The 144,179-nt window shown below is 38.3% G+C and overlaps 3 protein-coding genes and 2 long non-coding RNA genes across 8 annotated transcripts; 3 read left to right on the top strand and 2 right to left on the bottom strand.

Moving 5' to 3' along the window:
• Positions 1 to 59,662: 59,662 nt before the first annotated feature.
• Positions 59,663 to 69,766, top strand: LOC104237749 (uncharacterized). The gene is made up of 3 exons (XR_011404214.1): positions 59,663 to 59,802; positions 59,914 to 60,037; positions 69,534 to 69,766. It is a non-coding gene; the product is annotated as an uncharacterized lncRNA (long non-coding RNA).
• On the bottom strand, positions 67,620 to 95,900 carry LOC104237747 (agamous-like MADS-box protein AGL27). 4 transcript variants are annotated; one of them, XM_070164877.1, is made up of 7 exons: positions 95,389 to 95,900; positions 71,523 to 71,601; positions 70,839 to 70,894; positions 70,667 to 70,766; positions 70,250 to 70,291; positions 68,201 to 68,242; positions 67,620 to 68,108 (listed from the first exon to the last, which is right to left on the bottom strand). In XM_070164877.1, exons 1-7 carry the CDS (start codon positions 95,571 to 95,573, stop codon positions 67,998 to 68,000), a joined length of 615 nt encoding a protein of 204 aa, XP_070020978.1. In that variant the 5' UTR covers positions 95,574 to 95,900; the 3' UTR covers positions 67,620 to 67,997. The 4 variants fall into 4 exon arrangements, 1 of the variants encoding a protein (XP_070020978.1); XR_011404212.1 differs by lacking the exons at positions 67,620 to 68,108; positions 68,201 to 68,242; positions 70,250 to 70,291; positions 70,667 to 70,766; positions 95,389 to 95,900 and adding exons at positions 72,537 to 73,363; positions 77,758 to 77,956; positions 78,241 to 91,893; XR_011404213.1 differs by lacking the exons at positions 67,620 to 68,108; positions 68,201 to 68,242; positions 70,250 to 70,291; positions 70,667 to 70,766; positions 95,389 to 95,900 and adding exons at positions 72,537 to 72,611; positions 77,758 to 77,956; positions 78,241 to 91,893.
• Positions 95,901 to 98,549: 2,649 nt separating this feature from the next.
• Positions 98,550 to 98,933, top strand: LOC138883132 (uncharacterized). Its single transcript, XM_070163793.1, has one exon. It carries the CDS (start codon positions 98,550 to 98,552, stop codon positions 98,931 to 98,933), a length of 384 nt encoding a protein of 127 aa, XP_070019894.1.
• An 8,363-nt stretch (positions 98,934 to 107,296) lies between these two features.
• On the top strand, positions 107,297 to 115,124 carry LOC138883131 (uncharacterized). Its single transcript, XM_070163792.1, has 2 exons — positions 107,297 to 107,639; positions 114,733 to 115,124. The coding sequence occupies exons 1-2, from the start codon at positions 107,297 to 107,299 to the stop codon at positions 115,122 to 115,124; spliced, it is 735 nt and encodes a 244-aa protein (XP_070019893.1).
• Positions 115,125 to 129,227: 14,103 nt separating this feature from the next.
• On the bottom strand, positions 129,228 to 132,631 carry LOC138884153 (uncharacterized). Its single transcript, XR_011404313.1, has 2 exons — positions 132,052 to 132,631; positions 129,228 to 129,495 (listed from the first exon to the last, which is right to left on the bottom strand). It is a non-coding gene; the product is annotated as an uncharacterized lncRNA (long non-coding RNA).
• Between the last annotated feature and the right edge of the window lie 11,548 nt (positions 132,632 to 144,179).

The following is a 144,179-nucleotide window of genomic DNA, read 5'->3' as shown; positions in this document are numbered from 1 at the left end:
TCTCACCAACTAGAATGTACGCAAGGCTACCCATACTCACTGCCTTTCTACTCAAGGCATTGGCCACCACATTGGCCTTCTCGAGATGATACAAGATGGTGATATCATAATCTTTCAACAGCTCCAACCACCACCTCCTCCTCAAATTTATATCCTTTTGTTTGAACAAAGAATTTAGACTCCGATGATCTGTGAATACCTGGAACGACACGCTGTAAAGATAGTGCCTCCAAATTTTCAGTGCATGAACAATGGCTGCTAACTCTATATCATGAACAGGGTAATTCTTCTCATAAACCTTCAACTGCCATGACACATATGCATTTACCCTGCCATCCTATATCAATATTGTTACCAAGTCATTTAAGTGATGCATCACAATCCACCGTGTAAGATCCTAAACCTGTGGACAACACCATCACTAGTGCCTTAGTCATAGCAGTTTTAAGCTTCTGAATGCTCGCCTCACACTTGCCTGGCCATTTGAACGGGGCACCCTTCTGGGTCAACCTAGTCAATGGGGCTGTTACAGATGAAAACCTCTCCACGAACCGATGGTAATATCCTACCAAACCCAAGAAATCCAAATCTCAGCTGCTGAAGTAGGTCTATGCCACCTCTGAACTACCTCAATCTTTATAGGATCCACCTGAATGCCCTCTACCGATACTACGTGCCCCAAGAAAGCGATCAAGTCCAACCAAAACTCACACTTTGAAAACTTGGCATATAACTAGCTATCTCTCATAGTATGAAGCACAATCCGAAGATGCTTCTCGTGCTCCTCCCGACTGCGGGAGTATATCAAGATATCATCAATAAACACAATCACAAAGGAATACAAATGGGGCTTGAACACCTGGTTCATCAAATCCATAAATGATGTTGGGGCATTCGTCATCCCAAATGAAATCACTAGAAACTCATAATGCCCATATCGAGTTCGAAAAGCTGTCTTAAGGTCATCGGATTCCCCAATCCTCAACTGATGGTAGCCAGACCTCAAATCAATCTACGAAAACACCCTGGCACCCTGAAGCTGATCAAATAAGTCATCAATCCTCATTAAGGGATACTTGTTCTTGATGGTGACTTTGTTCAACTGCCGATAATCTATACATATCCTCATCTATCACGCCCCGAACATGGGGGCGAGACTGGCACCCAGTGCCTCACCTATCCTTGTGTACCAACTTGGAACTACGGGACTCTGAACATATGATGTCATACTGTGGCCATGGGCCACATCGCAAGACAACTGTGAATACTAACTAAATATCAATATAAAACTGGGCCGATAAGGCAGTCATAATTATTGCAGCTGACAAACCAACAAAATATGCATACAAGGCCTACAAGCCCAACATATTACACTAGCTGACAGGAAAGGTCTACAAGCCTTTACTGGTAGATATACTGTGATCGGAACAGCTCTCTGATCTACTCATAACATATATACATATATACATAAGATATACATAAAGCTCTAGACCTGGCGACTCTGAAAGGCATGGAGCTTATCGATCAAGCTGAACTCTGGCAACACCTAATGAAGAGTTCTACCCATCTGTCTATCTGAACCTGCACGCATGAAATGTTGCTCCCCCCAAAAAGGGACGTCAGTACAAAATAATGTACCAAGTATGTAAGGCAATATATTGAAAGCTGAAACTGAACTGATAATAAAATAACTGCAAATAGCTGGAAGTCAAAGATAATCTGAAGATATGTTTACCTGCTGATACTGACTCAACTCTCTCAATATAGTAAGTAAAATAGTTGTCCGGCCCTATAAGGCTCGGTATATACATATGTAACTGCTCTGCCGTAGTAGGATCGCTCATAGGCACTCGGCCATACTAGGCTTGTTATCTCGACCAACTAGGCTCGCTCATAGGCGCTTGGCCACAGTAGGATCGCCATATAACTTACCATCTGATCAGAGGTTGCCTAATAGGGGCCTGCCCATCGATTATAGCTCGATGGTAATGAAAATAATTTAATATTGTATATATAAATTCTCTGCTCTCTTGACTGGAAGAAGGAAATACTCAATTGAATATTGAGTCCCGATAAGAAGAATATCCTAACTTATGAGACTAGAAAAATATACGTAAATTCCGGGATATGAATTTTTCTTTATGACTCGTTATCAAATTTTATAATTACAAGATCATGTAAAATGAAGGAAGAGCTTAGCCTTAACATACTTGGAGTAGGGAAAATCCGTGTGATATTTTTGAGAAGGTTTACACTATACTCCTTTAAAATTACAAAATCTCTGTCTGATCTATTAAAGTACTGTACGCTTCTATGTTAGCTTCAATTAGCCTTCACATTAGCTTCAAGTAACATTTCTGTTGGCTTCAGAGAGTCTCGGGAGAGATCTTTCCTAATCCCTCAAAATGTTAGTGTCACGGCCTGGATTTCCTACCTTTGGGAGTCGTTATGGTGCCTACTCGTAGAAGCTAGGCAAGCTGAATATTGCAAATTTATCTCCCTTTTTATTTAAATATATTAAAAAATGTAAAATACCATGTGGTTAAACAACGGAATAAGATTAAACAAACGGAAATGCGGAAGCCAAAACTTAATATTCCAACCAAACACTGCTACATAATTTGAAGCACAATACTACCCAGAATTTGGTGTCACAAGTCACAAACTGTCTAAGAACACTACAAACGAAGTCTGAATGAAATACATAAGTCTGTCTCTTGATAAGTAAAAACAGAAAGAGAAAAGATAGGAGGAGATGCCAAGGCCCGCTGATATCTGCAAGACTACCTCGGGTCACCTGTGTGGACTAAAGACAACACCCTCACTGCGGTCCAAATGCTCCGATATCAGTATCTGCACACAGTGCAGAGTGTAGTATCAACACAACTGACCCATGTGCTGGTAAGTGCCTAGCCTAACCTCGGCGAAGTAGTTACGAGGCTAGGACCAGACTACCAAATAAACCTGTGTAGTTAAATCATATACAGTGGAAGTAGAAGTAGATAATTACAACTAAAGTTGGGCAGGGGAAACATTCTGCGGGGAGTAACAGGTAACAACAGAACGACAGTAGAGAAATATAAGGAATGCCATAAATCAATTACCAGCAAAGATATGAAAATAGAAGAATAGGTACACATGTAATACCATTGCAGGCATGCAACCCGATCCCATTTCATATGATACCATTGCAGGCATGCAGCCTGCTCCCATTTCATATACTACCATTGCAAGCGTGCAACCCGCTTTCATTTCATATATTATCGTTGCAGGCGTGCAAACCGCTCCCATTTCATATATTACCGTTGTAGGCATGCAACCTGCTCCCATTTCATTTATCAACACCAATCATAAAAGAATCCCAGCAAGGGAACAATAGCATAATAACAACATCCAGACAAGGGAATAATAATATTACAACAACATCCCGACAAGGGAACAATAATATCACAACAATATCCCGGCAAGGATACAACAATATCACAACAACATTCTGGCAAGGGAACAATAATAAAATTCTCATATGAAGCACGAATAAACCACAACGGAGTCAAAAAATTACAATACAAGACTCACGGACATGTTTGACACCAACGTATAGATACTCGTCACCATGCCTATATGTCGTACTCCGCAGTTAACACGTAGCAAATAAGACACGACTCCTAATCCCTCAAGCTAAGGTTAGACCAAACACTTACCTCGAACTTCCAAGGCCAACTCAAACCTCAAACACCGCTTTTTCTTTTGAATTTGGCTCCAAATCAATTGTATCTAGACATAATCGACTTAATAACATCAATAAATACTAAACAATTCAATTCCAATGCTTAATTATAGATTTCCTATCATTCTTCCCAAAAAGTCAAAAATCGACCCCGGGCCCGCTTGGTCAAAACATGAGGTTCGGACCAAAATCCGATCACCCATTCACCCAAAAGCCCGAATATGTAATTAGTTCCAAAACCTGACCCCAAAACGAGTTCTAAATCCCAATTATACAAAAATCCCTAACTCTACCCAAATCCTAATTTTTTACCCTTAAGAACACGATTTAGGCCAAGAAATCTAATGGGTTGTCACGACCCAAACTGATGGGCCGCGACGGTCACCCGGTACCTTACTCAATCGAGTACCAACGTAACGTATCTTTCTTATTACATTATCATATACACGTGCCATACAGGCCTAATAGGCCAACATAATCATTTATAAACTCAAAACAATGGCCGACAAGGCCGTACAATCTTTCATGTACACGACATATGTCTACAAACCTCTAAGAATACATAAATATCATAAAGGTCGAGACAGAGTCCCGCCATACCAAACAATAAATATCTAAATCATACTAACCAAACAAGCAACTCCGAAGCAAATGGAGCGCACCAACATCAACCGCTGAGCTGATAGCCTACTTGGAGGGCTCTCGACCTGTCTATCGGGACCTGCGGGCATGAGACGCAGCATCCCTAGGCAAAAGGGACATCAGTACGAATAATGTACCGAGTATGTAAAGAACATAAATAAATACATAAGAGACATTGAAGAAATATAGAGTACATGACTCAACTTGTAAGTCTGAATAACTTTGTAAATCATGAATTACTTTTAGCGTCATGCATATGCGTATGAATGTCATGTCATGCATAGGTATATGTTTCATAATATCATCAGCTTCTGAGGGCATCCCATCATATCATATCGGCCATTGTGGGCAAAATCATAATTGTATACCAGCTGATCAGGTGGTGGTGCATATATAATGCCATAACCTTTCTCATATCCCATATACATACATATATACACGTATATAATGCCATTTGAATTATATTTCATCCACTGTGGGCAACATCATCATCATATATCAGTTGATCAGGTGGTGGTGTGTATATAACGTCATAACCTTTCCCATATCCCATATATATACATACATACATACATATATACGCGTATATGTCACGCCCAACCTCGGGAGGCGCGACCGACGCTCAATCGAGTGAACCCAACTGAGAAAGCCTTTTTAACAATTTCTACCCAGCTTAATACGATTAAGAAACCATGCTTTCATTTATTTAGACAATAGCAAAATCGTACATTCAACATTGTTAATTCATTTTCATATCACGAACCTTAAGTCGTGGTTAAGATTTTAAGATTTCGTATAGTTATAGTTTAGAAGAAATAGAGTTTAGAATTACTATACAGTACATTGTCCCATCCGACATCCGAACACAGCCCACACAAACATCTACGAAGCCTCTAAGGATACAAATTAAAAGACAATTACGCCAATGCCGGCAACAAGACCCCAGCTATACCTCAAAAGTGGAAGTCTACAACAAAAGATGTATAACATAACCCCTTGGAGGAGAAAGGGGGGCTCACCAAGACTTTGAGAGAAGGATGCTCCGCTATGCGTGATCGGCGCTGTATGCTATAGAGCCACCTACATTCCTTCAAAAATATAGCGCCCCCGGCAAAAGGGACGTTAGTACCATGGAATAGTACAAGTATGTATAACTAAATACCATCCTGCTAGAAAGAACAACCATACAAGAGTAAAAAGAAATCATAAGGACTACAAAGCTTCAAACAAACACCACGTCAGCAATATAAAATGTTCACATAGTTTTCACATTGTTTCCGAAATTTTAGGTTGGGGCATCCCATATTGTTGCATCATCATCCACAATACCACCGCTTCCTTGAGCAGAGTCCGATCACGGCCCGATCAGCTAAGTCGTCTTACTAAGACGTTACCCTTATTTCATTCTCACTTTCCAGTTTCAATTATCAATACACTACCACCATGTGTGTATAACATGGCATCCGATCATGGCCCAATCGACTAAGCTATCTCACTAAAGACGTTACCTTTTTCCGTTAATCATCTCACTTCAATCTTTGGTTTCACATTATTCTCATTTTCAACATTAACCTTTCTATTTAAGATCATAGGCACATACAAAAGCAATTTAAGTTATAAGCATAGAGAGGAATTCATCTAGTTCGGCATATTACTCACAATGTAACCTTGACTTGACATTTGGTCATTTAGCACATAGCTCATGTTCTCCACACATCCTCAATTTACAAAGAATAACACATTAAACACATGGAGAAGCACCTTCCACATACATTTTCACAACATCAATTCCTTTGACATAACCAGTACTACATCAATCAAATTTCGGACTTACAATATTTGCACGGGCACCATGGAGGCTCAATTTCTAAGAGGAGGGGGTTTTAGCCATACATACCTCAGTAGAGCTTTGCTTAAATCCTTATAATAAATTCCGGAATTTCCTAGCAACTTCGATCTATTTTATGAAAATTACAATTTGAACCAAGAATTAGAGACATGAATAAGATTCTAGCTCATTTAAGTAAATTATCAAGCACTAAGTGTGCACAGTGATTTTTAGAACCCTTTTGTGAGAGATTTCTATCATTTTACGCCCTAATTGCTATCTTTTTAGTTCACAACCTCCCCACACCCTATTATCTTTTATGCATGCAAGAAAATTCATTCTTATACCCACGAACCCCCAAGCTAATTACTCATTCTAGTGTGAATTTCAAAACCAAAGGTTAGGGCTCAAGTTCTTACCTTTTGGGGTGAAGGCCTACCAAATTTTATTGATAATCTTGAAGGCCTACCAAATTTTATTTGATAATCTTCAAGGTTTAGGCAAGAATTGAGTGGGGATTTGATGAAGATCACCCTCTCTCTCTAGAACTTCCCCTCTCACTTTTTTTGCAGAAGAATATCTTAAAAGGGGTCTAATGGGGTGTTTTTAATGGGATGGGGTTGGGTTTTAAAAGTTAGAAAATAGGAGCCCCCACACGATCTGTGCGATCGCATAATGGACATGCGGCCCGCAGAATGGACTGAAAAAATGGCCCCAAAAATCTGAACAAACTACCCGGGTATGCGACAAAAATACGGCCCGCACACCTGTTCTATGGTTGCATAATGCACCGCAGAACTGCCCCTCACAAAAATTCCAAGAGTATTTTGCATTGACTATGCGGACCGCATAATTGGCCGCATAGTTAACCTTAAATTAACCACCAAACTGTCTGACTCTGCAGGGACTATGTGGTCCGCATAGCTATTCTGTGATCGCATAATGGACCGCAGAAACGCATTTTTCTGGAAAACATTGTTCCTTAACTTTTTAATGCACAAATCAATCCAAATGCCCCGAACCTTAACTTTTGGCACTATGAGCTTTCGGGTTTTGAGTAGAAATTTTCATGGGGCCTTACGGTATATAACGACATCTGGTCATGGGTCAATGCACATGAATGCAATGCATGAAAAGTACGTTAATAAAATCTTTCGGGGCTTCATAAGACCATTTTGCCTTTGAGTAATATCATAAAGTAAACTCTTTTCAACTTTCGTATTTTTCTGAGACCCAAGAAAAGATGATAAAATATTATGACATATGGAAATTCAAAAATATAGATATCTATAATACTTCTATAAATAGAGTCATTTATGAAATTTGTGCATTTTCTCATTTCTTTTGTGTTGTATAAATCATGCCAAAAAGAAATAAGGGATAACCTTAACATACCTGAAGTAGGGAAAATCCATATGATATTCTTGAGAAAGATTGTATCGGGATTTCTTTGAATTAGCATATCACGTTGGACCATCTTTATAACTTGAGTGAACCTTGCAAGGGTACACTTCCCAGGTAGGTAATTTCCACCCAAATACACCATGTAGTTGGCCAAAAGTTCCCATGACCATGGTAATTAAAAGGACTTCAAGTACATTGCCTTTGTTAAACCAATTAATGGCTAACGCCCCTCACTTTTGATTTTGCAAATATTTGAGTGCCAAGGTTTTATCCGTAAGCTTTTGTGACAAATTTAAGCAATTTTCTCTTGGTTTACATAATTATCCTTGTAAGCCACCAACTCCTCTACACATGACACATGGTATATAAGTGAATAGTTATCAAGTGGGATTTATGTGGGTGCCACATCATGTTTAATTATCCAAAATATTATCCACTTATTAGTTAACTGGGTAATGTCCTGTTACCCGATAATTAATCAATTACCCGCATAATTTAAAAATTATCTCAACTTAATTAAATACTACTCTCTTTTAACATACCTTGTACACCTTACTATCATGGCCATGTAGTACCTTGTATGGCACTAGTCCATAAATATCGAGTATTTTAGCTAGCTTGTGCTGTATTTTATTCCAAAATGCCCCACTCTGACAAAATTAGTTTTCTTAGACTAGCTCCCCTTTTAACCTTCATGAATTTACTAATCACTTGTGAAATAGCATAATCCTTATAATCCCAAATAATCTTTTCCTTGGACTGATATTAATTACCTTATGACAAATTCTACATAAAATACTGCAGGATGCAACATCGCCGTTACTTATTACTATGAAGCGTAACATCACCGTAATATAATACTACAGGGTGCAACACTGTCGTAAATTATTGTTGTGATGCGTAATATCACCGTAATGTAATACTGTCGGGTACAACACTATCGTAACTTAATACTGCAAGACGTAACATCAATCGTAATATATTACTGCAGAGGGTAACACCATCGTAACATATTACTGCAGAGCATAACATCGTCATTATATAATACTGCAGGACGTAATATTGACGTAATATTGCGGGCGTAACATCATTCCCCCCTTTAGAACATTCGTCCTTGAATGTTGACTATGCTCTTATCATTTTCGTAACTTATAGCTCTTGTGAATACCTTAATAGTCTTCTTGCCATTTAAGCAGTTGCTCTGTGAATAAATCCAAAGTCTAGGGTATTCTCCCCTTTAGTCTTTTTGCTCGTATCATTACCTGTGGTCAAAATCTTCCTAATCTTGCAACTGTTGTTACCTCCTGTCATGCAGCCTGTATGACCCTGGCTTTGTAAGTGCACTTATGTGATTCATCTTTCCTTTTTCCTTTTATCTTTTAGTCAATATCTACACCTTACTTTGTATCTACAAGACTTAATAGGATGCCTCTCTGGGCCTCTATAGGTATACTGAAGTCATTTGCTCGATACTTTGTAGAACTTGCAAAAATGGCCATATCATATTTCATAGATCTGATTATCTATTCATATGACTTTACTGCATTTACATGGGTTATACTATACCATAATTGTTACTTCAATCTACCTCTACTGAGGTATGCTTACCAAGCTCCCAGTTACTTTTGTTGCCTATCCTTTAGGTATAAATCTTAGTCTTTCAATGCTCCTTCATTACCGTTCATCTTAAGAATAGCGGCTTAATCTCATCTCATACTTTATGACTTTTGTCCATCCCTTATTTATTCACCTCAATATTAATCTACAATATACCACTGATAACGTGAAACTTCTTACGTCATACCTTGCCACTAGGGCTTACGTTCCATCGAGGAATATTTGAAGTGATTTTCCTGATCCACTTAGAGGTGATACTATACTTGAATGACCGTATTTTATAGCATCCCAATGTGATTCACTTATGTGGGTATTTTAATCTCCTACAATCCATGAAATCCTCTTCAAATCATTACTCAATCGAAGGCCCAAACGTCATTCTTTATTTATCACAATTACACCCTTATTCTACTATTAGGGCAACATTCCATCTCTTCTAAATGCTACTTATGAAGAGTAACTCTTTTGAGTCCATTCAGGCTATACTGAGCTTACTATAACATAGAGAAACCATTATCTCTCTTGTTTTCGTGGACTTAATCATGAGGACTTATCCATTCTTGTCACCTTTTCACTTGCCTTTCCTCATTCTTACTCATGTTTTCTTCAAAATTTGTCGCTCTACCATACTTAAGCTTACGACCTATAAATATCCATTTATAATACTCACAACTTTTCTTCAACTTTCTTGCATTTCCTTATGTTATTTTAGAACATCAAGTGTGATTTCACGTCGTCTCTAATTCTTCTTTACTTTCTTAACTAGACCTCTCGATACCTAAAAATCATTGACTAGAAGATATGCCATTGACAATGCCGCTATCATTATTGGATATTGAATCCTTGTGCTTCTGGCCCTTTTATCCGGAGTATGGAATATCCTCAACTTTCTGCTTTTGAGTGTCTCGTACCTTGTTCACCTTTACCTTACTTTCCTTAAAGCCACACATCACATATTCTGTCTCTTTCGTACCTCTGATTTTAAAGGAGATCCTGCAATGTTCTCGATCACGATGTTTCTATTTTTCTAGGTTTAATAATCAAACTCCTGATTTACTTGGGTGATGCATCTCTTTAGTTTCCTCCTTCTTCTTATCGGCCTTTACGTCGGCTTAAGCTATCTTCCGATTTGTGGTTCATGGTATTATTTATTTTGTTTAGTCTTTCATGGGCACTGAAGAATATGCATGATACAATCCTTTAACAATTTAATCCTTCGTTTATGACCTGGGTTTAATTTTTTTTTCTTTTAACGTATACCAGAACCTTCTACGACTGTATATGATGCATATATAAAACTCCAAACCCTTAAGTGAGTTCTTAATGTAACCAACTCTGGATCATTGATCGAGCAATTCCCCTTTTTCCATCTTAACTTATTTTAAACGTAAGCTATTACTTTTCCTGATCTTTCTACCCCCTTGTTGAGTCCATACTTAGCTTATCTTAGTGCCCATATATATTGAAATTCCATACAACTCATATGATCCTGAATATCACTTCTGATTTTACTACCTGTTCATTAGCCACTATAGATGCCACTTTCTTAGGGAGTGCATACAATGTTGTTTTGAGACTGTTGTCACACGACCATTTCCTCTTTAGGTCGTTGTACTAAGGTTGAAGCCTTCTTCCTTATTTCTTCCGTTAGTCTTTCATTGTAGTACTTAGGGAAGACCCTCTAACTTTTGTAAAGATGCGAGATTATTATACTGTATTCCCAATAGAATTTTTTATGTTCGTGCTCACTTATAATTATCCTTAGTTACTTTCCTCCATACTCATCTGCTCGTACGGCTGCTTCTGAACTGATGTTTTTGATTATCTTCCTAGTGGAACTGTCTTTTACTTCTGTAACACTCATATACCTTTAACTACCCCAACTCCTATTTGAATATTTCTCAAGTATTATAATGATATTATCCGAGGCTGAATTCTCCATGTTGGGTTCTACTATGTTTATCTTACACGATCTGATGACTCGTCTGTAACCTCCTGTTTAGCCATAACTGGGATCTTCCTGACCAATTACTAACTACTCCTTGTCCCATTCTCATAACAATATTCATCTTAATCTTTCTTGGGTTATTTCCTTTGTATTAACTTATGTCTCGCACTGTCTCCTTATTTATTAATAACAGCTCAGGCAGGAACCTTTACTTCCTCTCCTTGATGTCGTGCTTACACAATATTCTTGAATTGTAGCGTATCTATAAGATTTTGATAAGTGCCATATCATTCCTCTTTCATTTATCGCATTCTCCTTTACCATTCCATAGTCACTAAAACTACTTAATTTTGACTTAATGCCATATCACTCTATATTCCCACCTTTAGGGGTGTAGTAAAAGCTGAATCCATGAAGATCTACCTATAGATGTTTTACCTCTTCATCTTTGGCGTCATTTCTCAACATCAATGATCCTTACTCGCATTGTGGCAATCCTTCTGTACCATGGATGACAAATCTCACGAGGGTGACACTTAGCATAACTGGCACATACAGTCTCTTTAACTTAACTTTGCTCACATTGCTTGCTCTAAGGAAGCGTCTCCCTGAATAACCATTCTCTGAATTCATCATGAATTTTCTTTTGTGTTCTATTCTATTACCGCCGGAGCAAAATCTGAAATTCCCATGATGCGGAGTACTTTCCAATCATTCAGTCCGTAATTCATATTTAGTTTATCTTGCTTTCCAACCCATACTGATTTTTATTACTCTGGGATTAACTCTCCCCTCTGGTAGTCGTGTTGGAGTCACAAACATATATCTCGAAATGAGGATATAACCTTATGGCCTATACTCTTTTGTTGTCTTAAGGCCCATCACCTTTCGTCTCTTTCTTCTTTTGACTATAGGTTCGGTAATACTCTACCATTTTCATCCATGTATCACACCTTATTCATAATGCTTCCTTATCTCTCTATCATTACTCTGCTAATATTTCTGCATATCCCTTTTCTTGTGAAAACTTCAATACGACATTCTTTCTCTTTTAGCTTTCCTTTTCTCCATCCAGTGGCTCTTCAAGTTGCTTAACGTTCTCGCTTTACTAGGGAAATGAGTCATACTAAGGTAATACTTATCCCTTCAAGGCTTATAGTACATGTCTTTGTAGTACTCATATCTGGCTGCACTATTTTAGAGTGCACCATCTAGGTGTCTCATAAAGAGATCTATTAGCACATATGAAATATCCTTCGGAAATGTTAACTGATGCAATCAATTTATCCATCATATCTTCTTATACTACTTTTGTTAATCCCCATAGGGCATATCTGGAATGGGTGTGATCAATTGTACATAAGTCTATTACTATTGAATATAACTCAAAAAGCTTATGTTCATCTGCCTCAATTATAAATGTAATTAGCCTTCATTAATTGGGTGTCTCGTACCCTTCTTCATCTTGCTTCTTTTGCTTGTTGAAACCTGTATTTATCTTCTTAATCTCTCATTGTCTTTCACCATAAAGGTGAATAGGCATTCTTTCCTTAAGTCTTCTTATCAAGAGGCTTACACCTTTCAGTACGCACATGATCTGCTGAAGACCTCACATTTACTTATCATAAGCATGATACAACGTCAAGTTACTCTAATTCAACACTTCCACAGCTATATCTCTTATTGATCATCTTTCTGAACGTAGGTATCGTCATATTATAAATAAAAATTAAAGTTCAGGACTTGAATTCTTATAAGTGAGCTCTACCACACGATCTAGAGTAAGAAGAAAGAGTGACAGTCTTAAATGCCCTGTAGCCTCCTGCTTATAAGGGTGGTGCACGACACACCCATACACAAGACTCTACTAGACACGACTTGTAGACTCCCTAGGACAAAACTGCTCTAATACCATTTTTGTCACGACCAAAACTGATGGGCCGCGACGGGCACCCGGTACCTTACTCAACCGAGTACCAACGTAACGTATCTTTCTTATTACATCATCATATACACATGACATACGGGCCTAATAGGCCAACATAATCATTTATAAACTTAAAACATAGGCCAACAAGGCCGTACAATCTTTCACGTACACAACATTTGTCTACAAGCGTCTAAGAATACATAAATATCATAAAGGTCAAGACAGAGTCCCGCCATACCAAACAATACACATCTAAATCATACTAACCACAGAAGCAACTTCGAAGCAAATGGAACGCACCAACATCTTCCGCTGAGCTGATAGCTTACTTGGAGGGATCTCGACCTATCTATCGGGACCTGCGGGCATGAAATACAGCATCCCCAGGCAAAAAGGACGTCAGTACGAATAATGTACCAAGGCACCTAAATAAATACATAAGAGACATGGAAGAAATATAGAGTACATCAACCTGTAAGTCTGAATAACTTTGTAAATCATGAATTACTTTTAGCGTCATGCATATGCGTATGAATGCCATGTAGTGCATAGGTACATGTTTCATAATATCATCAGCCTCTAAGGGCATTCCATCATATCATTTCGGCCACTGTGGGCAAAATCATCATCGTATACCAGCTGATCGGATAGTGGTGCGTATATAACGCATAACCTTTTCCATATCTCATATACATACATATACATACATATATAACATCGTTTGAATCATATGTCAGCCACTGTGGACAACATCATCATCATCATATACCAGCTGATCAGGTGGTGATACGTATATAACGCCATAACCTTTCCTATATCCCATATACATATATATACATACATATATACGCATATATAAAGCCATCTGGTCATGAGTCAATGTACATGAATGCAATGCATGAAAAATGCGTTAATAAAATCTTTCAGAGCTTCATAAGACCATTTTGCCTTTGATTAATATCATAAAATAAACTCTTTTCAACTTTCATATTTTTCTGAGACCCATGAAAAGATGATAGAATATTATAACATATGGAAATTCAAGAACATAGATATCTATAATACTTCTATGAATAGAGTCATTTTAGGAATTTGTGCATTTGCTCGCTTCGTTTGTGTCGTATAGATCATGCCAAAAAGAAAGAAGGAATAGCCTTAACATACCTGGAGTAGGGAAAATCCGTATGATATTCTTGAGAAAGATTGTATCGAAATTTCTTTGAATTAGCATATCACGTTGGACCATCTTTATAACTTAAGTGATCCTTGCAAGGGTACAGTGCCCAAGTAGGTAATTTCCACCCAAATACACCATGTAGTTGGCCAAAAGTTCTCATGACCATGGTAATTGAAAGGTCTTCCAGTACATTGCCTTTGTTAACCAATTAATGGCTAACGCCCCTTTCACTTCTGATTTTTAAAATATTTGAGTGCCAAGGTTTTATCCGTAAGTTTTTTGTGACAAATTTAAGCACTTTTCCCTTGGTTTACATAATTATCCTTGTAAGCCACCAACTCCTCTACACATGACACATGGTATATAAGTGAATAGTCATCATGTGGGCTTAATGTGGCTGCCACATCATGCTTAATTATCCAAAAAATTATCCACTTATTAGTTAACTGGGTAATGTCCTGTTACCCGGTAATTAATCAATTACCCGCATAATTTAAAAATTATCTCAACTTAATTAAATACTACTCTCTTTTAACATACCTTGTACACCTTACTATCATGGCCATGTAGTACCTTGTATAGCACTAGTCCATAAATACCGGGTATTTTAGCTCTGGCCGTATTTTATCCCAAAATGCCAAAATTTGACAAAATTCGTTTTCTTAGACTTGCCTTCATGAATTTACTAATCACTTGTGAAATAGCATAATCCTTATAATCCCAAAATAATCTTTTTCTTGGACTGATGTCAATTACCTTATGACAAATTCCACGTAAAATACTGCAGGATGCAACATCGTCGTAACTTATTACTGCGAAGCGTAACATCACTGTAATATAATACTACAGGGTGCAACACTGTCGTAACATGTTACTACGATGCGTAATATCACCGTAATGTAATACTGTCAGGTACAACATTGTCGTACCCAGTTGATGATCGCATTCGCGTTCGCGAGTGGAACCATGCGAACGCGAAGAACAAAACCTCTGTGCACCTGACACAGCAAAAACCTGTAATTTTTCCTAAGTTTAAAACCTTCCCAAACCCATCCGAAACTCACCCGAGCCCTCGGGGCTCCAAACCAAACATGCATACTAACTCAAAAACACCTTATAGACTTGCTCGTGCAATCAAATCGCCAATATAACATCAACAACTATGAATTTAGTATCAAAATCATGAAATCACCTAAGAACTTCAAATTTTTCAATTTTTCTCAAATACGGTCCGATTCACGTCGTTTCAAGTCCGTTTCTTACCAAATTTTACAAACTTGATTTAAACCACATATAAGACCTATACCGGGCTCCGAAACTAGAATACGGGTCCGATAACATCAAATTTTAAAAATATTTTATTTTCAAAAACTCATAAATATTCCAGAAAATAATTTTCTCTAAAAATTTATTTCTCGGGCATGAGACCTCGGAATTTGATTTCGGGTATACTCCCGAGTCCCATATTTTCCTACGGACCCTCCGAGAACGTTAAATCACTGGTCCGGGTCCGTTTACCCTAAATGTTGACCGAAGTCAACTTAAATTCATTTTAAAGTCAAAATTCATCATTTTTCACCAATTTTCACATAATGGCTTTTCGGCTACACACTCGAACTGGGCACACAAATCGAGGTGATGCTAAAAGAGATTTTCAAGGCCTCGGAACACAGAATTCATATCTAAAATAAGTGATGACCCTTTAGGTCATCACAATTAGATAAATGAAGCTTTTTAATTAGCTAGGTTATGTAGCTTTTTGTTGAATTTCAAGGTTTATTTTAGCTAGTTGCCACCTAAACCAACATGACTAATGAATCATTTGGTTTAGGTTGTGGCTTGCTGCCACATGGGGTGGGGGATGGGTTTTATTCTTATCCAATAATCAATTAACTAATTAGATAATATCCTGCTACCCGATAATTAACTAATTACCCGCATAATTAAGAATTATCTCAAATTACTTAAAATTCTACTTATTTTTAATACCCTTTTATATATCATACTATCATGGTTATATGGTACCTTATATGGTACTAGTTCATAAATACCAGGTATTTATAGTCTGGATCGTATTTTATCTCAAAATGCCAAACTTCGACGAAATTCATTTTCATCAATTTGCTTACCCTCTCACCTTCACGAATTTACTTATCACTTCCTTGAAATAGCATAATACTTATAATCTCAAAACAATCTCATTCCCATGCTTACGTCGATTAACTTACGACAAAACTTCAATGTACGAAAATGCGGGATGTAACATCTCATTTTTTGAGCTTCCATCAATTTATTTATGGCGTACTTTCACGTATGAAAATATGGGGTGTAACATCATTACCTCCTTTGGAACATTCGAATGTTGACTGATACATTTATCATTCTCATAACCCATAGTGTTGGTGAATACTTTGATACTCCTCTTGCCATCTAGGCAACTAAACTTTTATGAATCCCAAAGGCCAGGGCTTTTTCCCTTTTAGGCCTCTTTCTCGCAATACAACTAGTTGTCAGAATCCTTCCGATCTTATAAATGTTGCTACCTTTTATCATGCAGCCTGTACGACTCTGACTTTGTAAGTGCACCTATTCGACTCTTCTTTCCTTTTTCCTCCAGATTTTAGCCAATATCTAGGCCTCACTTTGTAACCATGTACAGAGCTTAATAAGATGTCCCTATGGGCATCTATAGGTATACTGAAGTTCTTCGTTCGGTACTTTGTCGAACTTATGAATATTGCTATATCTTATTTTGCAGGCCCGATTATCTATCCGCTTGACTTTATTGCATCTAAGTAGGTCATAATATACCATAAATCTTACCTCGATTTATCATTACTGAGGTTTGCGACCACACTCCAGGTTACTCTCGTTGTTTATCCTATATGCATAAAGCTAAGTCTTTTAACGTTTCTTCATTTCTGCTCATTCTAAGACTAATGGCCTAATCTCATCTCGTACTTTGTATCTTTTACCCATACATTATCGATTCACCTTAATGTTGATCTACAATCTTCCATTGATAAGTTGAAACTTCTTATGTAATGCCTTGCCACTAGGGCTTATGTTGCATTGAGGAATATTTGAAGTGATTTCCATAATCGTATTTCATAGTATCTCGATGTGATTCACCTTATGGGGGCATTCTAATCTCTTGCAATTCATGAAATCCTCTTCCCCCTTTTTTCTTCTTCAAATCATTACTCAAGCGAAGGCCCAAACGTGATACTTTATTTATCACAATTACACCCTCATTCTGCTACCAAGATAGCATCCATCTCTTCTAAATGCTACTGGTCTTAGACCTCTTTGAGTTCATTCAGACTATATTGAGATTTCTATAACTTAGAGGAACCATCAACTCCTTTGTTTTCACGGGCTTAATCCCGAGGACTTATCTATTTTCGTCACCTTCTCACTTGCCTTCTTCGTATCCTTACTCTTGTTTTTCTAAAACCTTGTTGTTTTATCATACTTTAGCTCGTGATCGATTCCCTTATGCTTTTATGGAATATCAAGCGAGACATCGCATCATCTCTAACTCTTCTTTTACTTTCTAATTAGACCTTTCGGTACTTAAAAACCACAGGCTGGAAGGTATGCCACTGACGATGCTGCTATCATTCCTGGATATTGAATCCCAGTGCTTCTAGTCCTTTATGAATTTCTAACACATGATCCTAACTTGGCAGTACGAGATTCAGGTTTTTGAGTAGAAATTTCACGGGGCCTTACAACACCTTATTCATAATGCTTCCTTATCTCTCTTTCATTACTCTGCTAATATTTCTGCATATCCCTTTTCTTGTGAAAACTTCAATACGACATTCTTTCTCTTTTAGCTTTCCTTTTCTCCATCCAGTGGCTCTTCAAGTTGCTTAACGTTCTCGCTTTACTAGGGAAATGAGTCATACTAAGGTAATACTTATCCCTTCAAGGCTTATAGTACATGTCTTTGTAGTACTCATATCTGGCTGCACTATTTTAGAGTGCACCATCTAGGTGTCTCATAAAGAGATCTATTAGCACATATGAAATATCCTTCGGAAATGTTAACTGATGCAATCAATTTATCCATCATATCTTCTTATACTACTTTTGTTAATCCCCATAGGGCATATCTGGAATGGGTGTGATCAATTGTACATAAGTCTATTACTATTGAATATAACTCAAAAAGCTTATGTTCATCTGCCTCAATTATAAATGTAATTAGCCTTCATTAATTGGGTGTCTCGTACCCTTCTTCATCTTGCTTCTTTTGCTTGTTGAAACCTGTATTTATCTTCTTAATCTCTCATTGTCTTTCACCATAAAGGTGAATAGGCATTCTTTCCTTAAGTCTTCTTATCAAGAGGCTTACACCTTTCAGTACGCACATGATCTGCTGAAGACCTCACATTTACTTATCATAAGCATGATACAACGTCAAGTTACTCTAATTCAACACTTCCACGCTATATCTCTGATTGATCATCTTTCTGAACGTAGGTATCGTCATATTATAAATAAAAATTAAAGTTCAGGACTTGAATTCTTATAAGTGAGCTCTACCACACGATCTAGAGTAAGAAGAAAGAGTGACAGTCTTAAATGCCCTGTAGCCTCCTGCTTATAAGGGTGGTGCACGACACACCCATACACAAGACTCTACTAGACACGACTTGTAGACTCCCTAGGACAAAACTGCTCTAATACCATTTTTGTCACGACCAAAACTGATGGGCCGCGACGGGCACCCGGTACCTTACTCAACCGAGTACCAACGTAACGTATATTTCTTATTACATCATCATATACACATGACATACGGGCCTAATAGGCCAACATAATCATTTATAAACTTAAAACATAGGCCAACAAGGCCGTACAATCTTTCACGTACACAACATTTGTCTACAAGCGTCTAAGAATACATAAATATCATAAAGGTCAAGACAGAGTCCCGCCATACCAAACAATACACATCTAAATCATACTAACCACAGAAGCAACTTCGAAGCAAATGGAACGCACCAACATCTTCCGCTGAGCTGATAGCTTACTTAGAGGGATCTCGACCTATCTATCGGGACCTGCGGGCATGAAATACAGCATCCCCAGGCAAAAAGGACGTCAGTACGAATAATGTACCAAGGCACCTAAATAAATACATAAGATACATGGAAGAAATATAGAGTACATCAACCTGTAAGTCTGAATAACTTTGTAAATCATGAATTACTTTTAGCGTCATGCATATGCGTATGAATGCCATGTAGTGCATAGGTACATGTTTCATAATATCATCAGCCTCTAAGGGAATTCCATCATATCATATCGGCCACTGTGGGCAAAATCATCATCGTATACCAGCTGATCGGATAGTGGTGCGTATATAACGCATAACCTTTTCCATATCTCATATACATACATATACATACATATATAACATCGTTTGAATCATATGTCAGCCACTGTGGACAACATCATCATCATCATATACCAGCTGATCAGGTGGTGATGCGTATATAACGCCATAACCTTTCCTATATCCCATATACATATATATACATACATATATACGCATATATAACGCCATCTGGTCATGAGTCAATGTACATGAATGCAATGCATGAAAAGTGCGTTAATAAAATCTTTCAGAGCTTCATAAGACCATTTTGCCTTTGATTAATATCATAAAGTAAACTCTTTTCAACTTTCATATTTTTCTGAGACCCATGAAAAGATGATAGAATATTATAACATATGGAAATTCAAGAACATAGATATCTATAATACTTCTATGAATAGAGTCATTTTTGGAATTTGTGCATTTGCTCGCTTCGTTTGTGTCGTATAGATCATGCCAAAAAGAAAGAAGGAATAGCCTTAACATACCTGGAGTAGGGAAAATCCGTATGATATTCTTGAGAAAGATTGTATTAGAATTTCTTTGAATTAGCATATCACGTTGGACCATCTTTATAACTTAAGTGATCCTTGCAAGGGTACAGTGCCCAAGTAGGTAATTTCCACCCAAATACACCATGTAGTTGGCCAAAAGTTCTCATGACCATGGTAATTGAAAGGTCTTCCAGTACATTGCCTTTGTTAACCAATTAATGGCTAACGCCCCTTTCACTTCTGATTTTTAAAATATTTGAGTGCCAAGGTTTTATCCGTAAGTTTTTTGTGACAAATTTAAGCACTTTTCCCTTGGTTTACATAATTATCCTTGTAAGCCACCAACTCCTCTACACATTCCACATGGTATATAAGTGAATAGTCATCATGTGGGCTTTATGTGGCTGCCACATCATGCTTAATTATCCAAAAAATTATCCACTTATTAGTTAACTGGGTAATGTCCTGTTACCCGGTAATTAATCAATTACCCGCATAATTTAAAAATTATCTCAACTTAATTAAATACTACTCTCTTTTAACATACCTTGTACACCTTACTATCATGGCCATGTAGTACCTTGTATAGCACTAGTCCATAAATACCGGGTATTTTAGCTCGGGCCGTATTTTATCCCAAAATGCCAAAATTTGACAAAATTCGTTTTCTTAGACTTGCCTTCATGAATTTACTAATCACTTTTGAAATAGCATAATCCTTATAATCCCAAAATAATCTTTTTCTTGGACTGATGTCAATTACCTTACGACAAATTCCACGTAAAATACTGCAGGATGCAACATCGTCGTAACTTATTACTGCGAAGCGTAACATCACTGTAATATAATACTACAGGGTGCAACACTGTCGTAACATGTTACTACGATGCGTAATATCACCGTAATGTAATACTGTCAGGTACAACATTGTCGTACCCAGTTGATGATCGCATTCGCATTCGCGAGTGGAACCATGCGAACGCGAAGAACAAAACCTCTGTGCACCTGACACAGCAAAAACCTGTAATTTTTCCTAAGTTTAAAACCTTCCCAAACCCATCCGAAACTCACCCGAACCCTCGGGGCTCCAAACCAAACATGCATACTAACTCAAAAACACCTTATAGACTTGCTCGTGCAATCAAATCGCCAATATAACATCAACAACTATGAATTTAGTATCAAAATCATGAAATCACCTAAGAACTTCAAATTTTTCAATTTTTCTCAAATACGGTCCGATTCACGTCGTTTCAAGTCCATTTCTTACCAAATTTTACAGACTTGATTTAAACCACATATAAGACCTATACCGGGCTCCGAAACTAGAATACGGGTCCGATAACATCAAATTTTAAAAATATTTTATTTTCAAAAACTCATAAATATTCCAGAAAATAATTTTCTCTAAAAATTTATTTCTCGGGCTTGAGACCTCGGAATTTGATTTCGGGTATACTCCCGAGTCCCATATTTTCCACGGACCCTCCGAGAACGTTAAATCACTGGTCCGGGTCCGTTTACCCTAAATGTTGACCGAAGTCAACTTAAATTCATTTTAAAGTCAAAATTCATCATTTTTCACCAATTTTCACATAATGGCTTTTCGGCTACACACTCGAACTGGGCACACAAATCGAGGTGATGCTAAAAGAGATTTTCAAGGCCTCGGAACACAGAATTCATATCTAAAATAAGTGATGACCCTTTAGGTCATCACAATTAGATAAATGAAGCTTTTTAATTAGCTAGGTTATGTAGCTTTTTGTTGAATTTCAAGGTTTATTTTAGCTAGTTGCCACCTAAACCAACATGACTAATGAATCATTTGGTTTAGGTTGTGGCTTGCTGCCACATGGGGTGGGGGATGGGTTTTATTCTTATCCAATAATCAATTAACTAATTAGATAATATCCTGCTACCCGATAATTAACTAATTACCCGCATAATTAAGAATTATCTCAAATTACTTAAAATTCTACTTATTTTTAATACCCTTTTATATATCATACTATCATGGTTATATGGTACCTTATATGGTACTAGTTCATAAATACCAGGTATTTATAGTCTGGATCGTATTTTATCTCAAAATGCCAAACTTCGACGAAATTCATTTTCATCAATTTGCTTACCCTCTCACCTTCACGAATTTACTTATCACTTCCTTGAAATAGCATAATACTTATAATCTCAAAACAATCTCATTCCCATGCTTACGTCGATTAACTTACGACAAAACTTCAATGTACGAAAATGCGGGATGTAACGTCTCATTTTTCGAGCTTCCATCAATTTATTTATGGCGTACTTTCACGTATGAAAATATGGGGTGTAACATCATTACCTCCTTTGGAACATTCGAATGTTGACTGATACATTTATCATTCTCATAACCCATAGTGTTGGTGAATACTTTGATACTCCTCTTGCCATCTAGGCAACTAAACTTTTATGAATCCCAAAGGCCAGGGCTTTTTCCCTTTTAGGCCTCTTTCTCGCAATACAACTAGTTGTCAGAATCCTTCCGATCTTATAAATGTTGCTACCTTTTATCATGCAGCCTGTACGACTCTGACTTTGTAAGTGCACCTATTCGACTCTTCTTTCCTTTTTCCTCCAGATTTTAGCCAATATCTAGGCCTCACTTTGTAACCATGTACAGAGCTTAATAAGATGTCCCTATGGGCATCTATAGGTATACTGAAGTTCTTCGTTCGGTACTTTGTCGAACTTATGAATATTGCTATATCTTATTTTGCAGGCCCGATTATCTATCCGCTTGACTTTATTGCATCTAAGTAGGTCATAATATACCATAAATCTTACCTCGATTTATCATTACTGAGGTTTGCGACCACACTCCAGGTTACTCTCGTTGTTTATCCTATATGCATAAAGCTAAGTCTTTTAACGTTTCTTCATTTCTGCTCATTCTAAGACTAATGGCCTAATCTCATCTCGTACTTTGTATCTTTTACCCATACATTATCGATTCACCTTAATGTTGATCTACAATCTTCCATTGATAAGTTGAAACTTCTTATGTAATGCCTTGCCACTAGGGCTTATGTTGCATTGAGGAATATTTGAAGTGATTTCCATAATCGTATTTCATAGTATCTCGATGTGATTCACCTTATGGGGGCATTCTAATCTCTTGCAATTCATGAAATCCTCTTCCCCCTTTTTTCTTCTTCAAATCATTACTCAAGCGAAGGCCCAAACGTGATACTTTATTTATCACAATTACACCCTCATTCTGCTACCAAGATAGCATCCATCTCTTCTAAATGCTACTGGTCTTAGACCTCTTTGAGTTCATTCAGACTATATTGAGATTTCTATAACTTAGAGGAACCATCAACTCCTTTGTTTTCACGGGCTTAATCCCAAGGACTTATCTATTTTCTTCACCTTCTCACTTGCCTTCTTCGTATCCTTACTCTTGTTTTTCTAAAACCTTGTTGTTTTATCATACTTTAGCTCGTGATCGATTCCCTTATGCTTTTATGGAATATCAAGCGAGACATCGCATCATCTCTAACTCTTCTTTTACTTTCTAATTAGACCTTTCGGTACTTAAAAACCACAGGCTGGAAGGTATGCCACTGACGATGCTGCTATCATTCCTGGATATTGAATCCCAGTGCTTCTAGTCCTTTACTTGAAGTATGGACCACTCTCATCCTTCTATACTTGAGTATTTCGTAAGTTGTTCACCTTTACCTTACTTATTTTAACATATCACCTCATATTCTTCTATCTCTCTTTCATAACCTCCCTACCACATAGGTATAAATCACATCCACCATTTGAAGCTATATTATAATACGTGTACCTCTGGTGCCTATATAATCTAGTGGGAGCTCCATACTGAATTCTTATGAGGCTAGTATTTTTCTAATTGGCTTTATCGTAGAGCCGTTATAGAATATAGTTGTTGTACTATCTATCTTGTACCTTTGATATTACGAGTAATTCTACAATATTCTCAATCACGATTTCTATAATTTTCTAGGTCCAATAATCAGACTCTTAATTTACTTCGTTGATGTAACTCTTGAGTTTCATCTTCCTTCTTAAGCCATCTACGGATCTGCGGCTCATGGTATTACTTAAGCCCTTTCATGGATTCTATGGAATATTCAGGATACAATCTTCTAACAATTCAATCCTTGTCTATGACTTGGACTCAATTCTTTCTTTTAACTTATACCCGAGTCTTCTACGACTGTATATGTTTCATGTATAAAACTCCGAACACTTAAGTGTGTTCATAACATAACCCACTTTGTATCATTGATCGAATAATTTCTTTTGTTCCATCTTATCTTTCTTTAAAGCAAGATATTACTTTTCCTTGTCTTTCTGCCCCCTTGTTGCGTGCGTACTTATCTTATCTTAGTTCCCATGCATGTCGGAGGTTTCATGCAACTCATATGATCTTGAATACTACTTTTAATTTTACTTTCCGTTCATTAGCTGTGGTAGGTGCCACTTTCCTTTGAAGTGTTTTACAATGTTATTGTAAGACTGTTGTTACACGACCATTTCCTCTTTAGGTTATGGTGCTTAGGTTGCAGCCTTCTTCCTTATTTCCTCAGCTAGTCTTTCGTTGTAGTACTTAGGGAGAACCCTTGACTCTTGTAAAGCTGTGAGCTTATTACGGACCTTTTGATGTCCTTTCTTGCCTATAATCATCTGTAGTTGCTTGCCTCCATGCCCTTGTGCTTGTAGGGTTGCTCCTGAACTAATATTTTGACTGTCTTCCTAGTGGCACTTTATTTTATTCCCGTAACACTCATATGGTACCTTTAACTAACCCGACTCCTATTTGAATATATCTCAAGTACTCTAATGGCATTACTACGGGGCTAAATTCCCCATGTTGGGGTTTATTACAGTTATCTTGCATGATCTGTTGATTTGTCTGTAACCTCTTGTCTAGTCATGACTAGGCTCTTCCTGAATCAACTACTAACCACTCGTCAGCCCATTCTTATATCCATATTCCGCGTAATCTTTCCTGGGTTATTTCCTTGTCTTAACTTACCTCACATACTGGCTCATTATCTATCAATAACATCTTGGGCAGAAACTCGTACTTTTTTTTCTTGACGTCGTGCTTACATAACGTTCTAGAATCATAGCATATCTGTAACATTTGGATAAGTGCAATCTCCCTTTATTATTTTTATCGCATTCTTCCTTTATTATTCCATATTCCCCCCTTTAGGGGAGTACTAATACTTGGAGCTATGACAACCTACTGATAGATGTTTTTCCTCTTCATCTTTGGCGTCCTTTCACATCATCAATGACCCTTACTCACCTTGCAGTAATCCTTTTGTACCAAGGATAACAAAATTTCTCACTCGCGATGGTGACACTTAGTGTAACTGGCACATACAGTCCCTTAAGTTTAACGTTACTCACATTGCTTGCTTTAGGGAAGAATCTTCCTAAATGACCATTCTCTGAATTCATCAGGGATCTTCTTCTGTTGTGCATTCTATTATTGTCGGAATGCAATCTGAAATTCTCATGATGCGGACTATTATCAAATCACTCAGTTCCTAATTCATGTTTAGATTATCTTGTTCACCAAATTTCTATGACTATATGGTCTAACTTTTCCTTCTGTTAATCACGTTAGAGTTGCGAACTTATTTCTCGAAATGAGGATGTGATTATATGGCCTATACTCTTTTGTAGTCTTAAGGCCCATCACCTCTCGTCTCTTTCTTTATTTGACTATAGATTCTGTAACACTCTACCGTTGCCATCCATGTATCACATCTCACTCATAATGCTTTATTATCCCTCTTCGTACTTTCCTTCTAATATTTCTATCTATCACATTATTCTGAAAACTTTAACAAGACATTCTTTCGCTTTTACCTCCCCTTGCTCCATCTACTGGCTCTTCGGGCTACCTAACATTCTCCCTATACTAGGGACGGGAGCCACACTAAGGTAATATTTGTTCCTTCAAGGTTTCCAATTCATATCATTGTAGTACTCATATCTAGCTGTATTATTTTAGAGTGCACCATCTGGGTATCTCACAGGGAGATCTATTAGCACATTTTGTAATATCATTCGGCAATGTCAACTAACATAAACAATTCATCCACCATTTTGGGTTACTCTAACCTCAGCCGGATCATGATATTATGTCCTTCTCTTAAACCATATTTGTTAGCTCTCATAGAGCATAACTTAGATCTGTGTGGCCAATTGTACATACCTCTATTACTGTTGAAGGTAACTCAAAATGCTTATATCTCTCTTCCTAAATGGTAAATAAGGATAATCTTCATTAGCTGGGTACCTCGTTTCACCTTGCTTTCTTTACTTGTTGAAACTTGTATTTATCTTCTGAATTTCTTATTGTCTTTTACCATAAAGGTAGATAGATATTCTTGCCTTAAGGCTCCTTTTCCCGAAGCTCACCAAGTTCTTCTGACTCAACTCTTTCACAACCGCATTCAATCCCTTACCAACTATCTTTCTAAATGTAGGCATCCCCGTATTATGAATAAGGTCGAGTTTAGAAAATTGTGTTCTTACAACTGAGCTCTACCGCATGATCTAGAGTAAGAAGAAAGAGTGACAGTCCTAAATGCCCTGTAGCCTCCTGCGTATAAGTGTGGTGCATAACACACCCATAAACAAGACTCTACTAGACACGGTTTGTAGACTCTCTAGGAGAAAACTGCTCTGATACCACTTTAGTCATGCCCCGAACCTGGGGGCGAGACCGACACCTAGTGCCTCACCTATCCTTGCGTACAAACTTGCAACTAAAGGACTCTGAACATATGATGTCATACTGTGGCTATGGGCCATATCGCAAGAGAACTGCAAATGCTGACTAAATATCAATATAAAGCTAGGCCGATAAGGCCGTCATAATTATTGCAGCTAACAAACCAACAAAATATGCATACAAGTCCTACAATCCCAACATATTACACTAGCTGATAGGAAATGTCTACAAGCCTCTACTGGTGGATATACTGTGATCAGAACAGCTCCTCAACCTACTCATAACATATATACATATATACACAAGATGTACATAAAGCTCTAGACCCAGCGCCTCCGAAAGGCATGGAGCTTACCGATCAAGCTGAACTCGGGCAACACTTAATAAGAAGGTATACCAATCTGTCTATCCGAACCTGCACGCATGAAATGCAGCTCCCCTAAAAAAGGGACGTCAGTACAAAATAATGTACCGAGTATGTAAGGCAATATACTAAAAGTTGAAACTGAACTGATAATAAAATAACTGCAAATAGTTGGAAGTCAAAGATAATCTAAAGATATGTTTACTTGTTGATACTGACTCAACTCTCTCAATATAGTAAGTAAAATAGTTGTGCCTCCCTATAAGGCTCGGTATATATATGTATAACTGCTCTACTGTAGTAGGCTCGCTCATAGGTGCTCGGCCATACTAGGCTCGGTATCTCGACCAACTGGCTCATAGGAGCTCGGTCATAGTAGGATCACCATATAACTTACCATCTGATCAGAGGTTGCCCAATAGGGGCCTGCCCATCGATTATAGCTCGATGGTAATGAATATACTTTAATACTGTATATATAAATTCTCTACTCTCTTGACTGAAAGAAGGAAATACTCAATTGAATATGGAGTCCCGATAAGGAGAATATCGTAACTTACAAAACCACGCAAATATATGTAACTTGCGAGACTAGCAAAATATACGTTAATTTCGGGAAATGAATTTTTCTTTATGACTCGTTATCAAACTTTTATAATTATGAGATCATGCAAAATGAAGGAAGAGTTTAGCCTTAACATACCTGGAGTAGGAAAAATCCGTGTGATATTTTTTAGAAGATTTACACTGTAGTCCTTTAAAATTGCAAAATCTATGTCTGATCTATTAAAGACTCGTACCCTTCTATGTTAGCTTCAATTTGCCTTCACATTGGCTTCAAGTAATGTTTCTGTTGGCTTCACAGAGTCTCATGGAGAGCTCTTTCCTAATCCCTCAAAATGTTAGATAGATGAAGCCTTTTAATTAGCTAGGTTATGTTGCGTTTTGTTAAATTTCAAGGTTTATTTTAGCTAGTTGCCACCTAACCCAATATGACTAATGAGTCATTTGGTTTAGGTTGTGGCTTGCTGCCACATGGGGTGGGGGGGTTTATTCTTATCCAATAATCAATTAACTAATTATATAATATTCCGTTACCCGGTAATTAACCAATTACCCGCATAATTAAGAATTATCTCAAATTACTTAAAATTCTACTTATTTTTAATACCCTTTTATATATCATACTATCATGATCATATGGTACCTTGTATAGTACTAGTCCATAAATATCGGGTATTTATAGTCTGGACCATATTTTATCTCAAAATGCCAAACTTCGGCAAAATTCATTTTCATCGATTTGCTTACTCACTTCACGAATTTACTTATCACTTGCTTGAAATAGAATAATACTTATAATTTCAAAACAATCTCATTCACAAACTTACGTCGATTAAATTATGACGAAACTTCAATGTACGAAAATGCGGGATGTAACATCTCATTTTCCGAGCTTCCATCAATTTATTTATGGCGTACTTCCACATATGAAAATATGGGGTGTAACATCATAGATCTGTCACACCCGGGCCCGCACCTCGAAATCCGACAAAACTCACAAAATCCGACAATACATGCAATTATGAATCCAACCACACTTGTTTAACTCAATTCTGACTCCAAATCGATGTTAAAAACTGAAAAATTCATATTATGAAACTTTAGGCCAAAACCCCCAATTTTCTTTTAAAATTCATCAACCAAAAGCTAAAATCGAAGATACATTCATGGAATATAACCAAAACCGAGTAGAGAACACTTACCCCAATTCATACAGTGAAAATTGCTTCAAGAATCTCATCAATCCGAGCTCCCCAACTCCAAAAATGATAAAAGAACAAAAACCTCAATTTTTTAGAGCTTCTGCCTAGCGTTTTCCGCATTTGCAGAAATTCATCGCATATGTGACCACCGCTTTTGCGCTAAAACTTCAGCAATACAACATGAAATGAAAATGATCCGAACCTCGTCTGAAACTCAACCGAGCCACTAGGGACCCCGTCCAAATATACCGACAATCCATAACATAATACGGACCTACTCGAGGCCTCAAAACAAACATAACAATATCAAAACGATGAATCCCACCTCAATTCAAAATCAATGAACTTTAAAACTTCAACTTCACAACCGATGCCGAAACCTATCAAAATCACGTCCGATTGACCTCACATTTTGCACACAAGTCCTAAATTACATAACAAAGATAGTCTAATTCCTAGAACCAAAATCCGAATCCGATATCAAAAAGTCAACTCCCGGTCAAACTTTCCAAAAATCCAACTTTCGCCATTTAAAGCCAAATTCAATTAAGGACCTCCAAATCACAATCCGGACATGCTCCTAAGTCCAAAATCACACAACAAAGCTAACGAAACCATCAAAACTCCAATCCGAGGTCAAATTCACAAAAGTCAAACTCTTTCAACTTAAAGATTCAACAATGAAATTCATTCTTCCAAACCGATTCCGAATAACCTAAAAACCAAAACCGACGATTCATATAAGTTGTAATACATCATACGGAGCTACTCACGTCCGTAAACTACCGAGCAAAGTGCAAATGCTCAAAATGACCGATCAGGCCGTTACATCATGATGGTGCCTAAATCACTTGCTAGGAAAGCCAATATTTGTACACAAACACTCATTTTAAAACCAATTTGAAAGCAGTTTAATAAGAATTAAAGATATAGAAATTCAAAATAGATATAATAACTCCAAATGCTGACTAATCAAATCCTAGAATCTATTGTCACAAGTACATGAGCATGCTAGAAGTGCCACAACCAAATGTCTAAACGAAAGTGCAACTGTTTGAAACGAAATAAACAGTAAAACTAGATAAGGAATAGGACTTCAGGGATGCGATCGCCATGCAGCTATACCTCAAGTCTCTGTGACAAACTAATCTGAGCAAGCCTCCACTAATTGCTGCTGGGACCAACACCTGAATTTTCACAACAAGTGCAGAAGTGTAGCATGGGTACAATCGACTCCATGTACTCTGAAAGTGTTGAGCCTAACTTCGACGAAGTAGTGACAAGGCTATAACAAGGCACTCACTATAAGCCTGTGTAAATATATATGAAATAATAGAAAAAATAGAGAGACAAACAAGAATTTAACACAAACCGGAACCAAAACACATAACAAAGGGCCCCAAAGTAACACTTACACTCATCTTCTCAAATCAACACGGGTACAGTAACAACAGTCAAACACAGTAAAGCAAGTCTTCTCCATTATGGTAGGCAACTAGATCCACAAATATATATATATATATATATATATATATATATATATATATATATATATATATATATATATATAATAAGTCCAGTAATGGAATAGAGAATTGATCAAATTTTGCTAAATAGGAGTATAGGAATATATTCAATATATATATATATATATATATATATATATATATAATGTTACACCCCATGTGTTCGTACGTAAGAGTACGTTGTAAGTCAATTGATGTAAGCTTAGAAATGAAATCATCTTTGAAAAGTTTACAAAGTTAGTATATCATGTAAACGTATAAGTTACAAATATTTAAGATCATGAATACCAAGTACCAAGAGGGTTTGAAGGTTTAGAAGCTAAACAAATTGAGGAAAATAAGTTTCGTCGATTGTCGACAAATTGGAATGTTATAACATATACTTTTGGAGTGAGACTAGGGTTCTTAACATTATAAGGAAATTATTTCATGAGTTATTTTAGTCATATGATAGTCATATTTTATGTTTTAAAGTCAAGCGATTTGTGGAACAAAATTTGGAAAAGGTCATCACAAGTTCCATTCATAAATATGTTGAAAATTAGGTCAAGCGTAGCTGAGCATTTCTCCCGATGTACTTGGAATTACGGGATGCTCTACTGATCATATTGAAGATCTACAAGTCTAGTTTCCAACAGATTAAACCGTTCATTGATACAATATTTGAGTATAGAGATATTCGCATTTTCGCGAGACTGCGCAGATTAATAGGTGACAAGTAGGTGCATCACCTACTTGCCAAAATAAGAGGCCTCAATTAAAAGCTCCAAAGTCGGCCAAGAAGGTAATTTTAAGGGCTATCAAACTCATATATTTCACCTATCTTTCATACCAAGGAAATCAAATTGAACCCTTGCAACTCCTCCCCAAAATTTCCACACAAACCCTAGGTTATTTCGGGTGTTTCAATGCGATTCTAGTGCTGAAAACACCGGACAACTTGTTAGTTTCTCCTTCTCCTTCGTGTAGCTGCATTGGGGGACTGATTTTGGATGAGAAAGAGCTAGGTTTCCTGGGTTCTATTCAGTCTTAGGTAAATATATGTTTCTCCTTCCATTATCTATGTTTGTATGAGTTATAACTCGATCGTAAAGACTAGACCTAGCGAGTTTCGAAAGAGTGGTATGTTGTTTGTTGTTGTGTTTCTATTTGCTGGTTATAAACTTATTTTTAAGTTGAATTCATGGCTGGTTTATTGGATAAGAGACGTAATTAAGTACTATTTGTTTTTTGCTCAATTTGAAAGAAACGAAAAGGTGAAACGTGTTTTAGTAAACTGAAAAATCAATTTTGAGTTGCTGAATTTGTGGGACTGTTTTGTGGGATGCTTTGTGTTGCTGTTGGGACATCTCTTTTGCTATTGTTTATATGTAGTTTTGGAGGAGAAAGGTTGTGGAGAAACACCACATAATGGCAGGGTGTTTTGTTGGTCGTTCGTCGCGACATTTTCGGATTGTTTGACACTATTATGGTTGTCATTTTTTGTATGAAGTGATAAGGTATGTTGGGCTGTTTTATGGTATTTTGTGATGGATATAAGGTTGGAAACTGATATACATATATTGTTATTGTTATTTTTGTGTTCTTGTTGTTGTTTGTTCTATGTCGAATTGGGAGGAAGTAGAGATTATAGGGGAGATGCTGTCCGTTTTATTATAAAATAAGCTTGCCGTTTGTTGTGCGATAATTGTACCTTCCATAACTTGATGATAGTATTGTTATCATTGTTGTAGATTAAGGTGCAACGAGACGAGTTTAACGTGTTTATTGGACAGATTGTGATTGTCACGACCCGAATCGGAGGGCCGCGACGGGCACCCGGTGACTTACTCAACCGAGTACCAACATAAAATATCTTTCTTATCATACTATCATGAGTAAATGAGCCAAAAACCCCGTCATGAGATAAGAAGAATAAAACATAAGGGAATACTCAACATATGATGACCCAACATGATATACAAACTTATACATGTGACATACAAGCTTATAAGGCCGACATGACTATTTGTAAACTCAAAACATAGGCCGACAAGGACATACAAGTATCCATACACCTGACATTTGTCTACAAGCCTCTAAGAGTACATAAAATTATAAAGGTCGGGACAGGGCCCTGCCCTACCAATCAATACATATCCAAATCATACTGACCAAATAGGAAACTCTGGAGCAAGTGGAGTGCACCAACACCTCCGCTGAGCTGATAGCCTACTAGGAGGACTATCAACCTATCAATCGGGACCTGCTGACATGAAACGTAGCGTCCCCGGGCAAAAGGGACGTTGGTACGAATAAAGTACCGAGTATGTAAGGTAGGAAAGCATAAACAAGAACAGTAATGTAATGAGAGATAAGGGAGATACAACCTATAACATATGAGTACCTCTAGGGCTACTGACATGAAATGCATAATACATATATATACATAAACTTTTAAAAACATACGCCTCTATGGTCATCATCATCATCATATCGTACCCGTCCTCAAAGAGGACTCGGTAAATACGTACCCGGCCATCATAAGGCTCGGTAGAATCGTACTCGGCCACGTGGAGCTCGGTAAACCTAACTGATTAGTGGTTGCATAATAGGTGTCGTACTCAGCCGACTATAGCGCGGTTTGGTAGAGTAAAGTAGATACTATATATAATGCATGCTAGACTCATGGAATCACGTTCTAAATATTTTGGAGTGATTTAAGAACATTATGGACATTCATACCCTCAATAAGAACCTTAGTAGGATTCAAGGATCATACACACTTGCTTCGAATAATTTTATAAGGAAAGAACAACATGGACAACCTTAGTTGCTAGGAGTAAATCCTAATTGTGAAATAGTGTATTCATTTCACTTTAGATCATGCCAAAAGAAAGAAGGATGTATGCGGCGAAATCAGAAGACTTGATTTCTCGTTGTCGGGACATTTCGGAAGCATGCCTCGGAAGCATGCCTCGGAACCCCGAGGGCGGTAGGCCGCGACCAAGTTCCCGACCTCGGGGCCCGTCGGAGCCCGACTCGGAGGAAATGAAGACTGAATCCAGGATGCAGGGGGAAGTCTCCAAGGCACATGGCTACGTCTGACAGGCCCGGCCTATCGAGAGCCTATGCTGAGGCATCACGTCAAACCATCCCATCTCCGTACTTTGTGTTTAATCTCCACATATTTGTACCATACCGTGTTCCCTCACCTATATAAGGGGAACCCACACCACTTTGTCAAGGGTTGATGTTGCTCCATTTCTCCACAAAAGCAATAATATCTCTCTTTCTCTTTCTCCTATTTTGTTCGTTCTCACTAGCTCGAGGCCGCTTTAACATTTATTGTCTTATTACTTATTTCATGCTATATTGCGCAACCTTGACCGTAAAGAGCCTTGCTTGATCGTATCCTTAATTGCTATCCTATTTCTGGTTGCCCCCGATAGCTCGAGCTCGATTCGAGTCCCGACCCCGAAGTCCTTATCGACCGGCTTTGCATCCGGGCAATAGGCCCCTTTAGTTTGATTACTGTCTTATTTTAGCTCGCATTTCATCGTTAAGCTTCACGTTCTGAGTATCAACTGCTCTAACAACTAGCTCGGGAATAGATCACGTATTTTTAGAATCCCATTTAGAAATTTAATTATTGCTACCATTTTCACGGTAAATAGTTTGGCGCCCACCGTGGGGTTAAAAATAATAGTGATTATTTTCTTGCTAGTTTCGTCACACAAACGCACATTATCTTTCACACTTTTTCTTGCCCAAAATCTTTTGATTTCAGGTTAATATCCGGCTCGGTAAGTGAAATCGAGAACGACTACCCCGAAAACCATGGCGAAAACAGTATGGCTGCTCCAGAGGTTGGCACGACACCGCGGGAACTGATAATGCATTTAGATCGATTCAAGCAGACGCGGGCTTGCAAGGCATGCAACAGGTCGACGAAGCCTCGCGCACCGATGACAGCATACAACGCATTAACCGATAGGAATATCAAAAAACCCCGGCCCGGGTAGAACAGAAAGTTAATCTTCATGTTATTTTTGAAATGTTACAGGCACGGTAGTTGGCTATCGCTCAGCTGCAAAGTCGCCCGAAGACACCCAACACAGTAGCGCTGGAGATACCTCCTTACGTCGAGCTGGTACCCGAGAGATTAAGTAACGATGGATCGGTAACCGACCCCCCCCCCAGTGAGGATGCTTGGGAATCTCTTCGAAAGGATCGAATCAGGTTCGTGGAAGCTCTTGCAGCAACCGTCTCCCAAGGAAACGGTCCCGGAACGCGCTTCACAAAAATTCGGAACGCCGAAACCCCCTAGGTGCGATAGGAACTCAGATCCCTACGGGTGCACCACTACTCACGCAAGCTAATTCAAAGGTAGCGACCTCCAAGGTGATGAGTTTGAGCTCGTCTCATTGAGGAAGTTCGAAGAAACTCTCTCGAAAGAAACCATGATGCAGTGCCAACGCCTGGCACCTGACCTCACAGACTCGATAACCATACCAGCATGGTCTTCCGCGGAAGCACGCGCTGACGCCATCAAAGCAGTACCGAGAAGGCCCGATACACCTGAAGCCAAACGAAGAAGAAATGAAATACCGCGGGAAGCCGCACCCCATTCGCTGCTAGGACGAATGAGATCACTCTCGGTTTCGGACAATTAGGGCAACACAGGCCTTCACTAGAGACCTGAATGAAGCATGCCCGATGACTTCAGGACATTTCAAGCGAAGCCTGATCAAATACCCAGTCAAAGTCTGGTTGGATGCCCACATCCGGCACCAGCCACGAATCGGGGCCGTGGACAACCGTTCAGGAACCTCCTCGGGTTTAGTATATCCAAGAAGACTCCCACTAAAGAAGCTAATGTCAAACGGATGGAGGTATCATCCATGCACTACGAATGGAAGGAACGACTCGAGATGCAACCTACCTCACAATAATAGGGAAATAGCCCGAGGAGAGCACCCTCGAAGAACCTCCAATAGAACCATATTCAACAAGGCACATCTGGCAGGGAAACCCCGCCCAGCCGAGTACGATTTTAGCGTTGCTATACCAAACATTTTGATCACCATAACCAAAACCAGGAACGCCAGGCGGCTCAGACCTATTTTACCAAGACCCCTTCAAGAGAACCATGGCCCGGCGCAGGAACCGCAGGGCGCGCGCGGTCATCAGCTCAAAATAACGACAATTGTGTATTCAATAGAGATCGCCACCAAGTATCATCGAGTGGTCAGGCTCGGATCCAGCTCCAAGGGAGGAAGGAGATCGGGAAAAATTAAGCTGACAAGCCGCGGCGTATTGCCACGACAGTAAACGGGCGGCGGCACCCTTCAAAGATTCATAAAATGCAGAGTGAAAAGGGCTCATCGTCGGGGAAAGACGGGTTCGGGGAATATACCCAAAGGACACTCTTGCATCCAAAGAAAGGGATGCCAAGACTTCGCCTCGGCCTCGTATTAACGCGATTGGTAACCCCCTCCCTCATTTGACCTATTTCAAATAAAACATGTGTTCATGAGTGCAGATGGTTCGATCAATTATACCGACGATGTCAGGCCAAAGCCAATGGGCGGTTCGGACTAACGAACCAAATCACTCCCACACCTCGAATCGTTGATGGATTCCAGACGTCGATCGCCACAACAATCAGGAAGGTCGCTCCCTCTATACAGCCCACCTAAGCTCGAGCTGGAACGTCAAGCCTGCGATACACTGACGTTTCATTCAAATGATAACGGACACATCTCCCGGAGACGACTTCGACCACACTCCGCAAAAGGAATGAAACTCCACGACAGAGGTGGGACTAAAGTATTCGACAAGGAGCTACACGTGACAAGAGGAAATCCCTCACCACATGACCCATCGCCGGCATCAATACCTCCGCCCTCGAAGGGATCAAAGGGTGAGCAGAACCACATCTTCGGCCAAGCCTGATTGAACACAGCAGAAGGCTGTATTAAGGGCTCGCGCCTTGAAACGGCAGAAACATACCAGACCTCGAAACGTCGCCTACACATCCCGCACCAGGGAAGAACTACTTCGCTCCCTTGTTGTTTCTTTTCTTTTGCTAACCTATATGCAGGCACTCAACCGAGGCATTCATAAGTTCTAACTCCACTCGGAGATCCGAGACCTCTGCGAGCCCCGTCGTGCTCTCTTCCCTCGATCAGACTTCCAACCTAAAGAGGGTCCCACCAGCAAGATTATTAGCAGAGCAGCATACCCCCCATAAGAGGATCGGATGAAATCGCAGGCCTTTTTTCTACAGTCAGGCAACGTGCGATGGCCTTCTCTTAAGGACACCGTCCCCTCGGAAGGGCTAATAAATGGCAGGCTAAGTCACAAAATGGCATTATGTAAACGGATCAGATGATCAGAGGAGCTGCACCCACGTGGGCGAAGCTCACAGCAATGAGACGACATGTATTTACAACCTATATTTACGCCAAGCAATAAATAATGTCTTTTTGGCATTTCATACTTCGAAAAAGGCTATTTCGGCATATTCACAACAAAGGCCTCTCCGCTGAATACGTATTGAGATACTCGGAGACTTAACCGGTTCAATGCCCACACGGCCCTAGCGTCGGAACCCCAGGCTCACAAAGCCCTGACAATGCAACTCCGAGTTCACGAGAAGCGGTCTTCAAGCTTAAACAAACTCGATGACTCGGAGACTGTCGCCAATCGCCGAGCACTAGAAAATCTGAAACTATAAGACCCCTAGGGTGCAGACTCGGCATAACCAGATCTATTCTACATCATATAAACTGTAAGACCTCAATATGCATGACAAACTAAAGACCTCAATAGGCATGACAAATTGTAAGACCTCAATAGGCATGACAAACTGTAAGACCTCAACAGGCATGAAAACCCCAAAGTTTAGGCTATACATCGCATTTGTAAGAATCCCTAAAGGGCATACTCGGTGTTGACGCCTAAACTATCGCTTGGGATCAAAAATGGCTACGGCCAAATGCACATGACTATCGTCAAAATGGCTAATACAACCAAAATAACGCGACTCGGGGACGCCCGACTGTAGCTAAAAAATCGCAGGCCACTACTTCGAATATACTTCGAAAAGAACCGGTTAAAATAGGCTTCCCTCAACAGGCAAAAACAAGCTCCGACCATGTCGGCTCCAAATCGCAAGAGCGTCGATCTACTCGACCTATGAGCTATGAACCTTACGAGGTGCTCGAAACATCGCCGACAATGACTTGAAATCGAGGTTCTTCTAGAACTGACGACGGGTCAGGCAAAAATACTCTAAAAGACCTTAACGAGCGGAAACAAAGCCTACAAAAAAGCCCACGGGCAAAAATAGCGTAAGACCATTGTCGCCAGCTAAGAAAAAAATTTGACAACTTGAGGATTAAAATGAGCTCGAATCGTAACCCGATTCAGAGACCGGGTCCAAAATAGTTAACTATGCAAGCCTTCGGGCCACATACTGAAAGATCTCAATAGCCAAATGACATAAGTGCCACTATCACCGGCCAGAAAATCGAGGAAATTTAAGGGTCGATTACAGCTCGAATCGCAACGGGACTCGGATACTGGACCCGAAAACTACAATACGCCTAAGGGCACGGCATAAGAGCCACTATCGCCGGCCAGAAAATTGAGGAAATTTAAGGGCCGATTATAGCTCGAATTGCAATGCGACTCAGAGACTAGACCCGAAAACTGCAATACGCCTAAGGTAACAACATAAGAACCACTGTCGCCGGCTGGGAAATCAAGGAAATTTAAGGGTCGATTACAGCTCGAATCGCAATGCGACTCGGAGACTGGACCCAAAAACTACAATACGCCTAAGGGCATGACATAAGTTCTACTATCACCGGCCTAGTAAACCTTCGGGCCACACGCCAGTAAGGTCACTTTGACCCATAGCACAAAGGGCCATCATCATCCGCCCAGGCAGGCAGGAAAGAGCTTGAGGGTCAATTGAAGCTCGAGTCACAATGCAACTCGGAGACTGGACCCAAAACAGTTGGAACGCCAAATGCCCAAGGGCAAGAATAAAAACGATTGCTACCTGCCCGCACGGGCACAAAAAATTTGAAGGCAAGAAGGCACGAGTCGGAGCCCGACTCGAAAACTAAGCCTAAACCGTCGGGCCAAGAACGGAGGCCCCAGCACTTGCTCACGTCAAGAATCACGCTTAAGAGCCCTCGGGTCTGTTCAATCAGTTCTGGACCTACGAGGATCTTGCCAAACACCAAAACCAGCCGGCCCGATCGAAAGCAACAACAGAAAAAAGGTACAGGAGAAACAAAGCTTCAAGTTTCTTCTTATGTATTACATGTGCGAAAAAGCACATTCTCCACCTATGCATTCTCCACCAATATTGAGCAAAGTAGCGAAGAACAAATAAGAGAATGATAAATGTTGAAGCGGCCTCGGGCCAGTGAGAACGAATAACTTAGAAGAAGAGAGAGAGAGAGAGAGAGAGAGAGAGAGAGATATTATTGCACTTGTGGAGAAATGGAGCAACATCAACCCATTACAAAATGGTATAGGTCCCCTTATATAGGCGAGGGAACACGGTATGGTACAGAGTGCATTAAATGTAAAGATGAGGGGATGGGACGGCTAGATGTGATGCCTCAACATAGGCTCCGGATAGGCCGAGCTTGTCAGACGTAGCCATGTGCCTAGGGTCTTCCCCCTCTGTCTTAGCTTCGTTCCTTATTTCCTTCGAGTCGGGCTTCGACGAGCCCCGAGGCCTAGAACTCGGTCGAGGCCTCCCGCCCTCGGGGTCACGGGGCATGCTTCCGAAATGTCTTGATAGCGAGAAATCAATTCTTCTGATTTCGCCGCGTACAAGTACTCAAGAATCACATCAAACTTGTCGTAATGGACAACACGAATTCACTTCTAGCCTCGTAACTCTCAATTATGAATAAAAAAAATGATAGACAAGGCTACCACTCATAGAATCTCCCAATGGGGCAAACATAAAAATAGAAATACTAAGTCATGAACTCACCCTTAGGTGGAGCAACAAATAAGTAAACTCACCCCGATAAGCATAGCTGTAACAAAATACAGATGGTGCTTCTCTATAACAAACTGAAAGCATACATGTATGAAGTCATCTGGCACAACGGCCTCAAGCATACTATATGAAACACATCAACCGGCAGGCTGACCCACAAAACCTCTACCATGTCATACCATGCCTCCAAAATAAGGACCAGTGGATCTTTCTGGTCAACGAGACCTCCTTGCCTCCCTATACTCTCTCTCTTGATCTCGTCTGCCCTCTCTCTACTGGCCCCGGATGTCCTCTCTCTCCTGATTCCACATGCCCTCTATCCAGCAAGCGATCCCTACCACCTGCTGAAATGAAACATCCGACTCCAACTCTCATGACATGCTGAACCGAATATCATGCATGAGCCCCTTAATGAATCTACGGACACGCTCTCTAACTGGAGCGACCAAAGCAGGAGCATGTCTAGCTAAATCACTGAATCTAACGACGTACTCCGATACTGACATAGTGTCCTGGCGCAGCTGCTCAAACTTCGCGCGTCATGCATCCCGTAGGGACTGAGGTACAAACTCTCTCAAGAACATCTCTAAAAACTGAACCCATGTAAGTGAAGCTGCATCGGCTGCGCTACCCAACTCATATGCCCGCCACCACTGATAAGTTGCTTTCTTAAGCTGGAACATAGTAAAATCAGTCCCACTCATATCCACAATAGCCATAGTGCAGAGAATGCGATGGCACTCCTCTAGAAAGCCATGTGCACCCTCTGAAGCTAAACCACTAAAAGTAGGAGGGTCATATTTCTTCAACCTTGCAAGTCTAAGCTGCTCTTCCTCAGATATTGCTGCCCTGACCATGGGCTGAACTGGAACCACAGGCTGCATCGCCAAGACACCTGGAACTTGACCAACGTGAACTCGCTGCTCTGGAGTGTGGACGACGGGAGTCTGAGTCCCTCCCCCGATCTATGAAGTAGATGGTGCAACCGGAATCAACCCCTCCTGAGCCAATGTACCAAACATGCTCAGGAACTATGCTAAAGTCTCCTGAAGTCCACTGGTAACAGCAGGCACCTCCAGTACCTGACCCCCAAATGGAGCTACTAGCGGCTCCTTAACTGCTGCTCTAGTAGGTGCTCTAGTTGCGGCACATACTCCTCATCGACCTCCGCCTCTGCCTCTAGTGACACCTATTATGGGAGCAGCATCGTCGGTAACTGCAGTTCGTGTCCTCACCATATGTGAGAGAATAGAATGATAAAAGTTCAAACTCTAAGATCAATAAGCTCGCATGATAGGAATGAAAGAAGTGAGATTGTCCTAATAGTTTCGTAGCCTCTCGAAGATAAGTACAGACGTCTTCGTACCGATCTAAAAGACTCTACTAAACTCGCTTATGACTCATATCACCTATGAACCTAGAGCTCTGATACAATCTTTTTACTACCCAAATTTTCCTCCGTTGGGTATCGTAATAGCACCTAGTCTTAGAGACTAGGTAAGCCTAACATTAAACGAAACAACAACAATATTTAAATAACATCTAACAATTTGAAATAGAAATATCTTTAAAATTTAAAACCCTAAAACCGGTAGTTCAAGTCATAAGCTCTACAAAGTTTGCTAGGAAAACCTTTAAAATACAACTATCTCGAAATAAGACTGAACGGTGTAAATAATAAATAAGAAGGTGACTCCAAAGCCTGCAAATGCAACAGTAGGTTTACCTTGAGTCTCCACATCAAGATCCGCACAGCTACTAACGATCAAATACCTGGATCTGCACAAAAATTGTGCAGAAGCGTAGTATGAGTACACCACAGCGGTACCCAGTAAGTATCAAGACTAACCTCGGTGGACTAGTGATGTGGAACAGTCAAACCACCTACTGGACTAAATAACTTGGACAAGTATAAGTATAGAAAATACCAAGTACGATATCTATATAAAGACTACGCATAAAGACAGAATACGGAAATTTACAGTAAGAAAAGAAAACAAACAGCTAACAATGGAACACCATAATACTGGCACAGTAGAGTGCGGTTAACACAGTCTAATTTCGATTAACATGATTAAAAGAAAAGCAGGTAGCAACTAGATAAAAATAACTACTTTTGCATTAGGATTTAGTCAATAACCTTCACGAGGTCCCGAACCACAATTATTCATAACTCAGAACACTTGGCACCTTGTACCCTCATTACAACCAACAACTGCACGGACGATGCACATGCCAATAGAACCAGACGAGGGTGTGTAGAAAATATCAATAACATCAAGATCCATTTTATTAACCAATAATAGTGATTAATTACGTGTATGCTTGTGCAAGTGTTCCAATACAGTTCATGCCAGCTAGTAAGCATAGAAAAAAGAAATGGACAGCACGTAGAATGTTTTTCCACAAATTTTCTACGAAATCGAACTCACATAGGTAAGTGCACCACTACACAAATATCAACAACAAGAATGCCCCCAGGTCATCACAAGTCATCAGAAATCAATCCGTGACATAGCCCACCTTGTCTCGCCACGTATGCAATAATAAAGTAAGTGTCCGCCTTGTTACGCCAAATGTGCAGAATAATATTCCCACCTTGTCTCGCCACATGCGCAAACCACACACACACACACACACACACACACATATATATATATATATATATATATATATATATATATATATATCCCGCCTTATCATGCCGCATGTGAAAATATCAAGAGTAACAATAGCACGGCAGAAACCTCATGCAATCCAATAACACCCGCACGGCAGAAACCTCATACATCACAATAATAATACCCGCACGGCAGAAACTTCGTGCATCACAATAACAAGTACAACAACAACAATGACAATAAAAGCGAGAGTACGGTAAGTAAATCAACTCAGGAGCAAGGGAGCTAACATGAATCAAATAATTTCCAAATAAGGACATGCTAGCTAGGATATAAGATAATTGCACTTCTTTTAAGGTTGGCAATTATGAAGAATATACAACAAATTCAACTAAGGATAAACAGCGGAAAGATAATCATAACCTCAATTAAGACTAAATAATTATATGAGAGATAATAATAATTTCAAATTAAGACAAGCAGTTGCGAAAAGATAGCATGACAATAGAAGAGGTAAAAATCTTCAATTAAGTCAAATAAGAGTCAACTAAGCAATAAGAGTGAATCATAAAGCAATTAATCCCAACTAAAGCAGGTAGAGTGAAACTAGCAATTAAGAAAACTTAATCATAACAAAACAACTTCATACTCAGTGAATACAATAACCTAAGACCCTAAAAGGCCAACTTTTCACAAATAAGCCCTAGCACATACTAGTCACCTCGCGTATACGGGCAACAATTAACATATAAGACTCAAATCCTAAGGGGTAGTTCCCTCACACAAAGTTAGGCAAGATACTTACCGCAAAGAAGACAAACCGATACCCAAAATGGACTCCTCAAATGAAATAACCTCCGGACGGCTCAAATCTAGCCAAAATAACTTCAAAACATAAATAAAGCTCATAAGAAATTATTCCGAATCATAAAGTCTCAATCTTTATCAAAAACTAAAAATCAACCAAAACTCGGAACCCGATAAATTTCACAAAACCCGAACACTCATTCCGACAGTAGTTCAACCATATTAAAATTATCAATTTTCGATACCAATCCGTCCCTCAAATCATGATTTTTCATTTTAAAAATTTTCTTCAAAAACCTCCATTTTCCTCAACTCAAAACACAAATTAATTGATAAAAATAAAGATAAAATCATGGAATATAATAAATTCTAGGTGAAGAAGAAAATGATACTGCCAAGAAGACCCTACGCGAACGCTAGTTAAGGGACACGAACGTGAAGAACAGGGGACAAGAACCTAGGAGAACGTGTATGGGAGCACGCGAACGTGAAGTGTAAGTGACCAATAATGCCTAGGACCGGGTTTCTGCTAAGCGAACGCGGAAGAGAGAATGCGAACGCGAAGAAGGTGATGTGCAGGGCTACGCGATTGCGAAGCATACTATGCGAACGCGAAGAAGGGAAATGAGGCAGGTCAGCAGAACACTTCGCGAACTCGGAAGGCACTTCGCGATCGCGAAGAAGAACATCAGACACCAGAAATCAGCAATCCAAAAATAGAAGGAATTGGCCAGTAGCCCATCCGAAACACACTCAAGGCCCCCGAGACCCCATCCAAACGTACCAACAAGTTTCATAACCTAACACAAACTCGCTCGGGGTCTCAAATAACATCATACAACGTCAAAACTACAAATCACACTATGAATCGAACTTATGAACTTTCAAATCTTCCAACTTCTAAAACTCGCGCCGAACCTTGTCAAATCAACCCGGAATGATTCCATATTTTGCAAACAAATCCTAAATAACATAACAGAATCATTCCAACTCTAGGAATTGTATTCCGACCCCGATATCACAAAAGTCAACTATTGGTTAAACTTCTCCATCTTCCAAACTTCAACTTTTTCAATTTCTGCCGAAATGCTTCAAATTACCCTACGGACCTCCAAATCCAAATCCGGAGGCACGCCTAAGTCAAGAATTACCATACAAAGCTGTTGAAATCATCAAAAATTCATTCCGGAGCCATTTACATAAAAGTCAAATTCCGGCCAATTCTTACTGCTTAAGGTTCGAAAACGGAAATCTTTCTTTCAATTTGACTCCGAATCATCTAGTAACTGAATTCGACCATGCACTCAAGTCAATATAAATAATAGGAAGCTGCTCAAGACCTTATGCTGCTGACCAAAAAGTAAATTCTCAAAATGACCGGGCAGGTTGTTACAGGATGTCGCGCTACTGATATTACATTCAACTTCACTGCTAGATAGTTTGTAAATCAAATATCATAACTTTTAGTAAGAATATTCAAATGAAGAACGGTTTGAATTAAATTAATTAGACTAAAGAAAATCTAATTTGATATACAATCTACAAAATAAATATTTGTATACTAAGAGTAATCTTTGTTTGAAGTTAAGTCGTGTACGTGCTCGTTTGAAACTTTAGTAGGTAGTGTGGTTTCCAACTTAGCTTAGCCATACGACTCTCTTTATATCCTAAATCACTTCTATTACACTTCATATACTTCTTATCATATTTAAAGGATTTTCTTCAAATTATTAGCTCTCGTTAGCATGTAAAAAAAGGTTGCTCGCCTTGATTTGTGCATTCGTGCAGCGCTGCATGTTCATTGATTCCCTTGCCAAGCTTCAAGCCGATGAGTTGTATGTATGCCTCGTACGGAAGGCCTAGCATATCTTATATTTTTTTTTTGAATTTGTGCGTCCTCTTTTTCTTTTCTTCGATCTTTTACTCGAACACAGGGGCGGCTCTAAGAGCTAGGCCATAGACGTATTTGCCTTAGGCCCCAAAATTTGAAGGCCCCAAATTTATTTTAAATTTTTATTATTATTATTATTATTATTATTATTATTATTGTATACGGGTAAAATCGGGGGTAACGAGCACAGTGATTTTTTGATGGGGAAAATAAAGTAAGGACATAACTGCATGGAATCGGAATCGAAGCCGGGAGCGGCCCGTATCAAGGCCCAAACATAACACCTGCTTTTGGAGCCATCGAGACCATGCCCCCCGGACCTGGTCCGAGCTTCGAAACCTCAGAAAGCATTTCCAAATGACCTCACACGATTAACAAAGGACTGTGATATCCGTGCCCCACCGGATATCACCGCGTAGATCTCGGCCAAGATCAGCAGCATATCAGTGGTTAGTGAAAAAGAAGATTTTTACCTTTCTTAGAATTGTACTTAAGGTAAACTTTTGTACTATATAAAGGGGAAGTCTATTATTTAATAAACCATCTATAACACGTACACCAAGGCAATATACATATGTTTTCTCTATTTCTAAAAGTTATTCAAAGTTCATGCCTTTGTTCATAAGTTCTTCATAAGTATTGGCTCGGAACTGAAGGCAAGCTTCTTGTTAAGCTTTAATCAAGCCCAGACTCAATATCACTACTGGTTTGGCTATTTATTTTATCTTTCATTTGCTTATCTAACGTCATAAATCACTTGTATTGAATTAACCCACATATCCTTAAAACCGCGTATAAATTCAATTGTTATTCGTTTTTAAGGTTAAACTACTACTACTACTACTACTACTACCACCACCACCACCACCACCACCACCACCACTACTACTACTACTACAACCACTACTACTACTACTATTATTACTTATTATTATTATATACTATATAATTTATATATATAACTAGTATAAAGAAAAGTGTTATAATATATTTTTTTTTGATTGAAGTTATTTTATACTAATAAATTCATAAATTTATGATAACTTTTTCACTCATCAATTAGTATATTTGTTTCATTCTTCGATTTTAATTTTATTCTTTTTATATAGGAATTAAGTTATAAATAGAGACAACATAATTAATTTCTTTTACAATCTTCTCTGAAACTGCATGAACACAAAAATATTCATGCACCGATTTTCTTTTAGTGTAATTCAACATATTATATTAGGTTATTTACAATTTATTTTAGCTATTCACCAATAAGTGCTATTTAATAGAATGAACTACGATTCATTCAAATGATCGGAAGGAGTAAATATTTTTGACACTGTTAATACTTAAAACTTAAACTATTACGTTATGTACGTTTAATTATTTTTCTTGTTTGGGATGATAGCCAAGTCAAAATTTTCACTTTGAGTTTTGGATCTCAATATCCGATAATTCACCACTTTATTCTTTGTGCCCTTCTTCCTATATTTTTTCTTAATTCGCTAGTTTTTGTCTTAAATAATTACTTTGTTATTTAGAAAGCAAATTTTATTGTTAATGTAAAAAATTTATAAAATAAATTTAAGAGACTCTCGATATACTTTCGCTTTAAGCCACAAGATTCTTTGAGTCGCCCTGTCCAAGCGACTGGATATCAAACATTGTATTACACTTGATTCCAGATATTGTTGGTATTTGGGCATAGTTCGTTGAATTTGAAAAATTAGTATTTGAATTTGAAAAAGGTATTTGAAAATAGCATTTCTTAAATGATATTGGACAATCCTCACTTCATAAATTAACTTTAAGGTTTAATTTAGGCATAATGTTCATCTTATGATCATAGTATATAGGAGCCTAAGCTAAATGCCTAAAAATATCGAAGGTCTTCATATTAGGTAGGTTCATTGGATGACCGGTGGTGGTCAGAGGCGGATCTATATGAGAGGACGTGGGTTCACGTGAACCCATGTTCCCCTTCCTAGATTATGTATAGCACTTCTATTTTTCTGATTTTGGTCTTAAATAAGCATGTGTGAACCTATGCTCAAGTGATCACTTTGGCTCAATGGTCAATGAGTGCACATTCGGCCCAAAGGGTCTAAGGGTTCAATTCATACATTCTCCCTAAGAGTTTTTAATTAAACACACTTCTGTTTCTTTATTATTTTCTTTTCTTTTTTGGTTACTTGGCCTAAAGTTATTCCTTAAAAAGAAATCTTTCACTGATAAAGCAAGTTATGTATCTACAAGGAAATAAAAGTATATAAAAAGATTTATGTAATAAGATGGATGAGGAAATTTTTAATAATTTTTAGCTTGATATATATAATGTTAGATATTTTAAACGGTAAGTAATGGTTATATTATTGATAGTTTTCAAAGTAAGAAAATTCGTCGAAGAAAAATAATACTAATAATATTAATTAGAGTTTGCTCATCAACTTGGATTATCGTAAAAAAAAATATTGTCAATTTATATATTTTATCTAAAGATATTAGTCTATATTCTTAAAATTCTGAATATGCCTTTTAGGTAGTGAGAATTTTTGGTCTGTTACCCATGTCATGATGCATGAAATGGCTCTGCACCGCCCCCAGTAGAAGAGCAGTGCAATAGCCCACTTGGCATGCACACTTGGCTCTATGCAAGCCAACAGCGGTGGAATAGCCCACATGGGATGTAGATCGTTCATGAGGAGCTTTTACATAATGTAAGAAGAAATAAACTACCGAAGTTTTATTGAAAAAATAAAAAGTTCTCTGTTTACCTTGAAAATGGTAATAACAATTAGATTTGATTTTGTGGTTCTAAAAATATGTGATTTATTTTTATGCTAGTTGTTATGCAGTGATGCTAAGTGTGAGACTAAAAAGTAAGATAAGATCTTGAAGATAGTATGCTATGCAAACCGAGAGGCTGAAGATCGGTGCCTCGAGCCAGGCTATACGGGACCTCAGGATCGAGCTAAGCGTCAGGCTGTGGGTAACCGATGGAGGAATAACAGTTTTGAGAGCTTTAACGAGGGATCTTTATGATCAATGATGAGTAATAAATAAAAAACAATCAATGAAACACAATAAATGTAAGTAATAAATCAAAGGAAAGACAATAGAGAGTGTTTAAATTAGAGAGCAGAGAATGTTCTTGTTCTTGTATTGAATATCATCTGTGCAAAAAATAACAAGGGTCCCCTTTATATAGGAGGGGAAGCCCCAACATGGTACATGTATAATTATTACAAGGAAAAGTAGCTGATACAGCTACTTAAAAGTCCGATACAGACTTGTACTATTCTTGCAGGTGTTGTCAGCTTTGATCACGTGCCTCGGAAATTTCCCACTTGTCCATGATAGTCGTCGGTCTCTGCTGCCCCGAGGTCGGACATGGGGAACCCTCTGGGTCGAACCTCGATCGGTACCTTGAACCTTCTAAGCTACAGAATGTCATATCGATCACAAAATCAGAGCGTCTGATTTTAGTCGTGTACAGATAGTCCCCGCATTTCTTAGAGTGAAAATGATAAGAAACGGCCTTGAATTCTTACCTCTTCGATACATCCATCATGACGTCAGTTGCGTTATATAAAGCGATATATGTGCCAAAAAAGGATATCTAAATCTCTCATCCATACAGCCTTCGAAGAGCCTTTCAATTAACTATAGCAGTTGCCAACCGTTTGGCCTGCTCCAATGTACATATTTGGCCTCTATAAATACTTCTTCCTTCGCCACCTATTTTTCACTGTAAAAAAAAATTTAGCTTACTTCTCTTTTGTGATCTTTCTCTGATTACGATCTCCTCCCCCCTCTGAAACCTTTCAACAAGAATGGCGAAGACTTCTACCTCTGTCTCTCATGAGGATGTGACTCCCCTTCTTCATGCTCATCTAAGGATGAGGCAATAGCACCTCCTAATCTTGAGGAATTTATCCTAGGATCCTGCGAAATGATCTCTGATTTCAAGGTTGAGAAACCTTCTTCGAAACCGGGACGGTATGACCCGTGTCCCGATATATTAGTTTAGTAGCAGATGCTGAGAAGGTGAAGACTGACTACTGCTAAGAGGGCTCGGTGTTGGTGGAATTTCCTTCTCAGGGAGAGGACATAATGATGTACAAGGCCGGCTTCCTTAGTGTGTATACCTATCCATTTACTCTTGGCCCAGTATCCTCGGCTTCAATAGACCCCGTGAACCTTAATTTTTGTGAACGATATCAAGTGACTCTTGGCCAAATCCATCCGTCGTTCTGGCGTATTTTTTATATGATCGTACATTACGCGAACATGATTAAGGGGATGCCTTTCACTCTCGACCACCTGATCAAAATGTACAGTCCCCGACTTCTTCGAGGGGCCTGATTAAACTCCGGCATCGGGCCTCAAAAACCTTTTTTGCTTGTACTGACGGAGTCAAGGACAGAGGGTGGATGAGCCATTTCATCTGAGTCAGGACCTCGGACCTAATCCCAGCGGAGAAGATGTTGTTCCCTGAAAGGTGGAACACGAAATGTAAGTGGATACGCTGATTAGGTATTTTCTTTCCCATTAGGATCAATTTCCCCGAGAACTAACTTCTCCGCTGATGTAGCTGATGCGGTGTATCCTGGCACAATTAAGGATCTCTCGAGCTGGATTTATCGGCTGGATCGACTTGCCCATATGTCGAGCGTGTGTGGCGCGGCTTGTCTAGGGCTCGATGGAAGGCCAAGGACCATGTTGAGCCCTTACTTATGTTGTAGTTGAATTTCTCAGAAGGGATATCACTGATTGCGCGCTCATTCCCTGTGTTTATATTTTGTATTTGTGCAGGTCTAGGAGAGGCCTCCTTGATGAGAGAAGCACCGCCTAGGGAAGCAGATGCCCCCAAACTTGACAGAGAGAAGAAAAGATGAAGGGAATCGTCAATTGAGACCACGAAATCAAAGAAGGAAAAAGTGGAAGAACCTAAGGGTGAATCAGCATCCTTAACTCCAGGAGTAGCGGGGAGTCCCCAAGCTGAAGGTGAGGAGAAAAATGGTTCCTCGGTAGCATCCGACGGAGATGAAAACCCGATCGCTCCTTATACTGCTGAGACGGTGGCTTTGAAGTCAGAACTTGATGCTATCGTCGTCCTGCCTCGGCCTGAAGAGGCCTTTGAGAGTGTATCGGGTAATGTCCTCGAGCCGGTTGACGGCTAAAATATTCCTCGAGCTGAGGTGCATTTGGTAGGTGGTCTGGGGGAACCTAGTTCTGAAGCTCTCCAGAAATAAGAGATGGCCTCGATTAATACAGTCGGGACTATTGAAGTGAGCGATTCCCCTTTGATACCGACTTTACCTCCTGGGGAGATGCAGTATGATCAGAATAAAGAACCTTCTGATGTGGGGGTGCCCATCAGAGAAAAAGATGCGTTTGAAGGGCCTTTGGCTGCGCCTGAGAAAAATCCGGAGCTCGATGCCTCACTTATTTTCATTGAGATGGATAGGCTCTGTGAGCAGGTATCCTTTTGCAAATTCTGCTCGGCGCCCCGCTCTTCGTCTTTCTAACTTTGTTTCTTTCACGGTTCCAAGCCAAGGTGCTTTATAATTATACGTGTGCCCGGTTTCAAGCTGAGTTGACTCTCTATGAGGGTGAGCACAGGAAGCTCACCTTGAAAGCCAATGAGCTTAAAGCTTTTTTCACCAGGAAGGAGGAGGAACTCTGTGGCCTTCGGGATTGTTTGGAGGCGGAGCCCCGTGAGAAGACTCATCCTGCTGAGCAGGTTATATAGTTTTTGTTTGCTTTTGTCTAAATGTTTACCTGATTCAGAGTTTTAACACCTTTGGGCTGATCTACGCAACTCGAGAAGAAGGATGCCCCTATGAGGGAGGAGCTCTGAGCCAGAGACTCCAAAATTCTCGAACTCAAACGGCACGTGAGTGAGATAGCTTCTGAGAGAGATACCCTCTAGGGAAAGGTGGTCTTAGTCGAACTTCAACTTCATGATGCGAGGGCAGAGGGTAATAAGTATAAAGATCTTCATACTGAGTTAGTTGTTGCGCTATCCAAGATCGAAACTAAAGCCGGGGAACATTGTCCTCGCATAAAGAGGGTGTTATTGCTGCAAATGCTCAGGATATGAGAGTGCTCGAAGGGGCCAAGCTGCAATTGACTCAAGCCATGGAACATTCTCGGTTAGAAACTCGGAGGTGGACTCTCGAGGATATATATGCAGGGGGTATTGATCTGTCTGTTAAGCTCGAGAGGGTGAAAACACTAGAGGAGAAGGCTTCGGCCCTACTTGCTTCTGAAAGTGAGTCCATCAGTGGCTCAGGAGATTATGAGGATGATGGAGAAATCCCCAAAGGGGAAGAGCGGTTGAAGACCCTGGGACAGGGGCCGGAGTTGTTGGGGGCACAACCTCCGAGGGAGCCATTGAAGGCATAGACCCGGTGGTAGATAAGGGTTTTTTTTGTTTTCTCCCTTGTAAGGGCTTTATAGGCCTTGTAAATTTACCCTTGTGAGCAATATATATAAATAGCCTTTCATTTCTCATCATTTCTCGTTTTTCCTTTACTTTTACAATCGGTCCGAAAATTTGGACCTTAGATTAAACCCTTGGGTTCTTGCCACTGCTGGGTGATTTGTGACAGTCGAAAGTTGACCATTTGGGACTTAGTCCCCGAGTTAGGCTCTTGACTCGAGTTTATCGACCTTAAGGTCTAGAAATCGGCCCTAAGATTATTTGGTTCGGTCGTTGGGTTGGTATGACTTCCAATCGGCCCTGAGGCTCTTTTAAGCTTGCGATAATGGCTCTTACGCATAGGGTCAATACGACCTTTAATTTAAGCTGATGATAGTGGCTCTTACGCATTGGGTCGGTATGACCTTTGAATTTAAGCTGGAGACAGTGGCTCTTATGCATAGGGTCGGTACGACCTTTTAATTTAAGCCGACGACATTGGTTTTTATGCATAGGGTCGGTATGACCTTGAGGTCGTATAGACTTTATTTTTCCCTCATTGAAATTTTTGTGTTCGTCCGACTCTTCAACGGTTCAGTAAGAACCTCGATTGTGAGCCATTATATTACAATAGATGAGCACCTCGGGGGGTTTTGCTCGATGGCTGAATATTTCGAAGCCTTTTGTTGTTTAGAGCTGATATGATCGAAGCTCTTTTGCTTATGTCGAGGGTATCATGGTTAACCGGTTCTTTTCGAAGTAATTGAAGGCTTGTGATTTTATGGCGACGATTGGGCATCCCCGAGTCGCGTTAGTTTGGCCGGAGCCTTATGACCGTAGTCATTATGTTTGGCCTTATCCTTTTAGTCCCCGAGTGAAGTAGCTTCGGCATCTATATCGAGGGTATGCCTTTTTAGGGGTCTTACAAGTTCGAATATATAGCCTTAACTTTAAGATCGGGATTATGCCTTTTGTAAGGTCTTATAAATTTGAACATGCCTTGCTTGAGGTCTTACATTTAAGTTACTTGGTACAAGTATAATTCATGTCTTGCTTGAGGTCTTACATATTTGGGCACGCCCAGAGGTCTTATAGCATTGAAGATGACTCATGGAGGACTTACGTTGTTGATAATGCCTCATGGAAGTCTTACATTTTTTGGCATCACCACATGGAGGGCTTTCGAGCTCGAGGTTGCCCACTTAGGGTCTTATGGCCTCGAGTTTTCGGTAGTCCGATAGGGCGGCAGTCCCCGAGACATTGGGAGTTCTTGGCTCTAGAGCCATTTTTTGACGTTGCCTCATTGAGGGCTTATGAGTTTGAAGTTTCCGACCCGGAGGTCTTACGGCTTCGAACCTTTGATGTTAGTCCCCGAGAGTTTGGGAATTTTCTGGCCCTGGGGCTGTTGCTTGTAAAAATAGCAATCTTCGCTCAGAGCACAAAGCGTTCTGGTGGTAAAAGTCAAAATGTATTCCTTGATTACTTGGCACAATATTACATAGTTTTTGTCGTTGAGGGTTCGATTGTTCTATGCGGACACCGTTCTTTCGACAGTTTGGCCCGATACATCATTTTCCTATTGAGACCCTCTTTGGCTTGTCTTGATTTTTCCGAGAAGATGATTTTTAGGGGGGATGTCCCCTAGTCTTTGAGGTTGACCGCAGAGAAGCCTTTGAATACTTGTTAAGTTCTCATTAGGTAGCATATAGATGTTGCCTCGTTAAAAACCTTGCCGGTAAAACCCTTCTTGGGATAAAATCTGATCAAAGGAAAAGAGTGCAACGCATGCTTTGAAAACTAATGTCTCCAAGTCAGAAGGTTCTTCAATTTTTCTAACCGGGCATTTGCATATAGGTTAGTGTAAGGCGTAAATGAAAAGGGAGACGGTCATATCTTAGCATTTATGGCACTTCGAGCCTCGATATTCCTCAAATGCTTTCTCCAGGGATGTGGTACGGTCCTTCGCTCATTCACTCGGGTGTAGCCGAGAGTGTGGCTTGTGATTGCTACTTCGTTGTTTGTCTATATTTTTACCTCTTTCGATGTTGAAGGGATCGATGTCGGTGTCGTAGGATGTTTCGGTGTCTTCCATCAGGTACCTCAACAGTAATAGCGTTTGAGCATTGATATGTTCCAATTGCTTGGATGTTGTTCGCCTTCCATGATACCGAGCTTATACGACATTTTACCGATAACTCTGAGGACGCGGTACGGTCCTTCCCAGCCTGGGCCTAGCTTCCCTTCATTGGGGTTTCGAGTGTTTAGGGTGACTTTCCTTAGGACTAAGTCCCCAACCCCGAAATGTTGGAGATTTGTTCTCCTGTTATAGTACCTTTCTATCCTTTGTTTTTGGGCAGCCATTCGGACCAGTGAAGCTTATCGCTTTTCATCTAATAGTTCAAGGGCTACAATCATAGCCTCGTTATTTGAGCTCTCGGTGGCATGCCAAAATCTGGTGCTTGGCTCTCCGACCTCGACCTATATTAAAGCCTCGGAGCCGTATACCAGAGAAAAAGTCATCCCTCATGTGCTCGATTTTGGAGTTGTTCGATATGCCCATAGCACTTCGGGCAACATTTCTCTCCATTTTCCTTTCGTATTTTCTAACTTCTTTTTCAAATTTTGAATGATGGTCTTGTTTTTGGACTCGGCCTGACCGTTTGCGCATGGGTTGTAGGGTGTTGACATGATCCTTTTGATTTCATGATCCTTGAGGAACTTTGTTACTTTGCTCCCGATGAATTGCTTCCCGTCATCACAAGTTATCTCGGATGGAATCCCGAATTGACACATGATATGATCCCAGATGAAGTTAATGACTTATTTTTCCTGTATCTTCTCGAAGGCCTGCGCTTCCACCCATTTTGAGAAGTAGTCACTCATAAATAAGATAAATCTAGATTTACCTAGTGCCGTTAGCAGGGGTTTGACGATATCTATCCCCCACTTCATGAATGACCATGGTGACAAGACTGAATGCAGCTGTTCACCGGGTTGGTGAATCATTGGTGAAAATCTTTGGCATTTGTCACATTTTTGGACAAATTCTTTGGTGTCCTTCTCCAGGCTGTCCCAATAGTAGCCTGCTCTGATCACCTTTCGGACTAAGGAGTCAGCATCGGAGTGATTTTTGCAGGTGCCCTTATGGATTTCTTGGATCACGTAAGTTGTGTCCCCTGATCCCAGACATACTGCTAGGGGCCCATCAAAGGTTCTTCTGTATAGAGTTCTATTTTTGTCGAGCGAGAACCGGGCTGCTTTGGTTCGCAGGGCCCTTGACTTATTTGGGTCCGTGGGTAGATTTCCACTTTCTAGATAGTCAAAATATTTATTTCTCCAATCCCATGTCAGGCTAGTGGAGTTGCTCTCGGCATGGCCTTCCTCGATCACTAATTTGGATAGTTGAACAACAGCCCCGGAGAGTATGTCATCTTACTCGACTGATGATCTAAGATTTGTAAGGGCATTGGCCTCACTATTCAGCTTCCGAGGTATGTGGACCAGAGTCCATTCTTTAAAGCGCTGCAATGTGACTTGAATTTTGTCTAACTATCTTTGCATCCTGTCTTCCCGAACCTCAAAGCTCCCATTTACCTAATTTACCACTAGAAGGGAATCACATTTTGCTTCGATTACTTCCACTCCTAGGCCTTTGGCCAATTCCAGATCTGCAATCATAGCCTCATACTCGGCTTCATTGTTAGTCAACCTTGCGGTTTTTATTGATTGCCTAATCATGCCGCCCGTAGGTAGCTTCAGAACTATACCGAGCCCGAACCCTTTCGCGTTCGAGGCACCATCAGTGAATAAGGTCCATACCCCCGAAGATGTGCCCGTTTTTAGTAGGAGTTCTTTCTTTAACTCGGGCACGGGCGGGCGTAAAGTCGGCCACAAAATTCGCCAAAATTTGGGACTTGATAGCCGTTCGGGACTGATACTCGATATCATACCCCCCGAGCTCGATGGCCTATTTGGCCAGTCGTCCCAATAATTCGGTCTTATGCAATATGCCTCGAAGAGGATATGTCGTTAAAACACAAATACGATGCCATTGAAAATAAGTTTTAATTTTTGAGATACGCTTATCAATGCAAGAGCCAATTTTTCCAGGTGTAGATACCTGTTTTCGGCATTTCCTAAGGTCCGACTTACATAATAAACAGGGAATTGCATACCTTGTTCTTCTCGAACCAGCACACCACTTACCGCTACCTCGGATACGGCCAGGTACAAATATAGCATTTCACCCTCTTTTGGGGTGTCGAGTAAAGGCGGGCTTGTCAGATATCGCTTCAACTCCTCTAAGGTGCGTTGGCATTCTAGAGTCCATTTGAAGTTGTTTTTCTTTTTGAGCAAAGAGAATAAGTGATGACTTCTGTCAGAAGACCTCGATATGAATCGGCCTAAGGCTGCTACCTGCCCGGTCAGCCATTGCACGGCCTTCACATTATTCACCACCGTGATTTCTTCGATGGCTTTGATTTTGTCGGGGTTGATCTCAGTCCCCCTATTTGACACCATGAAGCCTAAGAATTTACTCGAACCCACTCCGAACGTATATTTCTCGGGGTTGAGTTTCATGTTGTAGCTTATGATGATGTTGAATGTTTCCTGCAAATGAGTCAAATGGTCTTCTGCGTGCAGGGACTTAACTAGCATATCATAAATGTAAACTTCCATAGATTGGCCTATTTGATGTTCGAACATCTTATTAACTAGGCGTTAGTACGTGGCTCCCGCGTTTTTTAGCCCGAAAGGCATTACATTGTAGTAGTACGTACCGTACTTCGTGATGAACGAAGTCTTCTCCCTGTCCTCGGGGTTAATCTAGATTTGATTATACCCTGAGCAGGCGTCGAGAAAGGTTAGGATCTCGTGGCTGGCTGTGGCATCGATTAGGCGATCGATGTTGGGCAACGGTAATGAATCTTTGGGGCACGCTTTATTCAAGTCTTTATAATCTACGCACATTCTTAATGTATTCCAATTTTTGGGAACTACCACCATATTAGCCAACCATTGGAGATATTTTACCTCCTTAATAGACCCTATTTTGAGGAGTTTTGTTACCTCGTCCTTGATGAATGCGTGTTTTACCTCGGACTGAGGTCTCCTTTTTTGCTTCACCATTTTGAACCTGGGGTCGATACTTAGTCGATGGGTGGTTATTTCTGGCGAGATCCCTATTATGTCTAAATGGGACCAAGTAAAGCAATCGATGTTATTGATAAGAAATTGAATGACTTTTTTACCTGAGTTCAGGGGTTAGTCCCGTTTCCAGGTATACCTTCCGATCCGGGAGATGCTTGATCAAAACAGCTTGCTCCAGTTCTTCAACTGTTGACTTTGTTGCATCTGATTCTTCGGGGGAAATGAAGGTTCGGGGAGTGAAGAAGTCTTCTTCATCGTCCTCAAGGGTCTGTTTGTCTACCGACTCCTTCGAGGTGGAGGGTATAGAAGTCGGTACCTCCTTGTGAACCACAAACTCAGGAAATGATATCATGACGTTGCAGGAGTGGCCTCTTCTATATACTCACCTCCTAGCACGGGGTAGAAGCAGCGGAGGTAGTACATCTGGAGCTAGTGGTCGATGAGGGGTGTTGCATCAGCAAGAATCTCTCCCAAGCCCAAAAACTTTACTGTATCTATGATAATCATGAAAAGAATTGATAATGTTATCACTTGTAGAAGCAGAATAAATCCAGCAACGTCCCTCACACTATCCATCGACGCCCTGCATAGCTGCCTATACAGCTACAACTACACCGACCTAATTTTATATAGGTAAATCATCTAAGCGCTCCAGATAAGGCAAGAAACGTAGGCTCACAAGGTTTTCCAAGGTGTTCGGGAAAAGAATGCCGCCAAATATCATCAAAAGCAACAGCCTAGATTGTCGCTCAATGCCCTACACTGGTATTTCCTCCGTGATTTATTGGTGAAGCGCCTCCAGGTGCTTCCTAATAGGCAATATCTGTAATCGACTAACTCTACTTATCGGAGTCTCCTCAACCGGTAGGAATCCAGTGAGCCTCTCCAGCATCTCTAGATAGCCATGCCTCATATACTCCCTAACCGCATGACGGTAGTGGACATCAAGACCATCATCAGGTAACCCCAATAAAACCTCCATGTCCTGTAGCGTGATGGTGGCCTCCCCGATAGGCAAATGAAATGTATGTGTCTCTGGCCTGCAATGCTCGATCAAAGCCATGATCAAGGACCAATCGAACTGCAAACTACCGACCTCGACAACTCGGTAAAAACTAGTCCGTGAGGCACGCAACTGTGCGCTGATGTAGTGGGTGATCCCTAATAAACTCCAAATGTAATCAATGCGTCTCGGGTGGATGTTCTAGCTAAGCAACTCTCCATCCCATATATGTGATGACATATGGCCCACTTGGAGCGTAAGTAACTCACGAAAGATAGGTCCATGATGAATAGTCGAGCGATCCATAATGATGTTTATACATTGAATAATATTAATTAAAGTCATGTTCTCTTTACTCATTTAACGTCTTGAGATATCTTGAAATATTTTATTGATTAATTACATACGAAGTATTGTTAATTATTTATTTAATTCATAACTTTTTATATTATTATTTAATTCATAAATTTTTATATTATTAATTAATACTATGTAAAGTATTTATTTATTTCATGACAATTTATGTTAGTTATTAGCATTTTAAGACAAAAACTCGGCAGAGTCTCATTTGTACTAACAATTTTTTATATATTTATATATCATTAAAATAACATTAGATATTTAATTTTTTTAACTTATTGAGATATTTTTATTAATTATTTTTACATAAAGTACTATTAATTATTTATTTAATTCGTAACGGTTTATATATTACTTTATATTTTACGACAAGAAAAGGCCAAGGTCTCATTTGTACTGACAACTATTTATATTTTTATTCGTCATCCAAAGAACACTAAACATTTAATTTATTTAGATTATCGTGTTCTAATTAATTAGCATGTGATTGTACTTTTAGTATAAGATTAGTAATTAATTAGTATATGATCCGTAATTGATTACAATAAATGATTATGCTACTGAAGGGAAAATAATTATTGTTATACAATTAGACAATATTCAACAATTAGGCAATATTCAACAAATTTAATGCATAAAATAAATTCTAGCACAATTTCTTAAATAGATAAAAAAAGGACATACAATAAATTATCACAAAACATCGCATATTATCACAAGTTATACGGAATGGCATAAATTCGGATTTTAAGAAAAGATGGCATAAACAATGGCATAAATTCGGATTTAACGAAAAAATAATTAACTAAACACGCACGCACAAAAATAATGACATAAATTAATAACAACAAATTAAACACAAAAATATAAACAATTAATACAAAAAAACGTTTATCGAAATACTTTTTTTAGAAGTTTTTGAACGGTGAATATACACTACCTTTTTACGAGATCGAGCATAAATTAGGTTCTACACCACGAGCTAGTCTTGAATATTGTGTTTTTTCATAATTATAGCGACACACGATTTTTGGGGACAACATGGGCTCCAATGAGGATTATAAAATAGGGGGGGGGGGAAGAAGAAGGCAATGTTTAGTTTATTTATGTATAGCGCATGTATTACATGTGCTATACCTGACCGATTTTTTAGGTTTAGTTGTAGTGCATGTAATATATGTGCTATACCACAGATTTTAAAATTTTGAGTATAATGCATGTAATATATGTGTTATACGTTAACGGGGTAACTGATCGTTAAGGTATAGCGTATATATACCCCGTTAAGATATGCGTTATACGTATATTTCATATGTTATATACATAAAATTGTCCTAAGCATTTTTTTCCACCTACTTTGATCTCTCAGAGTCAAAATGAGCAACACTTTGGTTCGGGACTCACAAAGTCTGTAGGCCAAGTAAAAGTAATCAAATAATAACAGTATCTGCTTTCTACAATATTGTTGTTACCTAGAAATTAAAGAATAGGAATTCCACTTTACTAAAAACAGTGAGGGCGAGATATTTAAGTAAGTTAGTAAGTCCTTTACAAGTGGAGTGCTGTAAGCCAAGAGTAAAAGACAGCTGATTATGTGCCACTTGGCATATACACTTGGCTCTGTTGGAGCTCTACAAGCCAAGAGTAGTGCCAACTTGGCAAATACGAAATATACTTGGCTGTCCTCTATTTAACCTGCTCCCCTCATCTGTGACGCTGCTCTTTAAGAGTAGTACTATTTCTTAGAGCTGAAGCGAAGTTCCCAGCTCTGGTTTCTATTTTCTATATAATAGAGTATACGCTGCTGTTTCGTTCCTTACCCGATCGAGCATCGACGACACTTCTCAATTCCTCTCGCCGTTCATTTTCAATGCCCTAAGTACCGAATATGTGTTAAATATCCTTTCTTCCATAGGCAATGAGCTACCTGTGGCTCAATTCAACGGTAGTGTAATTTACTGCTTCTTCTTTTTTTACCACTCTGTTTTTTTTTTCCGGTTCAAAGATGACATGACACCTGTAATTATTTTCATATCGCGTTTTTTCCGATTTGCAGTAACGCCCTTGTGTTCTTCTCGTCGAGTTCATCCATGTTAGAGTTGACCGTAAACTAAGGGCTTTTTCTACCGCCGATCCGTCAACTTCTCTCAGCATCTTTCTTCCTTAACCAGCTTGTACAGGTAAATATACCATTTCTTTTATCGAATTGAATTCTGCTTACATCAGTTCAAAATTAGAAAACCGAAAATTATTGAATAGAATTTTGACGAAACCTATTACATAGATTCCGCCTCATCCTGCTCACAAAAACAAAAATTAATTACTGAAAAGAAGTGTAAAATGACAAAGTTGTTCCTCTTTCCCAAGGATTATTAACAAGGTTATTGCTAAAATGGAAAACAAGAGCTTATCAAGTTTAAACTAAACACATGTTTTACTTAATACCCATTTTGTAGTGAAATGAACCAAAAAGTTTATATGTATCTAATTCAGGAATTATATCCTTGTACTGTTATCCCATCATTTTAATAACATAACTTTTCCCACAAAGTAAATGAACCCAAGTAACTTTTATTTTACCTATATTGAAAATAAAATTATAAAAATACAATCAAATGAAGGATAATATAATACCAAAATCAATACCTAGATTAGTTTTTATATTTGATAAACAAATGAATAAAATAAAATAATGATATTTTATCGATTGAAAGACTCGCGACTCGGTGTCATGTTTAATCGGAGACCTCGCAAGTGAGGTCACTTTTTCCTATCCTAACCCATATGAAACTTTCTAATGCCTTGGACTAAAATTCAAAGTGTTGGTAAAATAACTTTCAGTCCTGATATTACGCTAGCGTTTAGATATAGATTTGATTGATACTTGTAAAAAGTAATTTTGAAATTGTGTCAAAAAATAATTTTGTAAGTTGAAGTTGTGTTTGAACATGCATTAAGTTTAGTGAGTGAAAGAAAAAATTTCACCCAAAAACTGTCCTAAACTAGTTATCGGGAACTTGATTTTTTTTTTCTTTCTAAAATTGATCATGTTCTATGAACAAACAGTGTTTTCAATTTTTTTTTAAAAAAATATGCCCAAAATTATGGCCAAACGGGTGCTAGATAACTCAACTTTAGATATAGATGTACCTCTGATACTATATAATGTAAAATGATATTGAAAAACTCAATGCTATAAACTAAAAATTCTCAACAAGAACAACTTGTAAAACAATAAACAAACCCTTGGAATTCATTTGCTTTCCAAAAAATTATGTTATTACAATGTTTGGATAGCATTATTGAATTAATAATTTCTGACTTATTTGGTACTTAAAATTTGTTTGGTACATTTCATTAAATATGAGGTATACTGTGTATTATTCAAAACACGCGTGTGGTTTAAATTTGAGATAATTATTTCCAAAAATAAATTTTTGAGATAAATTTTGAGAGCTTTAGTAGAAGGACATTTTATTATTTTACTTCTTTTTAATACGAGAATAACTAATTCTTGAATTGTTATCCCACATTGCATGTGTTATAAAATTATACCACGTGATCGATATGAAATTTTACCTATCTGTATTACTTATATTGCAAATAAAAATGCACCCAAACAAAGGATACAATAATATCAAAATTTATATCGAGATTAAGTTTTATAATCTGATAACAAATGTTGCGGCCAAACGCACATGCAAGTATACGTGGTCGTCAAGTAATAAAGTGACTAAAAGTCGGATGTTGAACCCACAAGGACTTGTGATTAACTAGTAACTATTGTTATGAGCTATCTAACATTCCTATTATATTTTTCAATTGAATTGACTAACTAATTCATCTAGTTCATTGGTTCACAGGTTTAATATTGCTCATAAGAATCTGTCGAGTTCTTACTCGCTTATGCAAGCTAACCTAACACTTATATGTCTATAGATATAGAACTAACAAGAATGCATTTATAATTCCTGTACATTAACCAAGCAAGACAATTAGGTATATGTCTATCCTAACTGCGAATTCGTTCCCCGATGCCCAGGTTTATGAACTTGCTCTACTCAATTCTATGTGCAATCTAGAACTCCTACTTTCGAGTTCAATTCTAGATTTGTAGATAATATTCAATTGGTGATGAAACAATTAAATAATTGAGCGCAAGATTCAATAAATAAACCAATATGATAAATCAAGAAAATAAAATCAATATTCGAATAACAATAGTCAGGAAAGAACCACAACCCTGGAACGTGAAGTTTAACTCCACATCGACATGGTAACCAAACAACAAATTCTGCAAAGAAACATAAAAATTACTAAGTTTGGCGGAAGAAAGATGGAATTTCGACATCCACGGCGGCTCTGTGCTTATGTTTTCCTCTCAAAAATATCCTCCACTCCGAAATAGGTTTAGGACCCCTTTTATATGATTGGGGGCGTGTAGGGCCGAAATAACCTGCCGCCGAGCAAACTAGGAAAAGTGCCGCCTCCAGCGTTCAGAGGCGCTGCCCCTGGCGCAGAATCCAGTATCGTTTTTGCCTTGAATTCTTGCGCTTTCCAAGTCTCCGGCTTCTTTGTAAATGTTACGCTGCTTCATTCTTTGTAGTGCGTGCCTAACTTTTGCTTTTCCTTAATTCTTTCAAGTTGTTGCTCTATGTCATTTTCTTTCTAACGTTTTCATCCGTAATGAACATCACCTAATCACTTGGTCTCCCCACCTCTTAGTACAACATGTAATATTAATGAGATACTCCAAGACAAAATCCCAACTCAAGAAATTATCTTCTCAGTGTTTATTTGCATGAATCACTCGAGCTCGTGTTTATACCAATGTTGTATGCCACGCTTTGACTCCAACTTTTGTCATTTTTGATCCAAATTCCACCTCTTAGGTACCTATATCATTTATTAACATTCAAATAAGTGTAAAACTCCATAATCAAGCTAAGTGAAGCATATCTAATATCAAATATAATCAAAGAGCGGTAAAAATACAGGAAAATTAGTGTCAAAATATATGAAAATATGCCCAACATCAACAAACGAACAAAGTAAACCTAGGACATTTTCTTGATGAAATACTCGCAATGTAATTTGATGTTTAATTGGAGACCCCGTGCAGGAGACCACATTTGTTCTGTCCTAACTAATGTGAAACTTTCTGACGTCTTGGAAGAAAAATTTAGAGCGTTTATAAGATAACATGCGGGTTATAATCTTAGATAATCCTACTTTAAAGATGGATTGATGTAACTTTGTTGATATGTTACGAAAAATAAAGGCGAAATAGTTGAACATTGCATTTAAGTTGTCCATAACGATCAGATAGACACCTCAAATGATCCCTTTACCATTTGACACCTCCTCTCCACTGAAGTTTAACTCATGAATCCCTCATGATAACATAGTGAAGCGTGTGCTTTTTATTCGTATCTGCTTTTTATTCGTATCTGAGCGCTTGAACTTAACCGTACTCTATGTGGACCTCACTTACCTTCATCTCTACTTCTCCTTCTTTAAAATTTTCACCAAAGATTAAAAATAAGAAAAAATAAAGCATTTTCCAGGCCTCGTGCGCTCACAGGCAAAAGATTGGCAAAAATTGGCGGACCATAGATGATAAACAAGAATAAAACAAGTCATGGCAGCCGCGCCCATTCCTTTCTCCCCTTTTCATTGGTTAGTCGCCGCCGTCACCCGAAATCCCATGAGCTGTCCAGTTGGCAACCCCACTCCCTCTTCTTTTCTTTAACTTCTTCAAACTACCATCACCACTAGTCCCGACCAGCAAAACGCCTGAAGCAGTGAACAAACAAACCCACTGAAAAACCTTCGTCGTCGACTAGGCCGGAAAATGGCGACGATTGCCGGCCTTTACTCCCGCTCCAAACATGAACCTAATTTTCAGTTCACTTACTATGTTCACATTGTTCTTCAGCTAGTTATCGCTTTTCCTTTCTTCCTCCTGATATTTTTTTCTGTTCTCTACTCTCGTTGCTTCTTCTATGTAGTTGTTTCCCTATCGTAGTAATAGGCTTAATTATTGGAAGCCATGAGAACTCTACCATGTTCATTTCAGCTGTCGATTCAATTAGCGGCAAAGGTGTAATTTGGGAAGCAATATAATCTGTTGCTTAGAAGTGTCGAAGTAAGAAACTGGATTTGGGAATAAAGGTATAGTTTGGGGATTGAAGGATGACTGGTTTGAAAAAAGTGCAGAGAGAGATGATTTTGGGAGGAATTACCACTGATGGTGAGAGGAGGGCTGGTCCTATCGAACCAGACACTGAATATCTAGGAATTAATCACGGGTTAGGGCTTTCGAATCAAAGCATGGGCATATGCTATTAAGAGGGAGCAATAGATCTATCTTATTGTTTAGTCACGTGTCAACTACTAATTAGTTCTTAAAATAGTTTCAAAAAGTATATTGCACGCGATGGGAGATGACTAGGTCAGTTTGTATACTTATTGTTGGAAAAAACTTAAAGGGGCTGTTTATATATTTCGCCAAAAATAAATTTTAAACGTAGCTCAACTCTAAAAACTAGTTCACCAGGCGATAATAGTTCATAACTCTAAAATGGAATTATAACATCCCTAGACCAAATCTGCTCTAAGTAGATTCTAGTTTTGATAAACTAAAGAACGTCTCGTATCTAGTTTTTTTTTTTCTTTTCTTTTCATTCTGTAATGTTAATGCTAACTCTTGAGGTATGCGTAAGTAAACGTGATTTCGCACATGTAATATACGATGTGTATGATATTATTCCATGAGAAATGTGTGTTAAATTAAATGAGCTAATGATTAAAAGTTACTTAATTTTCCAGGAATGGGTGCATGATTAACTTGAAACAAGAATGATTAATCTAAACTGTTCAACCGAAAAAAAAGAAGATAAATCTAAAACTAAAAAAATGAAAACTTAAGAAATTTCCCAGAATGCAAAGAGTTCAAGCGTTTAAGGAAGTTGATAAATAGAGCTATAATTTTCCTTGCAATTCAGTTAGGGAAACATACGCAAATGTTACATATAAGTCCCAATTTACCAACCTCTATCCATTAATCATATACTTACCAAAACTAGTCAAGTGCATATTAAAATTGAAAACCCAAATAAATAAGATTCTTTCTCTCCAAGAATCACACGCAAAGATTTCCTTCTATATTTTAAAGCATGATTAGCAACATTAGATGCAAGACGGAAAGGAAATTTCATGGATGATGCAGCAAATAAGGTGATAAAATACAAAAAAAAGAATGACAATTTCCAAAAATCTAAGCAAAAAGGACATTTTTCAATGGGTATGGTTGAAATTCATTGAAAACATATAGACGAGTCAATATACAAAATTTGAGAAAGATTAGAGGTGATTTGATATCAAAATTCATAGTTAAAATCGAGTTCAAAAATTCTTCTACGACACATGTATCAAACATGTATGACGTATGTATCTCACAAATAGGTATACATGGATATACATGTGATACGCAATTGATACAAATACGATACATATGTGATACACACATCATTTTTTTCATGTTCACCTTCTACTTAGAATTTTCAATTCAAACCGCCTCAAAACTCCACCAAATCATCCCAAAACTGAGAATCAAGCTTCTTAAGATGTACTCAATCTATTCTAATAACAGTCACTCAAAAGAAAGCAAAAAATTAACTTTTTTGGGGTACAAATAGTTAATTGGTTAGTATTAGTAATATTTAGCTAATATTAGTAATAATTTATAAATTGGCCAATTTTTGTAAGAATCTACTCATAAATGTAAATAGCGGGTGGTTTACCATTCAGTTATGGTTCTATTTTATGTTAATCAACTAGAGGATTCTCTATATTTTATGAAATAGAATTAACATAAATGTATTACTCCATATATGTCAATTTATATAGCATAGTTTAACTGTATATGGTATTTAAGTAAGAAAGAATTTTTTTTAAAACTTTGCTCTTAAATATACCATACTATTTGTATGACTGTTTAACTTTTGAAATTTATATTCTTAAATAATTCATGACATATGTGATTATAAAAAATTTCATTAGGGTAAAATGAAAAGTTCAAGTAAAATTATATTTTTTTGTTTAAGAAAGTGTCATTTTTTTTAGAATGCACTAATAAGAAAATAGTTTATTCTTCCTGAAAAGAAGAAAGTATATTTTTGGAATTAATTATTACATAAGATGAGCAAGTATATGTCTAATTACTCATGAATCATTTCCCTGATTCCTAAGTTTATGGAATTACATCATTCAATTAAAAACTCCAAGTTCTCTTTTTCAAATTCAACCTAAATTCCATAAAAGGTGCCCAATTATCAACCATCAGTAAACTAACAGATAAGATTGAATATATATATAAATCTTAAAAGCAAAATCACTTCATCGAATAAAACTATGAACCACATTGTTAATATCATGTTCAACAATTAACTTTGTAAAAAAGTTCTAGTAGCTAGACATCGTTTATATAAGCAAGTTGTTGGACTGTTACAGAAGAAAGAATTAATCAGGAGAATTAATATACAACAATAAACACAACTGTTATAAAAATTAAATCAGATGTTACAAAATTTAGTTAAGGGGAATAACCTGGACATATTCCGATAAGCATGTATTTACATACTTTTCTAGTAAGCTCAAAATGTAAAAATAATTTTAGCAAATTCCGATTTGGATTGGCCTCATTTATATCTCGCTCGTAGAGGAGGGGGAGGGGAGGACAATGCGAGAGACCACCCCTTTTACTTGCTCTTGATAAGTCCAATGAAGAATAATTTAATATAAAGAGAAGAAAGGAGCGCTTCCTCACCGATGAGAAACTTTTGTTAAGTGAGGGAAAAAAAAAACCTCAAAAAAGATCTTTGACTTTACATTACCAAATACTAATAAGGGGTATTGTCATTTCTAGGCCACGCCAGAAACTATTTATATTCAGTAGTCGAAAAAGTGTATAAAATTTGTATAATTTTTGTATATAATATACAAAATATATATATATATACAAGAAAATATATTTTTTTTTTGTTATTATTTTGAGAACGACTATACAGTGTCATTTTCCCTACTATAGACGCCATCCAACCTCGCCGTTTTCTTTCCTGAAACTTAGTTTGAAAATGAAAACTGCCAACCTATCAGGCCAAGCTTCTAGGACACTAGTTGTGACTTTGAAAATGAGTACGTGATTAACCTCTGTTGACTTCGTGTCTTGAATTCTGATGGATCTAATTTGCGAACTGACCCTGAAAAGCTTGTAGTGCGACTCAAAATTGGAGATAAAAAGGAAAATATGTGTTGATAGCAGAGTTCGAGGCCCAATATTCTTAGTTTGCCATCTCAGCTCGAACATACATACGATAAGTTCCAAGGCAAACACGGCATGTGATGACAAAGTTACAGTGTTTCTAAGTATCATCTTTTATAATGTAATTTTTATACACAAATAAAAATGAACATTTAAGTAAAATTATTTTTTGAGATATTACCGAGACACAAACTGGTTCTTTACTATTGACAAAGGGCAAGACAGCCCTCAGATATATTGGCCAAACACAGGCCTTTGGACTCTTATAGCACTTATCTGATCATTCATTTTTTCAAAGTTGTTCTGAAACTAAGGAAATTTGAAAATTTTAGCCAAACAAAACATCTGTTCTGCTATGGAAACAAGAGGTAGTGACAGGCAATTTTTGCATTAAGGTCTGCCACCACTCGGTTTGCATCACCCTGTTGTAGAAAGACTTGGAATAAACAATGGCTTCTCATAAAACCTTCAATTTACATAGTCATTCAGATGGTGCCACTAGATAGAGTTTTCGAGACACTGCAAGTATCTCCTTATTGCTCCTCACACAACTTTTCAGTATTTCAACTATAGCAGGAGACAAGCATACAATGCATAGTACTCCCTAGTTAGATGTAGCAGATAAAATTTATCAACATACAATAGAACACCACGTAGTAGTAGTCGTAGTACTTCCCTAGTTAGATGTAGCAGATAAAAGTTGGGCAGGACTAGTCCCAAGCCTAGAGAGACTGGCTGCTCTGCTATAATATATTGGGAAGGCTGCTATTTTCTTGAGCTTTGATATGATGTGTGTGATGCCGCCTTCATTATGTCTAGAGAAAGTACAGGGTCTCTCTCTGTTGTCCACAATCCATAGGGGTTGGTGCAATGTTATTGAGATCCACTGCCATCTCATTTGCTTCTTTCTTCTTGATGCTACCTATCTGTAAAACCACATAAGTCAATCACACAAATATATCCCCACAATTATATGTTTTTTAGCAGAACTGCAGCTTTATCAGTCAGCAAATCATACCTCGTCATCCAGAACTTTGTTTTCTTCTATCAGCAGCTTCTCCTGCAAATAGAGTTTCATGTTATGTCTAGCACACTAAATGTAACACCTATGTTAAGAAAATGCTAATAAGTAGGACACACGAATATTTATACAGTCCTCGGTTGATAAATAGGGGATCAAAACTTGAAATTTTTATAAAACTAAATAGAGCTGTAGACAGCAAGATGATCTACTAGTGAGAACTTGAAAGGGTAAACCAACTCCATGATATGCTCAACTCCGTAACAAGTCCCTTGTTAAGAGCTGCATGGATGCACTTGTTTCAGGAAAAACTGAAGCCAAAAGTAGGGATTTTGGTTGACAATCAAATGATAGCATATCCTTGTCCAGATGATCAACTATCTGCCTAAGTTCATTTTCAGAGAAGTCAGCAGCCTTACATCTTCGTACACCCTTTCAGGAGACTGGAGAATCTTGATTGAATAGAATCAGATGAAGCATTTTAAAAGCAAGATGGCAAACTCAGAAAAGTTACTCTCAAATTTAGGTGTTCTGTACTGGTCTCGACTCGAGTATTTTTTCAGTCTAGCAGTGGGGTTCTTCTGGACCTAGGTAAATCCAAAACTCTAATTTGGAAACATTTTGTTGAGTAAACAACCTCAAAATTATGATCATGGCATGCAAGCACTACTCCTAACATGAAAGTAAGGATGAGTACAGCATTCCAGGTATGATTCGACAATTCAGAAAAAGAGTTTTACAGAGTTGAGATGGATATAAGATGGCTATATTATAGACATTTAACTGAGTTGAGAATCAAGGATAAAAGCCACAAGGACACCATGACTTCTATTCGATTCAATGACAGCAACGGATAAGGGGGGATGCTTGATGGGGGATGCTTGATGAATTTTAAGGTCTCGATCTATCGCCTTCAATGAGAGATAACCTCTTCGACTTATCATGTCTTAAGCTCTTGCTGTGTAGTAAAAGGCAAAAAGCATTAAAAAGCACTTCGGTATCGCGGCATTAAGCCCAAAGCGCAAAGTATTGGCTTTAGATACTAAAGGCTCAATGAAGGAAAAAAAAAATAAAAATATATGTAATGCAAGAGTAAGTAACCACTTCACTCATAATGAACTCCTTAACAATTAGTCTTTTTGCAAATGACATTTGCTATTTCGAATCTATTCGAGATAGAACTTATGTGCGATAAGGCACATGCATTAGTGCCTTGCCTACACTTAAACGCAGCCTATGTGAGGCGAAGCCCTACCCTGCGCTTCTCTGAGCTTCAGGGCTTAAAAGCGCCTCAAATGAGCCTTTGTTAACACTGAGCTCTTGACATCAGGGAAATACCCGCGTGTGGAGAAAGCAGCAGATGCCATATTTATCAAGCTATGTTGCGCGGACTCTCCAAAATGTAGCCGCACCCGTACCGGATCCTTAAAAAATGCACTACTTTTGGAGGATCCGACACATATCCGGCCATATTTTCGGAGAGTCCGAGCAACATAGTTACCAAGTGCATCAACCGATGAGATTGGAAAGGAATAAGTAACCACTTCACTCATAATGAACTCCTTAACAATTAGTCTTTTTGCAAATGACATTTGCTATTTCGAATCTATTCGAGATAGAACTTATGTGCGATAAGGCACATGCATTAGTGCCTTGCCTACACTTAAACACAGCCTATGTGAGGCGAAGCCCTACCCTGCGCTTCTCTGAGCTTCAGGGCTTAAAAGCGCCTCAAATGAGCCTTTGTTAACACTGAGCTCTTGACATCAGGGAAATACCCGCGTGTGGAGAAAGCAGCAGATGCCATATTTATCAAGCTATGTTGCGCGGACTCTCCAAAATGTAGCCGCACCCGTACCGGATCCTTAAAAAATGCACTACTTTTGGAGGATCCGACACGTATCCGGCCATATTTTCGGAGAGTCCAAGCAACATAGTTACCAAGTGCATCAACCGATGAGATTGGAAAGGAATCAAATCTGCAAAGGTGCTCTACATATTCATTGAGAAAATAAGCAAACATGCTCAGGAAAAATGGAGGCCTACCTTGTCATGAAGATTCTTAATTGATTCAATCAACAAGTGTGTCTGCAAATAACAAAACTAGGTTAGCAGTTTAGATTTTCTTCCTGATTTACAACTCAAAAAAAAAAAAAAAAAAAAAATTGTATTACAGGAGTCGAAGAGTAAGAAGATGCAGAGAATTAAAAACAAAAGAAAAAGATTAAATCTAGGATTGGGTAAAAATGATCAAAACACTCCATGCGGAGTTGCATTGTTTATGAAATACAACTGATGTAGCGCCACGCCAACAGACTTCTCCAGCTTCAAGTACCACTTATGTAAAGCTTTAAGCTTCAAGAAGGGCAGCTGTTCCTAAAGAACACAATGCTACAGCTAGAGTAACAGATGGAGCAAGTCTAGGCATGAGTAAGAAGCACAGAGGAATGTGGAAGATCCAACCTTTCTAAATCTGGTTTGTGTAAGAGCAGTCTCAAATTGGTTTTCCAAATGGACAAGATCAGTAATGCTGAGATCATCAACATCAGGCTCCTCGAGTTGCCTGTCAAATCGAGGATCAGATACGATGCTTTTCAAGGGAAACACAGAGAAAAGAGCAGCAAGAGGTCAGTACTTTTCTACCGTCTGTAGCACTTCTTCCATTGTCATGAAACTTGCATATTTTGATTCCTGTCTCCAAACATTGATAGAAGAATTTCACCAACTGGATTTTTGTAATATAGATAGGTACTGGAAACATATTGAATAAGTCTCAACGTATTGATTATAAATATTACTATTTAGTTTGCATGCTGTATGTGACTGGACAACTGTCACACCAATTTCCTGGTTCTGATGATGTACAACCCATGTGTATGACAACACAATTCAGATGAACGAAGAGCAAGATATCATATATGATTCATTTATGATGTAAAACACCTTCATTAATTACCGCATACTATATTGAAGCTTCTACCAGAGAGGGACAAAAGCTGATAACATCAGATAACTTCAAATTTACATTAAGCGACCTAGGATCGACACACGATAGATAAAGATGCATTAAAGGCCACAGAGTCCCCTGCAAAGATTTGTATTAACTTAGCATATATGGATTTTCGTTGAAGTAACCAGAGAACTATACAAACATTAATCATTGACATATGTACTTATATTTGTATCAGCTTAGCAGCCATGGAGTTGCTTCCTAGTTACCGAAGAACTATAAAAGCATTTGCCTCTAACCACATATTTATTTACTATGGAGTACCTTTGTTAGGAGATAAGAGGACAGTAGAGTCAACTAGTCATATACCTCTGTGTCATTAACTTCTGCAGAGACCTTATCTTCTGCTTTCACGTTTCTGTGATATCGTTGAGTTATTCCTGTCAAACTGAAACACATTTATGTTTGTCATCAGTGTGTTAGCCACTCTACACAAACAGGAAACAGTATCCACAATATATAGCGCATATTTGTGCGAAGCAAGATTTTGTGTAGTTAAAAAAGACAATGCAAAAATTCTCAACAAATTTGTAGTTTCTCTTAAATTTCCATCTTGATTAGGGAGTGCACTATCAAAAAACACAACTTCATTGGACAATCGGTTGGAATATTACAACCCATACTATATTGGACAATCACTAGAAGAGCAAGAAGTGTTAGAAACAACTTGAACAACGATAACTCTCTTAGCCACAAAGCAATTATAGCTACTATCTGATTTCAAAAAAGATGTAGGGTGTCATTCCTTAGTAAGAAAACGAATAGATAAGAAGCTAGCTACAGGTCAAACTACTTGTGCAAGAGAGGAACATGATGGTTCAGGGACTGTTCATATGTATCCAGACTCGACTTGATCAAAACTGCCCTGTTACCTTACACCAACAGGGGGATTTAAACTTTAATTCGACATGGAGTCTGAATTGATTAACAACCAATCATTAATCAAACGAATACACCTCAATGGAAAAAATAGAAGTGGAGTCCCACATCAGCTGTGGGAAGGGATATTGGACTCCTTATATGGTCTTTGAGAATTCTAACCTCTTGAGTTAGAGGTCTATTTTCTTATAAAAAAATGTTATGTAAACCCTCTATATAAATCCTCATTGACTATGTCGCTCCATTTATTCATATCAATCCACATATTTGAAGGTTAATCTCAATTAATCTGTATTACTTAGATACATCCTTTACTTCCATTGTATTTTATTCTTAGCTGAGTCTCTATTGATTCAAGAGATCTCGGGCCCTCTTATTTAACTTCTTAGATAAGTCTCCATTTCAATCAATTTGAACAAGTGTCCTAGTGATTTTTGTCCATACCTTTGCCAATTCTCTCGTGCAACCAGCAGCTTGTTTGGAAGTTGTTATAGCTCATCTCTTAACCAGTTGAACGACCTAGCTTATAAGAGTTGTTGGTTTTTTAAAAGATGGAGCAGCAAAAAGATTAAAAGTATTGATTGAAAATGTCTCTCAATAATTTTATTAAGCATAACAAGGCTTTAAATAGCCAATTAGGAACAAAAAATCTACATAATTTAAAATTCAAAAAACCTAAAATATCTCAACTTACTTAATAATCTAATTGAAATTTAAAATTAAAATCCCTCCTAAAACTAAGCAACTTATTGTACTAAAGAAGTTACTGCAATAACTGAAAGCAACAAAATTTCAACACTACTCCTTTTCTTCCGTTGTTGCAATTTAAAAAGTTGCTCCTCCTCAATTCTTGCTTATGTTGTTTGTCCTTGAGCATTGTTTTGAGCATCGCTGAAATTGCACACTTTTGTAGTGCACTTCTTTTTCTTCTTTCTTTTTCGTCTTATGATTTTGTGCAGCACGGAACTTGTTTCAATCAAATGGCATATTATTAGGGTATGAGACTTTCCTTTGTTATAGAAATCCACAGACAACATTCTGGAACTTCCAAATCAAAGAAATGCAAGATGAGAAGGAGCTTTTAACGTTACGCTTCAATAGAATGAATTCGGTAAGGGTAGAATAGGCCCTATGGTCGATCAAAGGTGTTGTGCCACTTGAGCCGTGTAATAGGCGAGCATTTCGCGCGGTTCGGGGGCCCTTGAGTCAACTGCCGGCGCCCGACATCGTCTTGACCCCCATCCAATTTTTGGGCCAATTCCCCTTTGATTCTGGACAATGATAGGATTTTCAGGGATTGCTCGTAATAATTGCTCTTCTATTGCAACATTCAATAAATCATAGGTTTTAAGATATGATTTTATTTTCACTGAGCAAATCCAATAGTTTTCGCTAGTAAAAGTTTGTGGGGTATTCAAAGAGAGATTGCTACTTGTCATGTTTGAAAATGAGTTTAAAATTTATATTGGTTAAAAATGATTTGAAAATGATTTTTTGGCCATAAGACCAATGAAGTTGTGATACCACTACTGGTTTTTCAAAGATGGGGCAGCAAAAAGATTAAAATATTTATTGGAAATGTCTCTCAATAATTTTATTAAGCATAACAAAACTTCAAATAGCCAATTAGGAACAAAAAAATCCACATAATTTAAAATCGAAAAACCTAAAATATCTCAACTAGCTTAAATAATCTAATAGAAATTTAAATTGAAATTCGTCATAAAAATACACAACTTATTACGCTAAAAAAGGTTACTGCAGTACTGAAAGCAACAAACTTTCAACAAGTGCCAGTGATTGCCTTATTACTCTTATTGTACAAGGTGACTGCCAGATAAAACAATGAGATTCCTACTCGATAACAAGTGATATATGATCTCAAATGAGATAGATATTGTGAACAAGGATGTGATAACAAAATAACCAAAGCCCGACAGGGTCACCAGAAGCACACATTGTAAGAAGGAAAACCTGAATTCAGAAGCATCATCTGGTGGGAACTGAGAAATACAGACGGGATAAAAATAATGCAACTATACAATGACCAGCAATAGCTGCAAAAGTATGACATTACAAGATTACAGTGTACAGGAAGCATAGCCTATATCAACAGCGTCGATTTTCAGTGTGCATAGAGTTGAACACGATGAAGCTCTTCAAGGCTTATTTGTGATCTCCAGGATACCCAGGTAGCTTAGCATGACTAGCTCCACCCAAAATTCCAAATTCTTAGTATTACATTATCTGATCTCTAGGTAGCTTAGCATGAAATAATTCCGTTCAAAACTCTAGATGCTTTAAGAGTTCTATAATCTACATTAGAGCATTCTCAGTAAGTGCAAAGTCTCATCGATGATTCTCAACAAGAGTTGGAAAACATACTAGATGCAGCTGCCCATGGGCAGTGAAAATTAAGTGTTGCAATCACCAAAATCCTGAGATTCCATCTCTTCAGCTTCTCCAATGATAAGCTCAAAATTTAGTCTAAGATAACTTGAAAATTTTCCAAGGATCCCAGTACGATCTAACCAGGTGAAATAGTAGCACAAACTTTTGATATAAAGTCACATGCATCATTTTTTTTTAATGCCAAGAAAGGCAAAAAGAAGTCATATAGACTTAGTTGCTTGGGAAAAAAAAAACAGAACCCGACTTTTTATACAGTAGAATAGTTGATCAGATAACCAGAGTCCGTTCTTTTGGGGAAATAAGAAGCTTTACCTTTGCCCAAATAACATGAATGAGAACAGGGTGAGAAATGCTAATGGGAGAGAACACACCACAAGTTCCTTTGAGAGAATTCAAAATAGCCTTTGTATGCTCACATATCTTAGGATTGATAACCTTTGTTCACATTAAAAAATTCCATAAAACAAATGCCATCTAAGTTCAAGTTATCTACCATTTCTCGAGATTTAGTTACATTGTTATTTTTGTAGTTTGTTAACTTTTTTACAAGAATAAATGCATGTGGATTCCATTCGTGTAAAACATATAGTTAGGGAGCCTAATTTTGGTTACAAGGATGTTAAAAGGGTAATTGTTGGAATTTTAGGTGCATTTTCCATTTTTTTAAAATATGTTATTTGTATGTAGTTGATTGTTCCTTACTTTTCAAATTGGTATATCATGTAAAGTTTGTTAGATAAGAGTAGGCTATTTCGAAGGAATTTGTGTATTTTCTTATGATAACCACTCATCAAGTATATGGAAAGCAAGAAATGCGGTAATCATACTCGTTGTGAGGTATCTACCACTTTCAACTTATCTAGTCTTTTGAAAACAAGGAATGATGTATTCCTACTCATTGTGAGAGGCATCTTCCTCTTTATAATTGAAGAGTTTGATATCTTTGTTCAGTCTCAATGATTCAATCTTGTCCCAGCGATAGTAATATATCTAGGAAAAGCAAATCATTTACTAGGTTTTTTAGAGAGAATGATGATTGTTCTTGATACAACACTAGAGTTGTGCAATATGTACTTTCTCCTTGTTGTTTATGTAAACATATTTGACCAAGCACAGAATTTAAGTAAGATAGACTTTTGAAACTTGTTTATTAAATATGCAACAACATTTTGTGGTTGCAAGCCTCTCAAAACTTGTGATTTGTATGGTTATGAAAACTTCTCATTAAGGATAGAATGAGAAGTTTAAGTTAGATTGTTTTCAGAACGTTCATTTTAGAACTACTAAAAAGAAAATAAGGTCATAAATAAACTGGAATGGATAATTCAAGAAAAATGTGTTGTATAATGTGGTGATGAAAAATTTTCTTAGGGTTGTAGCCCGATCTATATACAAATAACATGAATATAGCTTTTGTAATCATGATAGTGTCAAGTTAGCTTTAGGAATCTTGCTTGTTCCATTGAGCACTTGCATACTCTCTTCAATACAATTTTGTATTGTAGTGCCAGTGACAATATGCACAAATACAATTTTTGTATTGTATTGCCAATGACAATATTTTTAAGATGATATCTATTCGGATATTTTAACCAGAACTTGCAATTCTTTTTCAAATTCAAGCTTTTTGAATTTGTGGTTTAGAATTGTGTTTCCAAATTCTTATTTCGGTGGTGACCGTGTTATCTTGTGGGCACTTCGACTGGTTAACCTGCTCTTCTAACGGCTAAGATAAACAAGAAGAAATAAGGTTATATCTTTCTCTCCTTGAGACCTCATGGTTCTTTTTTCACTTTATTGACCACTAAACCACACCCTTGGGTGTAGTGTGTGTTTCTAAATTCTTAAACTTTTCTTTTCTTTTCCTGGGAAATTGTGACTCCTCCAATATCAACTTCCACATTTTCTTGGCAACTGCAATGTTAAACAATTTTCTACTCACAACTTCAAATTCTATCCACCAGGCTCTGAAGCATATTTGGAATCCGCTACGACAAGAATAGTTAAAAGATTAATTATCCAGCCAAGAGTTGTGAAAAACAATAGGAGCTTCTAATCTAAGTTGCTCGGACACGAGTGCAGGTATCCGACACGGGTGCAGATCTAGAGGTTAGATCAATCGAGATGTAAATTCTAAGATTCGGGGATATGGATCCTAGTATGGATACGGGTGCGGGGATCCGATTAAAAATAATAAAAATAAAAAAAAATAGAAGTATCTCTAAATTATGAGAAATTTTGTGGAATACTTGCAAATATCTTGTAAAGTGTGGATTTATTTTTTATTCTCAAGTTGTAGATAAGTATAAGATTGATTTCCTAGATAAGGTATACCCTAGTTTTGATTTTGATTTCGATTTCGAGAATCAAATTGTATCTCATCTCGAATTTTTTTGTCTGCCGTGGTCAAAGTACCCAAAATTGTTTGACCAAATCCGGTATGGATCCCACACCCACACCCATATTAGCGTCGTGTCGACACGGATGCGGCACTTAAACTGCCATGTCAGAGCAACTTAGCTTCTAATACTCATGTAAACTATTTGGTAAAATAAGAAATATAAGAGCTTCTACAACTATTTAAAATTTGTTGGGAAATATTTTTTTCATAAGAAAGTTCGTTGCGAAATATTAAAGAACCATCTATCTTTTTGTGCAAATTTTAGGTAACATATTCTGAGATAAGTAGAAACCTGTAGCATCCGTACACTTGTTTAAGTTTTTATTTAAAGAGAACCACTCATACAATAGGTGGTGCCTTGTTTACATCAATAAACAAATTATTTTACGGGGCAAAAAATGAAGTCAAAAAATATAAAATAGTGAAAGAGCACTTTAAACAATTACAAGTAAATGACTCAAGTTCCTGCATCCTTCTATAGGTGGCTTGATACATTTGTAGTTCAGATTCGAATTCGAATTTACATGGTTTGCATGTCTTAAATACATTCGAAGTCTAGCATTTGGAAAATTAACATAGGAAGCTAACCATAGCATCCACACTGTTCATGATTGAGTAGCTTCCAAACCATTCTTAGGTTTCTTATAAAGTAACAATTCATGTGCATGCATTAATGTACAAAAGGGGAGGAGAGCAGAGTATCCAGAATTACAAAGTGAAAAATAGTCAATCAAATAATCTGAAATCAAAAGAAATTTAATACACAATGAGAGATCTTAAGCATATAGTCAAGTAATAAAACATGACCCCTCAAAACATACTAATAAAATAGGACAAACAAAGAATAATTACTTTTACCAAGTGAAGATGGCTTGATAGGTCCGCACACATCCATGTGAATTAACTCGATAGGGCATCTTGCTCTTGTTAAAGACTCTTTAGGAAAGCTTTTTCTTGCTTGCTTTCCAAAGAGACATCCTTCACAAGTTGGTTGGGATGATCAATTGTTGGCAATCCATTCACCATGCTTTCCTTCTTCATCAACCTTAGGCTATCAAAATTCAAGTGGCCAAATCTCATATGCCAAAGCCAAGATGAATCTTAAACATTATTTTGAAGATATAAGATGAACATTTTATTATTAGCCATAGGTACTTTGGCTCACAATCTTCCCTTTTCATCTCTCATATACAAACTTTTTGTCTTTCAAATGAATGTCATAATTTTTCTCCAAAAGTTGTCCCAAACTTAAAATATTACTTTTCATCTCCGGCACATACAAAACATTGGAGATTAATTGATGACTTCCATCTTTTAAGTGAATTAAAATCGTACCTTTTCCTTTGATTTGAACTCGTGAAGAGTCTCCAAAAGTGATTGGGCCACCATTTAGCTCCTTAAGCTCCACAAATAAATTTTTCTTTCCACAAATATGACTACTTGCACCGGAGTCAAGGTACCATTTGTTCTTTTCATCACTTTCTTCTCCTTTGCATGCAAGAAGTAGAGTGGCATCTTCATCTTCATTTTTGCTCTTCACAAAGTTGTTTTTCTCCTCCGAATTATCTTTACATTCCCAGTATAACATTCAACATTCGATTTGTCATACTTTCCTTGATTTTGTCTCCATCCTTTGCCTCTTCCACGACCTCTTCTTTGACTATAGTCTTGGCTTTTATTGTCTCTATTTGGTGGTTGACTTACCACCTTTTCCTCCTCTACCACTACCTCTTCCATTTCCACGACCTCTTTGCTGTGAACCACGCCTTTCATCTTTCTCCTTGAAGGAAAGTTTTGCTTGCAATGCCTTTTCAACCGATTCTTCTTTCGGTTTCTTCAATTTTTCTTCACGGGCTTGCAAAGAACTCGAAAGTTCATTTATGGTCATGGTGTCCAAGTCTTTGGACTCTTCAACAGCAACAACAATATAATCAAATTTTGAATCTAGGGATCGTAGTATTTTTGCAACGACCCTATCATCCTTCAACTCTTCGCCATATCTTTTCATTTGATTGACAATAGCCAAAACTCTTGAAATGTAATCTGAAACAGATTCATTTTCTTTCATTATGCAATGATTCAAACTCTCGTCTTAAGGTCTAGAGACGAACCTTTTTTACTTTGTCCAAACCTTTAAAGGAAGTTTGAAGAATGTCCCATGCTTTCTTGGAGGTTGTCGCATTTGCAACCTTCTTGAACATCTTGTCATCCAAACCTTGATGGATGAGAGTGAGTGCCTTTTGATCTTTCTTATTTGTGGATGCGACATCTTCTGCGTCATCAACACCAGACTCTACCGGTTCCCAAACATCATAAGCACCAAGCAAGGCCTTCATTCGAATACACCAATTCCCATAGTTCTCTTTTGTGAGCATAGGAACTTGGAATGGTGTTCCATTAGTGTTTGTCATCTTTTCTCCAAGTTTGGTTGTCTCTCAACACACAAGCTCTGATACCAAATGTTAGAAATTTTTGAGAGAGCAATAAGGTTAATATTTTTTGCTATAGTCTAAATCATCCTAATGAAGGAATGACAACTAAAATCTTTATGATGTTCTTACCAAATGTTAGAAATTTTTGAGAGAGCAATAAGGTTAATATCTTTTGTTATAGTCTAAATCATCCTAATGAAGGAATCACAACTAAAATCTTTATGATGTAAGAACAAAATAGAGTCTTGGGTCCTTTATCTTCCTTGGAAACCTTTTCTTGCACTCCTAAGTTTATTACTTAAAATGTATGTATATAGTAGGAGAATGTTACCCATTAATGAGGCTTTAAAAGCTGTTCAAATTCATTTTTTTTGGATATTCTAACACGGTAAAACAACAAAATCAAAAAAAAAACCTCAAAAACTATTTCGAAATTCTCATCCATGAACAAATATTAACACGGTAAAAATAGAAGGCCATAAAAAGCATTAGCAAAATTGAGAATGAAAATATACAAAATATCGTATTGAGTTATAACAAAATTACTATACCTCATTTCTTTTTATAGATCTCATATACTAGCATCTAGTGAAAGTGCATGCAAAATAACCATACAAAAATAGGTGGAAATATCTTTTACGATTGGCGTACGTCAGTACAAAGAATCTTGGCTCTACTGTACATATAAGGAACATTTCAAACATTTCACGAATGTCAAATCATGGATTGGTTCCTTCAATGCCCAAGGTGAAGGATTAAAGGCAGCGCTAGGATATGAATCTGGTTCGGAATTCTAATCTTTTTAAGCTACTGGATTCTACATTAAAAATTTGTGTATAATTCAATGGATTATTAAGACAAATACAGGATTTGAACCAAAGTTAATGGGTTCGACCGAACCCGCAACCGAAAGGATAGCTCCGCCCCTGAGAAGGATAGTTATGTGGCCACCAGCTCGCAAAGCAGGTGATGGCCATCGCCTTGACGGATATCTTCGATTCGTAATTTGAAAGCTTAAGCTTTCTACTTACTCACAACTTAAGACTTTGAAACCTTGAAAATTAAGAAGAGTTCTCTAAATATTAAAAATCATACGATTAGAAAACTTGGACACTCTTTTACTCGGGGACAAAGTAATATAAATATATTCCGGTTGAATCTATCAAATTTTTTTATCAACAACATACCCAGGGTAATGCCACAAGTGGAGTCTGGGGATGATAGTGTGTACGCACACCATAAAAAAATTTCATCGATTTTTAAAAATTGGCGGCAAGATCTAAGCACAGACACAGAATTTACCAACATACTTGATGAATGAAGTTATCGAACAATCAAGGGCATAAATAGGTAAAAAATCCTTCTTCCTCATTTTTCTCTCCTTTACATATTCTCTTTTGCCTCCTCCTGCTCCTTTGTAGAGGCAATTTTTACTATTTAACTATTTTTCGATTTTTAAAGCATTTTTAGTGTATATTTTTTCCAACTTTAAGATAAGAAAATTTAGATGTTTTAATTTTGTTGAGGTATTTTTACAATACTAATTGTGTATATTTTTATTGTCAAGAAAGTTATATTTTTGTGACGATCTGATATGTCACTTTGAGTACTAGCTCCTTTTTATATGTTTTGATACCTCCCGTAGCTTTATTTCATGATTAATGACTTGCGTGTATGGCCCGTGTCTCTTTTGGAAAGCTATTATGTGAAATTTTAAAGAAGACGTGATTTTTAACTTAAAATGAGGCTTAAGTTGACCACGGTCAACGTTCTTGATAAGCAACCTTGGAACGGTGTTTTGATAATTCCGATAGGTTTGTATTATGTTTTTGGACTTTAGCGGATGTTTGGTTGCGGTCTCGGGTGACACGAGGGTGTTTCGATGCGTTATGTGAAAATTGGCAAAAACTGAGCTTTTAAGTTGAAAATATTGAGTTTAGTTTTGATGACTGGCTCTTGATTTTGAGGTTGTTTTTATGATTTGAGTTGGCGAGCTGAGTTTGTATGATACTATTACACTTGAGCGAAGTTTTAAATGTTTTGGGTGGAAATGAACTCCAGTTGGAATTCTACCGATGTGAAGTTGCAAGTCTCACATTTGTGATGTCAGGCTCGCAAATGCGAAGTGGAGACTGGGGGCGTCTGCGCTTTTGAGAAGGATTTGCGATACAGGCAGGCTGGGTGATAGCTTCGCTTTTGTAAAGGATTTTCCGCATTTGCGAGCTGAACGGCCTTCGTCAATGTGAAGGGAATGTCGTATTTGCGATGATTGCATGGCTGGGACACTAATCGTATTTGAGATCAGTGATTCACTTTTGCAATGGCTGCAATTGTGCAAATGCGACATTTACAGTTGGGTAAAAATTAGGAAACTCGAAACTTAGCTCATTTTTCAACCCTAGACTCCATTTAAGGCGATTTCATGAGAGCATTTTCTTCCCAAATATAGTGCTAAGAAACTTTAATTTGTTTTTCATCGATTCCCGTTACTTTTCCATGTTCATCAAATCTATTAATTTCAAGGAAGAAATTAGGAGCTTTGTAAAATTGAAATTTAAACTCGAATTGATGTCGGATTTTAACACTAATCACATATTCGGGCTCGGGGGTTAATAGGTAATCAGGATTTGGTCCGAATTTCGGATTTCAACCACGTGAGCCTGAGTTGACTTTTTGTCGACTTTTTTAATTTAGTTAAAAATGTAACCTTTTTCATTAGTCAAAAATTGAACCGTTTTCATTCGAGGGTAGTTTCTAAAGCTTGTTTTGGATTGTTAAAATGATATTTGGCTAGATTTGGTTAGTTATGAGGCTTGGTCTAAAGGAAAAAGTCATCGTGGTTGATTGTTGATTTGATTCCGAAAAGAGGTTAGTGTCATAGTTAACCTTGACTTGAAGGAATTAAGACATGATTAGTCTATTTGCTACTTAATTTATGTGTGGGGACAATGTATATGCAAGGTGATAAGTGTATATGCGTTGTCATGGATTGAGCATGCGGAGTTGGCTACTTAATTGCTTGTCCTCAATTGCATCATGCCTTCATTTATTCTATGTTACTACTTGTTAGATGTTTTAATTGCTACATGTCACTACTTGTTCAATACATGCCTTCACTTGTTACATGCCTCTACTTATTTTATGCTTCCATGTTTTCATGTCTTTATTTATTATCCGACTTTACTTGCTCTATATTTTTACATGTTATCAGATAGATGCTTGTATTTGTCTCATGTTTTTACTCGTTTATTAGTCTTACTTGCTCCTATTTCACTTTACTATGTATTATGGATTGTCTTAGAGGCATTATTCACTTACTTCCTTTTTTGCGTTATGTTGTGAGATACGCTGTTGATGGTCGCAGTATTATAATATGTATATTTGGGATCGGGTTGCACGCCGAAACGGTATTGTAATATAGGTGTGCATCGGTTGCGCGCCACAACGGAGAAATATTATGGTTATTCTTAGCTATTGGTTTCGTTATCGCATTGTGTTGTGAAGTTAAGTATTGATGATATTTTGGGGCCCACTGGTGTCCTTATTCCAATTTCCATGTTAATTGTTGTTTCTCTATTCCGTCATTATTTTCTACTTATACTCATACATGTATATAGTGAGTGCTCCGTCATAGCCTCGTTAGTAGTTCGTCGAGGTTAGACCCAGTACTTACGGAGTACATGAGGTTGGTTGCACTCATACTACATTTCTGCACTTCATGTGCAGATGTCGGTGTTGGTCCTAGCTGTGCATAGCGGAGATAGCTCGGACTATCACTTCCAGGAGACTTGAGGTAGAGGTACACCGCGTTTGCAGACCCTGAAGTCTCTTTCCTATCTGTTTTATTGTTTATTTCGTTTTGGACAAGTGTATTTGTAACGACCCAACTGGTCGTTTTGAGCATTTGCACTTCGCTCCGTAGTTTGAGGGCATGAGTATCTCCGCGTGATGTATTATGACTTGTGTGAATCGTCGGTTGTGGTTTTCAAGTTATTCGGAATCGATTTAGAAGAATGAACTTCAAAATTGAAGCTTTAAGTTGGAAAAGCCAACCAAGTTTGACTTTTTAGCTATGTTGCTCGGACTTTTCGAAAATGTGGCAGGATACGTGTCTGATCCTCCAATAGTAGTGCATTTTTGAAGAATCCTACACGGGTGCGGCTACATTTTGGAGAGTCCGCGCAACATAGCTTTTTAGCATTTGACATCGGAATGGAGTTTGGTCGGTTTCATTAGCTCCGCTGGATGATTTTGAACTTAGGAGCAGGTTCGGATTGTGATTTGGAGGTATGTAGTTGAATTAGGTTTAAAATGGCAAAAGTTGAATTTTCGGGATGTTTGACCAGGAGTGGACATTTTGATATCGGGGTCGGATTCCGATTTCGGAAGTTGGAGTAGGTTCGTAATGTTAAATGTGACTTGTGCGCAAAATTTAAGGTCAATTGGACGTGATTTGATAGGTTTCGGCATCGGCCGTAGAAGTTGAAGTTTAAAAGTTAATTGATTTTGACTTAGGTGTGATTCATCGTTTCAAGGTTATGTGTGATTTGAAGCCTCAGGTAGGTTCGTTTCGTCATATGGAACTTGCCAGCAAAATTTGGCTCTATTTGGAGTTGATTTGATATGGGTTCGGACGCTTGGTTGCGATTCTAGAAGTTTTTGAAGTTTATTTCAATCTTCATGCATTTTGGTGTCCGATTCATGAAGCCTCGGGTAGGTTCGTTTCGTCATATGTATTTAAGTCGTCTTTGGCTAGATTGAGCCGCGCGGAGGTGAATTTGTAAAGGAAAAAGCTAAATTGAATATTGAGTTAGCCGAATTGAGGTAAGTGACTTGCCTAACTTTGTCGAGTGAATTTTTCTACTATTTGACATTAATTGCTACATGCAGGGGTGATACATATATGAGGTGACGAGCATATATGCATGTGCCAGGGTTAATCATGATCAAGGATAGATTACGTTATGAATTGCGCCTTGTAGAATTACGTGAGGTGACGAGCATATATGCGTGTGCTAGGGTTAATCATGCTCAGGGATAGATTACGTTATGAATTGCGCCTTGTAGAATTACGTGACCTTCTTACTTCATGTCTTACTTGACTCATATATGCTAAGAATATAGGATTAAATGTTAGAAACCAAGATTTAGCTTATTATAACTTGATTAAAACATAACGGAATTCTAAGAAAACATTGATGGGTCTAAATTGGTCATCATTATGCTTAATCATTAATACATTGCTACGGCCGATATTCTTGAGATATTAGATTCTATAGTTGTGTTGTACATCATTATTGAGATTTGATGAAGTACTTGAATAATAAGGTTCTTGAGGGTTTGTCGAACTATTGTTGGCTGGGGTTCATATGGAATATTCATTTAAACACTCTCTTTGATGTTATTTATCTTCCTACCTTGTTTGTCATTGATATACATATGTTTGGTAAGGAAGAGTGTAAAGCATGAAGGATTATGCTGTGCCATGTTAATTGAGTGTAAAGCACGAAGGGTAATACCGTGCCATATCATTTGAGAGTAAAAGCACGAAGGTTCATGTCATGCCATGCTATGTGAGTGCAAAGCACGAATGGTGATGACGTGTCATATCAGTTGAGAGTAAAAGCACGAAAGGTGATGCTGTGTCATTTCCTTTATATTATCATGCTTTTATATTATCACGAGTTCATGGCACGATGGGTGTTTCCGTGCAAGCGAGGATGAGGGACATGCATTATGTTGTGATATTTGTTCCCCGTGTATACGTTCATGCCTTTACCTTGAGCTATTAATGTCGTACTTATAGATCTTATGTGACTTGTCGTAATTGTCTTGTCTTTGTTCTTTATTTCAATTGTTATTGTGTTTCCCATGACTTCTACTTGTTTAACTTGCAAATACCATGCCTGCTTTCTACTGTTACAATTACATCCATATCGTATCTATTTTATTGCACTGTAGTATAAACCTTCCACCATGTTAGTCATTCATGCCTCTACCTGTTAACTTGTAAAGATCATGTGTTTTCATGTGTTCTCTTTTTATTATATCCCCGTTCATTATTGTTACTTGCATATTTCCTACTTTTTCATTACTGTTATCAGCATTTCTGCCATTTGGTTGGTACTGCTATACGCATATTTGGTGAGGATGAGATAAATGCACGAAGGGTGTTGCTGTGCACTTGACTTGAGATCTGAGTACATTCCTCGCCCTATGAAAGTTATGGAGTGACTATCGTGGTTTATTTGTTTTTACTCTTAAGGAAAGATTGGCCAAGGTAATGGAAAAATGTTAAATTGTGATCTTTGCTAGTACTCAGTTATTGCTTTGCGTATTCGTTTTATGTACTCTTTCCTGTTATATCGTAGTATAGTTCTATTGCTAGTTTTCCATGCAGGTTTTATCAGTGAGTATCTTTAATTTTCCAAGTCATGTCACTACTTTGACGAGGTTAGACAAGATACTTACCGGATACATGTGGTCGGTTGTACTCATACTACACTTCTGCACCTTGCGTGCAAATTTTGGAGCAGAGCTGCTAGTGATGTCAGGAGCTGACTCTGAAGATGTTCGTGCATTCCGGAATAAGCTGTCACTTGTCCTTGGTAGTTTTAGATTTTGCTAATCTATTTATGTAATTTTCAAACAGATCGTGTATTGTTTGTATCAACTTTGTCAATTCCTAGTCTTAGAAGTCCTTGGGTTAATACGTAAATGTTCAGATAATTCTTCATTGTTTCCTGTAAATTTCATTTGGATTGTGCTGACTATTAGTTGGCTTACCTAGCGGGTCAATTTAGGTGCTATCATGACTATTGATTTTTGGGTTGTGACAGTATTTTTATTTCAGACCCCGTTTGTAGTATTTTTAGCAGCTCATGCACTCGTAACACCAATTTCTAGCATGTATGAATTTTATTATGTATTTCCAAGTTTTACAGCTTTATCTTCGTAATAATCTGCTTTTAAAATTGTTACAGTGATTAATCGTTTAGCTAATGTTGGCTTGCCTAGCAAGCAAATGTTAGGCGTCATCACGGTCGCGTGGTTGAGATTTTGGATCGTGACGTATTTTTGTTCGATCTGAGGTTATTGTATTATATGTTTTCAATTGTTTTTAGGGTTTAATTTAGTAGCTTATTCTCTGATGTACTCAATTACAAGTGTAAAAATAAATATATCACAAATTAAAAGACACATGGCTAGACCTAATTGGATAAGCTACATTTACCCTATATTTCAGTTTCTTAGTATAACTACCCTTACCGTTTTAACTGGCTTGGTCCCGTCGTAAAAAGATACATGGCTATCCCTGATTAGCCCCGTTTTAATTAAAACTCACTCAACCCATTCTAATAACTCACCCATTCCAAAAAAAAAGAAAAAGAAAATTAAACTTGATTTTTTTTCTTGATCTTTTTCTTTTCTCATTAATTTATGTTATTTCTTTTTTCCATCCTCGTCTTCTTCCCTACAATTCCAAAAGAGAATACCCAACTTTATGAAAATCCATAACAAAAATTTACATACTACCACCACCATAAATTATCACAATTTTCTACCTTCCATAAAACACTTCATTTTTTCCTTTTTTTACATATATTTGAGCTCATTTTTTTTTTTCTGTAAGAGGCCCATACAGGAAGGATTAGATTAGGTGGTCACCCATCAAACTTCATCACCAACGTAACAGTTGTCTCTAATTTTTGGAAATAAGTAATGGGATTTTGGCAGAGAGAAGAAATAAAGGGAATGAGAAAGAAAAAGAAAAGAAGTAATTGAAAGTTTGTAGTGATTATTTAGAGAAAAAGAAAGTATCGTAAATGGAGTTTGCTTGGAAGGTAAATGTTGGAAAACATGTGGTGGTTCATGTTGGTATAAGCTTGTTGCTGGTGTTATAGAGGAGGGAGGAAGGTGATGAAGATGGAGTAAAGAACATAAATAAGTGGTGGAATGTGTTCAATTTTCTTTTTCTTTTTTTTAAAAAAAAGGGTAATTTATTAGTGTGGGTCGCGTCCATACTACTTAGAAATTGCACGTTCCATTTTTATGACAGCCAGTCTTTTTAACCTGGGACCAAGCCATTTAACCCCCCGGGGAGGGGAGGGAGGGTGATCCAAAAGTAAGGGTAGTTATACTAAGAAACTGAAATTGGCGGTGAATGTAGCTTCTTTTCCATAGTAGGCAAATATGACCCTTTTCCAAAAATAAATAGAACTTATATTAATTTAGTTTTCCGATGGATTCCATTAGAAATGTAGTTAATTCTTCACCATATCTTATCGAGTTTAATTTATGAACTCCGTCGGAAATCAATCTGGAGATGGATTTTCATGGGGTATACATCGAAATGTTCCTGACAAGTATGGAATTTTCCAATTTCCAAAGAAATTCTAATTGGAACGTCCGTGGAAAAAATGGTGAATTTCTAGCAGTGGAAGATGAAAGAAACAAATAGGGAGAAAAACTACAATGGACAACACTAGAAACTACTATTTGGTTTAGTTTACCCTTACTATATAAGAGGTCAGTGTTCAAATCTACCAACATGCATATTTTTTAGCAGGTAAGGCACAAAATCTTAAACACAAACATGCATGCAACTACAATGGTTCAAATCTACCAGCTTACATATTTTTTAGCAGGTAAGGCACAAAATCTTAAACGCATAACATGCATGCAATATAATAAGATTAGAAAAGTATGATACTCAGATGCGGAAGTGTCTTGAAGAGGTTGGAATATTGTGGCTTACTTGTACAAACCCAATTGGCCATTCTGAGCGTTAGCACTCCGTTCCTTAATATAGGACTTCCTGTAGGTATGGTAATTTGAGACTTGCGGGTATTGGTGATTCGGGTCCCGAAAAGGCTCGGGATCATTTTAGTATACTTGCATGCTAATTGAAACTTTAAAGTTCAAAAAGTTGATATAGGTCCTCAATTTGTAAAACTGAGCTTCGTTTTGCGTTTCGAGATCTAGGTCTTGTATAGTATTTTAGGACGTTTCCGCATGCACGAATTAAGACTCGAGGGCCTCAGAGGTATTGCGATGCATTCAAAAGCAAGTTGGAAAAGCTAATATTTGTTGGTGCAATTTTTTTTGCATCGCGATCAGATGCACCATGGGTCGTTATTGCGAAGAACAAGCCATTGGGATTGCGGTCTCATGGTCTAGCTCGCATTTGCATAAACCTGGAGCCAGGCCATTTGGCCTCTACAATCGCATGGCTCCCCATCATGGTTTGCACAGGGTAACTGCCTACTACGCTACGCAATGAGGGTTAGTAACTATTGCGATTTGCATTTCGGCTTCAAGGGTATTCAATGTCTTGTTTTTAAATTTTGAGCTCATTTTACTATTTTGGATTTCTGGGAACTCAGACTAGTGATTTTCATCTGCATCTTGAGGGTAAGTAATCCACACTTAATCTTAATGATGTATTATGAGTATATATGAATTTTAACACCTAAATCATGAAATCAAAAGGTAAAAATAGGGATTTTAACTTACAGAAAATGAAGTACTTTTTTGAATTCGAAACCAATTTGGACTCGAATTGAAAATTTAATAATATATTTGAACTCGAGAGGATATAAGTAACCAAAATTTGACATTTGTATTGAAGATTGACCATGTGGACCCGGAGTTGGCTTTTGTCGACTTATATCGATTCTGACCAAGACTTAATCTTTTCTTATGGAAATGAGTCATACGACTATATTTGACATCGTTTAGCACAGCTATATCCAGCACCTGAAACTCCATTGTGAACTCAACTGGCCCTATCGTCAGCTCCAGCACTATGTCCCCAACTGAATCTTTACCTCCGCCGTCAAATCCCCGCACGCAAATACTGTTCTTATGGATCCTCTCATCTTCTATTTTCAACTTACTTAGAGTGGAGAGAGGACAGATGTTTGCGCTTGACCCGTTGTCAACCAATACACGGGTCACCACAGAGTTCTCACATTTTACTGTGAGGTAAAGAGCTCTGTTGTGCTCAGTACCTTTTACAGGCAATTCGTCATCGAAAAACGTGACTCTGTTTGCTTCGAAGATTTTGTTGGCTATTTTTTCCAAGTGATTCACGGAGATCTTATCGGGAACGTGCGCCTCATTCAAGATCTTCATTAAAGTTTGACGGTGCTCATCCGAATGGATCAATAATGACAATAGGAAAATTTGAGCAGGCGTCTTTCTTAATTGTTCCACAATAGAGTAGTCTTGTAGCTTCATCTTGCTCAAGAATTCTTCTGCTTCTTCTTCAGTAACGGCTTTCTTTACTAGCGCTGGATTATCTTTAGCTCTTCTTAACTCCTCGGTAGTAAAACACCTTCCCGAGCGAGTCAAACCCTGTACTTCACAGATTTCTTCTTTGACTTCCTTCCCTTTGTACATCACTGTTACCCGTTCGTAATTCCATGGAATAGCCTTGCTGTCGATTATTGGTAACTGGGTTACCGTCTTGATAATAACCCGATCTGCGCGGGCACCTTCCACGATTATGACGGGTTTGTTGGCCGCTCCTGGTACAATCACCTTCACCCCTTCCTGTTTCGTTGCAACTTTGCTTAAAGACCCCTTCTCAACTGCCACATATGGCTCAACACACTTTTTGCTCGGCTTGAGCACCAACTTCTCACCTGCTGATTGTTCATCTGTCTTGACTCCACTAGACCGAATCATCATGACGGTCTGTGATGGCTTCTTGGGCTCTCCCTCTGCATGCACTATTTCGATCATATTTGCCTCCTGGTGGGCTGGCATTGGATTCCTGTTAATATTGGGTGCCTCGGGAGCTTGAACTTCAATCCTATTGGTATCAATAAGCTCCTGTATCGCACTTTTCTGTATCATGACCCCGAGTACCAGAACAATACTCACAGCTGACAGTATAGTCAAGATTCTTTGGAGGAGGATTTGGCAGTTTGGACTGTATCGGCCTTCACATATCTAGCTGTTTTAGCCTGTGGAACAGACTAGTGTATGATTCTCCTAACGGAGTAAAGGTTTTCTTTTTCTGCAACCTTTCACCCTTGAATGCTTGACTAGGCCGAAAACTTGGTCCGTGAGTGTTTTGGTAGGCTTGTGGATGTGGATAAGTATTTTGTAGGACGGGAGCACGCCATTGAGTGTGGGCAGGAGGCTGGTTGTATGCTTGTGCATAGTGGACGGAAAAATGAGGTTCTGGTGGGGCATAGTAGTGTTGGGGTGGATTGTGGTGATAAGTTTGTTGGTGGGGTCGAGGTTGATTGTAGTGGTTTCAAAATAAAATAAAAACCCGGTTTTACAAATACGGCCTTTCAGCATTTCGAGAACGAAGATTTTTCAGCTGTGTCGGCTAACCAGCCAAAACTTTGAAAATGACCAAATGTGGATGTTCTTGCAAAAGCAACCTTCCGGCGCCCTTTTGGGGACATTCGGCTATTTTTTACAAGAATGGCATTACTTTAATTATTTTCAAATGAAAAATAAAATTTTTGTTCTTTTTGGGCTATTTTGCAAAAAGGGCAGTTGGACCCGATGTGAGTTGCCTACGTATCCTATATCCGGTAAGAATCAAACTGGCGTAGTTCGGGCAATTTTGACAAAACAAAAGACCAACTTTTTTTCTTGAAAACAATAAAAATTCTCATTCTTTTTTTTCTTTTCAAATTTTCGGCAGAATTTCGGTATATTTTGGGATGTAAGTTTTCAAAACAGGTAGTTACCTCCCTTAGCCCTCACACTGCTATTTTCTTTTCCAAACTCTTTCCTTCTATTCAAAAGCCGGTCAGCATGCAAATCCGAAGCAAATAAATGAACAAGTAGAAAGTAAGATACATCAGGATGGTCTTTTTCATTTTTGGTACACCTGTCCTAAACAGACTCAACCCCTGTGTTGAGTCTCCAAAGTCAAAATGCATGTGATGCAGACAAACGTTCCTACTAGGGATCCGGCATGCGGTCTTGTTATACTAGGTTTAAAACCTGGGTTTTTTGTTCTAGACCTGGCTTACCAGCGGACAACTCGAGCCGAGGGGGGGCTGCGTACCGGTAACCAAAAGATCATCCGGCTTTGCAACTTGTCCGAACCTCGTTCTATTTGGAATAGGACACTAACAGAAAGAAGTCACGACCAGCGTGCACTCCTCAGGAGAGAGAAGACAGGGATTTCGTAGCAGTTTATATATACAGTTCAGATAATATCAAAGCGGTAAAAAGAAACATTTAGCACATTAGGCCCAAACATGTAACAAAATCAGATAAAGCCAAATATAACAATTTATCTAAGCTCGAATTCTGAACCTTAAACCAGAGATTCTGGGTTCGGTCCCCAGCAGAGTCGCCAGCAATCTGAACTGTTCTAACGAAATGATATCCCAAGCCATGGTGCATCCACCCTGATCATCTTAGCCTCTAAGGCATGCATGTACTCATTGTGACCCTCATTCACAGTGAGCATCTCCTTTATACTTAACTTTCAAGGCTATCAATCCCCACCAATGCGTGAGACTCAGGCATGAATAAGGCACTTTCTACTCTCTCTAGCCTTTCTTTATAGCTAAGTCACCTACCTCTAACAAGGCAACTTGTTGGGAGTATCATGTGGTGGTGGCTCCGCCGCCTCATCTATTAATTGTTGTCAATCTCTCTCTCCTCATGGAAACAACCTCTCTCTTTCTTGCTCGACTCGAGCTGCTCATTCTTTATTTTCTCAATGAACCGACACTGGCACAGACATTGAGAAGGCATTATCCTCGACTCTTATAATATTTTCACTAGCACGTCACATACGAGCATTTTCTGCGTTTACTTGTGGTATTTTCCCTCGTCCTGTACATGTGATGACATTTTGACTTTCAAATAGATGATTGACACATCAAATGGCTGAATATCAATGCATAGATAGCACACACGTCTTCGATATGTCTCCAACTGTATGAAATCAATTTAAGTACGTACGAGGAATTATTACTATGATACATTATATCACATGCTAAAAGGATTATGCCATTCACTATGTTCTTTTCAAATGTCTTTTTAAGAAGCGGTTCAGTAGAATTACACCATTATCTTCGGCTTACAAGTTCAACAGTTGACACCAACGAGCTTCCTTGTTGATCTTCACTAGCACATTTCACTGATGGTTGGCCAAAATGCATTATCATTCCTTTTTGTGTAAGCTTGTGTCCGCATTAATCTACTATAATTTCTTAATCAGCTTTATGAACATGATTATATGCATTTTAGAGATGTATGGTTTGCATAACGTCCGGAGAAGAGAATCCCGTTACATGACTAAGTTTGTGATCCACATATTGAGTTGTCAATATGTATATCTCACACATGTAATAGCTAAAACAACTTTATAATTAATAGATGCCATAAGATATTAATGTTACACTTATGGCCTCTTGGCCATGATTCCATAATTTTAGGTTATGATACATTTTGAAGTCCTTATTTCAAGTGGATATAACTAAAAAATTCTTTACCTTAATTAAGGTCACTAATTATATTCTAATATTTGTCCATAATTGTACCTTCACAATGAAATCTAAAAAGTAAATTAATGAGTATTGATGCTCTAATCCTTCAAAAGGACACAAAATATAAGATAGCAAGACTACTTAGTAAAATCCAAAAAACAGTTGAAGGAGAGCGAATACAAGATCATTCAATCATTCATAGTCCTTGCATCAATCCAACTTTTTACTGTTTAGTATGATGTACCAAAATCTTCAAGGGGCATTTTCCCAATACACCCGAGCAGCAAAGTTCCATAAAATGGTGCATTTGAAAAAGATACTAATGGAACTTAACTAAATACATTTGCAAGAAAGTTGACACCACTGACGCCCTTTGAGCAAATTGTGCGACTAAAATACTAGCAAGTTTTGACTAAATATATTTGAAAGAGGTTTAATCGTATTGCATTTACTTGAAATGTTATGTCAACCACCATAGCGTGGTTTCCTTTAAGAAATTATGTAGTAACGTTGAATTACTATAAAATGTTTTCACTTCTATTTTGGCTTTCACAGTCACAACCGTTATAAATGTAACTATCATCGTAACCCAATGGAAGTTGCAATAGTAGAAATGGAATCATATACTCTTATAGTAGGAGCATCTTAAAGGTCTAACCAACTTGATCAATTTCATGTTTTTGGCTTGCCATATTTTATTAGTCTTTCGGCTGCAAAAACGCAAAGACGGCGAAAATGGAAAACCAAGCTTATGTCCGAATCCAGCTTTTCTACTAAAATTTCAATGTGGAACCAAGGTTCCGCTAAAAAAGGTAGAGAGTTACTATCTATCAATCTTTTTTATGTATGCTATTGACATGACCACATTGTCTCACTAAACAATTTTTTCACATGCAAGATAGAAATAAGATGGGCCAAATCATATGGTAAGTGCTAAGAAATTTTAAACTATCCATTTCCTACTTTTGAAGAACTTATAGTTGTCAAGTGGATGAAAAGCTATGTAAAGTGTTTTCAAAAACAAAAAAACTAAAGAAATTGTCAATTACTAAGAACCTAAAACAATACCATATATGGAGCTATATGCTTTAGAACTATAGAGTACAATTGTTAGATGTATGAGTACTTTATGATAAAATTAACTAAGAGATTCATTTTATTTGATACTTTTTTTTATTCTGAACACCACCACATGATTCCCTTCAAGAAATCATGCAAAAACTAACTAAATAAAATCTAAGTTGCTTTCTTACAGGTTTCTCATGTGGAACCATATAAATGATTCATAATTTATATTTTACATACATCAATAGCTATTCATTCATTTGCCTGATACCCAACATGTGTTACAATCCAAGGCATAATACCAAGCTTACGTCTCTCTCGATCAAGCTAGGGCTAAAAACAACCTTCCCAAGGAAGATATAAGGGAATCAAATAGAAAATCAATATAGGTCCATCTTCCGATTCTCTCCTCAATGTCTGGGCAATATGGAAAGTATCACTTAAATTTCGTTAATTTCTTCTCAATTAACGATCACACTTTCAAGATTTTATTAATGTATGAACAACCATCTTTCAAGCATATAATTCCACCAGTTCTACTTGTTAAACAAATATTATAAGAATGATCAGCGGATTTCATTTGGGCGGTATTGTATATATAATGAGAAGTAGCTATCTAGCTAATATTAGAAAGAGGTCTCAAAGATTAGGCTTTCTTAGTTTGGGGATAATGGAAAGAAATGGAGTGGAGATTTGGAGCGTCCTCGTAGGCTAATGTTCCCAATTTTCTAACCATAGTACTCTTCTAAAAAAATTGTACTCAAATAACTATCTTTTAACTCAATGAATAAAAATACTCCAGGAAATATATTATCCCTTCGTTTCTTACTTTAATAACATAGCAGACTGACATTTTTATTTAATGTCAATCAATTATAGGAAAGGCCCTAAGGTGCCCAGGTTTTGTAACACATAAAATAATGGATCTTCCACGGATGAAGAAACCTTTGTACATACAACTAGTACGTTAATTTGTCAAATTCCTATCATTAAACGTTCTCTACTATATGCATGTTCATAATTTCTAGTAAAAGTTCGACTTCGCCCGAGGTTAATGGGATTTCAGTTACTCGCAGAAACTGCAATTGACATATATATCACATGCTTAAAACTCTCTGTCTACGTTAATTTTTAATGGTAAAAGCCAAAGAAGTCACGAAAGAAGAAGACTCAGATCCTGAGTTCTGAAGCCATGAAGTAATTAGAGCCATTCACACACACAGAGGCCAATTAAAATACAATTTTAGAGCCTACTTAAGCATCGGTCGCATCAACGCAGCTTTTCTCCTCAAGGAAGCTTAAAATAATCAATTTAAAATTACGTGTCTGTGTCAGCTTAGATAGCTAGCTGGCGTGCTTACAGTCAGGCGATAAATATTCTAAACAATTGCAAAATATCTATGGCTCAAAAGTAATAATATTATAATACTAAAAATCTAGCACTCATTCAGATAAATACAACACAAAATACAGTAATTTCTTTGTTTGGGAAAAGAAAAAGAAGGAACCTGTTAGTACTGGAGAATTCAAAGAGGCGTCCACGGCTAGAGAAGACGATGACGGCGACATCAACGTCACAGAGAATAGAGAGCTGTTTGGCTTTCTTCATCAGTCCGTTTCTCCGTTTCGAGAAAGTCGCGTGCCTACTACTCCTGTCTTCGATTCGCTTTATTTCCACTTTCTTCCTTCCCATACTTAATTTCTTCAATCTCCCCAACCCTAATTTTCGAAAATTATCGATCGCTCTCTAAATATATAAGATTTGTACCTCCATCTCCATCACTTTCACGAATTCATAAAGTAGCTCGATAATTTTCGAAAATTATCCATCTACTAATTTTTTGACACTGGTATTTGGGTGAATTTAAAGTGGGTAACTGGGTGAATTTAAAGAGGGCCTTTCAAATGAGGGTACAACACGTGGCGACAAACGGAGATTCCAACGACGACCCGGTGATGGCGGCGTGCGGATAAAGGATATTAGCGGTGATTGGTTGAGGAAAAAGGTCCTGACAGGTCACTGAGACCTGTGTGTTTTATTTCAGTTGAAGTAAAATAGTAGTAACTAGAAAAAGTAAAAAAGTAAGGGGAAAAAAATATTTTCCTCGATATTTTTATTTCTCTAAAATGGCAATTTATATGAACCCATTTGATTGGACATAGAATTTAAGAAAAGAGAGAAAATTTTTGAATTTGTGGTGTAAAATAAGGCACATATATTTTGTGTGGCTATAAATCATTGCATAAAAGTAAATTATTTCCAAATAAGGAAAAGAATCATTCTTTTTAGCACGAACCAAAAAGAAAATAAGTCCACATAAGTTAAAACGGAAAGTATTGCATTCCAAATGAATCTATCTTCTATTGGTTAATAATGCCGGTCACTATCTTTAGTTTCTTTTTCTTTTTTCAAGTTTTTAACATTTGGGAGTGACATGTTTAAATCTCACGTAGTACGATGTTGTATCCATGTGGCTCTTTCAGTGCCACAAGTGACTCGACACACTTTTCTTTTCCAGCTGGATCCACCTTTTTTGTTAATTTTCATATTGTTTTGGATGTTCTGAGATATGCCGATGTTTGGTACTTTCTCCTTTCACTTTTACTCCATGCGTTTTGATTATTAGGTCTTTTAAAAAATAATAAATAAAGTGCATAATTTATTATGATACACATATTAATTAATATATATTTTATTAGATTTGAGAAAATAATTTGAAATAAGTAATAAATATTATGGGTATAATAGAAAAAAATTTATCTTCTTTTGATATGCGTAAAGTAATAAGTAAAAATAAAAATATATTTTTAGTATGCATGCTAAGTAAAAGTGAATCGAGGGAGTACTTATACTTTTTTCCTACTATTAATAAGGCACAGTTTAAGGAGCTTCGGGTCAACATGGCTGCTTGTGGCCTAATGATGAAAAACCAGAATCTAGTTACTATTACTACTATATATAAATGGCTAAGTGTACGAACACTGCACAGATCAATTGCACACAAAGTTATACAAATTGTACTGTTAACTTGGCTCTACCTAATTGGCCATTGTTTTCTTGACCAATGAGTTCTACTCCAGCTGCCCTTGAAAAGTTTCGTTTACATTCCCACTGCTTCAGATGACTACACGTAGTTCCTCATGGTAGAGATTGCATACACGTATTCCAACTTGTTCGCTCTTTCCTTTTCTCCTTTCCTTCTTCCATTTGCACTTGTGCAGTTACCTTAGTTTCTCCATATTCATCTATTTTCCAACTAATCTTTACTGAGGGAGGAGTGTTCCAGAGATCAGTTCGTCAAAGAAATGGAGAAGTTTTGTAGCTAATTTTGCTTCTTTTTATATTTTATATCGATTTGTTATTACTCGATGTCATTGGTTTAAGTGAAAATCGAACAAATAGGGCACAAGTTGGGAAAGACAAAGAAGTAAGTCTTCGTACTTGATTCATGGCCTTTGGGTTCCTAATTTTTGATTCATTTTAAAGTTTATCTGTGTGGATGTGGATTTGGTTAGTTTTTTCTCTGTTGCCGATATGACCTGAGTGAGAGCTGTGCAGACGGGAGTGGTACTTCAGGCTTTAATAGTAGTACAAGAATAAAAGTAGTTATAGTAGTTACTAAGTTCTAAAAGTTACAGTTTAGTCCTTGTCTTATTTATATTTCAGTCCACTGGGTATTTACTTTACAGTTTAGTCCTAAGCTAAGAGAGCCTTGTAATAGCTGAAGTTGTACGCTGTTCTATTCAGATTTATGAAAGATAACTCTTAGCTCATCTTCTAGCTTAGCTTCTGCAATTTTCTTATTCTTCTTCTCAAAACCACATCAGTGGTATCAGAGCTCTTTCCGCTCTGTGGGATACACGATGTCGGGCGAAATCAAGGAGGTACTCAATCGATTAAATCGAGTAGCCATTGAAGTGGCGAATGTCAATTTGAGGCAGAACCAGTTGGAATCTGCCAATGAGAAGGCGTTTCGCGAGCTCAAGGAAACCCTTACTGCTGGTAACAACTCGGATTGAGGGAAAGAAGCAAGTTCTGTTGTGTCCAATATAGAGGAGCAGTATTTCCCAACCGATGGGCCATTCGAAATTTTGGGTATTGATGATCCTTTTTCTTTTCCCCCCATTAAATTCCAATCTCAGAGGAAGTATGCCTATGCCGCTGCAATTACCCATGAATCGGAACCCTGGCTCCAGTCAAATTTCCCCATCGTCAACCTTGTCTACCCATGCTTCACTTCACGCACCTATTTTCCAACTATTAAACACTTCTTCTTCAGTTGCACCTCCCAATTCGACCCAGTCTATACACTCTCCATCTTCACCTAGTTCAGCCTTTCAATTTCACCCTCTCTTTGCCCCAAATTCTCAGCACTTTACCCAGACTATGGGAACCAATGGCCAGATCTCTTGCTTTATTCCCTGTTCCATTACTAACCCAGTACACATACCCATGTCCCTGCACCAACGACCCATAAACCAACTATATACACCTCAGATTCCACACCATTTAACTCCAAATCAGTTTACTCCAGGCCCTGAATATTACTACGCTGGTTGGAACCATCAGCAACCACGCTCTATTCTAAGATAGTACAGGATCGGGTTTTCAAGGTTTGGAGGAAAAGGTTTCCAAGATTAGTGGTATCAAATAGAACAATTTTTTTCAATGGATGAGGTGCCCCACCACGAAAAGGTCAGGGTGACCTCCATGCACTTAGATGACCTAACACTTCAATGGCATGAGGCTTACATGAGGGGAAAGGCTTATTTGAAACTCCCTTACCCAAGCTGGGAGGAGTATATTTGGGCCTTATTAGACAGATTTGGTGCTGAATTTGATGACCCTATGAGTGAATTGGTGAAGCTTAAGCAAACGGGAGGGGTGGTAGAGTTTCAGGAAGCTTTTGACATAGCAATGACTAGGCTCAATTTGGAACCTGGTTATGATGTGAGCATATTTTTAGAAGGGCTTAAACTTGAATTAGGAGATGCAGTAAGGATCTTGAAACCTTATTCCCTATCCCAAGCTTATCATCTAGCTAGGCTCTAGGAATCCATATATGCTAAACAGTCTAAAGCTATGAAACAAGTCATTCTACACTCTAATCCTAGACCAAACTAGTTTATGCACTCCCATAAACCCTCAACTTCACCTGCTAACCATTTACCCAAGCCAACCCAACCAGTGGAAGCTGATAAGTTTAAAAGAAGAAGGCTAACTCAGGCTGAACTGAATGAAAAAAGGGCTCAAGAACTATGCTTCCTATGTGATGAAAAGTTTCATCCCGGACACATTTGCAAGAACAAAGCATAGGTGTACATGTTGGAATTAGTGGAGGAGGTAGAAATCATTGAAGAATTGGGGGGGGGCTCACCTAGGGAGGAGGAAACTGCTAAAACTTGTGAGATTTCTATCCATGCTCTGCAGGGCACTCAAGGGTATCAAACAATTAGACTTATGGGGTACTCTCACAGGAAACTCTTGAATATATTGATTGATAGTGGATCTACCTGTGAGCACGTGATTTTTGCCCTATATAAGAATCACTCCTAAAAATTCAAAATAAAACAATTTTCCTTTGTGTGCAATTTTTGTATTTTTGTGGTATTTTTGTATAATTATTTGTATTTTTGTCTGTGCATGTTTATTTATTTAAATTAATAAAAATATAAAATATGTCGTGTTTGCATTTTGTATTTAATCAAATTTGTTTTACAAAATGAAAAAATCATAAAAAATAATGTACGTTGCAGTTTTAGCATTTAACGTCTAAATTGTGCGATTTTATCGTTAATTGCTATTTAAATGTGCGATAATTATTTTTAGAGTTAATTAGTATTTTTTTTAATAAGATAATTTAGTTTATAATTTAATTTAGAATTTTAGTTTTATTAATTAGGAAGTAAAAAAAATAAAGAAAATCGGAATTAGGTCTCTTCTTCAATTTTATACCACAGGCCCAAATATACCCAACCTTTCCCTACGACCCGGTCCATTTCAAACCGGGTCGACCCAATCCATAACCCCAAAGACCCAACACCCCTATTTCCCTATCTTTCATTTCAAAAACAAAACCCTAAAAAAAAATTCACTGTTGAAAAATCCCATCCGCCCCCTATCTTACCTTCTTCTTCTTCAAACTTCCAAGTCCCCTCCCATGGCTGCCCTTACCCCTCGCCCAACGACCTCCCCCTCCAGCCCTTGACCCTCACCCCGTCACACTCACACACATGCACAGTGGACGACCTCACGCAGCAGCCGTTCATGGCTGCTGTTTCTTCTTCGTCTTTGTCCCAAACGACCTCTGCGTTTTCTTCTTCTTCATCTCAACTGCGTCGAGCTCGAGCTCAAGCTGCCATGGCTTCCCCTCTCGCTGCTGCTTCTTCTTCCTCACTTTCACGTCAGTCCGTCGATGTAGCAACTTCACCGCTGCCAACCTCGACCACTGCTGCCAGCCCTCCATCGTAGCCCACCCTTGCGTCCAAACGACCACCTGAAGCAGCGTTGCTGCTGCTGCTTCGCCCTTCATCGTCGTCAGCTTTCTTCGAGCTCGAGCTCGAGCTCTCATGGCTGCTGCCTCGTCGTTCTTCAGTTTCAATCCGTCGAGGTCGTCGTTTGTCGTTTTGAGTTCGTCGAGTTTAAAAGGAAGGTGAGTTTCGTTGAAGTCGAGATCTGTTAGGTCATTGGCAGACTTGGCTCGAGTTCATCGTCGTTCCGATCCGGTTAGTTGGTTTAATCAATTCGTGTTTATCATTTTTTTTATTTTTCTTCAGTTTGTTTCATTTTTCTTATTTATTTTTAGATAGAAATTGTTAGTTTATTTATAATGTTTTTAGATTTAAGTTGAAGTTCAATTAATTATTTCTTCAGTTTGTTTTATTAATTTAAAAGGATTTAATTTTAATATAAAAGAGTGTTAGTTAAATCGCTTGAATCCGTTGTTTGTTGTGTAATATAGATTTAATTCGTGTTCATTTTGTTTGAAGTTCGTTCTAATTCAGTGATTTAATGTGAAGTTATGTTTTGGTTTTTAATTTTTTGATTCAATGTATCTTTGTTATAATTTTGTTGGATTTAATTTAAAAAAGATCAATTGATTATTTGAAGTTTAGTGATTTGAATATGTTTATTTGTTTTGTTTAAGCTTAATTCGAGTTTAATTCGAATTTGAATAAAACTTGCTTGTTATTGTTGTTGAATCTTTTCATTTATGTCCATACTTTGTTTGATTGTTCTTGAATCCGAAATTAGTATAAGTTTGATTTTCTTGTTCGTTGTTTATCATTTATGATTATTTTTTCAGTTTGTTTCATGATCTTGTTTAGTTTAATATAGAAATTGTTGGTTGTAATGTTGTTAGATTTAATTTTAAGTTCAAATGATTATTGAATTTAGAAATCTGAATATACTTGTTTGTTGTTGTTGTTGTTGTTGAATCTGAAAGTAGGTTTGTTTAATGTTAAAAAATATTGTTCAATCAAAATAATTTTAGTTGTTTCTTGGTTGTTCATCATTTAGTTTGAATTTGTTGTTGAAAATTGTTTAGAAATTGGTCATATTTGCTGTATTTTGGTTGAAATTGATTAGGTGAATTGGTTATAGCTGATGGGGGTAGTTTGGTAATTTGCGGTACGTTCAGGGGTAAAATGTTAATTTCAGTAAGGTCAGAGGGGTATTTTTGGAATTAAAATTCTGAACAATTATTTATTTTGAGTGCACTGTCAATTAGGATTAAAATAATATTAAAATAATCAATAATGGGGGGACAAGATATAATGGTGGGGAATAATGCAATTATTTCATATAAGCATGGGGGACAAGATATAATGGGGTATTTGTTTAATGTAGTGGGGGACAAAACATTAAGTAGTGGGATTAAAAGGGTGATGAGTGGGAAGATAGCGAGTTTTAATTTTCTAAAAATGCTGAAGAGATGGTAATAAATAGGGGGACTTGATCAGATTTTAAAAAAAGGGAGACAGAGAGAAAAAAAAGGGCTGAAGATTGAAGAGAGAGAGAAAGAAAAATTCCGAAAAATATTAAAACTTTAAAAAAAAATACAAATAAAAAAGGAGCTGGAAATTAAAAGAGAGAGTAGTATACACCTGATAAATATTCTGATATACGGGTTTAGAAATTAAGGGTTAAACATTAATTAGTCTTTCAAATCTGAAAAAATTCCCTTAGCTTCTGTCTGTTGTTTGTTGTCGGTGTTTCTGGATTTTATTTTGATTTTCAAATCTGTCATTGAGATTTCTGTTGACTGGATTGCTGGTTATTATTGTTGTTGCTGTGTTACGTACTACGTGGCTGACATTCTTCTTCTTATATTGACAATACCAGGTACACAACTGTAATTTTGGCATTTTGTAAGCTGAAATGAAGAATGGAATTTTAAATTTTTAATTTAGCTTTTTTTTATTAATTGTATTTAGGTTATTTCATGTATTATCATTCTGTAAATCGCCGTCGTTTTGCATAATTAGGCATATTGTAGCGATGTATTAAATAATGTTTTGCTTTAACCTGATTATTAGGTAGTATATATTTAAGCATGTTCATTACTGATTAAACTGTCTAATAATTAGAATAAGAAGAAAATAACGAAAAAATGACTTTATTAAATCAGTTTTGGCAAAATTGACTAAGTTCACTATTTATAAGGGTTTTAGTATCGCCAACATTAAGTTAATCGAAATCATGTAGCTAAATTTAGTTAAAACATGAATTTAAATTAATTTTGCGAATCAAGTATTAGGACATGATTTGAATTAAAACAAGGTTAGTTAAGGTTAAATTAATTAAATTTTAGAAATACGCATTAGTAATCAAGATTGTTTCTAATTTTCAGTAGATGTAAATAATTAATTTCAATAGCTCAAGTTATCTAACAATATGATTTTAATCCGATTATGTGATAATTTGTTTCTTTAAAAATATTATTTGACAATTCCATATTGTATTTATAATTACAATTTTAGTAATATTTCTTTCCACTAATATTTATTTTAAACTAGTATTTAATATGTTATTTTTAAGTATGTAAAGATTGATTTTATATTTATAGACAAAAAATAAAAAAATAAAAAATGTAGTCATTTTAGGATATTCATAAAATAAGAGAGGATTTCGCTAAAAAAAATATAATATAAACAATACAAAAAAAATTTGCCAGGTCCTCCAATCTTATTTATTTTTTTTAAAAAAATACTTAGATTCTGGGATGGATCGTTTAGTAAATTTCACGGTCCTACCAAAAAGTATAACAACGCGTAGTCTTTAGGCGTGTATTTAATAAGGATATTTTCTTAAACATGGGTGTGCATTTATGTAACCCAAATTCCAATCTTGGCGGAGTCAAAATGCGTCAACAAAGCATGTGTACACTAGTTGTGACGTGATTCGAGATGCGTTTTCACGATGTTGCAATTCTTGTATAAAATAATAATAATAACAATAATGATAAAAGCGGGTCAAAGTTAAATTTGCATATAAGTTCTTAATTGTTTAAAAAAAATCAGATAAATGCTGATTTTTATATTTGGCTTTAGATAAATTGTTATATTTGGCTTTATCTAATTTTTACATGTTTGAGCCTAATGTGCTAAATGCTGCTTTTACCGCTTTGATATTATTTGACTGTATATATAAACTGTGCCGAACCCTTCTCTCTTCACCTCCGGGGATGTGCTTACTGGTTGAGACTCCCTATTCTGTTAGTGTCATACCCTGAAATAAAAAAGAGGCTCGGACAAGTTACGAAGTCAGATGGCCTTTTGGTTCCCGGTAAGTTGCCCCCTCCTCGACTTGAGTTGTCCGCTCGGGTACACAGTCTAGAACACCGACTCAGGTTTTGAACATAGAATAACATGACTTCATGCCGGATCCCTAGTAGGAACGATTATTTGCATCATGTTGCATTTGACTTAGGGGACTCAACATAGGGGTTGGGTCCGTCTAGGAATAGCAACCTGAAATGAAAAGACCATCCTGCTGCATCCTATTTGTATTGTGCATTTATTCCGAACCCGCATGTTGACCGGTTTTTGAATCTCGGGAATGTTGGAAAATTGAAAAAAAAAGAGAAAAAGAGAGAAATAACAGTTAGGGAGTTAATTGATTATTTTAGAAAAACCCAGCGTCCAAGTACTGTTGGAACTCTGCCGAATTTTTTTTTTAAAAAAAATAAAAAATAATATATATATATATATATATATATATATATATATATATATATATATATATATATATACTACTTTTAAAATTGTTTGTTTACCCAAAAAAGCAGAAAGTGTGTAGGAAAAAGTCCTTTATTTTAGTTTGCTTTGTTTTCAAAAAAAAACGAAAAGGAAAAATAGTTTCTTTCGCTAAAAAAAGAAGAAGGGGAAAATATGTTTGTTTTCAAAATCAGTTAGTTTATTTGCTCGAACTACGCTGGTTTGATTCTCACTGGGTGTGAGATACGTAGGCAACCCTCATCGGGTCCAACCTCCCTTTTTGTAAAAAAAATAGTCAAAAAGTCTATTTTAATTTTCGTTATAAACAAGTCGGATGATGCCGTTTTTGCAAAAAATAGCCGAATGTTCCTAAGCAGGACGTCGGAAGGTTGACATTGCATAAACGCCGATCTTTGGTCATCCTTTTTGATTTTTGACCGGTTGACTCTTGCAGCCTTAAAATTTTCGTTCCCGAAGTGCAAAAAGACCGCATTTGAAAACCGAGTCCATCGTTTTGAAAAAATCTTGGAAAAGAATATAGATAGTTTTATTTTGAGTCAAATAAAAGTTTTTCGTTGGCATAATCACCTTAATAAATGTGCAGGATGAGCACAATACAAAACGAACCCTTTTCAATAATGACCAAGATCCCTTTTGAGTTGCGATTATGGTGGAATGACCTAGGCAAGGAAGGGCAAGACAAAGTAAAGAAGTATCTGAAAGATCTCCCGGATTTACTAGACATCCAGCCTCGGGGTGATATTATCAGATCATTGGTCACTTGCTGGGATTCAGCACACAATGTATTTCATTTCTCGGACTTTGAGCTCACCCTGACATTGGAAGAAATAGCGGGATACATCGGAAGTGATGAAGCTCCGTTAAGGTTCAAGTACTTGATTGCACCCAGGGCCGTCACTGTACACCGGTTTTTGGATTCCCTAAAAATACCCCGAACATTTCACCATCCAGATTTTGCAAAAGGTTTCTGCAGTCTCTGCCTCATATATGCTAGATACGGCCACGTGGGCGGGTTCAATAAGCCAGACTTCAAATTATGCAGTAGAGATAACCGACAGAAGTGGGATGAACACAGGCTGGTAGCTTTTATGATAGCTTTTTTGGGTCTTATAGTATTCCCAAGGAAAGACGGAAACATTGATTTGAAAGTAGTTGGGGTCGTCAGTACCTTGCTCACCCAAGATAAAAGCACTCTGGCGCCTATGATTATGGCTGATATCTTCCGGGCTCTCACTGCTTGCCGAGCCGGGGGTGACTTTTTCGAGGGATGTAACCTATTATTGCAAATGTGGATGACCGATCATTTATGCCACCGCTCCTAGCTCTTGGGTTACGGTTCGCCCGAGAAGACTTGTATTGGAGAATTTTACACAAGAATCAAAGGGGTTAGTCTACCCGAGGGAGTCACAGCTTGGACGTCATTCTTCCGAACTCTCACTGCCAGCCAAATCCAGTGGACACTCGGATGGTTGCCTGTTGAGGAAATCATATACATGCCGGCAACTAGGCCCCACTTTCTGTTGATGGGACTTAAAAGCATCCAGCCCTATGCACCGTATCGGGTTTTGAGGCAACTTAGGAGGTATCAAGTAGTACCGAAAGATGAAGACTTGAGTACCCAAGTGGTTGAAATCAGTCCTGACGGTCGGTTCCTCGAAGAAGAAGTTCGCCAGATCTGGAGTGAGTGTCAACATTTGACGACAAATACTTGTGTGTTGGATAGGGCTAATGGAAAAGTTTCCCCAGGGTATCACGCTTGGTTCAGAGGTGACATGTCTTGCGGGAGACCAGCCAAAAGACCTCATCTCAAAGATTTCGCTGAGTCATCCCAGGAGCAATGGAGCTGGTTAGCAAAGGAAAGGGGTTATCGGGCGGAGATCGGTGAGTTGAAGCAACAAGTTGAAAGTCTGAAATTCGATAATAGTATGCAAGTTGCTGCGGATCGAGGCGAAAAGAATAGATTGGCCTAAGAAAATGAAGAACTTAGGGCCCAAATCCAGAAATTGAGAATGGCTCCTGACAAACAACCAAGGAGTCGATCAGATGAGCAGTTGATAAAAGGGCTGAAAAATGAAGTCAGAGAATGGCGAGATGGTTTAGAAAAGTCTGAGAACGTCATGGCAGAGCTCAAAGCACAGTGGGGTACAAGAGCAGATAAGTGTCGCCGATATTCGAATCAATTGAAACGCGACCACGAGAAAACTGTTGCTAATATGAAGAGAAAGGTAGCTACACTTGAGGGTAAAGCAGTTAAGCAGGTTGAGGATTTCCAAATTGAGAGCAGACACTGTTACGACTTGTTGGCCCAAATGGAGGTAGAAGTGCAACAATTGAAGAATCAGCATATGCAAGATTCTCAGGCGTTAAAAACATGCAGTGATCAGATAAAACGCCTGCTTATAGAAAAGAAGCAAGCAAGGGACAGGATTAGAGCCATTGCCCGCGCCATTTTTAGAAGATGTCGCGCTTGTGAAAACATGACCCATGCTACTTTTGTCTCAGCCGTGCTAATCTATGTGAAACAGACCATGAATGAATTAGAGCAACTCAAAAGGGATTTGGAACCTAGGCCCGCGGCGAGGCCGAACGATGCCCCGCGGGCACCCATATTTGAAGCTTTAGAGTATGCGTAGTTCGTGTCTGTATTTCTTTATTTTTTTTAGCCTGTGGTTTGTCTGTCCATTGTCTTTTCGCACCAAAGTATTTCCGTAGTATTGGAATTTGTTTCTGACCTTAGTTTGCGTTTGTTATTTTCTTTCTGCAAAAGGGATTTTAGTTTGTAATAGTTTGTTTTAAGTAATGAAAAATTGAAAATCTTTCTTCACGAACTACGCCTGGTCTGATTCGTGCGGGGTCACGATACGTAGGCAATCTCCATAGGATTCGACCGTAATTGAAAAAAAAAAGAGAGAAGAAGAAAAAGAGGGGTTTCTAAAACACTCGAAAGAGGCACAAATAAAATAAGTCGGGATGATGCCTGCAGTTAGAGAAAAAGCTACTAGAAATGGTTACTTGCCTAAGAACATTGCATCCCCCAATGTGCAATTACAATATCTGTTAAGACTCTAACACTGACAAGTTTGTTGTTTTTCCAATTCAATACCAGTTAGTTGTTAGAGCGTACTGGCACCATACCATTATCAAACAAGATCGAAAGGTCCTATACCAGAAAGCATGACTGGATCAGACAACAGCGTTGAGTCGGAAAAGACGACAAATCAGATGCTAAAGGAAGCCCTCGAGAAAATGGAAAAAATGAGGCTGGAAATGAATGAAATGCAGATAGCCTTAGCTAGAGCCCAGAAGGGGCATGAACTACCCGTTACTCCTACTCTCCAACCAGGACACACACCGGAATACCCCTCCACCGGCCCTTCAACGAGTTTCCCAAGCCATCACTACTATCAGGGAAGAGAGGCCTATGATCCCCAAGCTCCACCACCTAGTAAAAACCCTCCTCCACCAAATGTTCTCGTCTTTGTGGCGCCTCCCCCAGCCCCATTGCACAGATCATCTAGTGAGCCATTGTTTCAGGCTCACGATACACAATATTACCCCCCTGAACTCACATTCAAAGCACCCGAGCCACATACCTATAATCCCCACTTTGAGGTCCTGGCGAAGATTGAAAAGCCGGCTAAGAGCCCAGAGCAGGACGAGGTGATGCAGAAATTTAAAAGCCTGGAGCAGTCCTTCAGGAACATGCACGGGTTAGGCAACCAGGTCAGCGTGGCTTACAAGGATCTATGCCCTTTCCCTGACGTCCAATTACCAGCAGGGTTCAAGATGCCCAAATTCGATTTATACGAAGGGCATGGCGATCCTATGGCACATCTACGGGGCTTTTGTAGCAAAATGAGGGGAGCGGGGGGCAAAGATGAGCTACTGATAGCTTACTTTGGCCAGAGTTTGAGCGGGTCGGCACTAGAGTGGTATACAAGACAAGATCCGAGCAGGTGGTACACCTGGGATGATCTGGCACAGGCTTTCGCAGGACACTTCCAATACAACCTTGAGATAGTCCCAGACCGTCTCACATTGCTAAAGCTTGAAAAATAACCCGGAGAGAACTTCCGGGAATTGGGGTTCCGATGGAGAGAACAGGCAACCAGAGTTGATCCTCCAATGAGAGAGGGAGAAATGGTAGATTACTTTCTACAAACTCTAGAGCCGACTTACTTCGGTCACTTGGTAACATCAGTTGGAAAATCCTTCAATGAAGTGGTGAAAATGGGAGGTATGATAGAGGAGGGACTTAAGTCCAATAAGATCCTGAGTTACTCGGCCATTAAAGCAACAACTCAGGCCATTCAGAGCGGCACGGGAGGTGCGCTCGGAAAGAAAAGGAGAGGGGAGGTCACGACAATAGAGGCAGACAATTGGTCCAGATCTGGAGGTCCTTCCCCTCATTACCAACCCAGACCCCATCATCTAAACTACCCACACATTCCAAATTACCCTCCACAGCCCTACTACCCACCACAAGAACAACATTTTTCCGTCCATCATGCCCAAACTTACACCCAGCCTCCGGCTCGTCCGCAATGGCGTGCAGCGGCTCCCTAACATACATATCTACCTCCACAAAACACATATCCACCTCCACAAAACACATATCCACCACCGAGGGCCTACAGGAATCCTTCAGGGCCAAGCTTCCGCGGAAATCAGGCTTTCAGGAACGAAAGGATGCAGAATCCAAGAACATTCACTCTGTTGGGAGAAACCTATACTACTCTGTTTCACAAGTTGAAGAAGATAGGCCTACTAAGTCCTGTTGAAACCAAATTGCCAAATCCCCTTCCCAGAAATCTGGACCATTCAGTAAGCTGCGAATATTGTTCGGGTGCTCCTGGGCATGATACTGAGAAATGTTGGAAGTTGAAGACGGCCATACAAGATCTTATTGACACAAATAGGATCGAGGTTCAGGCACCAGAGGCACCCAACATCAATGAAAATCTGTTATCGGTGCACCATGAAGCCCATATGATCGAACTAGTGCACGAAGGAGGGGAGCTAAAGAAACCCTCACAAACAGTGATGATGATCCGTGCCAGTTCAAAGAAAAGTCGACCAGTGGAAAAGCGGTCGCATAGTTGGAAAAGGTAGATGACAAGCCAGTTATGGTATTGGGAAAAGGGTCCATTGGGGAAGATGTACAGTTTGTGGGGCTGAAAGCAAAAATCAACAACTGAATGGCTACTCCTCTTCCTATCCGAAGGGAGTCTTGGTAGTGGGCTCTGATTTTCTTTCTTGTTGTTTGGATTATTCCAAGGTTGTATTCCAGATTTCTTTTTGTGCTCGCCAAAGTGTGAAACCTTGCTATCCCGTATTTTAATAAAGTGAAAGTTTTTTTTCTTTCTTCATTCCTTATTTTGTTTTAATTTTTCTTCTTCTTTTTCTCTTCTGAACAGTTCTCTTTATACTGGTTCTAATGACATGGCATGCACGGCGGATCTTCAACCTAGTCTAAAAAAATCAATCTGATTTCGAACTTTTAGTACAAGATTGTGATGATGAGTCGGAATACGATGAGGATGAAGCTTCAAAGAAATTAACAGAGAGTTGAGCCAAAAAAACAAAAAAAACCCAACTCAAATGACACAGATGTCGTCAATCTAGGGGATGTGGATGATATCAGGGAAGCTAAGATAAGCGTCCACATTGAACCAAACATCAGGGAAGAACTAATCAAAGCACTTATTGAATTCAAAAACGTTTTGCATGGTCATACGACGACATGTCGGGTTTAAGTACCAATCTAGTGGTTCACAAATTGCCCACTGACCCGGCATTTCCTCCCGTCAAGCAAAATTGAGAACCGACATGAGTGTGAAGATTAAGGAAGAAGTAACCAAATAGCTGAATGCTAAGGTTATTCGGGTCGCTCCATATCCTGATTGGCTGGCTAATGTGGTGCCAGGGCCAAAAAAGATGAAAAAATCAGGGTGTGTGTTGATTATCGCAATCTGAACAAAGCAAGCCCAATGGCGCTTTATGTTTAACAGATATCAAAGGAAAATGCGTCGACATGGCTATCAATTCCGATGCAGTTAAGAGATATTATGTATGATCTCTTTTGATTGTAATTGTCATTTGTTTGTGGTTGGCATTTATCGGAGAATGAAATGACGGAGGCAATTCTTTCCTCTATCAAAACACTTTAACCTTTGCTTACCCTTTTGAGCCTTATTTATTCTTTCATATCCCTCTTTTGGAATCAGTAATTAAAATAAAAGATAAAAAGAGAGAAAAACAATAATAAAGACAAAAGAAAAGTCACAAGAAAAACAAAGAAAGTGGGAACTACGTTTGACCTGATTCCTCAAAGAAGGATACGTAGGCGCCTCACGGCTCGGTCATAGTGTAACCAAAAAATAAAAATCCCCAAGTAAGAAGAACTGGGGCAGAAGTTGTGAAAAGAAAGTTTGATTCCAAGAGTTGTACTGTTTCACCCCTCCAAATTATTTTAAACTTTTGATACCCTTTTTCCTTTTAACCATACACAAAAAAACCATATTGATGTCCAAAAAAGACCTCCCAATCAGTATCCGAGAAGTGTCAAGTTCATGCACGTGGAAGCCGGGAACAACACTCTGATCCCCAGTAGATAAGAGGATCATAAACTGGAAATGAATTGATAGCCGAAAGAGTCCCCAACAAAGAGCGTCATATCGACAACGCTCCAATCCCCAGCTGAAAAATAAAATAAAATGAGAGAGTCTTATTGGTGAAAACCTTCACAGGCACCATGAGGCGACGGGAGTTGAGAGAAATGAGAGAGTCTTATTAGTGAACACCCCTCGAAGGGCACTATGAGGCGGCAAGGCGGGATTGGCGGAAAAGGTCCACCTTTGGCAAAAGTTGAGTATTTATTTATCCCCAGCGAGATGAGGCCATCCGAAAGATTGATTGATACAAATAGACTGGGTTGATCAATCCGGAATGCACGACATGATCGTTGGGATTGGTTATATCATTCAGATAAGTTATTTCTTTTCTTTTTTTTTCCAGCGTTTGTTCAGAAAGACTTCTTTTTCTATCTTTAAAATTATCACTCTTTCATTTCTTGGTTTAAAAGATTTTATTTCCCCAACAGTTTATTTTTGAAAAGGATTTTCAGAGCCTACTACCAGTTGCCAAAATGGTGCAAGGAAAAATGCGAAAAGAACAAACCAAAGATAAGGCGACAAAGCAAAAAGAAGTTTGTCGCAAGACCAAAAGATGAATGGGTCTAGATCCTAAGAGGCCCAAATTTCCATGGGAAGTTATGGATCAAATTCCAAGAGGATCCCCAGCAGATTTGCGAGATACGGGAACAACTCCGACAAATTCTCGACCAGGTTCCACAATAGTCGAACAACACAGAGCGGGGAAGGAAGAAAAAAGAAAAAAAAACCAGCCCCAACAATCAATATTCTCCCCAGCAAGTTTTATAGCAAAGCAGGGAAAAGAAAAGGGAAAAATCATCCCCAGCAGAAGTGGCACGACCACTCGCCCCGTTTTAAACTAACAAATTTTTCTTTGATTTGAAACAGGGAAAGGAAATATTATTGACCGCAGGAAGACAGGGTCACAAAGAAGATTATCAAACTGGGGCAGAAAATTTTCTCTCATTACGAAAATTTTCTTAAAATCAGACAGTCATTTGGGAAAGAGAGAAGATAACACAAGTGTTGAAGGAAGAAAAATCCCCAGCAGTATATGAGAAGGGAGATACAAGTTTTAAGAGAAAAGCAATCTTAAAAGAAGCAAGATAATCAGTATCATCCCCACCATTGTTAAAAGGAGAAAGATAATTCCCCAGCAGTGTTATTCCCGGCAGGTTTCAGGGAAGTGAAAGCGCCAGCTTTAAAGGAAATAGTCTTTGAAGAAGGAAAATGACACATTGATGAAATAAAATATCGGTGTTATCCCCAGCAATTTTCAGAGGAATAAAACACCAATTTTAAGAAGTTATTGAAGTCAGGAGCCCGCCTGGAGAATGGAGGTGTTAGAATTTAAGAAGTCAGGAGCCCGCCTGGAGAATGGAGGCTGGATTATTTTGGGAAGTTGAAGAAGTCAGGAGCCCGCCTGGAGAATGGAGGTGTTAGAATTATTTTAAGAAAGTTATTAAAGTCAGGAGCCCGCCTGGAGAATGGAGGCTGGATTATTTTGGGAAGTTGAAGAAGTCAGGAGTCCGCCTGGAGAATGGAGGTGTTAGAATTATTTTAAGAAAGTTATTGAAGTCAGGAGCCCGCCTGGAGAATGGAGGCTGGATTATTTTACAAAGTTGAAGAAGTCAGGAGCCCGCCTGGAGAATGGAGGTGTTAGAATTTAAGAAGTTATTGAAGTCAGGAGCCCGCTTGGAGAATGGAGGTTGGATTATTTTGAAAAGTTGAAGAAGTCAGGAGCCCGCCTGGAGAATGGAGGTGTTAGAATTTAAGAAGTCATTGAAGTCAGGAGCCCGCCTGGAGAATGGAGGCTGGATTATTTTGGGAAGTTGAAGAAGTCAGGAGCCCGCCTGGAGAATGGAGGTGTTAGAATTTAAAAAGTTATTGAAGTCAGGAGCCCGCCTGGAGAATGGAGGCTGGATTATTTTAGAAAGTTGAAGAAGTCAGGAGCCCGCCTGGAGAATGGAGGTGTTAGAATTTAAGGAGTTATTGAAGTCAGGAGCCCGCCTGGAGAATGGAGGCTGGATTATTTAGGAAGTTGAAGAAGTCAGGAGCCCGCCTGTAGAACGGAGGTTGTTATATCTTTAAGTCGGAGAAGTCAGGAGCCCGCCTGGAGAATGGAGGTAGAATTATTTGGGAAAAGTTGTTGAAGTCAGGAGCCCGCCTGTAGAATGGAGGTTGTTTATTTTAAGTTGAAGAAGTCAGGAGCCCGCCTGGAGAATGGAGGTAGAATTATTTTGAAAAAACAATTTTGTTGAAGTCAGGAGCCCGCCTGTAGAATGGAGGATGTTAAATTTTAAGTGGAAGAAGTCAGGAGCCCGCTTGGAGAATGGAGGATGATTTATTTTTCAAAGTTGGAGAAGTCAGGAGCCCGCCTGGAGAATTGAGGCTGAATTATTTTAAGTTGTTGTTGAAGTCAGGAGCCCGCCTGGAGAATGGAGGCTGAATTATTTTAAGTTGTTGTTGAAGTCAGGAGCCCGCCTGGAGAATGGAAGTTGAATTTATTTTAAGTTGGAGAAGTCAGGAGCTCGCCTGTAAAATGGAGGTTGTTATATTTTAAGTTGAAGAAGTCAGGACCCCGCCTGGAGAATGGAGGTTGCGTCACCTTTCAAAAATCAAGTTGGTGTCAGGAGCGTCCCCGTCTGCAGAATAGAGAAATACATTTCAAGATCAAATAGAAGTCAGTAATGAGGAGGGGTACAACAAAATCCTCAGCATAACAAGCTTTAATATAGGAAGCAGTATCCCCAGCAGACAGGGCAGAATAATAAAACTTGTGTTCAGAAAAGAGGCCAGTGTCATCCCTAGCAGTTTTTGAAAAGAAAAGCACCAGAGGGAAATACAAGCCGACCAGAAAGCAAGGCAACTAGAGCAAGTGGAAGATCTAGATAAGATTTTGTAATTCATAGACTGTAGTTTAGTCTAGCTTCTTGTTTTCTTTCAGCATGATATAATAAGGAGGTCAGCAAGCAGTAAAAACAGCATGCAACAGCAGTAACATTGCAGTCCCATGGTAGTCCCAGCTACCAAAACTTCCCGAACTACATTGACCTGATTCCTGTTTAGCCCAGGATATGTAGGAAACCTCTGAAGCAAAAGTTCGGTCAAATCTTTTAAAAAAAATGCTTCACATGGAGTATTCCAACAGGCAAAAATCGCTCGTATCCGCTCACTTTATCTTTGCACGAAAACCCTGCGTGTTTCCGGACAAAGAGGGGCAGCTGTGAGCACGTGATTTTTGCCCTATATGAGAATCACTCCCAAATATTCAAAATAAAATAATTTTCCTTTGTGTGCAATTTTTGTATTTTTGTGGTATTTTTGTATAATTATTTGTATTTTTGTCTGTGCATGTTTATTTGTTTAAATTAATAAAAATATAAAATATGTCGTGTTTGCATTTTGTATTTAATCAAATTTATTTTACAAAATGAAAAAATCATAAAAAATAATGTACGTTGCAGTTTTAGCATTTAACGTCTAAATTGTGCAATTTTATCGTTAATTGCTATTTAAATGTGCGATAATTATTTTTAGAGTTAATTAGTATTTTTTTTAATAAGATAATTTAGTTTATAATTTAATTTAGAATTTTAGTTTTATTAATTAGGAAGTAAAAAAAATAAATAAAGAAAATCGGAATTAGGTCTCTTCTTCAATTTTAAACCACAGGCCCAAATATACTCAACCTTTCCCTACGACCCGGTCCATTTCAAACCGGGTCGACCCATTCCATAACCCCAAAGACCCAACACCCCTATTTCCCTATCTTTCATTTCAAAAACAAAACCCTAAAAAAAAAATTCACTGTTGAAAAATCCCATCCGCCCCCTCTCTTACCTTCTTCTTCTTCAAATTTCCAAGTCCCCTCCCATGGCTGCCCTTCCCCCTCGCCCAACGACCTCCCCCTCCAGCCCTTCCCCCTCACCCCGTCACACTCACACATATGCACAGTGGACGACCTCACGCAGCAGCCGTTCATGGCTGCTGCTTCTTCTTCGTCTTCGTCCCAAACGACCTCTGCGTTTTCTTCTTCTTCTTCATCTCAGCTGCGTCGAACTCGAGCTCAAGCTGCCATGGCTCCCCCTCTCGCTGCTACGTCTTCTTCCTCACTTTCACGTCAATCCGTCGACGTAGAAACTTCACCGCTGCCACCCTCGACCACTGCTGCCAGCCCTCCATCGTCGCCCACCCTTGCGTCCAAACGACCACCTGAAGCAGCATTGTTGCTGCTGCTTCGCCCTTCATCGTCATCAGCTTTCTTCGAGCTCGAGCTCGAGCTCTCATGGCTGCTGCCTCGTCGTTCTTCAGTTTCAATCCGTCGAGGTCATCGTTTGTCGTTTTGAGTTCGTCGAGTTTAAAAGGAAGGTGGGTTTCGTTGAAGTCGAGATCTGTTAGGTCATTGGCAGACTTGGCTCGAGTTCATCGTCGTTCCGATCCGGTTAGTTGGTTTAATCAATTCGTGTTTATCGTTTTTTTTATTTTTCTTCAGTTTGTTTCATTTTTCTTATTTATTTTTAGATAGAAATTGTTAGTTTAATTATAATGTTTTTAGATTTAAGTTGAAGTTCAATTAATTATTTCTTCAGTTTGTTTTATTAATTTAAAAGGATTTAATTTTAATATAAAAGAGTGTTAGTTAAATCGCTTGAATCCGTTGTTTGTTGTGTAATATAGATTTAATTCGTGTTCATTTTGTTTGAAGTTCGTTCTAATTCAGTGATTTAATGTGAAGTTATGTTTTGGTTTTTAATTTTTTGATTCAATGTATCTTTGTTATAATTTTGTTGGATTTAATTTAAAAAAGATCAATTGATTATTTGAAGTTTAGTGATTTGAATATGTTTATTTGTTTTGTTTAAGCTTAATTCGAGTTTAATTCGAATTTGAATAAAACTTGCTTGTTATTGTTATTGAATCTTTTCATTTATGTCCATACTTTGTTTGATTGTTCTTGAATCCGAAATTAGTATAAGTTTGATTTTCTTGTTCGTTGTTTATCATTTATGATTATTTTTTCAGTTTGTTTCATGATCTTGTTTAGTTTAATATAGAAATTGTTGGTTGTAATGTTGTTAGATTTAATTTTAAGTTCAAATGATAATTGAATTTAGAAATCTGAATATACTTGTTTGTTGTTGTTGTTGTTGAATCTGAAAGTAGGTTTGTTTGTTGTTAAAAAATATTGTTCAATCAAAATAATTTTAGTTGTTTCTTGGTTGTTCATCATTTAGTTTGAATTTGTTGTTGAAAATTGTTTAGAAATTGGTCATATTTGCTGTATTTTGGTTGAAATTGATTAGATGAATTGTTTATAGCTGATGGGGGTAGTTTGGTAATTTGCGGTACGTTCAGGGGTAAAATGTTAATTTCAGTAAGGTCAGAGGGGTATTTTTGGAATTAAAATTCTGAACAATTATTTATTTTGAGTGTTCTGTCAATTAGGATTAAAATAATATTAAAATAATCAATAATGGGGGGACAAGATATAATGGTGGGTAATAATGCAATTGTTTAATATAAGCATGGGGGACAAGATATAATGGGGTATTTGTTTAATGTAGTGGGGGACAAAACATTAAGTAGTGGGATTAAAAGGGTGATGAGTGGGAAAATAGTGAGTTTTAATTTTTTAAAAATGCTGAAGAGATGGTAATAAATAGGGGGACTTGATCAGATTTTAAAAAAAGGGAGACAGAGAGAAAAAAAAGGGCTGAAGATTGAAGAGAGAGAGAAAGAAAAATTCCGAAAAATATTAAAACTTTTTAAAAAAAATACAAATAAAAAAGGAGCTGGAAATTAAAAGAGAGAGTAGTATACACCTGATAAATATTCTGATATACAGGTTTAGAAATTAAGGGTTAAACATTAATTAGTCTTTCAAATCTGAAAAAATTCCCTTGGCTTCTGTCCGTTGTTTGTTGTCGGTGTTTCTGGATTTTATTTTGATTTTAAAATCTGTCACTGGATTTCTGTTGACTGGATTGCTGGTTATTATTGATGTTGTTGTGTTACGTACTACATGGCTGACATTCTTCTTCTTATATTGACAATACCAGGTACACAACTGTAATTTTGGCATTTTGTAAGCTGAAATGAAGAATGGAATTTTAAATTTTTAACTTAGCTTTTTCTTTTTTTTATTAATTGTATTTAGGTTATTTCATGTATTATCATTCTGTAAATCGCCGTCGTTTTGCATAATTAGGCATATTGTAGCGATGTATTAAATAATGCTTTGCTTTAACCTGATTATTAGGTAGTATATATTTAAGCATGTTCATTACTGATTAAACTGTCTAATAATTAGAATAAGAAGAAAATAACGAAAAAATGACTTTATTAAATCAGTTTTGGCAAAATTGACTAAGTTCACTATTTATAAGGGTTTTAGTATCGCCAACATTAAGTTAATCGAAATCATGTAGCTAAATTTAGTTAAAACATGAATTTAAATTAATTTTGCGAATCAAGTATTAGGACATGATTTGAATTAAAACAAGGTTAGTTAAGGTTAAATTAATTAAATTTTAGAAATACGCATTAGTAATCAAGATTGTTTCTAATTTTCAGTAGATGTAAATAATTAATTTCAATAGCTCAAGTCATCTAACAATATGATTTTAATCCGATTATGGGATAATTAGTTTCTTTTAAAAAAAAAATATTTGACAATTCCATATTATATTTATAATTACAATTTTAGTAATATTTCTTTCCACTAATATTTGTTTTAAACTAGTATTTAATATGTTATTTTTAAGTATGTAAAGATTGATTTTATATTTATAGACAAAAAATAAAAAAATAAAAAAATGTAGTCATTTTAGGATATTCATAAAATAAGAGAGGATTTCGCTAAAAAAAAATATAATATAAACAATACAAAAAAAATTTGCCAGGTCCTCCAATCTTATTTATTTTTTTATTTTTTATTTTTTTAAAAAATACTTAGATTCTGGGATGGATCGTTTAGTAAATTTCACGGTCCTACCAAAAAGTATAACAACGCGTAGTCTTTAGGCGCGTATTTAATAAGGGTATTTTCTTAAACATGGGTGTGCATTTATGTAACCCAAATCCCAATCTTGGCGGAGTCAAAATGCGTCAACAAAGCATGTGTACACTGGTTGTGACGTGATTCGAGATGCGTTTTCACGATGTTGCAATTCTTGTATAAAATAATAATAATAACAATAATGATAAAAGCGGGTCAAAGTTAAATTTGCATATAAGTTCTTAATTATTTAAAAAAAATCAGATAAATAAGCCAAATATAATAGTTGAGCGACTGTGCTAGAACCACGGAATTCGGGAATGCCTAACACCTTCTCTCGGGTTAACAGAATTCCTTATCAGGATTTCTGATTCGCGGACTGTTAAACAGAGTCATTCTTTCCTCGATTCGGGATTCAACCGGTGACTTGGGACACCATAAATCTCCCCAGTGGTGACTCTGAAATAAATAAACAAATCCCGTTTCGATTGTCCTTTAATTGGAAAAAACTCCTTCACCCTTCGCGTGGCGGAAAAGGGAGGTGTGATACTACCCACAACATCATGGATAGTGGATTGGTAGCTAGGATGGGCTGGAGAGTAGATCCTTGTAAGGTGTTGGATGTTAATCTAGTTGATGGAAATTCTGTACCTATCTCTGGAATGTGTAAAGGGCTGGAATGGTTGCTGCATAACACAGTCTTTAGAGCTGATTTCTTGCTGCTTCCATTTGGCACTTGTGACATGGTTTTGGGGGTTCAGTGGCTCAGTACCTTAGGGGACATTGTGTTCAATTTCAAACAGCTAACCATGCAGTTTAACTATGAAGGGAAACTGTTTGCATTACAAGGAATTACACTTAAGCTTAAAATGGTGGAATCCTCTCTACTAGAGACAATGTTCAGTTGTTTATGATCAGAGTTTCTTCTTCAGGAGAAGAGGAGGAGAAACAGCTAGGGACAGAACCCCTCGAGATTCAACAAGTATTGCAGGAATATGAACCAGTCTTTCAGGAGCCTATAGGGCTACCACCACTTAGAGAGTGTTTCAATCACCATATTCCTTTGAAAGAGGGGGATGAACCAATCAACTCAAGACCTTAAAGGTATTCTCCAGTTCAGAAAGATTTAATTGAGCAAATGGTTAAGGAACTGAAGTTTTAAGGACTGATTCAAAACAGTTGTAGTCCTTTTGCATCCCCTGTAGTTCTAGTGGGAAAGAAAGATGGCAACTGGAGGCTTTGTGTGGATTACAGGGCACTTAATCAGATCACCATCAAGGATAAGTACCTCATTCCTATCATTGAAGAGTTGTTGGATGAATTAGGTGGTTCCCAAGTGTATTCTAAAATAGACCTTCGATCTGGATATCACCAAATAAGAATGGCACCAGAGCATATTAATAAAATTGCTTTCAGAACACACTCGGACCAATATGAGTACATATTCATGCCCTTTGGACTGACTAATGCCCCTTCTAGTTTCTAAGGATTGACAAATCATGTATTTCAAGAACATATCAGAAAGTTTATCTTGGTCTTTTTTGATAACATCCTGATTTTTAGCAAGAGCTTGGAAGATCATGTTGAGCATTTGCAGATAACTTTCAGCCTTCTAATGCAACATCAACTCTATGTTAGAAGGAACAAGTGTCAGTTTGTTGTGGCTAGTGTGGAGTATTTAGGCCATTTCATCTCTGCTAAGGGAGTGGCTACTGATCCTAAGAAAATTCAAGCTATTCAACAGTGGCCTACACCTACTACTGTTAAGAAATTGAGGGGGTTCCTTGGTCTAGCAGGCTACTATAGGAGAATTATCAGAGGTTATGGGTGTCGCGCCCCTTTTTTCTCGCGAAATCGGGTTTATGACATTTGGGAGGACAACTCGTTCCCTTTCGGGAATTGGGTAGAGTCGCCACTTAATGATTAAAGTGCATTAGGATACTAGAAGGGGTTTGTTTTGAGTAACCAGAGATTGGGTAAGGGCTTGAAATTATCCCAAGGGGAAGGTATTAGGCACCCCTCAGGATCCACTAGTGTGGTTCCCGGCCAAACTATTGTTATGACTTAAATGCACATAGGCAAATAAAGGCTTCAGATAAGAGGGGGTTTTCACGTAATGGTTACAAACAAACAAAAGTAAGAAAAATGAACTAAAAAGAGTTGATTTTCTTGAAAGAAACGGTTTAAAAAGATTTAAAAGAAACAAAGAAAGCAAGGAAAGATGGGTCCTAGGTTTATTAATAATATGGATCACCCCACACAACATCCGGTAATCACTCCTTAGTGAGGGGCTACACGTGATGTCATTGCATGGTTATCATATCCATATCTACCCTTTTTCACCCCGTTAAGGTATTAAAGCACGGAAGGGTCTCGTTTACTTATTGCATGCTATTACCCGCCCCAATCCTATCAGCTCCGGAGGTACTTGGGACTACTAATCCTAAAGGGAGGAGGTATTGGGCTTATTTTTGGTTTAAAAAGGTAAAATACTAAGGCGACAAACGAAACACATATAGCAAGTTTGGGGAAGTATATAAACAAATAAAAGGGCTCAAACAAACTTCCTTTAAACCAAAGAAAGCACATAATGTAGCATGACTTGCATGTACTGTTTAACGTTTTATTAAAACTTAAAGGGTTGAGGCAAACTGATTTATTACATAGTTTAGATAAAAAGCCCGAATCAGGCCTGCCTGCTGGTTGTAGCTGATAAAAAGTCTTATTCAGTTTATAAGTTTATCCTATGGTTTGCCTAAGTGCTGGACGAAGACCTATAGGTGTGATATCTACTGATTCCAGAAACAATGACGTAAACATGAATACATACTGTTTAAGAAAAATCGTCTGTTATTAAAGAAAGACGAGTTTTAGCAAAAGAGCGTGCATCATTGTTACTGGTTTTAGACTTAAAAGTGAGTGAAACGATTCAGACTTGATTAATAGCTCCTATAGGAATGCTTTCTACGCGTTGTTGATTTTAAACCCTTTTTAACAGACATGGTAAAATGCGAAAACCCTATAAACATGATATCTAGGTGTTGAATTTCATTTAAGGCCTATGAACATGATATCTAATTGTGGCTGATTGATTAAGACCTATAAACATGATGCCTAATGAAGAATGTATATGCAAGATTCAGAAAGACCTATAGGCATATTTTCTATATGCATATGCAGGATTCAGATTTCCACGTAATTATAGACATGGTATCTATATGAGAGAATGCAGAATTCCTACAGACATGGTATCTATATGAGAAAATGCAGAATTCAAGAAGTAACCTATAGGCAGGATATCTATATGAGAGTGCAGAAATTCAGAAATAACCTATAGGCAGGATATCTATATGAGAGTGCAGAAATTCAGAAATAACCTATAGGCAGGATATCTATATGAGAATGCAAAAATTCAGAAATACACCTATAGATAGGATATCTACCCTTCACATAGTTATCCCTCCCCTTTCACTAGCCATCCCCAAAAGTTTATTACAAAATTATTACAGCCCAGAAAAAAAAAAAATACATCAGAAATTAAAAGGTACAACCAAGGAGAGCCTGAATCAGACTTCTTGTCTGAAATATAAAGTAAACTAACTCCAAGAGATCATATTTTAAAGCCTTTCTCCCATTTGGATGTGTCAGAGTTCCCTAACAATTTCATAAGAAATCCGGGCAGTGCTTACACCCAAATGTATCACCAGATTAGGACATAGTGCAGTGTGGAAGGGTCAGCCCTCAAGTCCAAGTTCAGAGGGAACTCAAGGTCCTAAGGCAAGGCTTACCAGAGAGGGACAGAACTTAGGAACTAAGAGAGAGTGCAAGTGCAAAAGTAGAATTCTGAAAGGGGAAAGGGAAAAGGGGAATAACTTAAAAATCAGTACACATAATGGTGTAAGGGAATGAGGGAATTTGCAAGAGCAAAAGAAAAGCAGGCTGATGGGTACACCCAACAATGGGAGATGCTGGAACACCCTCCAGCCTGTTTACTTAGAGGTTAAAACCCCATTGGTTCAAACTTAATTCATGGGCAACAACTCACATTGCCATGCCTTAAGTCACAACTCTCAAACATATAGGGGTAATGTGGGTAGGGAGCAAGGATTCACAGCAGAAACAAGCAGAAAGATATGAGTATACTAACTGAACTTTACAAAAACAGTACAGTAGACATGGATATAAAAGCTGTAAATGAACACACTGTGATGATGCTAAGAATTAAACCCTGACATACCAGTTTTCAGGGAAACAAGCAAAGAAAAGCAGTAGGTAATGTAAAACAGGCCACAGTGCAGACATGAAGAGAATATTATTATGAGAGAGTATGAGTTCAGAAGGATTCTGAAAGTATTTTTTGTCTGTGAAGAGGGTCGTGCCTCTTATAGTGCAAAATCAGGCAGAAATAAGGTAAGAAAATAGTTGAGGAACTGATTGTCAATTAATGATCAATCACACAAGACTTCCCTTAATTAAGGGATTCATATTGAAACGGGTAAAACCATTTAAGGAATGAAATTGAGTAAATAATTTATGCACAGCATGCAATTAGGGGCAAATACATAAAAGGTTATTTTAAGGACAGGGTTTGAAGTACACGGTTGTACAAATAAGGTAAGAAAATCAATTAGTAGCCAGTAAATCAAATGGTCAGGGATCTTGTAATTACTGATCCATGAATGAACCAAGTCAGAAAGGATGAAGAAGGGTTTTAACTTAGGCCGAGTCAAAGAGAAAATCAGCAAACAATGGAAAGAAATCAATCAAGCCATATTCAGAAGGAAGTTTGAACTAATTGCAAATTTGAAAGTCACATGAGAGGGAAGTGCATCATATATAAGGAGCATGTGAGCATGTTAAGCATGAAAGAAAGAAAAAAAGAGATTGTCGTGTCTTTGTGAAATCAGTAGAAAAATCCAGTGTAGAAGAGTTTAGTAAAAAGCCAGAATTGTATGAAAACCAAGATGTCCAAACTCAGTTCAGAGACTCGAAGTTAGTCTAAAAGAATTAGGGTTTTTTTGAATTTACTCCCTTGTTCTCCAGGCGGGCTCCTGGCTGCTGCGCTTGAATGTATTCTCTGCTCTCCAGGCGGGCTCCTGACTGCTGACTTTGAAATGTATTCCCTGCTCTCTAGGTGGGCTCCTGATTGCTGAACTTGAAATGTATTCCCTATTCTCCAAGTGGGTACCTAATTTCAACAAAAAAATAGACAAAACAAAGAAAATTTTCTGCCTCGGTTTGTTAACTGGGCACATATGTGAGTGTTAAACTGAATCATATTATCAAATATTACTAAGAATTTGAAAGCTAGGTCCCATTATCCAGGAGGGTCCTGAAAACTCCTAGTTAAATGATGGCTTTAAAAAAATCTAAATTATATCCTTTAAAGGTGTGACTCCTACTAAATCTTATTATCTAAGAAAGTCTTAAACTACATCCCATTATCCAGGAGGGTCCTGAAAATCAAAGGTCAAATCTTATCTTAAGGGTGACAACTTTCATGGCTGAATTATAATACCCTACAACAAAATTTACGCTAAATGTTGCTATCTAATCGAAATTTTAAAGCTAAGTCCCATTATCCAGGAGGGTCCTGAAAAACTCCTAATTGAATCCTATCTCGAACATGCAAACTTCTAAGCCAACTTATATTCCTTTGGGATGCATTTATGCTAGATTATACTATTTCTGAACATTTAAACTAGGTCCCATTTTCCAGGAGGGTCCTGAAAGTTTACGGTCAAACCTGTCTGGTTCTTGCTTTTCCTTGCGGAGGGTTTCTCCGAAACAAACAAAATTTTCTGCCCCTGTTTCAATCAACGAAAAATATTGTCAGTTTAAAATGTGGTGGTTGGTTTGTGGCCTTGACTTTGAGGGAGATTGCTCCTTCACTTCCCATGATAGCTGATTTCCACTCGAGGACCTTGCTTGCTTATGGACTAACCACTTTCTCTGTCATCCTTATCACAGAAAATACCCCTTCTCCGTTCAGACCCAATTCCCTTTATTTTTTGCATTACTCATGAACTGACATTTACCAACCGTTGTGTTTCACCGAAAATACCTTTGATCCATCCACCTAACACCCTTCATCTGTTGCATCGTGCTCTTGTGTTGACATGAATTCCAAAGCACAATAATTGCCATCCACTTAGTGCACATGTTGTTCCTTCCTGACTTAAATCACTGGCCTTGGCCTTGAAGTCTATTGGTCCCTCACTTGTCACGATAACTTTGATTTCTGCTTGGAATACCTTGCTTGTCACTGGTTAAACACTTTCTTTGTTGATCTCATCACAGAGAATACCTTTGACCCGTTCACCCAACATCCTCTATCTGTTGCACTGTTCACGAATTGAAATATACCAAACCTTTGTATTTCTCATGGACTCCAAAGCATGTTGATTGCTACCAACTCAGTGCGCTTGTTGTTCTTTCCTAACTTATGCCGCTTTTATGTGCTGGCCAGACCCCGTTTTGTGCAATTGGAAAACTGGTGGCAAATTTTGAAGTCATTTCTCACTTGTTCTGACCAAACAGACTCGGGAAGAGGAGGTAAACAAGACAAAAGGAATAGAGTAAAGGGCAAAAGAAAGGGATGATTCCTAACAAGAAAGCTACGAAGTAGAAACCTATCAAATGTGGATACCAACTCTAATGACCATGACATGCACCTGTGGCCTATTCTGTTAAGAAAGGTTGATGTTCAACTCCTGTTATACCTCTAAGTCGTGAAACTGGGTTTCAATGCTCCGATCACCCTATCTGATTCACAATCCTTATTCGACTTGTAGTGCCCGAAGGGTTTTCACCATCAAGCCTCTCTCATTTTGTTCTTTCTCTCAACTTACCGTCGCCTTACGGTGCCCGCGAGGGATTTCACCAATAAGACTCCCTCATTTTTGACTTCTCTCAGCTCTCGTCACCTTACGGTGCCCGTGAGGGTTTTCACCAATAAGACTCTCTCATTTTTGACTTCTCTCAGCTCTCGTCGCCTTACGGTGCCCGTGAGAGTTTTCACCAATAAGACTCTCTCATTTTTCATTTCTCTCAGCTTGGCCTAAAGTGTTGTCCCTGATATGCATTACCTCTCATTGTTTGACCTGGCATTTCTCGAAGACTGATCGGAAGGTCTTTCTTGAACCGTAATGTGGGCTTTTTGGATAGGGTTAGAAAGAAAGGGTATCAAAGGCTCAAACCAATTCTCATGGGTTCAAACTTACAACTTTCGGAATCAGATTTCTTGCAACAAATACAACTTCTGCCCCAATTTCTTGCTTGGGGACTTTTGGATTTTTACTTTGATGAGACCGAACCGTGAGGCTGCCTACGTATCCTTAAAAGGAATCAGGTCAAACGTAGTTCATGTCATAGGAATTATTTTGTTTGTTGTGATTTTTCTTTTCTCTTCTTTCCTTCTTTTTCTTTTTGTTGTTGTTTTTCTTCTCTTTTTCCTTCTTTTTTCTTTTTCTTCTTTTCTCTTTTCTTGCTTTTGTTTCTTTTTCTTTTCTCTTTCTTCTTCTTTTTCATCTCTCTCTTTTGATTCTTTTTCTTTTCTTTTTTTCCTTTACTCATCTTTCACGCTTGTGTTTCTGATCTTTGCTACTGATTCCGAAAAAGGGGTATGGAAGAAAATAAATAAGGCTCAACGGGGTAACGAAGGATAAAGTGTTTAGATAGCAGAACAAAATGCCTTCGTCATTCCAATCTCCAAAACATGCCAAGTGCAAACTACACAATTAAACAGACCAAGGAAAAAATTTGTAACATCTTTTGATTGTACTAGACTTGATAACCATATCCACACATTCGCCTTTTATATCTGTTAATTACCAAGCTCCATTGGACAACACTCTCACTCTCATTACCACGAACGACCCCTGTAAATTTGGCAAACTTGCCTTTAGCTTCCACCCGATGCGGCATGAACCATTTCAGTAGGGTTTCTTTATGTTCTATCTGCCCCAGTTTCACACAATTCGGGCTTGAAGTGATCTCAAAATGCCTTTACTTATTTCCCTCAAATGTCCCTATCATCTTCAAAATTGTTTCATTGTTTCGTGATTAAACTGACTTTTAAAACCAGGCTGAGAATTACACGTGCATGTCATGTCACTAGAGTCAACAAGAAAAGAACTATGAAAAGAAAAGAGAACTAAACGAAAATGACTAGAAATCATAGAAAACAGAAAGTGACATTAGACAGATGGTGAAAGGGTTTAGACAACAAAACAAACGAACTAAACTGCGGCTACTAACCTAGAACAAACCTAGACAACACTAAACGGGCTATTATGCCTAAACAAACTAAGCAAAATAAAAGGATAGAAGGGTTTGAGTCACAAGACAATATCCGGATTACAACACTGCAGTAACCCGGACAACAGAAATGACAACAAACTAAACCACCAAGCTCCTCTCCGACTGACCAAGAAATGGAGCGTCTTTCCAATTACCAAGCGCGATATCTTAGCCACTGAATTCCGCATCAGCAATACTAGGACCTCCACAAGTCTTCATCACATTGTTCTTAACACATTGCTTTTGGGTTCCTTTTGCCGGCTCGTTCTTAAGATCAACCCCTGATAGCGCTGAAAGCTTAGTAGCACGTGGACCTCCGAGGCTTCCAGATGAATTCTCACATTCCTTTCCAAAATATACCATACCCACCATATGCGCCTCATTATGCACAAGCGATGGACTTTGGCTAGTGTCTGCTGCATCTGGATTTTGCACGACAATGTCGCCCACATCAATAAGCTTATGAATTGCTTTCTTCAGATTCCAACACTTCTCTATGTCATGCCCCGAGGCATCTGAGCAATATGCGCACCTTTGAGAAAAGTCAAACTTCTTTGACAGAGGGTTTGGCATTTTTATATGAATCGGCTTCAACATGTCCAATTGCTTCAACTTTTGGAACAAACTGGCATATGATTCTCTAATAGGGGTGAAAGCCTTTTCTTTTTTCAGCAACCTCTCATTCTTAAATGCTTGATTGGGCCGGAAACCTGATCCAGTGGGTTTTCGGCAGGCTCGTGGGGGCGAGTAAGACATTTGGGGAAGTGGTATGGGCTATCGCGGGCCTTGTGGGTGTGGAGCATATGGTGGTGCATTGTGGACAGGGTACTAGGAAAGTGATGTACGACTTTGGGAGTTCTGTAGGGAGAAGTAGCATTGGGGAGGATTACAAGCATATCCACGAGGTCGACATTGAGGCTGAAAGCGTTTAGCAAGAACGGCCACTGGACCTTGTCGTCGGCGGGGCTCACCAACATCTTTTCTATCAATGGGAGGACTATCCCGAGCAATTTGTTCATTCCATCTGAGCCAAAAATCCCTAAAACATTTCTTGGGTTTCTTTTCCGTTTGAGATAGGGAGGAGCGGTCTGGGACAACACCTGATCTGTATTGAAAGTCTCGAACAAAATCTTGAGCCATGTCACCCAATGTAGGCCACTTACCAATATCTTGATGATTATGCCATTCCAAAACTGCCCCAGTCAGGCTCTCACTGAAGTACGCCATCAACAAATCATCTTTCTCGCCAACGCTTCTCATTTTACTGCAATAATCCCTCAAATGGGCTACCGGATCCCCACACCCATCATACAAGTTAGACTTTGGCACTTTAAACCCCGCAGGCAGACGAACGTCGGGGGACATAGACAATTCTTTGTAAGACATGCTACACTGGTCTCCCATTCCTTGCTTGTTCTTTAAGGACTGTTCTATGCCTTTCGGCCTCCTAGGTATCCCATCTCTCCCTTTTCTTCCTGTGAACTTTTCACTTTCAACATGAGGCCCATCCTGTGGACCCTGCTTGATTGAGTTGGGAACCTTGTGGGCAACCTCTGAGGGGTAATATTGGGCATCATGAGCTTTGAGTGGGTGTTCATTGTTGGGAATAACAGATAAGACATGAGGGCCATTTTGGGGAGAGGTAATTGGAGGAAGAGTGATTGAGATACTGGGGTGGTTGGGAAAGCTGTGATAAGCGGGTGGATCTGGAGAATATGGAGGGTCCTCTGGCATTGTGTCCAGAGCTTGGGTAAGGGCAACATTTAAGAAGCTAGGTGGTGGCGGGGGTGGTGCCTTCCCAGTCATCCAAGCCTGATACATGTCTGCCATGTGTTGTCTTAGCATCTTTACCTCTTCAAACAACCCATTATCCTGTTCAACCGACTGCTTTCGGGTACCAGTATCAACCAACTCAGTTCTGTTGTTGTCTGCCATTGCCTTTTAACTTTGTGTTATAGAGAAGAGTTACCACTTTAAAAACCACAAACCAACCACCCTTCTGCTATGAATATAACAAAATAAAGTCATCACGTTAGCGTTAGGGCATTTAACATAAGATAATCTCACTTTATGTGCAATGCACCTAACCACAGTTATCTGTTCTAAAATGACTTCGAGGGTACAAAGGTTAGTTGACATCATCCCAATTTGTTCATTTCAACCTTCTCTTTTCTTTGTCTTTCTAGCACTTGTTAGCTCGCTCATTTTCCTTCCCTTTTCTTTCTGATTGTCGCTCTTTTCTTCCTTCTCAATTCTCACCTCCCATAATTTCACCATCTTTTTCTCTCTTTTTTTTCTCTTTTTTTCTTCTTCTTTTCTTTTAAAAAAAATAAAAAATTGATTCGATCGAACCCTATGTAGGTTGCCTACGTATCATGACGCCGCATGAATCAGATCATTGTGTAGTTCGGAAATAAAGGAAACAAACTAACGTTCTTTTTCTTTTTACCTTAATGACTACTCTGACGAGAAAAGAGAAATAAAAGAAACAAATCTCTTTTTTTTTGAATTTTCTAGACTTAATGTTCTATAACCTATTCTAAACTCAAGCTTAACGAACATATATTTTTCTTTTTTTTTTCTTTTTTTTTGAAACAAACACTCCATGAGAAATTATTAAGGAAAACTCTAGAAGAGAAAACAAAAATATTTTTTTTTGATTCTCTTTTTTTTAGGAAGAAGATCGAAAGAATAAACCACGGAAAAATATTTTGAATTTTCATTTGATATCCTAACGCAAGATTTCGAAGCAAGCAATGAAAAAGGTAAAACAGAATGTTTTTGCATTTCAATTTTGATTGCCTAAAGGAAAAATTCTAATGATAAACAAAAGATAAAGTATATTTTTTTTTCTATGTACAATATCTAATGAAGATAAAAAGAATTTTTTTTCATCCTTCATTAATTTCCCCAAAGAAACACCTCAAAAGAAAATCTTTTTGAATTTTGGAATTAACACCTTAAAGAAAGCTTTTAAAGAAGTACTAAAATAAAATTCTCTCTTTTTTGTTTTGAATTTTGGTCCTAATATACTAAAGGAAACATAAAATAATTCATTTTAAGTCCTAGATATTAATTGCCTAAAGGAGAAACAACCTCAAATTTTTTTCATTTCTAGAATTAGTATTGTAAAGAAAACTTATAACGGAAATATAAAAATGCAACATCTCTTTTTTGGATTTTTGAGTTACAACACATTTTGTCAAATATAAAACAGAAAATAACAATAATAAAAAGACTTGACATTACTGTACAAAAGTAGAAAGTAAAAGACGACATAAAACGAGGAACATACTCAAAACATAAAAATAAAACAAATCTCCTTAAGCAACTCCTGACTGAGCGATCTTGACCGGATGGTCACGGGGTGTCTGCCATGCTCAAATTTCGGTAAATAAATCTACACCTGTATGAGAAAACTTTAACCAACACTATGTGAGATAATAACACTCCTTATTAGACACATGCAAGACATAATTGGGACTATTTTTGCAAAATGACTTATTTGGCCAAAAGGTGGCTAGAAGTGCAAAATTTGGCTAAGACCCTGCAAAGCCAAGAACTTAAGATTTACTAGGAAGACCGGACCCTATGTGGGTTGCCTACGTATCCCGCCCCGAGATACGAGAATCAGGTTCGCGTAGTTCGGGCAAATTGGATACGTGCGAGAATAACAAAAAAAAACCACTAATTCATAGAAATCACATTTTTTTTTGCTTTTTCTTGAAAAATGACAAAACATGCAAAATCTTTTTGGATTTTCTTTTTCTCTTTTTTTTTTTGATTTTTGATTTTTGAAAAATGATGAAAAAGTGCAAAATCTTTTTTTTGAATTTTTCATATTTTTTCTTAAAAATGTAACAAAAAACATAACTAGACCCTACTTGCATTATTTTCACACTTCCCCTTCTTTTTTTTCTTTTTTTTCTTCTTCTTTCTTTTTTCATTGTTTTTTCCTTTTTTTTTTTCTTTTTTTCATTTCTTCATTTACCCTCATTTATCATTGATCCGCCAAATGACCCTTTTACCCTTGACTAAATGCAACATATAGCACATAAAATGCATCAGGATGGTCTTTTTCATTTTTGGTATACCTGTCCTAGACATACTCAACCCCTGTGTTGAGTCTCCAAAGTTAAATGCACATGATGCAAGCAAACGTTCCTACTAGGGATCCGGCATGAGGTTTTGTTGTACTAGGTCCAAAACCTGGGTTTATTGTTCTAGACCTGGCTTACCCGAGCGGACAGCTCGAGCCGGGGGGGGGGCAGCGTACCGGGAATACAGAAGCTTCACCGGCTTTGCAACTTGTCCGAACCTCGTTCTAAATTTGGGATATGACTCTAACAGAAAAGAAGTCACACGAAGAACACACTTCTTCATGATTTAGAAGACTCAGAGAGAAGAGGGATTTCGCAACAATTTATATACAGTTCACGGAATATCAAAGCGGTAAAATCAATCAATTAGCACATTAGGCCCAAATCATGTAACAAATTCAGATAATGGATAAAGCCAACTATAACAATTATTCTAAGCTCGAATTCTTGAACCCTGAACTAGAGATTCTGGGTTCGATCCCCAGCAGAGTCGCCAGAGCTGTCACACCTCCTTTTTTACTACACCCCCGAAATTACTACACCCCCGAAAGAGGGTATAAAGGAGTTTTTCCAATCAAAGGACAATCGAAACGGGATTTATTATAAAGATTCAGAGTCGCCACTTGGGAGATTTATGGTGTCCCAAGTCACCAGTTGCATTCCGAATCGAGGAAAATATGACTCTATTTAACAGTCCGCGAACCAGAAATCCGAGTAAGGAATTCTGTTAACCCGGGTGTATTAGGCATTCCCAGGTTCCGTGGTTCTAGCACGGTCGCTTAAACTATTATAATTGGTCTATTATCTGATTTTAATACAAGTTTTAGCCTATGGTACATTTTTAACTTATTAGCCTCTTTTGATTATTTTTAAGGAAGACTTCAACGTCATCTAAAACACGTCTTTGGACCACGCCACATGAAATGCACCCGCAGTCCGAGACACATTTTATTTAACATTGTTGAGATTTTGGAGTTGGATCACATGAAATGCACACCCAAATTTAATAAATAAGGAAAACAATTTAAATAGCGCACTTAAAACAACTACGCACTTTCAAATTTAAAGCAAGCTTTGTGAGGGCCACGGAAATCTAAGAATGACACACCTCAACTAATTAAAGGACCTAGCTAATTGATTAAAAGGCTAAAGGAATTTCCACTTTATTTTAAGCACATATTTAAACTAAACTAAAAAAAAATAGCTAGCACTAAACAATTTGGATTAAAGAACATGGCTTGTGTTTTCGACGCCAACTTGAATTGTGACTACAATTGATTGGACCTATAAAACTTTACAGATTATTACCAAGAGATTGGAGTCAAAATCACCCAAAACCTATCTGACTAACTCTTACCAAACTAATAAGATGCAATAGAGAAACCCCAATACAAAGAAAAGAAGCACCTATAAGGAATTTGAGTAGAGAAAGCAAATATGTTATTCAGGTGATGGAGACCACAGTGGTCTTCCCAGAGCTTGGAGGTCCCAAAAGCAAAGTCATTCTACATGGCTTAATCATACCATTTACATCTTTGAGAATTGTAATTTGCCTCTTTTTACTACGTAGGATGAAATGCAACAGACGAGCAACTAGCAACACACTTGTGAACTCAACTGATTTCCGTATATGAAAACTCGAGCAACAGTATATATTTCTCAAGTGCAAAATTAGATCAAATAAAATCACATGGTTAACTAGTGGTATTATACACCCGTTTTCAAGCTCAGATGGTGACTTTAACATTGAATAAACTCCCACAAGATCTAACAAGCATTTTACCAAACAGATTTCATACAATAGACACTCAACCATAAATCCATCTTAGTTATAAGATTCAAAAGATGAAATGGAAATAAGCACCGGAAACTTACACAAATAGAGCAACGGTTTTCTGATTAACCGAATCGCAGCAATTACATGGACTGAAACAGAGTAACGGTTACAACCGGAAATCAACACAGCTTCAAACGAATCGGCAAAATCGAACCAGAATCTCGGATCAGAACAACAAACCGCACCTCAAATAGAAACTTAGATTACGCATCAATCGCACCTCAAAAATGAAATCACGAACTGAATTCCATGATTGAAAGCCACATCAAGGAAGAGGAAATTCCAGAATATCGTTACCTTTTTTCTGATTTTTTTTTGAATGTGAAAGGAAACTTGACGAGAAATTGAAGCTAAAAATGGAAAAGAAGAAAATCGGTTTCTCTGCTTTCCTCTCCATTTTTATTCCCATAATTTGTCCCAAATTCTTTGTCCAAAAGCTCTTTTGATTATCATTCCCAAACTTGCGTGTGTGTGTGAGTGTAATGGCTGCTTCATTTCTTTGGAGAAGAAACCATGGCTGAGGCTGCGTCGAAGAAGAACGACGGGGTCTGTTTGCTTGTGCCCAAAAATGTGGCGGATCCGATTTGTTTAGGGGTCTTTTTGTTTTCTATGAAGAAGAAGAAACGTGAGGGAGGGGGTCTGTGAAAGAGACGGGAATCTGGGGGGGGGGGGGGTTGAAGAAGATGACGCGGGGGGTCCTGTCAAAGCTGCGATGCTTTTAGCTTTTTCAGCCTTTTCTTCGTTATTTTCTCGTTCTTCAGCCTTCTCCTTTTTTGTTTTGTGTATTCTTTTTTTTTTTTTATAGAGTTTAGGTTTTTTTTTGGGGCAGGGTTTTTAGGTTAAGAGTTATGGGCCTAGGAATTATGGATTTGCCAATTGTTTTTCGGTCCAAAATTAGGCCTAAAAATGAGTTGCTCGAGCCCAAGTTCTATCCTTTCCCCGCGAACAAGACTAAAAATACGATCTCAATTATTAATTAGTCCTACTATTCAAATAATTATTAAAATAAAACTAATCATTAAAACAAATCTATTTTGGTATTTTCAAATATCATGTTAAAATAGAAATACGATACTATTTTTTGTATATATATATTTTCTAGATTAAAAATGACTACAAAATATTAATGAACCTATTTTTGTAATTTTTTTTTCTTGTAATAAAATAGAGTAAAAGAGTCAAAATTACTTAAAATATCTATATTATGCCTAAATTAAATATTTTACGCTAATATATAAAAAATCTTGGGGAGGATCAAAAATCACATGTTACAAAATTGATTTTAAAAACCTTTAAAATTTAGGAAAAATAATAAAAATATTTTTTAATACTTATATATGCGTACATGTGCTATTTTGAAAGTATTTTGCATATAAAAAATATACAGGAAAAAAATTGGGTATCAACAGCTGCCCCTCTTTACCCGGGAAGGATGAAAGAGTTGTCGGGTAAAGATATGATGACCAATTTTGATCGAACGAAATGGTTTGAAGAGGTTGATCGTGCTCTAGTTCCTGGGCTGCCTACATATCCTGGTCTTACATGAATCAGGCCATATGTAGTTCAGGATCCATCGGTGAGGTATGCCGATGGAGGTTTTTCAAGAACGAACACAATGGGATGAGCGGTTAAGGTCTAATAAGGCTTGCGGGAATTGGAGCGGGACTGCTCCTGCTGACACGGCCGTTGCTCGCCGGTTTACCTGCAAATAAGCAATACAAGTGTATATTGTGCGGAAATTTAAACATGATGCAAATTCCTGTCGGACCATGAATGTTGTCTTTGGACGGTTAGGATGACTTCCTCAGACCATGACGTCCTGGGCCATGAAACGTATGATAAGGGATTCGCAGGCCATGAAATGATGCTCTCGGGCTATGAGAATGATGCCTCCGAACTATGACGCCTTTGAATAATAATATGCAAAAGATAAAAGGGGTCCTCAGGCTATGGCATGGCGTTCTCGGTCTATGAAAATGGTGCCTCCAAACAATGACGCCTTGGGAGTCACGTAGACAATGTCAAATTTACTCAACAGGATTTGCCACTTGGCTAGCTTGCGAGTAGGCATGGGCTTCTGAAAGATGTACTTCAAAGGATCCATCCTTGATATGAGATATGTAGTATAGGCGCAGAAATAGTGCCTCAGCTTCTGCGCCACCCAAGTCAAAGCACAACAGCTGCGCTCTAACAGAGAATACCGAGCCTCGTATGGAGTGAACTTCTTACTGATGTAATAGATGGCCTGCTCCTTCCTCCCCATTTCATCATACTGACCTAGAACACAATCGAAATCTCCATCCAATACTGCGAGGTAGAGTAATAGAGGTCTACCTGGCTCGGGCGGGACTAAATCTTGTGGTGTTGATAGGTACTCTTTGATTCTGTCGAAGGCCTTTTGGCAGTCATCGGTCCATTTGGTAGCGGTATCCTTCTTCAACATCTTAAAGATGAGCTCACAGATAACTGTAGATTGTGCTATGAACCGACTGATGTAGTTGAGTCTCCCCAGGAAACTCATTACGTCCTTCTTGTTCTTTGGCAGTGGCAGTTCTTGAATAGCTTTTACCTTTGATGGATCCAGTTCTATCCCTCGGCAACTCACAATGAACCCAAGTAGTTTTCCGGCAGGAACCCCAAATGCACATTTCGCGGGATTCAGTTTCAGGTTGTACCTTCTCAGTCTGTTGAAGAACTTTCTCAAATCTTCCATGTGATCAGTGGCTTTCTTGGACTTTATGATGACATCATCTACATACACCTTAATCTCCTTGTGTATCATATCATGGAAAATAGTAGTCATGGCCCTCATGTAGGTGGCCCCTGCATTCTTCAACCCGAATGGTATCATCTTGTAGCAGTACATCCCTCATGGTGTAATGAAAGCTATTTTCTCAACATCTTCTTCATCCATCTAGATCTGATGATAACCAGCGAAACAATCTACAAATGATTGCAACTCGTGCTTGGCGCAATTGTCAATTAAGATGTGTATGTTCGGAAAGGGTAAGTCGTCTTTTGGACGGGCCTGGTTGAGATCCCGATAGTCGACACAGACTCTGACCTTCCCATCCTTCTTCGGCACCGACACAATATTGGCTAACCATGTTGGATATTCTACTACCCTAAGAACTTTATCTTTGACCTGCTTAGTGACTTCTTCTTTGATCTTCAGACTCATATTAGGCTTGAACTTTCTGAGCTTTTGCTTTACCGGTGGACATGTCGGATCAGTTGGCAGTTTTTGGGCCACAATAGATGTGCTCACACCAGTCATGTCATCATATGACCAGGCGAATATGTCCTCATATTCTCTTAGAAATTATGTGTACCCTTCCTTTTCTAACGGTGATAAGTGAACGCTGATTCGTGTTTCCTTGACATTTTTTGCATCTCCCAGGTTAACAATCTCAGTCTCGTCCAAGTTGGACTTCGGCCTGTTCTCAAAATTCTCAACCTCTTTAACAATTTCTTCCGGTATGTTATCTTCCTTTGAATCTATGTCCGTTTGTTGCGTTGTCTCGTTGCATGTCACAGTCATTGGTTCATCAAGATAGGTAATAGTAATACTGTATAAATAAAGTAATGAGAGAAAATAATAAGAGTAAGATTTGTAAGGAAACCGAAATACTTTGATAAATTTCATAACTATTTTGAACATTGGAAGATCTTATTGCGAAAATTCAAAATGCGAAAGGAAAATCAATTAGTAAAAACAAAAGATAGTGCATGATGCTTTGTTTAACCTTGCTACCCCAAGGCTTTCCGGGCTTTGGTGGTTCTGATGGTCCAATTGTTGAGGCATGCTCCTCGGCTTATGGCCTGTATGGAAGGGCCTTCCTCCCCCTCCTCCTTGAAGATGACACATCAATCCATGTTATCATCTTCTAGGAACAAATTCCTCACTGCTGCCAGTGCTTCCTCTTCTTCTGACCCATAGATGACATCGGTTGGCTGGAAAGTCTACTCCAAATGTGGTATTGGCTACTACAGCGGGTAGTATAGATCGCGCCATGGTGGCGACTAGTTGTTGAATTCTTCCCAAGTGTACTCATATCCCAAACCAAAGGTGGTGCCATGTTTCTTCAGTTTGATAGGCTTGGCGATTCCTTGGAGGTTCTTGCCAAGTCCCTTGCCAGGTTCATATCCACTCCAGTTCAATATGCTTTCAATTTTGTTGTCCTACCATTTGTCTTTGTCAACGATGTTGACTCGCTCGATGTGGTGATAGGTTTCCCCGCCTGTCTTTCTTCTTCCTCCGATGGCTAGGATGGTTTGGCGACTGTATATGGGATTGCTACCGTCACCGTGAATGATCACCTCTTGGTGATTCCACTCAAACTTCACTGCCTGATGTAGTATTGATGCTACAGCCCCAACGGCATGAATCCACGGTCGTCCCAACAACAAGTCGTAAGATGCCGGCACATCTATTACTTGGAAATCGACATCGAACCAAGTAGGCCCCATTTACAAGCACAAACTAATTTCCCCAATAGTGGACCTTTGGGAACCGTCAAAAGCTTTGACATTGATGGCCCCGTCCTTGATCTCATGCAGACCCTTTCCCATTGTTTTGAGTGTTACCAATGGACAAATATTGAGGCTGGACTCTCCATCAATCAGGATCCTAGTGATAAAATAATCTTCGCATTGCACGGTGATGTGCAACGCTTTGTTGTGACTTAACTCTTCTGGTGGCAGCTCATCTTCATGAAAAGTAATCTTGTGACTTTCCAATACCTGCCCTACCATGTTTGCCATTTATCCTCCGGTGATGTTGCTTGGTACATATGCCTCACTCAGCACCTTCAACAAGGCATTCTTATGTGCATCGGAACTTTGCAGCAAAGCTAGGATAGAAATCTGTGCTGGTGTTTTGTTCAGCTGATCAATGACTGAGTATTCCTAGGCTTGTATCCTTCTCCAGAGATCATCGGGCCCGGTTTTAGTGATGGTCGGCCGACTAGAGGCCTGCTTACTCGACTCAGCTAAATGCTCCGGAGTATAAACCCTGTTGGTTCTTGTCATACCCTGTGCCGCAACTATTTTCGCGAACTTGGCTTTCCCTTTCCTTCTCGATTCGGCTGTGTAATCCCAAGGTATGGCATTTGTATGCAATGGTGTTACAGCCGACATTGCTACTGAAATAGGCACGGGCACCTTTACTCCAAACGGAGCATGTACTTTGGAAGGTAACACATCAACTTCAAATGGTACAGGTGCATTTGCTGGAGACCCAAACTCGACCTCAATCGGTGCTGGCGTATTTGCCGAGGATGGTGCTTCAAACTCAAGTGGTATGGACATGTTTACCTCGGCATCCCCAGAAGGCTGAGTCTGGACTACAATCAGATTAAGGGTGACTATTGGCTTTTTTGGTTCGTCACCTTCTGTGATTAAACCGATAGATCCTTTGGGGTCCCAATCATCATCTATTTCAATCATGTGGACACCTCCACCCTTATAGTCCGGTAGAGGGTTGTTGCGGACATTTAGAGTAGGCTCTTTTGCCACAATGATCTTGTTATCAATCAGAGTCTGGATCTTATCTTTCAGAGAGCGACATTCATCAATGGTATGCCCTTTCATGCCGGAATGGTATGCACATGATTTATATGGATTGTCCCATTGAGAAGGGTTTTTAGGGGTTATAGCAGGGATAAGGGTGACATAACTAGCAGCTTTGAGCCTTTCGTACAGTTAGTCAATTGGTTCAGCAATGGCGGTATACTGTTTGGGAGGTCTGCAGTCAAAATTTGGTCAAGGTCTGGGAAAGTTTTGATGTATGGGAGGTGATTGATAGTGGGATGGATGAGCATTGTAGGCTTGGTAGACATGTGCGGATTGGGAATATCTGGGTGAAGTAGGTTGGTATGTGGGAGGTGGGGGTGATTGGTAATTCGGGGTTGGCTGATATGCGAGTAGAGGTATCGGATAGGCTTGGTATTTGATAGGGGATTTGGCTCTTTGTGCAACCATTACGGCACCTACGTCCCTTTTCTTGGATGTACCACCAGACTGTAGAGCTTTATTGGTAGCTTGTAAAGCTTCAAAGTTTGTAACCATACCACTTTTTATGCCTTCTTCGATCCTTTCCCCTAACTTGATGATGTCGAAAAATTTCTAGCTCTCAGTCAACATCATCCTTTCATAGTACTGCGGGTCTTGAGCCCGGATGAAAAACTTGTTCATTTGTTCTTCTTCTAAAACCGGTCTGACCTAAGCGGCTTCTGATCTCCAACGAGTAGCATACTCACGGAATGTTACTATGGGCTTCTTCTTTAAATTCTGGATGTAGAGCACATCTGGCGCATTTTCTGTGTTGAACCTGAACCTGTCCATAAAGTCAGATGCCATACTCAGCCAATTCGACCATTTCTTCGGGTCTTGGCTAATGTACCAAGACAGAGCATCTCCTCTTAGACTCCTTATAAAAAGCTTCATGCGAATCCTTTCGTCCTTCCCTACTCCGACCAGCTTGTCGTAGTATGTTCTCAAGTGGACTCTCGGATCCCCTGTACCATCAAACATCTCGAACTTAGGAGGTTTGTACCCCTCGGGCAGTTTGACATCCGATTGTATGCAAAGATCTTCGTAGTTCAACCCTTAAATCCCCTTACTTCCTTCGACGCCCTGAATTCGGCTAGTCAATTTCTAGAGTTCTTCAGCCAGGTTCCTGATGAGTGAGTCTTTATCATCAGACTTGGGTGTGCTTGAGATGGGTTGGGTGGAGTGTGGCATGGTCTCCACATAGATGGGGGTGTTATGGTGGGCGTGGAAATGGTCATTTGTGGAGTTCAAAGGTTCAGAGATGAGTAGTGGAGTATTGTTGGTTGTGTGGCAAGTATTGCAGTGGTGGTGAGGAGTGGGATGGTTTTGTGGTTTTGGGGTATTTTGTGGAGGCATGGGGTTCTGAGCGTTCGGAAAATTGATATCTGGAGTGGTGAGAGAAAATGACAAGTTTGCCTGATTCCGAACCTGATCAAGTTCCTTTTGAAATTTCAACAGTTTCTGCTCGAGTTGGGACGCACTTTCTTTAGAGGCCTGAGCATCATGAGTGACCTCTACCCGTTCAGTTGAGTTTTCCTTTCTAGTGTTGTTCAAATCTTCCATCTTTCCTTTGTTCCTGCTTCTGATAGGACTAGGAGGAGGAGTGGGTGGAGGGCCCTTTGATCTCGTGGAATATGATGACGATGCCAGAATGCACGAACTAACCTTTGGGGAGGGGAATAAAAATAAAAAATAAAACAAAAGATAACAAGTTCGTGAGGATTATAAGAAAAAGATGTTGCGATATTTAAACACATAGTGCAAGAATGTAAACCGTGTCCTAATTTGGGAGCCTCGTTGTGCCCAAGGTAGACCTAACGACAAATTGATTTGGAGAACTTATAATGCTAAATGCCTCATTTTATTGATAAAAGTAGATGAATCCCAAAACGACACTAAATAACAAGGAATAAAATGTCACTAGTGGCCATTGGCCTTATTACATTTTTTTAAAGCAAAAAGAAAAGGTTCATATCTATTTGGTCCCAGAAGGGCCTTCCCCAGACTCGGCATCGTCGAACAGTTTTCCCAGCTTGCAAAGTCTCAGCAATAGGTAGGCTTTGGCTAGATATCCGCCCTCATTTCCCTTAGTATTTTGGCAATCCTCGATCCTCTTGAGGAACTTCCTTTCTAGCTCCACTATGCTTCGCTCCAAATGTCCCAGTCGCTTGCTAGCACTGACAGCCATGTCTTTCCACTCCTCGATCAGTTTTTGGTTGGCTTCTTGTATCTCACGGTGCTTGCTTTCACATTCCCGGATCCTCTTACATAGTTGATTGTATTTGACCTGTGCCTCTGCCCTTTCATCTATGATCCTGTGTCCCCTAGTAGGTCCTGGCTGACCTAGACCATCGTGTTAGATTCCAACCAGCCTGAATAGTATGGAGTACAACTAGCATGGTATCTGTCTGGTTCAATAGTGTCTCTTCCCATGATGATCTTGCAATGCCACATATGCTGAACTTGGCACTTATAAGGACTGTCATCATCTTGGAAGTCAGCCCGGAAGTGACTCATCTTGTCCTCTCTTGGTATAGCCTACTTCCTACCAGCCTGTCTCACAACTCGGAGAGGGACATAAGGGTAGGTTACTCTCAGACCGATTAGTATCAGAAACGGCACATCCCTGGATCGGACGATGAACTCCTCAGTAGGGAACGACTCGAACATCCATTGTACTTGATCCTCAGTTAGATTTTCAAATAGCTCTAACCATCCCTTGGCGTCTTCTAGCTGGGCGAACATGTTGGGCATGTAGTTTATTCGTTTCGGATGATGGAAGGCGATATGATCATCCCAATCTCTTTGCTGAATTTCCTGTCGGTATTCACTTCTTTGTAGATGCTCCATGAGCCAAAGCTGAAGTAGAAAATTGCATCCTTCGAAGCGTTCGGCTCCTTATTGACACTTTTCCAAGGCTCGGTATATCTTCGCAATAATCATGGGCGCAATGCTGAATGGTTGCCCCCCAATTTCCTCCATTAGAGTTTTAGTTACTATAGCTAGCCTGATGTGGATCCTTGCTTTCTTCATCGGAAACACTATCATCCCCAAGAAGCAGAACATGAAGACAAAGACTCTTAGGTGAATATGCCCCAACAATGTAAGGGCGAACTCATCCGGATAAGTACGGTAGGATTTGTTGTGACCGTACCTCTCGTACAAATAATCAAAGGGAATGTAGGACTCCTTCAAACATGTCAAGTTTGGATTCTTCTTTAGGCCTACCATTTTGAGAAAACCTCTACCCTTGCGATTTTTCGGCATTAACAGACCCGGAGTTTCTAATGGTATACCAACTAATCCTCCTATTTCCTCTAGTAGGGGTGTCATCTCGATGTCCCCGAAGCGGAATACGAACCTATCATAATCCCAAAATAGAGTAGCAGCTTCTATGATCTTGTTGTTAGGTTGGACCTCCAGGAGGGAGGGTAAATTTCCTAGGTATTTCCGGACAAGAGTTTGATCACTGGAATGAAGATCCTTCCACCAACTTAGCAATTTTCGGTGGATGTTGGTGATCATGCCGAATATGGGGACTTCGTGCCTCATGTTTCTGCAAGACAAAAGGGATAGGCCCTTACCCCCACCAGACTCGACTATTTAACATCAATAATTAGCATGAAGCATTTAGTTCTCCAAATAAATGCACAGAACGTGGTGATGTCCGTTTGGGTTTTAGGGAAACCTAGTGGACTTTGGACAAGGCTATATTAAAGAGTCATTATGCGGACAACATAACTGACTTGGCTAGGTTTGATCATGATGCATGCACAATTAAACAGAGTAAGTTTTCTATGGGGTTTTAGACTAGTACCCTTGAGCGGACATCTCAAGGGGGAAAGGCAAGAAACCGTCGACTACACCGTTGATCGACTGGTTTTATCGCAAATACGTCTTTTCCGAATTTAGGGGGTGATAATATCAGAAGAGCGTTTCCACTCATTATAAGCGTTGCTATGGTATTTTGTTTGGCACGAGTGGAATATCATGTTGAAAACATGCAGTTGCGATAATTAAAACAAGTTGTCACGTATTTGCACGTTCATAAAGTAATAATTACAATAATTTAAAATAGTAATAAAGGAGTGCAGTAAAGGAAAGCAGTAAAGAAATAAGGGAAAGAAACAAGAGACAAGTCAGTTTTTATTAAATGCTTCAGATAAGAGGGGGTTTTCACGTAATGGTTAAAAATAAACAAAAGTAAGAAAAATGAACTAAAAGAGTTGATTTTCTTGAAAGAAACGGTTTAAAAAGATTTAAAAGAAACAAAGAAAGCAAGGAAATGGGGGACCTAGGTTTATTAATAATATGGATCACGCCACACAACATCCGGTAATCACTCCTCAGTGAGGGGCTACACGTGATGTTATTGCATGGTCATCATATCCATATCTACCCTTTCCTACCCCGTTAAGGTATTAAAGTTCGGAAGGGTCTCGTTTACTAATTGCATGCTATTACCAGCCCCAATCCTATCAGCCCCGGAGGTACTTGAGACTACTAATCCTAAAGGGAGGAGGTATTGGGCTTATTTGTAGTTTAAAAAGGTAAAATACTAAGGCGACAAACGAAACACATATAGAAAGTTTGGGAAAGTATATAAACAAATAAAAGGGCTCAAACAGACCTCCTTTAAACCAAAGAAAGCATATAATGTAGCATGACTTGCATGTACTGTTTAAGGTCTGATTAAAACTTGAAGGTTCGAGGTAGACTGATTTATTACATAGTTTAGATAAGAAGCCCGAATCAGGCCTGACTGCTGGTTGTAGCTGATAAAAAGTCTGATTCAGTTTATAAGTTTACCCTATGGATTGTCTTAGTACTGGACGAAGACCTATAGGCGTGATATCTACTGATTCCAGAAACAATGAAGTAAACATGAATACATACTGGTTTAAGAAAAATCGTTTGTTATTAAAGAAAGGCGAGTTTTAGCAAAAGAGCATGCATCATTGTTACTGGTTTTAGACTTAAAAGTGAGTGAAACGATTCAGACTTGATGAATAGCTCCTATAGGCATGCTTTCTACGCATTGTTGATTTTAAACCCCTTTTAACAGACATGGTAAAATGCGGAAACCCTATAAACATGATATCTAGGTGCTGAACATGATATCTAATTGCGGTTGATTGATTAAGACCTATAAACATGATTGCCTAATGAAGAATGTATATGCAAGATTCAGAAAGACCTATAAGCATATTTTCTATATACATATGCAGGATTCAGATTTCCAGGTAATTACAGACATGGTATCTATATGAGAGAATGCAGAATTCCTACAGACATGGTATCTATATGAGAAAATGCAGAATTCAAGAAGTAACCTATAGGCAGGATATCTATATGAGAGTGCAGAAATTCAGAAATAATCTATAGGCAGGATATCTATATAAGAGTGCAGAAATTCAGAAATAACCTATAGGCAGGATATCTATATGAGAGTGTAGAAATTCAGAAATACACCTATAGACAGGATATCTACCCTTCACATAGTTATCCCTCCCTTTTCACTAGCCATCCCAAGTGTTTATTACAAAATTATTACCGCCCAGAAAAAGAAAAAATACATCAGAAATTAAAAGGTACAACCAAGGAGAGCCTGAATCAGACTTCTTGTTTGAAATATGAAGTAAACCAACTCCAAGAGATCATATTTTAAAGCCTTTCTCCCATTTGGATGTGTCAGAGTTCCCTAAGAATTTCATAAGAACTCCGGGTAGTGCTTACACCCAAATGTATCACCATATTGGGACATAGTGCAGTATGGAAGGGCCAACCCTCAGGTGTCCAAGTTCAGATGGAACTCAAGGTCCCAAGGCAAGGCTCACCATAGGGGTACAAAACTTATGAACTAAGAGATAGTGCAAGTGCAGAAGTAGAATTCTGAAAGGGGAAAGGGAAAAGGGGAATAACTTAAAAATCAATACACATAAGGGTGTAGGGGAATGGGGGAATTTGCAAGAGCAAAAGAAAAGCAAGCTGATGGGCACACCCAGTAATGGGAGATGCTGGCACACCCTCCAGCCTGTTTACTTAGAGGTTAAAACCCCATTGGTTCAAACTTAATTCATGGACAACAACTCACATTGTCATGCCTTAAGTCACAACTCTCAAACACATAGGGGTAATGGGGGTAAGGAGCAAGGATTCACAGCAGAAACAAGCAGAAAGATATGAGCATACTAACTAAACATTTTTAGAAACAGTACAGTAGACATGGATATAAAAGCTGTAAATGAACACATTGTGATGATGCTAAGAATTAAACCCGGACATACCAGTTTTCAGGGAAATAAGCAAAGAAAAGTAGTAGGTCTTGTAAAACAGGCCACGGTGCAGACAAGAAGAGAATATTAGTATGAGAGAGTATGAGTTCAGAAGGATTCTGAAAGTGTTTTTTGTCTGTGAAGAGGGTCGTGCCTCTTATAGTGCAAAATCAGGCAGAAATAAGGTAAGAAAATAGTTGAGGAAGTGATTGTCAATTAAGGATCAATCACACAAGACTTCCCTTAATTAAGGGATTTAGATTCAAACGGGTAAAACCATTTAAGGAAAGAAATTGAGTAAACACTTTGTGCACAACATACAATTAAGGGCAAATACA

Source organism: Nicotiana sylvestris, chromosome 12 (genome assembly GCF_000393655.2).
Source record: "Nicotiana sylvestris chromosome 12, ASM39365v2, whole genome shotgun sequence".
In the NCBI taxonomy this organism is placed as follows: Eukaryota; Viridiplantae; Streptophyta; class Magnoliopsida; order Solanales; family Solanaceae; genus Nicotiana; species Nicotiana sylvestris.
The sequence above is the reverse complement of the archived record's forward strand: the minus strand, read 5'-3'. Positions and strand labels throughout refer to the sequence as shown.

Excerpts from the sequence above, each read along its gene's own strand:
- LOC104237747 (XM_070164877.1), bottom strand. The coding sequence starts at position 95,573 with ATGGGAAGGAAGAAAGTGGAAATAAAGCGAATCGAAGACAGGAGTAGT. Across the intron at positions 70,895-71,522 it reads CAGAAGTTAATGACACAGAG|GAATCAAAATATGCAAGTTT; the intron begins GTATATGACTAG and ends GTTTGGAGACAG. Across the intron at positions 70,292-70,666 it reads CACAAACCAGATTTAGAAAG|ACACACTTGTTGATTGAATC; the intron begins GTTGGATCTTCC and ends TGTTATTTGCAG.
- LOC138883132 (XM_070163793.1), top strand. The coding sequence starts at position 98,550 with ATGGATGAGGTGCCCCACCACGAAAAGGTCAGGGTGACCTCCATGCAC.
- LOC138883131 (XM_070163792.1), top strand. The coding sequence starts at position 107,297 with ATGACTGGATCAGACAACAGCGTTGAGTCGGAAAAGACGACAAATCAG. Across the intron at positions 107,640-114,732 it reads CCCATTGCACAGATCATCTA|TGGACGACCTCACGCAGCAG; the intron begins GTGAGCCATTGT and ends ACATATGCACAG.